The following is a 115,775-nucleotide window of genomic DNA, read 5'->3' on the forward strand; positions in this document are numbered from 1 at the left end:
TGTAGATTACTAATTAATTTTATTTTTTAGTTAATGAGAAATATAATATATATTTAAATGAACAAATTTATTTTTTTAGGACTCTATAAGGATGACTAATATCAGGTGTTCAAAAAAAAAGGATGACTAATATCACAGCCCACATGTTATAATGCTTTTCAATTTCTCCCTCCATTTTTAATAGATGACATTTTAAGATCAAGTACATAAATTAAGAAAATGTTTAATCTTTTATATATCCTAAATAAAAACATCATTAACTATTCATCTAATTTTCAACCAATAATAAAATAAACCGTGTAATTATATTGGTTATATAACATAAATTGTTAAATTTTGTATTGGTAACTGAAAATATCATCTAACTTGGAACAAGAAAAATTATCTACAACTTCAAATACTAAAAAGGGAGGAAATAATATATAAGGGATTATTATAGAGAAACAAAGGATTTCCTAAAACGCGACATCTATTTCTTTCTTCTTCGACAGAGATTTTCCAGTTTAGGCAACGAGGCTGACTTATGGTGATAAACCGCTGTTTTGACTTCCGTTTTTAATGTTTGGAGAACCAGTTTCGGTGCTTACACCAATATGATTGTTTGATCCTGTTTTAGTGTTTCTTTCTGATCTGGTGGTTGTGACACTTCCGGATGTGCTTACGTTGCTGTGGCCTCCCGTCGTAATGTTTGAGGAACTAGTTTCGATTCTTTCACTTCCAACAATGGAGTTAACATCAACGTCAAGCCCTAGCTTCGATATATCCATCGACTTTCCTACTCTCAACTCCACAGCAGTTTTTACCAATATAGTGATGGTTTTAGTCCATTGCACCAGAGCCACGACCAACTCTTTCCTTTGCTGAAATGTCGTACTCTGTGAATCACTTTTCTTCTGTTCAATCAAAGTTTTTCCCATTGACAGCATTGCGTCTCTAAAATCCGTATTCGACTGTTCAAAAACAAAATCAGTAAAAATGTTAAATTCAAGTTTATTACAAGCCTCCAACTTAAAACCTATTGACGATGAGTGGGTAGATCTTCTGATGTGGACTTCACTTACTCATTAACAAAAACATAAGCTAAATAAATATTATAGGACGTTACAGCCTGTGTAAGGACTTACTGGTGCTCTGCCTTTAACAGCAGTTAATTCAGACATAGCACTGGCTAGGCCGTCAACTTGTGATGTGATCTGTGTATCTGTGCTTTTCGATGTGGCCGAGGCATTGCTGATGAATTTAACGTAAGACGTGAAGAGTGAAAAGAATTTCTTGAATTCTCTAGTCGCAGGACACCCACCTCGAAGTCTCTTGATCAAAAATAACATACCTTTGCATGCGAATGGTGTAAAGTCTCTTGCCCTTCGAAACATTTTCCTCCTCAAGTACATCTTTAGCAAGAATGTTCCTTGCGCCTCGTACACCACAGTTGATGCTACTAGAAACACCAGACATATTGCTAGTACATTTTTATCAGCCATTTTCTTATTCTTTTTTTTTTCTTTTAATGTATTTTTGTTTTGTTTTTTTTTTATAAATTTCTGATGATTTTAGTTTCTAGGAGAAGTGAGTTTATATAGATGCGTTGAAAAAAACTATTTTAAGTGAAAAGGAGAAAATTGTGGATTATTTTAAGGTCGCTAGAGAATAGCATAAGAGTCTCTCATGTTTTATTTTCTTTTGACTGCAATCATGAATTTATGTTGTTCACCAAAAAATTATATTATGAATTTACGTTGCTGTCCGCGTTTCTCTTCAATCTATATTTAGAAAGATCAAGACATAATATAAATTTTGTAATATAATCGATTAATTCAACTGTGTGCAAATAATAGGTACTGAAACGGTGTGTCATGCTTGTTAAACCACTGCCTGATTCGTCACACGCAACACACACTTCCATGTTACAGCATTTCTTGCTAGCTAGTGTTAGATTCGGGTTTATTATGGGCTTCCAACTTAAAATCAATTGGCAATTAGTAGATTGGCTCTAACCCTTTATATAGTAATAGATTAATTCTTATATATCAGATGTGAAATGTTTCTCATTAATACCCTCCCTCACGCTCAGACATCTAGGTCTGAAACATGGACAATGTGGGAATAATATCCACAGAGGGCCCAACATCGGTATAGTAGTAGTAGTTGTAGTAAATTAGGTCAAAGGAAATTATTGCTCTGATACCATGTTAGATTCGGGTTTATTATAGGCTTTCAACTTAAAATCAATTGGCAATTAGTGGATTGGCCCTAACTCTTTATATAGTAATAGATTAATTCTAATATATCCGATGTGAGATGTTTCTCATCAATAGCTAGTAATAATTTGTGCATACCCTATGATGATAGCACGTAACTTGAAATGAAACAGCGAGTAAAAATCATTTCAGTTGTATTCCTACCAGATTAAATGTCATGGTTTATAGTATTCTCATTATTGTTTCAGTTTTGACAAGTTCTCTTTTTTTTTTTTTTTTTTTTGTCAACTGTCTGGACAAGTTCAAACTACTTATTTTATATAAAACAAACTAGAGAATTATTTACAATAAATGGTCTCAAATACGGTTGTGGGCAGCTGCCTCTCAGACACATGTGTTTGTGTTACATGTCATCATTCATGACCAGTAGGTGAAGCTATATGTTGTTTGTGGGAGGGGCAGCTACCCACCTTGAATTTTTAAAACTAATGTAAAATGAAGTGGAAGACAATGCTTGTTCGAATCACAATGACACGGAAATTTCAGATTTCCTATTTATGTTTAGTAATAATACAAAACTCACTCGAAATTTTTGAGTAATTTGCAAAACATTTTGATGTAAAGCTGAAGAGATTTCATAAGAAAACAATAATATCCCTGGAATACTGGAAATATGAAGGTGAATGTGGAAAAATTTAAAAGAAATGACAAGTGAATGTATTAAAATAAATTTATGAACTCTTTCTAAAACCGGTGGATATTGTTTCCTAATTTAAGTAAAATCTGAAAAAGGTAAAAGAATCCCTCCTCCAAGAGAACGACTGGCAGGAAGAAGAGGAGTCCATGCAGAGAAAGTACTATCAAATGGCAAAAAAGGTTTCTGTAGACCTTATAAATAATCAAAAACAACCTAACACAAAGTTCTTGATTTTTTTTTCTCTTTTCAAGAACACCACATTTCTTGCTTCTTCTTTGACAGAGATTTTGCAATCAGACGACGAGGCTACTTACGATTCCGATGATCATTATGATTATGCTAATATCCATGTCCTAGCTTTGATACATCATTTGATTGTGTTTATTTTCTTTCCCGTATTGTTTTTTTTAATTCAATTTCCTCTGTTTTGGTCAAATTTTCTGTTTTTCGATATGGGCTGTGCGAGCTCGAAGCACCGTAAACGTTGCCTACACTGCCGGCAAGGATATTCTCCGGTAGACATGTCACCTAGACCCTCCGTGCAACACCCACCGCAACATTCCGACGACATGTTGGCTCTCAGTTCCTCCACCCTCGGATCTCTCAAGCTCTGCTACTCCTCTTTCGGACATAGCCGCATACACTTGGCAGATTTCACCGGTAACCTTGCCACCGACCAATCCGGAGAGAACCGACAAGAAGATGGGTTTGGTCAGAAAGAAGACAGAGAGAAGGAAATGCAAGCTAAGCTTATGGAAGCTAAAGTATGGTCAAGTATGATGAACGACAAGATCCCCAAGATTGTCCCCAAAACTCCTATCTTGACGCCTCCTGGAGAGCCAGAAACGATCAACACGTGGGAGATGATGGACGGGCTTGAAGATTCCGTTAGCCCTCTTCGGTCAACTAGTCACGTTAGGAGCTTCTCGTTTGATGGTGGTTGTAAACGTCCCAAGGAGAATGGTAATGTGATACTCTACTTCACAAGCCTTAGAGGTATAAGGAAGACATATGAAGATAGCTGTGATGTCAGGGTTATACTTAAAGGCATTGGGGTTAGGGTGGATGAGCGTGATGTATCGATGCATTCGAGTTTTAGAGACGAGCTCAAGGAGTTATTACTAGAGGGCAAATTCAATAATGACGTGGGGATCACCTTACCTAGAGTTTTCTTGGGGAGGAAGTATCTTGGGGGAGCAGAGGAGATTCGAAAGTTGAATGAAGATGGGAAGCTCGAGAAGATTCTAGAAGGCTGCGAGAGGGTTGAAGAGAATAAAAATGGTAATGGGAAAGAGTGTGAGGCTTGTGGAGATATAAGGTTTGTGCCATGTGAGACATGTTCGGGGAGCTGCAAAGTGTACAATGAAGATGATGAAAGTGAAAAGGAAGATAGAGATTATGGTTTTCAAACGTGTCCTGATTGTAATGAGAATGGACTCGTTAGATGTCCTCTTTGTTGTGATTAGCTTTTTGAACACACACACATACAGAAAGAGAACCTTGCTCTTCGTTTTGTTTGTTTTAACTTAAGTTTGTGTGTTGAATGTTTTAGGGTTTTCTTGCCTCTGGAGATTTTATTGTACATATATAAATAGGTTTTTGATTGTGATAAAGGGTTGTAATTCAAATGTAAACCGTTCCTAAACATAAACAAGTGAAGCATTGGCAAATGGTTTTTAAAACGTTAAAGAAAAAATGTAAATGAATATAAATTCCTAAAATTGTTTAAATTTTTTTAATTAAAATTCTTTACAAATTGTTTATTATTCTCTAAATTTTAGAACTGGTCTGCTCAAATGAAATGAATTGATATTAAGAAGTGTGTCGTTGTATATTCTTTAAAATTACAATCATGATTTACATTTTGTTAGATTTGTGTAGTTTAAAGTTTAAGATCTTAAATTTAAAGTTTAGTTTTGTTAAGTCGGTCCATATAAAAATCCAACATATTATATCCAAATAAAATGTTGTATAATTGAAATTAGTTAATGGCAATAAATGGCATTAGTACTATTTTCTTTATATTTACCTTACTGCCATTTAACCTAGCCCACTCTATGTATCCCTTATATATTAAAAGAAAAACATTGTAATAAATGCATTCACACTATAATAGGCACGTCGCAGCCTCACAATGATTTGATAATAAGTATGCTAACGCGTTCACACTATATTCATAAATATGTTCACACTATGTACTTTGCGTTTTAAAAAAATAATATAAAACTCACATATATGGTTCTAATAAAATTCTCGACTTTTCGGTTCGAATAAAAATAGATAAAGAATCAAAAGCCAAACTATATATATTATTTTTATTGTTTACGGATAAAGTTGAGCTAAATATTCATAAATTTTGATTCGATTTGTTATCCGTTTTGATTTGAACCAAAAAAATCTCGATATTCGTAACTCTACGAAACAAATCAAATACTAAAATACAATATCCAAAAAAGAAACAAATAACAAATACCAATACTTTTAGGAACATATATCTAATTCGATATGTTACATGCATATATATATATATATATATATATATATATATATATATATGTAAAGAATTATATATATCATTATATATATTATACTTTATATCAGTTTTACAATATTTTTATGAATTAAATTTATTATATTAGGTACTAGAATTTAAAAAGGTAAACAATGTTTTATTTTTTTTAATAAAATGTTGTTATTAAATGTTTCAATTATTTTTAAAATTTTATTTTATTTACAAATCGGATATTCTTTAAAATTCTAAAATATTTCGGATATCCGAGTCATCGAATATCGAATCGACACGAATACTTCTAAATACCGAGATATTCGATATGTGCCCACCCCTATTTACATATATAATTTTATGTTCTTTATATGAAAAAATGACTAATGCCAAGGCCTTTTTAATTTTAAATTAATTTAAATTTTATCTTTCATGTATTATTTGAACAAAAATGTCATTTAATATTAATTAATAATATCTTTATATATTTATCAACTATTTTTATATATTTTTACATACATATACATGTACACATTGATGTGAGCACTTTGTAACTAAGTATTCATCACAACTGAAAAATTTAATTTTTTGAAAGTTGAAATATTTTTTTTTAATGCTTCTTTCACTATCGTCCAAATTGTAGTGAAATGATTTATCTTAATAATTTTTTTTCTTTTTTGTAAACTATTATTTGTTTAGAAACTATAATATGAAACTATTGGTTCGACATGACGACTATCTAAAATTCACAACATGAAAATAAACAAATAATATTAATTTTTGATTTTTACCAAAAAACCGAAAAAATCACATTATAACCGAATAAACTAAAATTAATATTAATTTAAAATAATAGTTATATTTTAGAAGATTAAAAACTAATAAAAATTTAAAAATAAACAAATATCCAAATTAAACAGATTTAGTATCTTTTTTATTAAAAATAACAAAACTAATAATCACATCATCCGTGATGCTAATAAAGAAAGAGACATGAATTTCTCGTCAAAGTAATAATTCTTCATGGACATTTCTAACACATCGACGTAGTTACGTGGCAGCCCATGAACCAAAGTTTCAAATAGATTTGTCGGGCATTCATATACACGCATGCCTATTTGGTCGAATATATTTATATGTCAAACCTCTCATTACTTCGTCAACGTCAGAGGCATTTGGAGACGCAGTAAATATGAGCCGGTGCTTACCCAATAAATAACAAAATTTACGTATCGTAGAAGTAATGTATGCTTTTCTTTATTACAACAGATTTTTTTAAATTGTATATTTAATAAGATATGGATAAATACCACTTATCCATTAAAGGAAACCAAGATAGTAATAATGGATTATTCATTATATTTGTTCACCCTGCATTTTCTTCAATCTTTAACTGACACAATCGAGTTCAGATACCACAGTGTCCAATATTTTGAGAATCAAAATTTTCTCCTTCAAAGTCCTACCATTGTTTATGTAAATAGATAACACATATATTTCGGAGACTATTGAATAGGAATTAGTGCAACTGCTGGACCAAAATTCAGAAGTTTATAATAAATATATTAAGGACAATCACGATTACAGATATAATAAATATATATGGTAAAAATTATAATAAGTACATATATTGGAAGGTTACATGAGCAAGCTTCTAATGACGGAAGCTTCATGGCTATCTTCATCAACGGCGTCCAGGAGCTGCGACAAACGGTCACTGAGATTGTCAACTTCTCGATGCAGCTTTCTTATATAGTTGCATGTCTCTTGAAGTACCTTTGATGCTGACACCTAATATATTATTAAGAGCAAACATCATCAAACCACATACATGCACGGGCATCACACAATGACACAAACATGGCTTTTCGAGTTTCATTTTATCAAATTAGAAAACAATAACGTTGTCCGGAGTCAAAAGTTTCGACTCTTTATTGATTTGTGGCCCTGCTTCTTTTAACGAAAAGGGAAACAAATTTCTTATAAAAACAAAATATATACTTTGAAGACGTTAAAAGAAATGAATGTTATGCATAATGTAATATACCTTATCAGAACGGCGCCGTTCACGAATCTCGGGCAAAAGCTGACAAAGCTTACTAACAAGGTCGATCATCTGATCATCGGAGATCCTCAGAGCACTTGAAGATTGTCTTGATCTCCTGTTAGACATTTTCTTGTAGGTTTTTACTTATTGATTAGCTGTAACTCTACAATGTTTCAAGAAAATAACCCTTAACTCGTGTGCTTTCTCTCTGTCTCTTGATTGAACAATAAATAAGAGATGGAGATGGATATAGAAAAATAAAGGTGGTATTAATAAGGGCTGAAAAGGAGGGAAGCTATATATATCTAGTAAAACTAGAGGTTTTTATGTATCCCACAAGTTTTGTATTGTGTTGAAGATGTGACAGAAGAAAGAGGAAAGCAATCAGAAGAGAAGAAATAAGGAAGGAAGTGCAAGAAAGTGTTTCGGGGTATAGAGATATAAAGAAATTGAGAAAGTGATAAGAGGAATTTAAAGAGGTCAAGGACCACAGGAGAGTGATAGAGTAATAAACCTAGACAATGATGCAATGGGATAGAAAAATAGACTTGATAACCTCTTGCCAAAATCATTTAAAAATTAAATATACTTTTATATATCATCTATATAAATATACCCAGAGGGTAAATGTGAATGAATATATGACATTAATCAGTGTGAAATGGATACGTAATTTATTTTCTATTTTTGTTAATGTTATGCAATATCATCCAGTGGTATTGATATATTAGTCAAGATAAATAATACATGACCAAAAAAGTCAACTGTTGAATAATATAATTAGTTTAGATTTACAATAGAACAAATTTTCCAATCTATACTATTATTTATGAAGTGATTTTGCTTATTTGTCACATTCTCTATAATTTTAGGACTGACTCATTAGTTTTAATAAATAATTTTAATTAAACTATAATTAAAATATAATTCATTATTTATCTGATTACAAATTTATATTATAAAATTATCTCAAAACAATAAATGGAAAACCTTTTTTGAAAAAAAGAAAAGATAATTTCATGTATTTATTTTATTTTTATCTACATTGTTTTTCTTATTCACTAATTTTTATAATTAGTAGTATATATCTACATATAATAATTAGATTTATCATTATACTAAAATATTAAAAATAGGTTTATAAAAAATATCAAAAATTGATTTATATTTGTTTGTAAGCGTAATATGTCATGGAATATGTTTTTCTAAATTATTAAATTTATTTTAGTATTAAAATACTAAAAAGAGATATAGAAGTAATAACAATAAATTTGTTCGCTATTAGTGATTTTTCTAAATATTTTTTATTGGGAATTGAATTATCTTTTTAAAATATTTTCAAAATATCTGTCTCCAAAAGAGAATATTTTCAAAATATTAATTTAAAATTAACTCTACTTACTTTTATGGTTTTCAAGAATTTCAGAGAATTGTAACTTTGTTTAAATTACAATTTATTAAATAGACTATTATGTAAAGAAAAATGTTATTCTATTTTTATAAAAAACTGTATTTTCCAAATGATTTATTTTAGTTATAAATATTAAAGTTTGAAAGTTAAAAGATCATTTCGAAAAGAAAGAAATATGTTTTTATACTAAAAATACTATTTAATATCTATATTTAGAAGAAAATAGCATGTCTCTATTTTAAATGAAAAATATACATTGACTATACCATATTTTTCATTCTATTATAGCATTTAGAATTGAATATAAGAATAGATAACAAAGGTTCTTATCTTATACATTATATATTAATGTTTTATTTGTTCTTATTCAGTTATTATGGGAGATGTTTCACAATATAATTTTAATTCAATCATTTTATTTACTATGATTGATGTAATATGTAAACTTGGGTTAGGTTGAACATTTTTTGCTTTTGATTTATTTTGAGATTTTGTATATTTTGGTAATTTCAATAATTTGGTTTAATAATATCACTTTGTATTAGCATTTATATATATTTTCTTTATTTATATAACTAACTATCAATTAATATAATAAAAATCGTTTAAAGATAATAACCTATTTTAAAATATAAGATATTAATATTGTTATCGAAAAATAATGTTTTAAATTAATAAAATAAAAAAATTAAAAATTAAAAGCTTCATAAAAATATTATAAATTTAATGTTTGACTTCAAAATTTTGATCATTAAATTTAATAGTACATTTATTAATAAATATCTATAAAAAACATTATGCCAGCATGTGTGCGGGCAAACCACCTAGTATAATCGTATAAGTGGTGACATATTTATTTTACAAAAAAAATATAAGTGACTATTTTGGGATAAACCCTTTAACATAAAAAAATATCACAAGTTACTGTAAAACTTTGTAGCATGCATGTTTATCATTGACAGAAAATTGTAACAAAAAAATGTAAACTTATTTACAGAATTTGCATGGAGAGACGTATCGAAGTCTAAATATCGCTGTATTTACTTAATAAGAAAAATATCATATGTATTCATTTGTTAACAAAATTTTAGAAAACTAGTAAAATATCAATAAACAATTGTATTTAATATAATTATGTTGAATAATGGAGGAGTATTCGTATTTTAAAATGGAGAAAGAGATGGAAAGAACTGTGTGTTCCCAAAGCTGGTGTAGAAATTGAAGTTGGATTTATGAGAAGTGTTTCATATTGAGCTAACAATGTGGCCCTTTGTGTGCATGTCACTAAAAGGCAATACCATGTGATGACATAGACTTTCAATTTTCCTTTCCGTTACTGCTTGTTATTTTATCCACATTGGATTAATATTTTTTTAACATTGTGGTACCCAGACCTATGGAGAGGTTCACGCATTACCAAAAATGAAGTACATGATAGATCTATTTTCCGAATTTTTAAATAAGTCCCAAATCATGGTTCTATATTATGACTATATATGTTTAGTTTTGTAGGGTTGTTTAAAACTCGAGTCGCTTAGCTTCCCACATTAGAGCAAGTGAACAGTCCAGAATGTTCATATGTAGTTGATCATCTTCAAAAGAATAAAGATTGAACTTATCTTCCATCAAGACTATAAAACTTTATATGTTAAAAAGGACATAAAACTTTATGTCATGTATGCTATTCTCAACATACACATACAAACATTATATCTATATATATATATAATATATATATGATTTAGGATACAAAATATTAATCATCGCCATTTTAACGTAAAATTTGGGACGTTGTTTGTTTTCAGTTTTCGCTGAATCCAAGTATTACATCAAAAATCGAACCAAGCGTGGACTTGCTTCGTCCATGCACTTGATTGCCCCCCAAAAAAGTAGCCATGATAAGTTCGTATATATGCTTCCTCGATCCTAATTTAACTTCTATGTTTCCGAAGCTTGGGATTTAGTATACCTAATGATAGACGGCATACATGTCCCATATGGTTGCTTAAGATCTCGGATTATGTCTTCTTAGATTCTTAAACATGATTAATACAGGGGACACAAGGTACTTAATTACGTAGTTAATTTGTTTGTGCATTATTTACATATAAAATAAATAATTTTCTAAGATAGCTATATTTAAGTTTTTGTCATAAAAATAACATTTAATAAAGAAAATGATAAAAATAAATTTTATTACCAAGGATTAACTAATTTAGACTTAGAATTAAGTCAAGGGGTGGAATTTTAGGATAAGGTTTCAATTTTTTTTTTTTAAAATAAAACAAATATGAAAAAATGTTATTTTGGTCTTTTTTTAAGACTGTTTTGTGACAAAAACTTTAAAAGGACTATTTGAGTATAAAATATAACATACAAAGGTATTATAAAAATTTTTTTTTTTGGTAAAAATGTTAAATTATTATTACCATTTTCAATTTTTGACAGACGATACATAGATAACAAGTAGCGGAAATCAGAAACAACAACAACTATACACCAACAAAGGAACAAACCGAAAGTGGCACTAACTCAAGCGAGAAAGCAGGTTAACAACGAGACGATGCCAGACCAATCAACCGCAAGTACTAGATGGTGAATCCGATGGTTGCCGCGAGCTACCGAGAGACGGGCGCCCTCAAACCCTGATTGCAACGGCTCCTACAGCTTCCATCAAGTACCCAGAGCTTACCCGAGGGAAGAATCCGAACCCGAACCCAAAGCAAGCCAGAAAATAGAGACCATCGGCGGTACGAGGAGAAGCCGTAAACCGACGATGCCGTCGTTCAGTATCTTGCGCCGAAGATTACCGCCTCCATTGCAATCAACTGGGACCGTATACACCCATCTAACCGTAAACTCATATAGAGATGACAGATCGGAACACGGACAATCCTCCGAAGGAAACAAATCTGAAGCCACACTCAGAACCCGGAGCCTAACTGATACACCACAAACCAAACCTGAGCCGTTAACCGCCCTCAAGTGACGAACCCAAGCTGATGGATTATTTGAGAAGAGCAAGAGGCGGAGCAGGCCACAACCGCCGATACCATTCTGATTTGAAGGGTGAGGAGCTCCTGGGGCTAAGGACGTAGCCGAAGCAGACCAGAGATAACTCACCAACGCGCTGCCACAAAGACCCGGCGGGACGAACCGAACCACCACCACCGGAGACCTCCACGCGCTGCCAGCAAGGAGAACACAAGGCGACACAACAAACAGATCAGAGAGAAACCGAGATTTACCGGAACCGGCGAACCCGGACCTCCAACTCGACACGCAGAGAAGCTCACCCCCAGACACCGCTGGAGGACGAACATGACCGACGAGGAGCTTATCGACGCCGCACGCGCCTCTACGCTCGAAGCATCTAACAAAGCGCAAAGGAAAATTTCCGGCTTTACTCCGTCAGAGTTTGGGTGACCACAACGCTGGAGGAGACCGTCCTCAAGTCGCCTCAGCCGTTGCGAACCGTAGATCTGTACCAGAGCAAACCAGATCTGAAGCGCTAGTCAGCCACTCCCTCAGCCGTAGAAGACGGAGACAACAGGGGAAACACCGAGAAGAGAACTGAGATCCCGGCGGCCGCGACGGAGGCGGCGACCGCCGGAAAAAGCAAGCCAAACCCTTGTGCCGCTGGTAGAGAGAGGTTGGAGCGTTTACGGGGAGAGAGAGAGGTTGGAGCAGCTACTAAGACCCTCAAAGAAGCAATTGTTAAATAATATACGAGGCATTTCCAGGATCAAAAAGCAGTGAAAAGAGCAAGATGATCAGGTATTATAAAATTTAATCAACTGAAGATTCTTTTTGGAGATAAGCTCAAAGGTTGTTGTGATTTACATTCCTAACATTTCTACAAAAATTACTATTTCAGAGTTGAAATGAAGTAATTGGTGTCCTAAGCTCATAGTAATCTTCTAGCTTAAAATTTTTCCATGGACTTTTAAAAATATTTAGAAGTTTCAGGTTTTTCCCTTTTATGAAACAGAAACTGGGAAAAAAAACAAACACAAACAAATGTTAAATTTTAATTATTTATTCAAAACGATAGGAGAAAAACATATCCTCTTAATTGAATCTGGACCATGACATAGAGAGAAACATGCCAATCAATATTTTAGACTTTTTAGTATTAATAATTTTTACGGTATTTCATGAGGACACCAAAGTATGTACTGTAATTTTTAAAGTATTTTTTTCTTAAGCGTCACATCACATTGATTTTGATTTTATTCTCTATTTTAATGAAATGCTTCAAGTAAACACATTTTTTTATTTTGATAAACAAGAAATTTACTCGACAAAAGAAAAACAAGAAATTTATATTCTAATCGATTTTCAATTTCTATATATATATAACCGCAACATTAAATTTCATGGAAAATATGTTAATCTAGGGATCCAAATGGTGATGGCAGTAAAATTAACATCGAACAAGCACAATATGCAGAATGGATAGAATACACATTGTTTTTGAAATATACTAGTAATTGTTACTTTTTGTTGACCAAATTAAATCGTAGACTAACTCATCATAAATATACAATTAGCGGCGGATTAATTTCGAAATTGTTTTTTGTCGGGAACATGGGAATTTTTTGGTTGCAACAATGAAATCCTTTTTTTCTTCACCAAGTGTGCTGCAAACAGCTAAGAAAATGAAAAACGCATGCGGATTACTATCTTGTTTGAAGGACTTCATCAATATATAACACCTTTGGTGTTGAAAAGAAAATCGGTCAACAAATATTCATATACCTATATTTCCATTACAACGTGATTAACGGATTAACATAGTTTAGAATCCATTTGTATTCATCGACAGTAATACTACAAAAATCATCAAAAACGTACCGCTCGTATCTATCATGTGTTTGAAAAAATGTATTTATATTATCAACTGATTGCAAAGGGAGATGTAACATGTTAGTCCATGTGGGTTTCACGCACTGAATGTTTGGTCTCTTAGGCTCCACAATGTTTTAATGTCCAACGATCCTTTTGATTTTTTCCTATCAATTTTTATCCATTCAAACATAATGTAACAAAATAAGATTTTTCAATTTAAAAGTTAGGGAAGTTTACTAGAATGACTCAAATTAGTTGTGTAATTACTAGAATGACTCATATTTTTTTAAAATTATTAGAATATTTTTCTGGTCAAAATTGCCCTTGAACATAGTTATAACAAAAAAAAAATATTACCAAAATATCCTTACTATTTATCGACGGCAGATTTGTTTTTCAAAAAAATAAATCTGTCGAGTAATAAGTCTGTTTATAAAATCTGTGTAGAAAAATAAATCTACTGTTAGAGTGGTGTCAGACTTTCTTAAAAACGTCAGATTTGTTCACACGACAGAGTTAATTGTCTGATTTAAATGGAAAATAGATTTTTAAGAATATATATGTCGAATGATGTAGCAGACTTGTTATAAACGGTAGATTTATGTGGTCAACTTATTTTCTTATTGACCGATTTATTTTTTTATGTTAGACTTACTTTTTTACGACAGATTTTTATATCTGATTTAAAATTGTTGGCAGGCTTTTTGTTTATGTGGTGACAGATTTTTTAATTTATGTTGTAACAGATTTATTGACGAAAATCTGGGTTTATGTAAACCAAACTTAATTAATTTAATATTCAATTTCAATCCGGTTTACATTAATTTCGAATCTGATTTATTTTTAGGTTAATTAAGATCAGAATTAGGTAAATTTTTGATAACTGTCATGATTTCTTTCATCCCTCTTTTCTTGAACGTCTGTTCATGGCTGGTGGAGCTAAACATATGTTCCCACATTTATAGTTTCTTGAACAATCTGTTGTCATCGGAAAAAAAGAACAATCTATTGTCAAAGCCACAAATAAATACTGTGAGGTTTTACAGGAATGAGTTTCTTACCATGCGATTAAAATTATCTTGCTCTTCTGGCAGTCCTCAACAGTGACAAAGTCAAAATCATAAATGGCATAACGACATTCTTCAGCAGAGAGGCGTTCAGCAAAGTCCTTATATGTAAGAATAGGTTCTTGAATTTGACATGTTCTTGAGTTTGTATCAGATACTGCTCTCTTTCAATTCATATTACATATCTATAAAGTTCAGAAGTACTAGTAGTAGTTATCACTATCGATGAACTGATTCACAATATCATGATCAAAGAGACAAGGAATGTGGACAGCAACCAGCTTACTCCTTTTTTAAAAAAATATCATTCTGAGAAAAAAAACATAACAGTGGAGGTGTTTCAAGCAAGAAACCGAACTAACCATGAAAAATCTTTGTAACCTATAAAAATTTGTCTGAAATCACAAAACATAGCTTTTTCAGAAGTAAAATGTTCAGTCAATGGCCAAATCTTCAAGCCTGCATGTTCCTCTTTTTGAGATGAGACTTGGCGACTCTAAGGCCTTTGCTGATCACGCTGTGCCTAGCAAGTGTTGTCTTCTTTAAATCAGGTTTGTAGTAGTTGTCCACTGTCTAAATAGATAAGACAACAAATGACGAATACTGAGAGACAAAGAGTGAAAAAAGAGGAGACATGAAAGAATATATCTCAGAGCCAAGCATAACAAATATATTTCATATAAGAGGTACTCCACAAAGGAGTCCTCTTCTTACGTGTTAGCTTTCTCATCACAGCTCCTAAAACAAAAACTACAATAAAAAAGTATCAATTCAATGCAACATTAGACAAGACTAACCAATATAGAGGATAACCTATAGGCTATAGGCAACCAAACATAACAACGCACAACAATCACTGATTGAAAGAAAAGAGTTATACCTGGTTGGCAACAGCTTTCGCCATCCTGGGGAACTCCTTATTGAGGACAAACTTGTTAACATAGAGCTTAAGCTCGTTTTGTTTATTTGTTTTGGTGGTTCCAAGTACCACACTAGTTCATACAACTTTTAATAAAACAGAGAGTAAATGTTAATTATCAAATACCATAAAATTTAACATCTGAAAGTCAAAGTTTAAATGAAACTGGGAATTAGGGTTCCAAAATTGCAACATGCAATCAATTAATCTATGATAACAACAACTCAAATAGCATAGATTAAAGATTCACAGATTAGAGTGACTTGTAGTTGAAGCCGAATGTGACCGAGGTGAAATCGATTTCGGGTTTGTCAAACAGGAAAGAGACGAAGGTGAGTTAACGTGGAGGATGGCGGAGACAAAGTCGAGTCACTAAGAGGTGACGGAAACAGAGCCGGTGAGAGAAAAGGGAGCGTCGAAGATGGAGTTGACGAGACAACGATGAGAGGTTTCGTCGACATCGGTGGAGAAACGCTACAAACCTAAATTGTTTTTTTTTTCTTTCTTATAATATTAAATATGTTAATTCTTAATTCTTAGTAATGGTAAAATCGTAAATTTGCATGCCTCAAGAGTTACTCTAGTAATTTCAAAATTATATGAGTTAATCTAGTCATTTTATGACTAATTAGAGTCATTTTAAGTAATTTCTCTAAAAGTTATTAGTAATCATGAAAAAACAGCCTGCAATAATTGAACTTTCCGGTGCAACGATTTACTATTAGACAGAATAGTTAGATTTACGCTGCGTAATCAACGTCGTAGTTTAAGTACGAGATTACGAAAATGCGTGATAATAATAGTAAACAGCATGCCATAATAGTGATTTCAACGAGTCATGTATACGTCTCGACTTTCTCATAAGTAGAATACTGTAAATGCGATCGCTAAAGAATGTTTTAAAGAAATGATAGTATGCCCCGACAGAATACTTAATGATGTTTAAGCACACTTCGCCAACCTATAGCTTTACTCACAAACCCATAGGTCAATTTATCAATTAATGATTATTGATTGCTATAACTCCTACACACCGACTTACCTTTGCCAACGTTGAATTTGAATGTAACGAATTAATTTTAAGATAATTTTTTTTTTTGAAACTAATTTTAAGATAAAACTAGGATAAGACCCGCGCCTTGCGCAGGATTAAGTTATTATTTTTATTATATTTTGGAGAATGAAACAATAGTTTGGCTTCATTTGGATTACGGGTATTCAACCCGGATATCGGGTTGGTTTCGGTTCGGTTCGATTTTTTTCGGTATTTGGTTAGTAAAATATAACTACTATTCTAAATCCATATTTACTTTGACTTTAGTCTTTCACATACTTTTGAAAGATTTCAACTGGACGACTAAATTGATCAGCCAATCTTGTTGCTTTAAATCATTAGTGTTTATATATATATATATATATATATTGAATATATATATATGTATATTATTTAGTTTGAATATTTATTAAATAAAAATTCAAATGCGTTATATTTTATGATCATTTGTAACTTATTATAACAAAAAAATAATATATTGATCACAAAATTTTCAGAATGGGAATATTCAAATTTCTAATAATATATAGACGTTTTCAAAAATTCAAATATAACATATAAGAAAAAATATAAATGTTTTATTATATATTTAATGTGATTTTTAATATCTTTCAATAATATAAAATTAAAAAAAAGAACTAAGATACCAAAATTGTTATCAAATATTTATTATTCATAATAATTAATTTTCATATATACGTTAATCATATTAGGTAATTTCGTAGCTTCTAATTAAGGAAAGTGCAAAAACAATTTTGGTAGATTATTTATCAATTCGATAGTTAGTTTAATAAAAAATATAATGTAAGTCAAGATGGATCAACCTATTTTTCTAAGAATAGTATATTTTATATAGTCATTTATTAAATGAGAATTTATAATCATACAGTTCTATGACCATTCATATCATTTTATAACTGAATATTTAAATCATCGATAACAAAATTTTCAATGTGAAATCTTTAATAAGTTTATAATTTATAAATGTTTTTGAAAATTCATTGAAAGTTTTAATATTAAAATATTTATGTAATCTTATGGTATATAGTATAATCTATATATATATATAAAATATATATGTTTTATTATTAAATGATATTTTTTACTCATATGGTTTTAAAATAATGTGTATCTTCTTATAATATTAAATAAAAGTTCATATTAATACAATTTTATGATCATTTGTAACTTATTATGACAAAAAAAAAAAATCTATTGATCAGAAAATTTTCAGAGTGGGGATCTTCAAATTTCTAATAATTTATAGACGTTTTAAAAAATTCAAAATATAACATATACGAAAAATTATAAATGTTTTTATTATATATTTAATGTGATTTTTAAATATATTTTAATAATATAAAATTAAAAAAAAGAACTAAGATACAAAAATTGTTATCAAATATTTATTATTCATTATAATTAATTTTCACATATACGTTAAACATATTAGGTAATTTCGTAGCTTTTATTTAAGGAAAGTGCAAAACATTTTTTGGTACGTTATTTATCAATTCGATAGTTAGTTTAATAAAAAGTGTAATATAAGTTAAGATGGACCAACCTATTTTTCTAGGAATAGTATATTTTGTATAGTTATTTATTAAATAAGAATTTATAATCATACGGTTCTATGATCGTTCATATCGTTTTATAACAAAATATTTAAATCATCGATAACAAAATTTTCAATCTGAAATCTTTAATAAGTTTATAATTTATAAATGTTCTTGAAAATTCATTGAAAGTTTTAATATTAAAATATTTATGTAATCTTATGGTATATAGTGTTTAATATATATATATATATATTTATTTTATTATTAAATGATATTTTTTACTCATATGGTTTTAAAATCATGTGTATCTTCTTATAATAAAAATGTTAAAGCATTGATCATTAATTTTTAACATAATAATTTTAATAGTTTTAGTCATTTATTGTCGTTTTTAAAAATTCAAAATATAACATATACAAAAAAATCTAAATTTTATTTTTATAGCTAATTTGATTGTTTAATTTATTTTAATAATATAAAATTAAACAAAAAATGATGGAGGAGATATACATTGTTATCAAATCTTTATTATTAAACTCATTAATTGTCATATATATATTAGTCATTTATGGTAATTCCGTAGGTTTTATTTAAGGAAAGAAAATATCATATCATATCATTATATCATATAGTTTGACCAACTTATGTATCTAACAACATATAAAAATCGAATGTGGACCTACTTATTTTTCAATTGAATGTAATTGACTACCTAATTGAGTGCCACCTAAGCATTGGGGCCTCTTTTAATTAATACAAAATTGAGGTTACATCTTTTCAAATGTTCCTCAATTAATATATAAGGGATTACTAAATATTATACACATTCAACGAGCTAAAAGAGATTTATACATCTAATATGATGATAATATTACTACTCCAATATTTTCATGAAAACGGTCTTCTGACACTTTTTACATAGATTAAAAAGTATTTATATTTTTTATTAGTTATATTTATTTAATTAATAATATTTGAGAAAAATAAAATTATTTACAAAATAAATGCATTTTAAAATTAATATCACATTTGAAATGAGTATAATTTTTTTAAAAAAAATCCAAAATTTTTTTTTTGCATAAAATGATAAAGTATATTTTTCAGGCTCCTTATTATACAATCAATAGTTTTTAGAAAAGCATTTAAAATATCAAATAGATACTGCAAATTCTTTCCAAATGATTGGTATATCCAATGCTTTCATCTGAAACTTTTGGTATAATATTTGCAGTTAGAATACATAATTTTTTAAAAATAATTTACTATAATTTATTTATTTCATCTAATAATATCACAAAATTATATTTTATTCAGGAATAAAATTTAAAACAATTTTTTTAGAAAAGCAGAATATTTCACGTTTATAATATAAATAAATATATATAATTAAATATAATTCATTATTCTCAATAAAAAATTATATACATACATATTATAAATATAATATATTTTCACTCTAGTCATACTATCCAAAAATATAAAAAATAAAAATTAATATACTTAAAAGAACTTTCATAAACTTCATTATCTACACTATATTCATATTATCATTATAGACTTATAGTCCATACAAACTTCCCAATAGAAAAAAATTACACAAACTCACTTTTGCTTTTTTTAATCCATCAAGTTTCAAATCCTATGCGTTTGAAGCTGTAACAGCCTTGAATAAGCTCCCTCAGGTCTGCTCACAAGCTCAGAATGGCTGCCTTGCTCCACTATCCTCCTGTCTTGAATCACACCGATGCTATCAACCCCGACAAGCGGTGAGCAACTACAACGGTGGTCCTCTCATGAGCCTCTCTAAAGCTTCTTGCAACACACATTCCGATTCTGCATCTAGTGCACTAGTTGCTTCATCAAGAAGCAACACCGTAGGGTTTTTGAGCACTGCTCTTGCTATAGCGATCCTGTTTCTGTCCACCTGATAAACTGCACTCCTCTTTCCCCCACCAGAGTCTTGCAACCAGATCCTTATTAAAGTGTGTTACATAATATTTTTTATTTATAAACAGGCCTTATTTTTAAGTTGCTTCCCGCCATTATATTTTCAAGGCCGGCTCTGCTTGTAACCTTCAGGTAAACCAATGATGCAACCGTGAGATGGTTGCTCCGAAGAGAGCTGGTTCTTGTTGACAGTTTCAGCAACAGAGTTTGCGGTAATGACCAAAACCACAAAGACTTTGATCACTTTGGAGAAGGTTGACTTGCCTTGGCTCACAAGGTGGAAGCCGTAACAGAGGACTAGAGCCTCTGAGCCGTAGAGAACAAGCTGGGAGAGACCAAAGAGAAAACCTGAGGTTTGAAAGCTTCTTTTCTGAGGGACACGTAGCTCGTGACAGAACAGAGAGAGGATTTTGCTTTGTGCATTGAAAGCTGCTACGGTTCTAATGTTGCTGACTCCTTCACCAGCAATCATTGAAGTCTTTGCATGAGCCTTGGCTGTGTCTCCAGCAAAACAACCCTTCAGAGATAGTTGCTGCGACGACATACATATTTATTAATCAGGACAATTTTAGATGGTAATAAAACATGAGCAAAACCATTCAGTTAATCACATATCTCTATGTCCTTGTGTGTGAAACTGAAAATCTATTGATAGATTTTCAACTAAGGCAAGTTTTGAAGCTTGCAGCTAGTAAACGAAAAAAAACTTTCACCACCTGATGTACCAAATAAAGTAACACAAGCGAACATTGATCATTGGTTGATTTCGTCATCATTTGTCATGCAACATCGAAATGTTATATCTAGAGACGCATAATGTAGAGAAATATTGCACCATCTAAATTTGTTTATTTTATAACAAAAAAGCACAAGTGGTTTTCAAATTATTATTTTTAACTGTTTTAAGAAAACTGCTTTTCAAATTATACATTTACACTTTTGCTTCAGAGACACATTATACATACTTAAAATCACAAAAGTATCTGTTTGTTACAGAAGAGGAAGCTGTCATTCCAGAAAAGGAAAGAAATGATGGTATTAGCCAAATTAAAGGTATAATGATGATAGAGTGTACAAGAGAGAAGGCCTTTAGAAAATCCATTCTTTAAATTTCTTACCATTGTCTATGGATAATGTTTTTATTGTCACGACCCTTTACACTAAACTTCATAATCTTTTCTTCGTTGACTTTGAGCTAGGATTCCATACACCAGATTCATCATACGAAAAAGAGGCTCACCTTCAAAGATACGTCTAGGGTTGTTCTCGCCAAGAGTAGAACCTCTCTTGCAGCATCTCGGATTTGGTTTGAGTATATGGAACCCTCAAAACAAAAGTATATATATTGAACCCTCCATAGCTTCTGTTACAAGTTACAACGAAGACCATACTCTCAAACAGGCTTTATAGTTCAGCGTCAACTCGCTCTTTTCATAAGGACGATCGCGTCTTATTAAACCCAATTCAAAATACCCCAATGGGCTTTAGGGGCTTAAGATTCAAAGGTTGTGGTTGGGGATTAGGCTTTTAAGCAAGGTTTTAAAAACCGGACCGGACCGGCCGGTCGAACCGGTTCGACCGCGACTCGTTTAGTAAGCCGAGTCCGGTTCGATTCAAAACCCGGATTTCATAAAACTCGGGCAACTCGGCTCAAAACCGGTGGAACCGGTGACCCGGGTTGACGTTAGAACCCGGTTTGTTATTTTTGACACATTTTAAATTGTAATTAGGGTTTTATATCAGGCTAATCCTGGATAATAACTTAAGTTAATAATAGTAATACTTAACAGCCGTCATTTTTTAATAATTCTCGAGAAAAAAAAGAAACCTAAACGTCTTCTCGTCGTCTCTCACTGTCGTACACCATTCTCCATCTGAATTTTTCTTTGCCACAAGATTTGGAACTGCACTTGTAAGAAAAAGTAAGTAACGTGATTCTCTTTTGTTGTTCGAAATTTGATATAACATATAAATATATTATTTTTTTGTTATTTTTACTAGTTAATGGAGGGGAATCATTCAGAACCAGATTTAGGCGTACCTTCTTCTCAACGTTCAGTTCGTCGTAAAGATGACATAGCTTGGAGATATATAACAGAACGGACTGAGCAGAATGGGAAGAAAACTTTGATTTGTGACTTCTGTCAGAAAGAGAGCGGAGGTGGAGGCATTAACAGAATGAAACAACATTTAGCTGGGATAAGAGGAAACATAGATTCATGTACCAAAGTTTCTGCAGAAGTTCAGTTTCAGATGAAGCAATCATTGAAAGAAAATGAAGACAAAAATAAGGAAAAGAGAGGCATACCACTTGATGATATAAACATTGTTGCTGATATGAATGCTGATGGACAAGGCATTCATTCTCAGCCATCTGTTACTCAAACCAAAAAGAGAAACAGAGGTGGAGATTTACATGGGTTTTTTAAAACAGGCCTGAGTGATCCTACTCAACCAAGTATAAAGGCATCTATACAAAGCAAGGAGAAGGTGCATGATGCTGATATGGCTGTTGCTTTATGGTTTTATGATGCTTGCATTCCCATGAACGCTGTGAACTCTCCATTCTTTCCAGTTATGTTAAGCAAAGCTGCTAGTTTAGGACATGGATATACTGGTCCTTCGTATCATGCTTTGAGGGTTGGGTTATTAAGAGATGCAAAAAAACATGTATCTTTGATCGTTGAATCATTTAGAAGCACGTGGGCTAGCACCGGCTGTACCTTGATGGGAGATGGATGGAAAGACACTAGAAAAAGACCACTGATCAATTTTTTAGTGTACTGTCCAAAAGGAGTTACGTTCATCAAGTCGGTTGATGCATCTGATGTATACACAAATGCAGAGAATTTGTGTAATTTATTTGCTGAGATGGTGGAAATGGTTGGCTCTGAAAATGTGGTTCATTTAGTGACTGATAATGCGCCTAACTACAAGGCTTCAGGTAGACTACTTGCGGAGAGATATCCAAATATTTCTTGGTCTCCATGTGCAGCTCATTGCATGAATTTAATATTGGAGGATGTGGGAAACATGCCTAATGTTAAAGAGTTAGTTTCTGCTGTATCAAAGGTAACTATCTTTGTCTACAATCATAAGTCAACTTTAAATTTTTTGAGGAAGAGGCAAGGTTGGAGGGAAATCATTCGTCCAGGAGAAACCCGATTTGCTACCACTTTTATAGCCCTTCAGAGTGCATATGCACATAAAGATGACTTACAAGCTTTGGTAGTAGATCAAGAGTTCAGACAGTTTCTGAAAACAGAGAAAGCAAGATGTGTCAAGGCTGTTGTTTTGGATGAAAACATGTGGGCGCATTGTTTGTTGATCGTAAGGATTATGGCTCCAATGATACGCTTGTTGCGTGTTTGTGATACTGATGAGAAGCCATCATTACCATATGTCTATGAAGGAATGTATCGAGCACGTTTAGGCATCAAGAAGATATTTGGAAAAAAGAAGGAATTGTATAAGCCTTATACAAGGATCATAAAGAACAGGTGGGATAGAATGTTGCGCCATGATCTTCATGCTGCAGCATACTTCTTCAATCCAGCTTTCATGTATGATCAAAAGAACTTTTCAAAAAAGCCTGAGATATTGAAAGGGATGTTAAATTTGATGGAAAAACAAAAAGGGTCTGACAGAACAAAGATCTTTGAGGGGATGACAATGTATAGAGAACGTGAGAAAAGCTTCTCACATTCATCAGCTTTAAGTTGTTCGAAAACCACTCGTCCTGGTATGTCATTGCATATACTTTTCTCTTTGTTATTTATTTAGTACTTTGGAATATTACTTCTCAAGCAGAATTTTCAATTGCAGATGAGTGGTGGAAGTTCTTTGGATATGATGTTCCTGTTTTGCAGAAGCTAGCAATTCGAATTCTTAGCCAAACTGCATCTTCATCGGGCTGTGAACGTAATTGGTCTGTGTTTGAAAGAATTCACACAAAAAGGAGGAATAGATTGGAACATCAAAGACTCAATGATCTTGTCTACGTTCATTACAATTTGCGCCTGCAAGATAGGTGAGTTTAAGTTCAAATACACAGCTATGAAATTATAGAATATAACTATTAAATGTTCATATGCTCAGGTTCTCAAAAAGAAAGAGGTCATATGATCCAATTGATAATGAGTCCATTGATAAAACTGAGTTCTGGGTAGTAGAAGAAAGTGGAGAAGCTGAACTAGATTATGATGAACTTGAGAATGCACTTACTGAAGAAAACCCAAAAGATGGAGAAGATGCAACTTCTGAAACCTTGAACTTGAACGGTAGATACATCTTCTTTTATACGACATGTTTTTTTTGGCTATGATGTCTATTATTTAACTCATGCATTTTTCATATTTTTTTCTTGTTTTAGAAGGTACCGAAGATGAAGTGCCATTCTCTCAAGATGATACAACTGAATAAATTTGAGATATTCTATCATTCTCCAACAGATTTTTTTTTGTCATGTTTTCATTTAGTTCATTACATTAAATATTCAGTTACTATTTATCTATTTTATGATGCTATTTTAGATAATATTCATCAGACATTTTTACATTTTTATATATGATTAATTATATAATATATATTTATATATTAAATATATAAATATATTTAATAAATAAAAACCCGGTTCGACCGGTTGAACCGGTTCGACCAATCAACCAGTGAATACGCCGAGTCGGTGTCCGGTCCGGTTTTTAAAACATTGCTTTTAAGCTTTGAAGACTTTTAAAGGTAATTAAAGTTTCTAAAGCCATCACATTTTTGCTTTTCTAAAATTTCTCAACGTCCCCTAAACTCAGAGTCTAGTTTCTTTTATTCCCTTTGTTTTGTTCAAGTTACTCTACTTCTTTTGAAAGCTAGAATCTGAGGCTGTAGAACATATCTATCTTATTAAAACTCAAGTACAAAATTGGAGTGTTTGGAGACTTGAATAGGACTTTTAAAAATTTGTAGTGTTTGGAAACATGGATTGCAGTCTTTTAAAAAAAAATCTATCTTATTAAAACTCAAGTACAAAATTAGAGTGTTTGGAGACTTGAATAGGACTTTTAAAAATTTGGAGTGTTTGGAAACATGGATTGCAGTCTTTTAAAAAAAAATATTTTTGTTTGAAAACAAAGATAGTAGTATTAAGAAAAAAAGTAATGGGCTTATGTTTTTTTAAAAAATTGAAAGTTATCTAGGCCACTTTTAAAATATACCAAAATAGGTCAATCTAATTCCCTAAATTTTTTTTTCTAAACTAACCATAATACAAAAATTAAACTTTATATACATATTTCAAATCAAAATAATAATTCAAATTTGATTTATATCAAAAATTGATTCAAAAATATACATATATTCAAAAATGGATTTTTACTAAACTATTTTTCAATAACCATTATAAAAAAATATTGTCAATATATATAAGAAAAATATAATACAAAGCCCAATTTGAAATACCAACTCAAATTATGGTTTTCATATTTCATATTAAGTTTTAAAAATATAATATATGTAATTATTTATATGATGGTATGTATAAAATACTATTAATTATATGATTACTTATATGATGGTACATATAAAATACGATTAATTATATGATGATAAAATACGATATATAATAATGACTAGGGATGGGCTTTTGGATACCCATACGGGTTTAGTTCTGATCGGTTTGTATTTTGGGTTTTCGGGGTCAAAGATTTCAGCCTTATTAGAATGTTTCTAAATTTTGGTTTGAGTTCGATTTGGATCTTTGCGGGTTTGGTTTGGGTTTGGATAACTAATTTAAATTATTTTTAAAGTCTTAAATCATTATATATTTTAAATTTCTAAAAATGTATAAATAAAATAATATATTACGTATAAATTTGAATAACATATGTCATAATACTTAAACTTAACATATCAATTGGCTTGATTTAAAATTTTGGATACGAAATCAATAATTATTTTAAGTATTTTTGGTGATTTGAGTATACTTTAACTATTTCAGATATTTACTTTTGACTATCTATATATATTTTTCAAGTATTTAAACCAATTTTAAAGTATCATTTTTGATGTTTTATATACGTTAAATCTAAAAATAATTAATATATATAAGTATATAAATCTATTTTTAGATAAATTCGGATACCTAAATACTTCGGTTCGGATCAGATTCGGTTTTCTAAATAACAAAATTTTGAATAATTAGAATATTTAATCAATTTATGTTTGGGTTTGGTACTATATCTTTGGATCGGTATCGGTTATGTTCCTCGGATTCATTTTTTCAAATCCTAATAATTACATGAAAAACAAATATCAACATATTTTTCAAAATATACACCCGCGCGCCTGCGCGGGTCAAAATCTAGTTTTTACTTAAGTCAAAATCCACAAAAGTAACAGTCATTTATATTTCTTCTAAACCACTAATTTTAAAGTCCGGTGAAAGTTCTAAAACAATCCAACCAAAATATGTTAGTGGGCTTTAGAGACATAGGCCCAAAATAAATTTTGGTCTTATTTTTACTCTCACCTCACTGAATAAATAATGTCTGCGAAATGACGAGCTCTCCAGTATCATGTCAGTAAACAAAGGGAGAACCCGTTTCTGAGGAAATCCTCTGGTGCCCAACATGTTCCCAGCAGCTGTCAGGCTACATGAGAAGTAGATTACATAATAATAATAATAAAGTTTTGTCCTCTCTCTAAGTTGAAACAAAAGTTTTGTTCGGAAACGCAAACGCTCTCTCTTGCGTTTGAAACCGCTTATTCTTTTGTCATTCACGAGGCCTGCCCATAATGATTCAAAAACAAAAGAGTACGGAGTTTATTCGCCACATCAGAGACGAAAGGTCGAAAAATACAAAACACCAAATCTACCCCTCGTCACATCACTCCCATCGTAAACGAAACGGAGGGTAATCACGTCATTTTAACGTCACTGCTACACCCACGTCACCTGCTATAAATCTCTCCATTTTCCCTCTCCGTTTCCCTCTTCCTTTTTTCCATAATCAGAAAAAAAAAATCACTTCGCCGGAAATGCTCTCTTCCGCTTCTCTCCGATCAAAATCAGTTAAACAAACTTAGAACCTTCGTACTCCATTTCTCGATTCCGGTGAGCGTTCTCCGTTTAGAGAGGAAGCTAGGGCTCAGAGATGGAACTGGTGCGATTCATCTCACTCTCCGAGCTCTATTCGTCGTATTATCGCTTTCGATTTCTTGATTTTTGTCGTTTTGCAGGCACTCGATTTCACTCAGATCTTCGATTCATGGCCTCAACCTCCTCCTCACAATCTTCAACAACCTCCGGAGCCTTCTGTAACCGCCTTGATGGACTCCCTACGGCGAGACAGCAAACCGGAGTTCGTCTCCCGCGCGAAACGCGTCTTCCTAGGTCAAGACTCGGAGCGCGAGCGAGGCGAGGCGCTCAAGCTTCTCGCCGCCTGCTGCGGCTGCGATTCCGTCGGCTGCGCTTCGGCCATCTTCAACGGAGACATCGGATCGGTTCCGTACATCAACGACGCGGCGGAGGATACGGGACTCTCGCCGCTGCACGCGGCGGCCGAGGCTAACGCGCCGAGGTGCGTGGAGATGCTTATTAAGCGACGCGCTCGTACGGATATGAGGTGCAAAGACGGACGCGCTTTGCTTCCTCTGGAGCTTTCTCTCTGCAGCGGAAGGTATTGTCTTTAGTGCTGTTCGTTTGTTTGGTTGACGCAGCTACCTGCGGTTGCAGAATCAATTTTTTTAATAAACTATGTTTCATTGACTTGCGTCTGCGTCTAAACGTTGCGTCCTCGCGTCGATCACCGAAAAAATCTGCTTCTGCGATTAAAACTGTGTCGGCGTCGTTCTACGAAACGAACAACAACTAACGCTGACGCCGACGCCGAAAACTGCGGCAACCAAAACGAATATGACTTTTATCCATTTTTAATCAATTAGGGGAATAAAGCTCTTTAATCACCTCTTGAATGTGTGTTAACTCTCTACCTTGTTCAGGAAAGTTATTTACTTTGTACCTACTAATGACACTGCATGTGGTCTCTTACCTTCTTTGTTTGGTAAAGTCTTTATATATATCAATGTAATTATTAACATTTTTTTCCTTGTTTTGTAGCATGGATGTGACCTGGGATCCAAGTGCTGACTCTCTTGGAGACTTGATCCTTCTCCTTGGTGACAAGGTTAAACACTAGTTCCCTACTTGGATTTGATTATGGAATGTACAGCTTGTCATGTAAAAAGTTTGATCTTTTTTATGCGAAGGATCTGACGGTGGTGAGACTACTTGCTGAAAAGACTAAGGAAGTAGACGTTGTGGCACATTCATACGCCACGGCTGGTGAAATAGTTCCTTTGACTGCGTTGCTGATTGTAGCGGTTGATAAGATCAGAGAGGCTAGTGTGGCGTTACAGGATGTTGATGATTCTGTGTGGACAAAGCCGAAGACAACGATCTATGAGTTTGTTATTCTAGAAGCGTTGCGTAGTAATAGCAAGAAAAGAATGCTTTTGTTGCGGGAGATTGGGCTCCTTCAGCTCTTTGGTGCTGCAGTTTTTAGTGAATCTGTGGATAAGCAAACCTCACCGCTTTTCTCCATTGTACAGGTGAGACTTGGTGACTTCGTAAGGCATTGTTATGAGGGTTGTAATGTAATATTCCATTATCGATTCTGTAGGCAGGAGATGAAGCTGTTCTTGAATTGCTTATAAACACGGACATTGATGTTAACGAAACAGATGCAGAAGGGAACACCGCTCTTCACTGCTGCCTGAAGGGATCATCTGTGCCACATAAGCAACAAACTAGGTATGAGTACTCTCCTTACTAGCCTAATCACATACAATAACGTCGCGTGGTGATTCTTCCCAACTTGAGAATAGTACATTTGTGTAATCCAGAATCATGAACCTACTTCTTGTACACGGTGCTCGTATTACCCATAAGAACAAGTTGGGTTTATCTGCAGTCCACTTAGCTGCTGCAAATGGCAATTTATCTGCACTTGAGGTATACATTCCTAATCTTGTTTGTGCTTCTCATCCCAAGCTGAAACAAGATAATGACATTTTGAGCCTACAGATTCTTCTAGCGGCCTACCCTGAGCTGGTTCACTCCAAGACAGTAATCAAAGAGACACCACTATTCTTCGCAGTGAAGAATAACCATCTTGATTGCGTTGAGCTGCTTCTTCAGTGTGGAGCAAGTTCAGAAATTCATAATCTACGGTGAGGCATTGCACAAACAATTTGTTTTACCTATGGGTCTTTTCTATGATCACCTTAATCTGATTGGTTACATGTTTCATACATCTTGTGCAGAAAACAGAGACCAATAGAGCTGACTCAGTCACAAGATATACGCTTCCTCCTTAACCCAACAAACATCACTTGCTGTAAGTATTTGTACTTCTATATGGACAACAAGCATTGTGTTTTTCTTCTCACATAAACAACAATGAAATGCAGCTAGCAAAGAAGCAGAACCTGCTAAAGGAGATGATGAAGAAACCAGTTTCACCGGCACTGCCGTGCCCACATGGCTCAAAAAGTTCGTAAAATGGCTTCCTCGGCATCTCCGAGATGTATCAGAGAGGTACAGAGAGATTAATGGATATCCCCTCTCATCACTCAAAGCCGATTTCAGAGCTGATTTTGGCATGGAACTCAACCACTCCTCCCTTGGCTTCTCCAAGCTCATCGACTTCATCAAATATTTTCCAAAACTCTGTCAAGTTAAATGCGTCCTCGTTGGTGATTCTGGACTTGCAACCCACTGGGTGATGTTACCCTCCAAGTGTTCTCAGCTCAAAGGAAGACCTCCAGAGCCACTCATCATCAAAAACAACGACTCTTTCTTTCCCAACAAACCGAAGGACTCATCAGCTCCAGCTCTCAAATCCACACAACAAGCACATGACTCTCAAACCTTGAAGGCCATTTTCAGCAATGTCTCTCTCTCTCCAAACAAACCGAAAGTCTCATCAACACAAGGACATGACTCTACAACCTTGGAGCCAAAAGTAGAGCCTCAACCTCTCGTGACTGCATCTTACAACAACTATCATCAACTAAAACATCCGGTTCTAGAGACAGCTTCAGTAAACAAACACACACAACAAGCCCATGTATCTGAAACCTTGAAGCCAGAACCTCCTTTGGATGCTTCTTACAGCTATCATCATCATCAGCTAAAACATCCGGTTCTAGAGGCACTTGCAAGGATCAGAAACAGCACATCCATATTCTTTCTCCGTGAGTTCGACTTTTATCAAGTAAAGCAATCTCACTCTCTGCTCTTCTTTATATAATGAATTGAGTTATGTCATTGTTTTTTTCACATGGGATGATACTTGCAGAGCTATGAGACGTGTTTAAGGAAAGGAATGTGTTTCTGGTGCAACAAGAGCATGCTCCTATGGGCAAACTTCCCATGTCGACACAAACTCTGGTGCAGCTCTTGTAAACACAAGATCGCAGAGTCTGCAGGCGACCACCACAGGTGTGTGATCTGTGACGCTAAAGTGGAATGTTTCATCTTGTCTCCACCGTTTGGATTCGATCATCATAGGCATTCAAGTCGTCTCCCTAATGATGCTGAAATAGCGACTTGGTTCCTCGAATATCTGATATAAGAAAGTAATGTTTTTTTTTTCTTCCCACTTTCTCTGATTAACTCAAACCCTTCTTTAAAAACGTCTAACTAACGTTTTTGTTCATTTCCTCCTTGTTGCAGTTCCATGAAGAAGGGGAGCATTCATTTGGATCATGGGATATAAGAGAAGGAAAGAAACTCCTCTTGTGTGGTAAAGTGGATTTGACTCGTGAAACAAAAACTAAGTAGAAAACAGATGAAAGCTCTTCTTCTTAATAACATAGAAAGTACATATAGTATTGAACGTTTCTGGTGCTTGTAGCTCTCTGTCTCTCGATATTAAAAGTACTAGCATTAACAAAGTAAAATCTGAAATCAAAATCAAAATCCATAAAAAAAAATTCAAAATCTGTTGAATCATACTCATGTCTATTCATCTCCCCTACAAAGCCATTCATTCCCAACACTCTTGTATGTACTGAAAACTGTTCACAGAGAATATTTCTAACTCTTTGGAGCAGTCTTCTCCTTGGACTTCTGAAGCTTCAAAACTTCTTCACAATCTTCTGCTCTTCCACCAAGAAGGCCCTAACGATCCTGAAGCAGACATAGGTGCTAAGCATTAGTTGCAAAGCTCTTTAGCATATATTAATAACTAATCTTTAAAAGATTTGAATACCTCTGCCTACAGGCCACTCTAGATAGAGCACCACCATACGCATGTTTTACTGTCCTCTGGTTCCTTGACAACCTCGACCTTATGTACTCAGTGGGTCTCAGATGTGGAATCTGCAAAAAAAAAGAGCATGAAGAGGTAAGCTCATGCTAGTAATGGAACAAGGAAGCTCACTGATGCTAGATTTTAAGATTCATCTGCTAATCATACTTGATTATTCAATCAGAAATAGGGATCGGATCTAGGTAACGTCCTGCATGTTGGACAGAGTTCATGCTAGGTCACATATGTCTTGCAGACTCTTTTCGAAGATAATAAATCATAGATTTTGGAAGCAAAGCCTAGCATGACGTTAGCTTTGTTTGGAAACAAAGCAAACCAGTGAACTCTTTCTTTATACTATCAAAAAGACTGTATATCAGATGGCTGATTCATGAATAGTAAATACTTGAGAAATTAACTTCAAAAGTTAGCTAATGGGTCCCATTTAAGGAAGTGAGGCCCGTTATTCCATCATGAGGCCCAAATATTCAATAGCCTTAATAATACAAGTATTTAACAATCTTACAACCAAACAAAACAGCCCGGTCAACTCTTTGATAAAAAAAAAGAAAAGAAAAGAACAACAGGCCGGTCAACTCCGGTTCTTAATTCGGTCTGATTAAGAAACATGATACATTGATACCGATCGCATGCACTGTCACTTGCTGATAATAAATATAGACTGAATTGTGCATTTGTTCTTACGCATTAACTGCATGTGCCCTTGCAGTGCTTTTATTTCTCTTCATTGACAAAATAGTATTTTAGTTTTTTTTTTCCATACGCAAAAATAATAAGTGCCTAATATTTATTTCAATGCTTGTGTGTTTCTCCCTTTTTGTTTATTTCTTTAACAACTTGTTAAAATAGGTATATATATATATATACGCTGGAAAATGTGCTTGGCCCGTCCCTACATCACAAGCACCATATACATCACCACATGCATTCCATGTTATGAAGTCGTCATTTAATAATAGCAAATCATATATATGTATTTTTATTTTACAAGAATATAAGCCACTTATATTCCACCTCCATGCTTATTATGATTCATCCCTACACTTTAATGCGTTATGTGATATATTTTTATCGTAAAATACCAATCTATATAATATACGTCGTATATATATTTGTGGCTGTCAAAATTTTGTATTAATATAGAAGAAAGTAGAGGACTAGCAGCTTATACTAAAATGTTATGCTTTCGAATGATATGATTAATTCACCGAATGATGAAACTGTAGAAAATGAAAAAAATTATAAAATGGAATTTTCTGAGTAAATTGAACGTTTCCCATTCCAAAAACATACTGTATGTACAAACTCGCTCTTTTGTAAGAATATACTTTTACAAACTTTTTTAATTAGATGTAAACGAAAAAGAAGAAAGAAAACTTTCATTTTTCGAAATTACGTCTTAATTTGAGTTTTTGTTAACTTTAGTTACGTCTTTAAGTTTTTTTTTTGTTTCAATACGTCTTTGAGTTGATAACGCAACTCTGCAGTTCCAGTCCAAATTATTGATAAACAGCCTGTTAACACGATTATATAAGCTAGCAACAATTGGTATTTTCACACTTGTACAAACTATAGAAAACCTTACCTGCATAAATAAATAGATATAGCACAACATTGACAAAAGAGAAGAAATTAAAGGAGTCCCGTGTCTCTTCTTCTTCCTTTCCTTCCGGCCTCGTGAAAACAAAATTGTTATCATCTTTTATATATACACGTACATTACATATATACACTCAAGTACACATAAATAGAATATGGTTGTGTGATTTGTGTTTATTGAATTCAATAATCCTCATTATCTTATGCCAAATTCTCATGCAGATATCTCTTAATCTCTTTTCACCACCTACGATAATTAACGAATGCATAAGTAACCTACAATTAATTTCATCAATAAATGTGTTTACCAAAAGTCCAGATGTGGTCCATCAATTAATTACTATATCCGAGAAAACATACCAAATTAACAATAACATCATGAATGACGTAGATCATCATGTAATTTGACAAAAGGCCAAAGTCCCACTGGTTCAATCCGAAACAGCAATTTTTTCTTCTTTTTCTTCTTCTGTTTTCATGGCAACCCGAAGCAAATCATGGCGCTAGAGAAAATCTCGTTCGTCAAAAGATCCTTTCATCAATTTCTATTATTAACGAGCTACGTCTTACACATAAATGCATAGTCCCTATTCAATTCTTAAAATTATCGTAGCAATAGATCAAAAGCTAGAGAGTGAGATTTCATATCATATATATTTACCATGTTGTCATGCATTTCCCCATTGTTCTTAATTTTTATGACAGAAAATAGTTAAATAACAATTTTATGATATTAGGGTTTTTGAAAGGAGCAAGCCCACATTGAATGCCACGCGGTTTTGTGTGGAGAGTAGAGACTTTTCCTTTTGCCACACAGCTGACTTTGGAGGCTTTACCTCCACTTTTGTAGTTAATGCTTTACATATTTTATTTAGTTAATTTATTAAATACTCAATTTTGAGAGAACCAATGGCCCAAGACCAAGAGGGGTCAGCAATTTTATCTTTCTATTTTTATATATATAGAAGAAGGCGGACGTAGACTTTTGTCACCAAGCTTAACCATTAGATCCTTCCAAAACTAAGAGTGCCATTAGTGAGCTTAAAGAGTACTGTGAGACTCATCAACAACTAAAGCTGTCTCAATTTTCTTTTATTTTCTTGGCAAAAAGTTGTTAGTGGAAAACTTAAGTGAGGCAAAAAGAGAAAAGGGAGTGTCTAATTAAGTCAATTGATTGATTGTTTAAGAGAGAGATCAGGATAATGGTTAGACCCCCTTGTTGTGACAAAGGAGGAGTGAAGAAAGGGCCATGGACTCCTGAAGAAGATATAATTTTAGTTACTTACATCCAAGAACATGGTCCTGGTAATTGGAGAGCTGTTCCCACCAATACTGGTATGTCTAATCTTCTTATCTCTCCCTCTCTTTATCTATGCATATATCATCTCTCGAGATAGAATATACATAGAGATATTATTAGGGTTATGTAGGTAAGATATAGACAAGGGATCAAAATGGTTATGTATTGAATTTGGTTGATATATGTATTCTTCAAATGGGTTTAATTGTGGAATAAGAGTAATCAGAACTATATTTTGAAATTAACTAGCTAGAATTTTCTTTAACTTTTTACTCGGTTTTTAATACTTACTATACCTTTATCGTCATTTGTTCTTGTAAAATTCAGGGTTGCTTAGATGCAGCAAGAGTTGTAGGCTTAGATGGACAAACTATTTAAGGCCAGGAATCAAAAGAGGCAACTTCACAGAACATGAAGAAAAGATGATTGTCCATCTCCAAGCTCTCTTAGGCAATAGGTAATTAAATTAAACTAATCACATTCAATCAAAAGATGATTTCTCTATTTTTGTCTCTCACAACCTTTTTAAATTAGAAAAATTAATAATAGAGGGCATTTAATATTTGGTGTATAGATGGGCTGCAATTGCGTCTTATCTTCCACAAAGGACAGACAATGACATTAAGAACTATTGGAACACTCACTTGAAGAAGAAACTCAACAAAGCCAATCAAGTTTCTCATCAAGAACATGATCAATCAAGAGACCGTTCCTCACTCTCTTCTTCTCCATCGTCTTCGTCAGCTAATTCCAACTCAAACATCGCAAGAGGCCAATGGGAAAGAAGACTTCAAACCGATATTCACTTGGCGAAAAAGGCTCTCTCTGAGGCTTTGTCTCCTGCCGTAGCACCGATCAATACAGCAACAACATCTTCTTCTACTGAATCAAGACGTTCTACTTCCTCAGCTAGTGGGTTTCTTAGGACGCAAGAAACATCTACCACTTATGCCTCAAACACCGAGAACATAGCGAAATTGCTCAAAGGGTGGGTGAAGAAATCGCCAACTCAGAACTCCGCGGATCAAATGGTTTCTCCGGATTCTGAGACAAAAGAAGTGATCAAGAGTAATGTCGAGAAGGACTGTGCATGGGCATTTCAGTCATTTTCAGGGTTCGATCACTTAAAAGATCGTGACTCAGCTGGTGTTTCACCTGATCAGGAGACCAAACCAGACATAACTGGATACAGTAACCAAAGTCAATGGTCTTTGTTCGAGAAGTGGCTGTTTGAGGATTCTGGTGGACAGGTTGGTGATATTTTATTGGATGAAAACCCTAATTTCTTCTGAAAATTTTGGTTAATCAGATGGTTTTCGAATTAATTAAGTCGCTAAAATTATGGTTAGCTGAATCGTTTATAATTTTATTTATTTTTATTCGTTATAATGATGGGTTCTTCTACAACTGGCCTTGTGAAATCTCAAGGGGCCTGAAATACGTCCACCCAATGATTTTAGTATTGGTGTAATAGTTTTCTAATACTCAATTTGTTATTTTGAACTATTGTTTTTATGTTATTTGCATGTTTTGTTTGTATTCTAAACAAATTTAAGAACAATAACTCTCAAATATAATGTTTAAGAGATTAATACCGTTATTCAACCATTTAATAAGTAAGTTCCATCAAGTACTTATTTATTTTAATTTATTCCCTTTTATTAAATGATATACTCTTTTTGTCAACGAAAGATATACTCCTTCCCTTCATAACAAATCCATGTTTTAGAAGAAAAAAATTGTTTGAAAAAATACATTTTTTTATATTTTCAATACATTAATTAATAAAAAATTTTATTTTTCAAAAAATATAATTATATTTAATAAAATCTCATTGGTTAAAAGTTAATGGAAATAGTTAATTAAGAAAAAAAATATATTAGAAAATACAATTTTAAATGTATTCTTAATAAGTATGAAAAAACTATAACATAAATCTTTTAGGAAGTATTATCTAACTAGAAGAAATGCTACAAGTATATTAGTGTCAAATGGCACCGCTCATTGAAAGAAAGAACATCGATTTAAAGACATCATTATAATTGGTGAACTAGATTTTGATCCGCGCTTAAAAGCGTGGGTTTGTTTTCAAAATTAAATATATATTTAAATGAATTTCTACAAAATATATATAGTGTATAGGTTTGTGTACATTTATCCCAAACCGCGAACTAAACTGTAGCAAACTGAAGAAGAAAAACGAAACCTACATTAAACTGACTTTCATAAATAATCGAGCAAATCATATATCTCTAGAACCAAAAAACTGAAATCAATCGTGAAACATTGAAATGGTACGGAAAAAACATTTTATTTTTGAAAATGATTTAACTCATTTTAGTAGGAATACATATTTAGTTTATTGACGAATTAAGATATAAGCATTGTTTTCATATTTGATTCGGACCTGCAATTAGACCAGTAAACTGGTGGCCGTATATAATATGGACTGGATTATATTCTTCATGCAATATTCTACATGATTATACCAACTGATATGTTTCCACAAAATTCAGATTTAAGGAAAACCTATTAATTAAAAATCTGATAAAACCGAAAATCATGCCATTAACCCGTGAACCAACACAGGTTGACCCGATAAAAACTTAGAAAATTTTGATAATATTTTTTTAAAAGTTGATTATAATTCTCATATATTTTATAATAATACGCAAAACTTAAAAAACTATTTAATTTGTCATCTACACGTAAGATTTGTGTAGATGAGAATGGGGCTTACCAATTATGAATGACAAAATCTTCAATAATTTTAATGATAATGTGAATTCGCAAGCATATTCTCGTTTAAAAATATTGTAAATTATATGATTAACTCATAGAAGGAGTAAAAATAGGTGAATGATATGGTATATAATGTTATTGAATATTGAGTTACTTATTGTTAGAGATAAATAAGGGAATACCAAAAAAATGTTAATCTAATGAAAGGGTCCAACAACCTTTTATAACTAGATTTTTTCAGAATGTTTATCTTTTAATAGTATAGATTTGAAAGACCTACTGATAAAGAAAATAGTACTACTAGTAAAGAAGATTAAAATAGATCTTTATGGCATGAAATAAACAAGAAATAAACGGGGCCGCAAGGTTTGAAGAAACTAATTCTTAGAAAGATAAAGAAAAACGGAACGGATTGGCATTATAGGAAAGTGTTGAAGAAATTAAGTTAAACTTTCTTGTGAGTCGTCACTTACATAGTTACATCAATAACCTAACGCAATGGACATTCAGTCTGGTTACTATCCGAATCACCTACAAGAAATATTAAGACATGAATTTTAGAACTCAGTGAAACGTAGTAGGAGATAAAGGAAAACAATAGTGTAAGCTTAGAAGAACTCGTTGATGTTCACAAAGTATGCTTTTAAACAAACTAAATTCTATCTATCGGTCTTTATTTGTGCATATATGATTGGCTATTTTCAACATGAAATTGTACGAAGCAATTCTTTATGATAGAATACAGTACAAAAGATTTGAAAAACAAGAATATCGTGTATCAGTTGTAACAAATTCTAATCTAATCACACACTTATATACCATCGCAACTATATTATGAGCTCCTATTTAAACTTAATTAATTTAATCATCGAAACCCACAAATCACAGATTGTTGTAGCTTAATAGATCTTGAATAGTGTATATTTCTAGAATATTCCTCTTTTAAACGATTTTAATTTGTTTTGCTATCCTAATCTTTTACCTATTAAAACATAAGAAGCCAGCATGGAGGAGGTTGTTGCAGGAGGAGAAACAATATCTCCTCATGTTGTTCGTGATCTCCAGAGTGAGCTAGAAGTTGATAGTAAAGGAACGAGATCTTCTGGCAAGATTCCTAGCGATGAATACAACAAGGTTTTCGAGATCTTACTTCATCAAATTCTTGATGAATTGAAACAACTGAATGTTAAGTAGTCCTCCTGAAGTCCCTCCTATGAAGACTATGATTGGGAAACACCATACTTACATAACACCCGCACTATCACATGGACGGTTGCGGGTCTCCTGGCTACCGTAGCTCTCGCCGGAGGTATCAACCCGCCTGTTTCCCTTCTTTACAAATTGGTTTTAAAACTCACCTTCCAGTACTCCTTGTGGACGTCTGCTTTCTTTTCCTTCGTGGCCTTATTGGTACTCATGGTGATGACTCCATCTTCGAAGAGGATGCTAAGATGATTTGTCAAATCTGCATACATGTGCATGTCTTTCGCTTCCCTTCTTCTAGTGAAAGCTTTTGGAACAGCAACAGTGGCAATGCTATGGAACAATTATTGTACAATTGGAGCAGGTGTTATAGGATTACTCTTCTACCTTGCTCCCTGCTATTTCATCTCGAAGACCCTGAGGATTAAAGTTTTCCGATAGACCATTTTAGTTTGATGGATCAAGATCCCCAAGATGATCAACCTTCATACCTTCCAGTCACTCCATCTACAATCCCTCCATCTAGTCCAGCTGCAACTGATTTAAGTACTCCATCTACATCTGGCTCAATTGGACTCTCCAACGTCGTTTAGTAAAACTTACCTGTGAGTGCAGAAATATGATTTTTCTGTAACAGTCTTTGGTTCCAGCAGCAGCTCCTTCCCTTGCTCGATCTCCATGTTGGACAAATACTTGTTTTCCCAGGTAGAAAAAGAAAAACAAAGAAAGAAAGACATTTGTTTTGGTCTTCTAGCATCATCAGAATCAGATCTTTCTCAGCGACTTAAAGATAGGTTTTTTCTTTTAAAGTTAGTTGACATTTTTGTTTATTTCTTGTTATTATAGCAAGATTTGAAGAGTGATGATGATAGAACAGAACATCTCAAAGACCAATTTTGTTATTCTTCAGAAATAGCAAGAACAAGAAAAGCTGCATATTTTTGAATTGGTTCCAAGAAGAAGCAATACCAGTGACGAATTCTGGTATATATTGAAACCACACAATACGTTAGTGTCAAAGTAACGCCATGACAAGCCAAAGATGATGATAAACCAAAACAAACGATGTTTATTAATTAGTCTTAAAAGTTCAATGCTTGACCATTCAAAAGATTGTCGTTTTGCCAGTTTTTTTCCTAGTTCCTTGACATTTGCTGCCACCTTGTTCTTGAACCTTTAACCGCAACAGAGTGAACATTTCCTGTGCCACCAACATTGGTGAATTACAAGGTTAAAGTAAGAGTGTCCGTTGATTGTGAATCTTATATCTCCCCTCCCCTTTCACGGAACACTAGAACGAAGAAAAAATACAGGCAAACTTCCATAACAAGCAAGAGAAATAACATATGATATATATTAAAGGGTTTTTAGTAATTAACCCCTCGGCTAAAGATGAATCATAAAAAAAATCTCCAACTAAAAATCCTATGAAATAAACCTTCAATTTTAATTTTGTTAACATATGTTATAAAAAACCGTGACGGAAGGTAACATATGTTAACGTTTTATAAGTTGATGGTTTATAATGTTGAAAACTTAGTTGAGTGATTTTTTTACGATTTAAAAATAGTTGAGGAGTTTTATCACTAACCGTCAATAAATGTTTTAAAATGTTTATTATCGTTTATACATTTTTAGATTGATTTATAAGCCTTTAAAACTAATTTATAAATTTTAGTACATTAATATATTATAAAATTAATTTTTACATCCTAAATTAATAATTTTCAACACTATTTACAACTAAATATAACTTCAAAATATTAAATTATTTGATATTTGGCAATAATGATATAAGAAAATTTGTGTGTTTATATCTTCATTGTCAAATATCAAATAATTTAAAATTTATAAGTTACAAGATATGAGCCCGTTGCGTTGCAACGGGTTTTGTGTGATGTTTTAGTTTAATAAAAACTATAGAATAATAAATAATTTCTTATAGTTTTATGATTGTTTTTTTGAATATGTTGTTTGAGATTTATTTTACAATTAAAACCCATTTTTACACATAAGTTTAAGTTAATATTTGTATTTTATATTCATGGTACATAGATGAATTGTTATAAAATTTGTACTTACGATTAGATAAAATACTATATCTAAACGTTTAAACTGAACACAATCCGAAATAAGAAACTTAATGAAAAGTAAAAAGAAATGAAAGTAAAATACATCAATCGAGTCAATGACAACATTATACATGTTCTTATGTAATAATTTAATGTTTTATTAAATAATTCTTTAAAATTTTATTTTGTTAGGATTTTTTTTAAAAGGAAAAAATTATATTTTATAAATCTCACTTTTAGTTACAATTAAAAAAATAATATTAAATACACTTTTACAATTTTTTTTAAGATTTTAGAAAAAGAAAATTACTATCATATAACCTATTACAATTATCTTCTCTTTAGAATTTCAGAAAAAATAAATGTCTATCAAATAATTATTTTTAGTTACTAATAAAGAAAATTTACATTTCGTATCAATACTAGTTTTATACTTTTTTGTTAATTAAATAATTTTTTGTATCATGTTCATCATCAAATACTATTTCAAAAATATTATCAAATAATTTTTTACAATTCACTTTTGGTTAGGACTTAAAAATATGATAAAAATTTTTTTTGTTTATGATTTTTTATATAAATAAAGAAAAAAAAAGATCAAATATTCTTGTACAGTTTTTTAGGATTTTAGAAAAGAAAATTAATATTATATCATCTCTTACAATTATATATTTTCTAGGATTTAGAAAATTTCTATCAAATAATTATTTCCCGTAACTATTAACTATTTTTAAAAGTTGCCATTTTCAAAATTCAGTGTTTCCAATATCACTAATATTTTTTTACAAATTTTCTTGTTTACTAAATAATTTTTTACTGTTATATTAAGTGTTAAGTAATGTCGAGGATAATTCATTCATGAACTCCATCTTTCTATTTAGAGTAGGGCGTGGAAAATATTTCCTATTTTCATGATTTGTGTCCTCGGCTCATATTTTTCCTCTATCCCCCCCCCCCCCCCCCCCCCCCCCCCCCCAAAAAAAATAATAATGCATGATTATTTTAATTCTCATTGATTTCTGAACAAATAAGTTATATTTTTATTTTTTTATCAATAAAATAATATATTTGATATTTTATTCTTGATTTATTGTATTACTTTATGTTTCAGTAGTATCACGAATAATGTTAAATCATTGTGAAATCGTATTAATCATATGTAAAAATATTAAATATTTATGAAGCTTTATAAATCGGTTATAAAATAATGTATTAAAATTTATATATTACTTTTAAAGGCTTATATCAATCTAAAACAATGTATAAATGATAATAAAGATTTAAAAATATTTAATGACTTTTAGAGATAAAATCCTTCAACTATTTTTGAATCGTAAAAAAACACTCAACTAAGTTTTATACATTATAAACCCTTAACTTATAAAATGTTCACGTATTTCACCCTCCGTCACGGTTTTTTAGACGGAAAGTAACATATGTTAACGGAATTAAAATTGAGGCTTTATTTCACAAAATTTTTAACTGAGAGTGTTTTTTACTATTTATCTTTTGTTGAAAGGTTTTATTACTAAAAACCCTATATATTAAATTACATAAAGTTTAATACTTTCATAGAGAAACAGAGTAACACAGTATAATGATCAAGACCCATTACAAGAAGTTTGAAATTAAGTTTAGAAAGTGTACATAAAGATAGAAACTTTTGGACAGTTAAATAAGTGGTGTTACCTTCCGTAAGAAACAGGGACAACACCAGCTTTGTAATGAACAATACGCTGGAAAATAAGCTGAGAGATAAGGGCTTATATCCCAGTGGTCCCCCTTCTCACAAATAACTACCAGAGCTCGTATGTTTGATTTTTTATCGGCGCGGTGGTACTATGATTCTCCAAAAAAAATTCTAAGGGATTTTTCTGGATTTGGAGTACCGCTTACTGTGGGTTCTAGTCACTATAAAAAATTTACCCAAAACATTTTTTTTTTCACCTAAAAAATAAAAATAAGCTGAGAGAGGTCAAAACGGTGAAGTGGAGGGCTACACCAACCACCTGCGTTATTAGGCAGAGCGTTGTTGGGAGGACAAAAGTTGGTGGCTATAACAACAATAGCACCATGTAAACACCACGTCCCGTCGCTCTGACACCGGATCTCTCGAAACACGTGCCGCAGCTAAGCCCGTTATTGAACAAAGCAGTACTTAAAGCCGCCGTGTTGGTCCCGTATCCTTGGCTGTAGAGATTACCGTACGCACAAGCTGCACCTGGTGACAAAAGAGACATTTAGCTTAAAACATTGAGATGATTTTTTATAGAGAAGGTAAACTTTGTTGACACATACCCATTGTTCCTGAAGCATCACTTCGACCATAGAAAGTGGCATGAGCATTGACCCATCCAGCATCATATCCTTGAACAGAGGACGCCATTGCAGCAAACCCCAACAGGACTCCCCAAAAGACCCATTCTTCCCCTGCAGTTGGACAATTATGAAACAAAATTACTACTCGAGACATTACTAGCAAGTTGTACGAAAAACAGTTGGATGAGAGAGAGAGAAGGCATTTGATGGGAGTGCAGAAGAAGGTTTGACCCTTCATTTACCGCTTTAACCACCTAATTTTGAAAATAAAATTTTGACATTACAACTTTATATTTTATTTTTTACCAATACTTGAATTATACAAAGGTTCAATTTTCAACCTGAAGCAACAAGAAAAATGCAGGAGATGAGAAGTTATTTGAACCAAAAGGTGATCTTGCTTTGGAGTCGTGAGAGAGGGAGAGAGAGGGTTTTAAACAAATACTAGATTTTTCACATGCACATCCGTGCGGGTAGATTTTCATTTTATAAATATATAACAGATACCATCGCAAAACTTTCAAAGATGTAATTTACATTTTAGTGTTATATATTGTGTAAATCTATAATATTTTTTTTTTAAATCTATAATGTTATTAGTTATGTTTATTATTCGATTACATTAATGTATAATGATTTGTTTTATACATTTTATTTTATTATTAATTGTTATTATATATTAATATATTTTCGAGTTTGGTAAAATAAATTCATAGTATGAAATAAACAAATTGAGAATCTCCTTCATTTTTTTCTAATTTTTACACACTGAATACAACATATTTTAAAATTTTATTTAGTTACTATAGAATTGATATTTTCTTAGCATAATTTATATTTCTATGTTATTTATTTTAGTATATTGTGGGATTTTATAAGTAAATAGATTATAATAATACTATATTATTAATTATGAAATCAATCGTTGCATTAATTTAAAAGTATTTTTTAAAATTTTATTAAGATTTTGTTAGATTTTTTCCAACATATTTTGTTATAAGTAGAAATAAAATTTAAATTTACAGTTAAAATTTATTTATTAATATCTATATAATTTATAAGATTTTTTAGAAATGTTATATATTAAATATATTAACTTAAATAATCAAATAGATGTAATTGATGAAATAGACCTAGTATGATTTTTTATGGTATTTCTTTTAATAAAGAAGATATAGAATAAAATTATAAAATTTGAAAAATAGCATACCGTTTTATTTTATTTTTTTTATAATAAAATCTTATTTAAATTAATGTATAATAGTATATTTTATTAATTACGAAATTAATCAATGGTATTAATTATATAAAATATTTTAAATTTTTAGAAAGATTTTATTAGATTTTTTCTCAACATTTTGTTATAACTAAAGATAAAATTTAAATTTACAGTTAAAATTGATTTATTATTAATATCTTTAAATATTTAATAGATTAATGTAGATAATTAAATAAATGTAATTAATGAAATGAACCTAATAAGGCTAGTATGACTTTTTAATGGTAGATAAAAATGGTAGTTCTCTTTTAATAGAGAAGATATCAAGAAGAAAAGAAGGAGAGCAACAATCTTCTCTATTAAAAGAGAAGTACCATTTTTATCTACTATTTAGAAGTCTACTAGGACCATTTCTTTAATCACATAATATGACATAATAATTAATAGGAATATTATAATAAATTAATTTTAACTATAGATTTGAATTTTATTTTCAGTTATAACAAAATCTATTTAAAAAAATCTAACAAAATCCTACTAAATTTCTAAATAATTTTTATTAAACATTGCATTAATTAATTTTGTAATTAAGTAATATAATGCTTTCATTTAAATAAATTATCATCTACCACTAAAACGGGTTCAAATTTGTTAATCATGTCAGATTTTTTTATACAAATGACGTTATTAACATATGTTAAAAATTTATTTCTACAGCTATATATTTTCAAAAATCATATGTTGAAGAATATTTTTTATGTGATTATTTCAAATTATGAAAACTCGAAAATGTAATAAAAAAGGTAAAATGTATAAAACAAACCCCTACATTAATAAAGTAATAAGAAACCTAAACAATAAAATTAAAAAGTTATAAAATACATAACACTAAGATATAAATTGTATATTTAAATTTATATAATAATATCAAAATTATATATTTATAAAATGAAAATATACCCGCACGATGTGCGGGATAAACTCTAGTTCAGTTTATGACGGAAGTAACTTGTTTGAGATCAATTGGATCCAAATTGAGGTTAATAAAGTATTAAGGTATTTTCGAGGGAGGATAAAAAGTAGTTAAGAGTTTAAGACTAAGTCAAGGTTTCGGCCTTTAGGTGGGCATTGCGCCAGTTTATGTAATATCCAACTTATCAATTAGGCTGTACAATTTAATTCTTTATCACTCATCTCTTTCAAAGTGAGATCAAATGTAAAAAGCCAATTCGTTTTACTTTCTACTTTTTTTTCTTGGCTTTTTAGTAAAAGGTGAAGAAGATAAATTCACCATTAGACACCTGGTACAGTATAGTTCATACACTTTCAAATTGTTGAAAATCTTACAAGAAACACTAAATATTGGTAACAACAACTAATAAACTAGACGCCTCTATTTATTCAGTCTCATTCTCCTCCTTTGCTATCAATGAAACCTGACGATCTCAGAAGAAAAAGAAAATAGAATGTGCCAGACAAGAATAATAACACGAAACAAAGTCAAATAGATGACTCAGTTCACATGTCATTAGTGATAGCTAATTTCAGGGTACACATGATTTATTAGACATTTATTAACATAAACCCTAATCCTGTTTTTTAAGTTAGATTTCGAGATCCATCAGCGGTCAAACTCTGTTTTCCGTAATAAACAAATGCATATTTTTCTTGGCTGATATTATTTTTGTTTTGAACATTTAAAATAGTCAAGTTGATCTTGTACGTGTGTGAAGCAATAGTAACAGATGTGTATGTGTTCTTAACATTTGTCGTCACATCTTAAATTACAATAAAACACAGGCCGCAAAACCAAAAAACCCCGCTGGTGTATGATTGTCAGATTGTTGTGGTATGAGTGTATTTGTTAATGTGTATGTGTCCATATTCATTTATAAAACCGGTATACTATAGTTGATACACTTTCAAATTGTTGAAAATCTCAAATAGAAACACTGGAAATTGGTAACAATTAACTAATAAACTATACCTCTATATATTCAGTCTCATTCTCCTCCTTTGCTATCAATGAACCTGACGATCTCAGAAGAAAAAGAAAACAGAATGTGCCAGACAAAATAATAACACAAAACAAAGTCAAATAGATGACTCAGTTCACATGTCACCAGTGATAGCTAATTTCATGGTACACATGGAAGAAGTGTAAAAGTAATAACTTTCAAATGTCATCAAATCCCAAAAGGAAGAATATGTCATTTGTTCTTGAGACTATTCACACACTATACAAAGTAATATGAAATTCAAAAGCATATATACTTCTACATCAAATAGTCTTTTTTTTTTAGCACATACCAACTCCTAAACCTCATCATCGCTTCCTTCCGGTCCATGGAGTTCGCTCCTACATATTATAAGCATGTCGTTGTATATTAATGAAACCCTTCCTATATATAGAAGATATAACAGAGTAAAAATATTCACATTACCTCAAAACCCTGAAACTATTTGGATCACTTACCTGTGAGAAAGAAACCACGTACACAATCAATGAACACAGATATAAAGTTGAAGAATTGAGTTTGCTTTGGTGGAATCTGAGTCGTCTTTTCTTACGCCATAAATGCCGATGTCGTTGGAACAACCGACACAAAAGATATCATGGAAGTCACCAGTTGCTTCAGCCAGAATTATTGTATTATAGCTGCCACCAAAATTAAGGATATATATATATAATATTGGATGAAAATCCTCAAGTAACATCAACATGAAACAAGTGAGAAGCGCATATAATACACTTACAGTCTACTGAACACATATACGAGGCAACCATCCTGAAAAGAAAACATCAGAGGCATGTCAAAATGCATGCAGTGTCAAGTTAAAAGATGAGATGTAAGTGTGAGAAATTAAAACCTCGGTCTCCTCAGAGATGATATCACTTTGGACGCCGAGATGTGTCGCACCATTTGCATGTATACACTGCTCCCTCGAGTTCTATCCCGAACGCTCTTCCCATTTTCCACCTACCTGGAGAGACTCCCACAAGATCGTGATTGATATATTAATATTTCCTTCCTCTTTTTCCTTGTTTTATGCAAATAAATTGATACTAGTGTGTTACCAAGAAAATCTAACAAAAGAGAGTTTGAAAATTATATACAAAAATTGAAGATTAATCGGATACCAACAACTTTTTTGTAGATTAATCTATTATAGATATACAAAAAGTCAAACATCTTGCCGTATTGTATAATTGAAGATTAATGGTTTGCCAAAATAATTGGAAGGTTGTGTTGACCTATCATAGTCATCTCAAAAGTTGCGAAACGTATTTGGTTGGATGTTTTTATTTCCAGTTCAAACTGCCAGAAAGTACAAGTTGGATTACTAGTAAAATAATAAGACACCTGCGGCGTACGTGTTTCAAAAAAAAAAAAAAGGCATGATTAACCCTGGTCTCTTAACCATGGTTCTTAATTCGTGATTTGATATTTTTTTTGTTTTTTTATACTTTTTGGCTAAGAGACGTTTCTTATATCTTTTATTTAAGAGACTTAAAAAAAAGTTAAAAACAGTCTATTAGATAAAAACTCCAATTAAGAGACTAAATTTAATCATGGTCTAAAAATAAAAAATAAGACACCTACATACAACTAACTCAATGTTACACAACCAGTACAACAGATACTTCATTCTTTGTGGGTTTTAATCTCAACTCATAAATCTCTTACTTGCAGTAAAAGACATAGATAAAGAGAGTGGTTTCAACACACATCATGATGGGAAACGTATTGTCTAGACTGTTTTAATGGTTTGCCAAAATAATTGGAGGGTTGTGTTGACCTATCACAGTCATCTCAAAAGTTGCGATGCTTGGTTGGATGTTTTTATTTCCAATTCAAACTGCAAGTAAGTACAAGCTGGATTACTAGTACAATAATAATGATACGACACCTGCATACAACTAACTCAATGTTACACAAACAGTACAACCGATAATTCTTTGTGTGTTTTGTTCTCAACTCATAAAGCTCTTACTTGCAGTAGAAGATATAGATAGAGAGAGTGATTTCAAGACACATCTCGATGGGAAACAAAACAAAAGCACATAGATTCTTCAGGCCACAATAGGATCTTCATGTACATATTTCTCAAACTCCTCCCTTGATCTCCCATCCGGATTCTTCTTCCATTCAATAAATTTCTTGGCTGCCTCTATGAATTTCTCCATGTGAAGCCGCTTCCATTCCTGTACCAAATCAAATATTTGAAAAAAGTGTTTGCGCTAAAACCATTAAGCTAAGAAAAGACTAAATCATGTAGTAAGGAGAAATCTTGAGGGAATGAATCAAACCTCGAAATCCCATTCTCCATACATATCAGGATCATCCTTGTTAGCCCATACATAAGTTTCCACTTTCATCTTCTCAGAAGTGTCCTATATAAATTGGAGAGATAAACCCTTCAAATCTTTTAGCAGATTAGTAGACGATGAAGTGAAGTAATAATACTTACGTTTAATACAACCTCAACAGTCTTCCTCACGTATTCATCTCCTTCAATCATATCTAAGTTATCTAGCTGACCATCTGTCAATCCAGTTAGTATCTGCACCAAACCGATCAAACCTTTTTTTCAGAACCAAGAGAACAATGTTAACCAAGAGAACAATAGAGACGAAATAAAAACCTTTCCGTTGCTAAGTCCATTCTCAGAAGGAGAGATACATGCATGCAAACGCCCTTTCAGCCTATACACATGACTGCAAAACAAAACCAAGAAATCAGATTTAACCAGATCTTAGAACAAAAGAAGAAGAAGAAGAAGAAGAAGAAGAAGAAGAAGAAGAAGAGAGACGTACAAGCCGTGGAGCTGAGCGGAGACGGCGACCGGATTGCATCCGAGGATCAAACTGACGACGGATGGTTCTTGGAAACTGCCGTAGACAAAGACATTGTGCGACAGAGATTGATCGGAACTAGTCATTGTCTTCTCTGAAAACTGGTTGGTTTAGTTTTGAAATGAAATCCACGTGAGAGAGAGTTAGTAATATCTTCCTTTATTTATGCACATCATCACGTAACGTAGCTTTCTTTCTTTCTTTCTGTATTTAATACAAAATAAACAGATGTATGGCTGTCTATTTATTGGCTTTAATATTAAATTGCAAAATGTAATATTTATAGTATCTTTGACATTGTGTTGCCTATATTATTGGAGGTAGTTTTTTTTTTTTTTTTTTTTTGAAAAAAAGGGCTTTTGGCTATCATTATTGGAGGTAGTTAATACCTCTGGCTTTATCTTCTGTTTTTTTTATATATATCGGCGAGGTGAGGGTTTCTTGGTAGAGTTCTGTGAGGTGTTAGACTGTTAGTGGATAGGCATGATACTTTGGATTCTCTGTTTAATAAGTATGTGGACCTGCTTGTAGACCAATATATGTTAGCCAAAGTCAAATCTCATTTCCAAATCAGTAAGAAATTTTCTTTTGGATTTGGACCACATACACACAATCCTTGTTCTTCTTCTTTTTTGGGCAAAAATTGTTCCTCTTTCTGACATAAAAACAACATAAATGATAAAATAATATACTTTCATACAACATTGTGTTTGTGTTCCCAACTCACGAACCTTCTTCTTGAGAGCGCCACCAATGGTAGTTTTTTACCATAGAATTCTTAAATCACGTATTACTACATATAATGAATTAAAAATATACAAAAAATTTCGGAAATTACTAATAATATGTTAAATGAGATATTGTTAGTTGGGTTTTCAATTTTTTTAATATACTCTTTATCTAAATACACTAATATATAGTTTTTGAATTTCATGGTAAGAAACTACCATAGGGGTTGCTTATACTCTTATTAGCTTTGAACTTTGAAGCGAGACCGTTTTTTCTTGACAATATAATAACATGGAAACACATTAATTTTTAATGATTAGTGGAAACTTGTCAGCTAATCCATAATGGTTTTAAACCTCCGAATTTCACACCTTTCAGATTTTTTTCTTTTTTAAACTCACCCACCTCTTTCAGATTTTGAGATCGAGAATTTTTCTGAAAGATGGTTTATGATTTTGAGATCAAGAATTGAATTATCAAAGGTACACGATTGGTTAAGAATGTATTTAACCAAGAACAATGTTCTTAACTTCAGAAACTACATTATTAAGGCCACTAAAGTAGCAATAAACAATTTAGTAAAAAAAATAGCAATAAACAAGACATTCTATCTCTATAATATTATTTGAGAAGTCAGTTTTTTATGTGTCGCGCTCACGTTAACTTTCACGATGGTTGATTACACTGATACCCTTAATGAATTTAAAATATTACATTTAAATACTATTACTCATTTTTTTAGTTTCCTTTTTAAAATTTTCCAAATAACATATATAATAAAAAGGAGATATTTATAAAGTTTAAAAAGTAAACTTTAAAACGAAAATAAATGTATATATAATATGATTTCATTAAAAAGGAAAGTTCAGAAATCGAAATATTCCATTTAAAAAAAGATTTATAAATAACACAAAATATACTTTTGAAGTAATAAAATAGTTTCTTTATATCTATATTTTCTTATATGAAATTCATATATTTGTATATAATGTGAATACCAAAGAAAATCAAATACTTACGTAATATTTTAAAATAGCATAACACTATATACTTTAACGAGAGATATATATTATATTTTATCATTATTAAAATTATATGTTTTATTAATATATAATTTGCTTTAAAATTTTATGTTTGTAGAACTTAATATATATATGATCAAGATACCAAAGCAAATCTGAATTCTCATTTTAAGATTATTTAAAATAAATCTCAATTTACCATTCAATAAATCTAAGGCATAAAATTATTTAGAATTTATAAATATTTTAATTATTATAAATATCTCTATAATATTATTTGAGAAGTCAGTTTCTTATGTGTCGTGCTCACATTAACTCTCAAGATGGTTGATTACACTGATACCCTTAATGAATTTAAAATATTACATTTAAATACTATTACTGATTTTTTTAGATTCCTTTTTTAAAATTTTCCAGATAACATATATTATAAAATAGAAAATATTTATAAAGTTTTAAAAGTAAATTTAAAAAAGAAAATATATGTATATATAATATTAATTCATTAAAAAGGAAAGTTCAGAAAATAGTAATATTCCATTTAAAAAAATATTTATAAATAACACAAAATATACTTTTGAAGTAATAAAATAGTTTCTTTATATCTATATTTTCTTATATGAAATACATATATTTGTATATAATGTGAATACCAAAGAAAATCAAATACTTACATAATATTTTAAAATAGCATAACATTATATACTTTAACAAGAGATATATATTATATTTTATCATTATTAAAATTATATGTTTTCTTAATATATAATTTGCTTTAAAATTTTATGTTTGTAGAACTTAGTATATGATCAAGATACCAAAGCAAATATGAATTCTCATTTTAAGATTATTTAAAATAAATCTCAATTTACCAATCAATAAATCTAAGGCATAACATTATTTAGAATTTATAAAATACTTTAATTATTGTAAATATTGATATGTGTTCATGAACTTCCAAAAATGTATGAGTTACTTATGTATGTACTTATATATATGCATGAGATTTTAAAGTATTATCGTTATATTAATTTATGTAATTTGAAATCTGATACTTTAGTTTATTTCTTATTTTATTCTAAACACAATATATCTTAAGGTATACATAATTTTCCTAAAATATATTTACATATTTAAGATAACAACCAGCCTAAATGCAAATAAGAAAATTAATGAAAATTTTAATATATTTAGAATAAAACATTTAATAGTTGATTTCAGAAAAATAGATACAATCAAATATACCCAAATGATAACTAAATCGACTGTAAAAAACAACTAGATATAACATATCTAAAATAATACTAATTAAATAAAAAAATATAATATTATTAGTATAAATTATGCACACAATTTATAAATTAATTTAAAATCAAAAATAAATAGCAATCAATTATTATAATATATTTACTTTATGAATATTTATATCCGTGCATGAGCACGGGAAAATCACCTAGTAACACCCTTAAAAGGAATCCCCGATTTACTTAATATTTTTAACATTCTATAATCTTAAGATATTCTGTTGGTCTTTTCATATTCATTATTTTTATAATATTTTATAATTAAGGTGTTTTCTTTCGTTCAACATTTGTTTTGTCCGACATTTGGAATAAACATCTAAAAAAAACTTAAAAATAAAAAGAACTAACTAATATACGAGATTGAGCATAGAACCGTCTTAGCTTTTAACTTAACTACCTACGAATAGTTGTCGATTTGTTACACTCCATTATGAAAGATTAATATAATGTTTATCAGTATTTGGTTATATGGGGGAGGGCTTAATCACTACCAGTCAAAGCCAAACCATTTGCAACTTCTTGTATTTTTCAAATCAAAATGACTTTTTGGGTTCAGATTAAGACACCAAACTTAACACATATACCTCTTGTTCATATATAGATATAGATACAGTACAACATCTTTGTGTTTTCGAACTCACAAAGTTTATTATAATCTTATGGCCTTGATCACTGATCAGACCCTTTTATTTTTGAGTAAAAGATAGATAAAGATTAGATAACACATTCTTCAAGCCACGGGAGGATCTTCATTTACAAATTTGGCAAACTCTTCCCTTGTTTTGCCATTTGGATTCTTCTTCCATTCGATGAACTTCTTCGACGCCTCTATGAACTTCTCCATGTGAAGCCGCTTCCACTCCTACCAAAATAAAATATCCACACAATATGTTTGCGCCAAAACCATTAAGCAACATAAATATAACATAAACTTAATAAACACTTGTGATTAGTTTTTGATGCTCTGGAAACTTGTAAGCGTATGAGTTCAACCTCAAAATCCCATTCTCCATACATATCAGGATCATCCTTGTTGGCCCATATAAAGGCTTCCACTTGCATTTTCTCCAACGTATCCTGCATAAAGGGAGATCAAAGCTTCAAGCTCTAAGTAATATCATCATAAAAGATCATTAGAGATTATGAAGTGAAACTTACGGTCAATACAACCTCAACAGTTTTTCTCTCGTATTCAGCTCCTTCAATCATATCTAAGTTCTCTAGCTGAGCATTTGTTAATCCGGTTAGTACCTGCACAAACCATCAACCATTTTCAGATATCGAAAACTAGTAATTATAATATCAGAGAAGGAAAAAAATACAAGTTTGACAATAAAAAAGGTTATTCCTTCATTCATCACAAGTGAATTCAAATGAACCAAACTTAATTAGTTTACGTGCATTAAAAAATATCGTGGAGTATACATATTGAACTTATCGTGGAGTATATTAAACCAGAGATAAACAAAAAACAGTGTTCATAGCTTGAGAAAACTCATGAAAATGAATTAAACCCAAATAAAGTAAGATCCTCTTCAGTTACAAAAAAAAAAAAAATAAGATCCTCTATCATACTTTTTTTTTTTTTGACAAAAGATCCTCTATGATACTTGGTTGGTTAAAATTCTAATACCCCAAGAAGATTAACTTGTTTAAATTAGGCTCATAAAAAAAAGTTTATAATTAGTCTCCTAACCTAACAGCTAGCTTGAGGCGCACGTCCTTTGAAAGAAAATCGTTTTCTTGTGAAAGAAGTAATTACATACATGCACAGAAGTTTTTGAAGATTAGGTTTTGTTTGCTAAAAGAAGAGAGATGAGAACAAAACCTTGCCGTTGATGACTCCGGTCTCAAAAGGAGCAATACAAGGATGCAAACGCCCTTTGAGTCTGTACCTGTGACTGCAACATCCACAATAACACGTCTACAATCAATCTAAGCCAAAAGGAAGGACGGAGATGTGAAGTAAGATGCAGTACAAGCCGTGGAGTTGAGCGGAGACGATGACGGGAGTGCATTCGAGGATCAAACCCACGACTGCTGGTTCCTGGAAACTGCCATAGACGAAGACATTGTGCGACGGAGATTCAGAACTACTCATCTTCTTCTTCTTTCTGATAGTGCTCTGTTTGAAAAAATGTGTGTGAGAGAGATGAGTAAGTAGTGGCTCTGTTTATAACCTCGTATCGTAGCCTACTTTCCTTGACTTCTTCTTCCTCCTTATTTTTTTTATTTATCTGGTAAAATGGTCATGAAATGATAATCTTTTTCTTGTTCTTTGTCAACAGTCATACTCTGTTTCTATCATAAACAAAAGCATACTTTTCTTAGTTATTAACATCATTTTTGTTTTGAACATTTAAAATAAGTCAAGTTGATCTTGTACGGTGTGTATGAGTTGTTGACATTTGTCGTCACATCTTAAATTACAATTAAACATAGACCGTACACTACAATTCAAAACCAAAAAAGTCCCCATGGTGTATGATTGTCAGATTGTTGTGGTATGTGTATGAGTGTATTTGTTGTGTCCATGTTCATTTATGAAACTGGTATGCTATAGTTGATACACTTTCAAATTGTTGAAAATCTCAAAAGAAATACTAAAAAATTGGTTAAAATAACTAGTAAAGTAGACACCTCTATTCAGTCTCATTCTCCTCCTTTGCTTTTAATGAATATAACTGATTTAGTCTCAGTTCAAACAGAAACACTAAAAATTGGTAACAATAACTAATAAAAGATACACCTCTAATCAGTCTCATTCTCCTCCTTTGCTATCAATGAACCTGAAGATCCCAGAAGAAGAAAAACAGAATGTGGCAGACAAAATAATAACACAAAACAAGGTCAAATAGATGACTCAGTTCACATGTGATTAGTGATAAGCTAATTGCATTGTACACATAGAAGAAGTGTAAAAGTAAGAACTTATTACACATGTCATCAAAACACCAAAAGGAAGAATATGTGATCTTTTTTTTTTTGTAACACAAACTTGCATTAGAAACTTAGAAAACACGGTTCGTGGATACAAAGACTTCGTTCAACAAGGCTTGCTTTGCAAGAGCATCAGCAGCCTTGTTTTCCGATCGTTGAGTCCAGACAAAGGAAACAAATTCAAAAGCATAGACTAAGTTTAAGATATCAGAGACAATGCCATAGATCTCTGAGTTGGGTACTTCTTCATTGATGGCTCTTATGAGTTGTAGAGAGTCTGATTTGCATAGTACACACCGGATACCCTTGGTGATGCAGCAGGAGAGGGCTTCCCGTAACGCCAGTCCCTCAGCGATCAGTGGGGAGTTAACAAAGTGGCAGTGTGCCATGTAGGATCCAGTCTGGTTTCCTCCGCCAATTGTCCATCCCAGTCCCGTTAGTTGTAGATCTGCACGCCAAGCCCCATCCGAGTGGAGCAAGGTAGCGTTTGTGGGTTCCGGGGGCCGCTGTGTTGGTGGCCTGGTAGATGATGTGGCTTCCGTCTGTTGTTCTCTTAGCCATTCCTGCGCCGCTGATATAGCTTTTGTGATCACTTCCTCCGGGGTAGCGTCTTTATTATTAAAGATTCGGTTGTTTCTAGCAAGCCATAGAGACCATAGAATCCAAGGTGCTAGAGGTCCAGAAGCAATTCCCACCGGTGGGAGGCATGTACGTGAGCAGAGTCCCTCCCAAGCTGAGGTTAAATCTAGCAAACCTCTAACATCAACACAAGTAGAGAAAGGTGCAAGTTTCCATACATTGTGTGCGAATTCGCAGTGAAGGAACAGGTGGTTGATAGATTCAACTGTATCACATCTTGGGCACGTTTGAGCAGGACCTATGTTTCTTAGCGCTAGGAGATCTCCAACCGGAAGTGCCCCCTGGAAGATTTTCCAGAGAAAGAGCTTGATCTTAGGAGAAGTTTGAAGTTTCCAAATGTTTTTTATCCAGTCCACATCCACTGTCGTAATCGGTTGGCGATTCTCTTCGCTTCTCTCAAGTGCCTTTATGTAGCCCGTCTTTGTTGAGTAGATACCAGAGCTGGTTCCGAGCCATATAAGTTTATCCGGTGCTCCAAGTTTGCTCGGCTTTAGGCTGAGTATCCTCTCTTCCTCCTGAGGTAGCACTCGCTGAATGATGGCTCTGTCCCACTCTGTTCCATTTGGCAGCATAAGGTGTTTGACGGTCCATTCGGCGTATTGCTCAGGTGCTGGGCCCATGGGGCGAGCTTGTGAGGAGAGGCTGAGCCAGGGGTCATTCCAAATGCTGATGCTTTCACCGTTGCCAATTGCCCAGCCCGCGTTGCTCATCATGAGGTCCCTGCCAATTAAAATTCCTCTCCATCCATGCGATTCCGCGGCTCTGTGCTCAACTTGTAAGAAAGAAGTGTCCCTGCAGTATTTCCCGGTTAGGACCCTGGACAGAAGCCCCGAGGGGTTGTGATGGAGTCGCCAACTCAACTTCGCTAGATAAGCGTCATTGAAGCTCTCAAAATCTCGGAAACCCAAGCCTCCCTGTTGTTTCGGTCTTGTCATCTTATCCCAAGAGACCCAAGCCATTTTCCTGTTCCCACTTCTTCCATCCCACCAGAAGCGGGTCACTGCTGATTGAATGCGTTTACAGAGCGATCGGGGCAGTTTAAAGCAAGTCATTGCATGGGATGGAATGGGGGAGAGAACACTCTTCAACATCACCATCTTCCCAGCTGTGGATAAATATTTGTTCGACCAGCTGCTAGCCTTTGTCTTTATCCTTTCCACAATCGACGTAAAGAGGTCTCGTTTTTTCCGGCCAAAGTGTTCCGGTAGCCCCAAATACTTACCTATACCACCTTCTTTCGGGATTTGTAAGCAGTCTTTCACCATATTTTTAAGCGTGATAGGGGCTTTCCTGGAGAAAGTAACAGAGGACTTGTTGGTGTTGATTGATTGGCCCGAGGCCATCTCGTACTGGCGCAGAATCTCTTTTAGCGCCAGGGCATTGTCTTTGTTTGCCTTGGCAAAGAACATGGTGTCGTCCGCAAAGAGGAGATGGTTCACTTGGGGACAATCCCGAGCAACCCGGATGCCGGTCAAGAGACCTGTTTCCTGAGCTCTGTTACACAGTCCCGAGAGCACTTCGCTACAAAGAATGAAAATGTAGGGTGAGAGAGGGTCTCCTTGACGGATGCCTCGGCTCGGTTTAACCTTTCCTCTAGGCGAGCCGTTGATGAGGAAGGCATAGGTAACAGAAGAAACACATTCCATTATCCAAGAAAACCATTGAGGGTGGAAACCCAACCTCTCAAGGACCAGCTGAATAAAATCCCACTCGAGCCTATCGTAGGCTTTGCTCATGTCTGTCTTCACCGCCATAGAGCATCTTTTCTTGGCTTGTGAATGTTGGAGGAAGTAGAGTACTTCATGTGTGATAAGTACGTTGTCGGAGATCGCTCTACCAGGAACAAAGGCGGATTGGTTTTCAGAAATGACCATCGAGAGCAGCGGTTGCATTCTTTTAGTGAGGATCTTTGAGATGATCTTGTAATAGACATTACAAAGGGCGATCGGCCTATAGTCTGCGACAACCTTGGGGCTTAAGACCTTCGGGATGAGGCGAACGAACGTCTCGTTAATGTTCGGGGGCAGCTTGCTCGTCACAAAGAACTCTTGTATCTCTTTAACAATGTCTGTCCCAATTGCTAGCCAGTGAGTTTGAAAAAACCCCGCTGAGAAACCGTCTGGTCCGGGCGCTTTATCCGCGTGGATTGAGAAGACTGCTGTCCGTATCTCGTCTGGCGTCGGTATCAGGATGAGCTTTTCATTATCCGTGTTTGATATGATCGGCCTTAGAGCCTTTTCCACCACTCCTTGGATATCAGACTTCTCGCTAGCCAGGGTTGTGAAGAGTGTCCCGAAGTAGCTCACTATTACTTGGGCTATTTGTTCTTCCTCGAACACGGGGTTCCCCTCGCTATCCTCGATCACTGTGAGGGCGTTGGCTCTTCTTCGGTTTTTGGTAGCGGCATGGAAGAAACCTGAGTTACGATCTCCTAATCGAAGCCATAAAAGTCTGCTTCTCTGTCGCCAATAGGCCTCTTCCGCCTTATAAGCCTTCTTCAAATCTTCGGTAATCTGGTGGATCAGTTGGGTATTATTCTCACTGCTCGATTGCGCTGTCTCCAGCTCTTGCCTTTTCTGTTCGATGAGGAGTCTACTGTTTGCCTGGTGCTCTTTGTTCCACCGAGAGATGACCCCACGGATGACCTTGATACGCTCAGCTATCGGCATGTTAGAGGCCTTTGCCCATGCCTCTAGGATTAGCTTTGTCACCTCTGCGTTATCTTTTAGTCTCCGATCGTATCGAAATAGTCCCGGTCTTCTCTTCTTCCCCGGTTCGAATACTGATATAATAGGCCGATGGTCGGAGCCTTCGTAGGCGAGGTACATACATCTGGCGGTTGGGTAGCTTTCTGCCCAGCTTGAGTTCGCAGCAGCCCGATCTAGTCTGCAGCGTACGAAATGTTCTCCTCGCTGTCCTCGCCATGAGAGGGAGTCCCCCGAGTGTTGTAGATCGAATAAGTCTCCTTCGGCAAAGAAGGTCCTCATATCCGAGAAGGATCCTTCCGGTCTCTCTGGTCCTCCAGCTTTCTCCTTGTTTGACAGTAGGTCGTTGAAATCTCCGGTAATAAACCAAGGAGATTCTCGAATGTCCGCGAGGTTGACCAAATGATTCCAAAGATGTTTTCTCATAAATCTATCGTTGTGGCCATACACAAAGGAAGCAAAAAACGATTTGCCTTCAAGTTCAATATAGGTGTCGAACAGGTTTGGGGTTGCGTCCAGTACTTCAAGCTTGATTTCTTGCTTTCAGAATAGAGCGAGACCGCCCGATCCATGTCCTGAAGGCGGGACTAGATCATGAAACTCGTAGCCTAGTTGCTCAAATTTTTCCAATACAAAGCTGTTGGGGTTTTTAGTCTCCATGAGAAAGATGATGTCTGGGTTGATGCTCTTTTTGAGCTCCCGTAATCGTTGAACTGTCAAGGGATTCCCCAAACCTTGACAGTTCCAGCTTGCAATCTTTAAGGAACGGGAGTTGACGGATTCCGAAAATCCGCCTTCTTCCTCTTTGTTGTAGCTGGTATCATATTGCAGATAGGCTGGTTGTCCGAGTTAGAAGGGGTTGATCTCTGTCTACCCTTCTTTTGGGAATCCCCATTCTTCCGGCGGGACGGCCCTGCCTCTAAGACGTTGCCCGTTTTCACTGAGAGTTTGCGCTTGCAAGTTGGAGGTTTTGTCTGCTGAACCTTGCGTTTTCGGGAATTAGAGCCCACCAAGGATTTGGGGCTACTAGCACCTTTCCTTGTGCCCGGTGGTCTACCGGGTTTACGCCTAACAGGAGCTGATTCTGTGGGTGGATTAGGTAGTTGGTTAGGGGGACTTGCTTGGCCTAGGCGAAGAAGAGCTGGAGTTCTTTTTGGGCTCTCGGTAAGAATATTTTCTGTTTCTTGTGCCTGGGGGTTTAAAGACCCTAGCCGATGGAGTGCTGGGGTTCTGTCTGGGCTATTTAGACAGGTCTCCGGGCTTTGATGCCGAGCTAATGCTGCACGCGCCATCTGAGAAACAGAGTCTTCTATTATGCCATTCTGCTCAGCCTGTCTCACTCTTTCCCTACGTGCTGCACTTTCAGCTGGATCAGTACACGAGATGTATTGGGTCATTGTAACTCTGAGTTCCTCTCTTGCTGCGTTCAGAGCTTCAGTTGTTTGGTCTAGTTTCGACTCATTCAAGGGAGTCCCCTTTGCAGAGGTAGGGGTTGTCCTTTTGCAGGAGCTAGATTCTTCTCTGATCGAGTCAATCCTTCCTGTATCTCTAGGAGACAGTCTGTCTCGAACTGGTAAGGCCGGGGGTGGAGGGGCTTGGTTGATCGGAGGCTGCAGAGGCCTGTACACTTCTCTATAATTTGTACTCCGTGAGTTAGTTCCTCCTGCTCCCCTTGAGTAACGGCTGGACCCATAGGGTTGGAACCTTCTACTATGGTTGTCACGGTGTGATAAGTGTTTCCCATAGGTGTCTCTGTTTCTTTGTGGGGGGTGGTTCTCAGAGGGGCGCTGGTCCCTGTTGAGCTTCCTGTCTTGTTGGTACCAGCTTCTGCCCTCAACCAGTCCATGTCTCTCGGATTTTTCATGAATATGTGATCTAATCATGAAACTATTCACACACTATACAAAGTAAATGAGTAATATGAAATTGAAGAACATATACTTCTACTTCAAATTGTCTTTTTTTTTTCTTGAACACATACCAACTCCTAAACCTCATCATCGCTTCCTTCCGGTCCATGGAGTTCGTTCCTACATTTTTGTATTAATGAAACCATTCCTAAATACAATATAAAGGATTTAACAAAGAAAAAAAATGTCACATTTACCTCAAAACCCAGTAAGAACCCCCAGTTACCTGTGAGAAAGAAACCACAAAAGCATTAACACACAGTATAAAATTGAAGAATTGAATTGTCTTAGGGGGTCTTTTCTTACGCCATAAATGCCGATGATATTGGAACAACCGACACAAAAGATATCTTTCACAGCAGAATTGAACGGTCTTTCACCCAGAAATGTATTGAAGCTGCCACCAAAATTAAGGTTATATATATTTGGTTAAAATTCTCATCAAGCAACATGAAATAACTGGGAAGCATATATATACTTACAGTCTAGTGAACTCATATTCGTAACGACCAAACTGAAAATAAAACATCAGAGGCATGTCAAAGGCAGTACGTTTCAAGTTAAAGATGAATGTAAGTTTGAAAAAAAAACCTGATCAATCTCCTTAGAGATGATATCATTGGGGAGTCCGAGATGTGTGTGGCACTTTATGCATGTGTAGAAGGGTCCCTCGAGTTCTATCTCGAACATTCTTCCCATCTCCACCAACCTGATTGTGATTGAGTCTAGAGAAGGTTTAAAACGATAACTGAAACAAGGAAGAAGACTAGACAAAAGAACAATCATCAAGAAAATCGAACACGGTACCAAGAACCAGTTCGCGGTTTCCAAGAAAAGAGATAAAAGCTACAAATGTTGAAGACAATGATTCTCCATGGATTCTCAGTGACAATGCGATTCTTTTCAACGAGTTTAACAGAGGAAAAATGCTTAATATTGCAACGACTAACCGCGAAAGAGTGAGAGATTACGGGGGAGAGAAAGAGAGAGAACTCACGGTGGCCGGAGATGGTGATGCAGCGACGGTGACACAGGCGGAAGATGAGAAGTCGGAGAGATTCTTGGAGCCTTTTGCTTTGGAGTCCGTGAGAGCGGGAGGGAGAGCGTTTTTATATTACGTTTTAAACAAATATCATCATTCGGTTTATTCCGGAAATAATTTGTTTTGAGATCAATTGGATCCACATCGAGGGGGCGTTACTTAAGTATATAAAGTATTAAGACATTTTCGAGAGATGGTAAAAAGTAGTTAAGATTAAGACTAGTCAAGGTTTCGCCATTTGGGTGGGCTTTGAATAGATTTTACGTATATCCAACTTATCAATTGGGCTTTACGACTTCAAATTCTTTATCGATTATCTTTCAAACTGAAATCAAATGACTTCAGTAAGGGCCTTTAGTTTTTTGAGTTTTGATTAAGATAGGATTAAAAATGGTATTGAAATGAGCTCAGACTAATAAAAGAAAACCGAACTTAGAAAACGCTCCAAAAATGATGAATCACGTCCAGCTGAACACTGGCCCTGCTGATCAAAGGCAAATTACTGCATTAATCGCTAAGAATGTGGAGAAGAAGCATAACTGAATGGAAAGCCAATTACCATTTACATATGATTATCATTTTACTTTCTACTTTTATCTTGGATTTTTATTGAAAAATGAAGAAGATAAATTCACCATTAGATGAAAAATAGACATAGCTATTATTATTTTTTAATTAGAATGAACTTTTATTTAGAGAAAATTCAACCATTTTCGAATAAGGCATAGATTCTAATCGCAATTTTTGGGGTAAATTCACTCAGTCTTTTTTTTTTTTTTATAAAAGATGGATGTTTAAAGGTCTTAATTATGTTCTTTAGTATGAAATCATGTTTTTCTTGTTCTTTTCTATTGTTTTGGAGGCGGGGTTCACCCTACTCCAAACCGTGTTTACAAATTTGGTCTAGTACCACTAAGGATCAGAAGAACACAATATGCCTATGAAGGTCAAATGTCCATTTCGCGTTGAGAGGAAATGGATATAACGTCGACGCGATCAGAAGAACACAATATGCCTATGAAGGTCAAATTTGGTCTAGTACCACTAAAGATCAGAAGAACACAATATGCCTAATAAATTATACACCTCTGTATTTCAGTCTAATTCTCCTCCTTTGCTATCAATGAACCTGACGATCTCAGAAGAAGAAAAACAGAATGTGCCAGACAAAATAATAACGCAAAAAAGCCAAATAGATGACTCAGTTCACATGTCACTAGTGATAGCTAATTTCATTGTACACATAGAAGAAGTGTAAAGTAAAGAACTTATTACACATGTCATCAAAACCACAAAAGGAAGAATATGTGATTTGTTCTTGGGACTTTTCACACGCTATACAAAGTAATATGAAATTGAAGAACATATACTTCTACTTCAAGTTGTCTTTTTTTTTTCTTGACACATACCAACTCCTAAACCTCATCATCGCTTCCTTCCGGTCCATGGAGTTCGGCCCTACATATTGTTAGTTTGTTGTTGTATTAGTGAAACCATTTCTATATATATAGAGGGATAGAAACAAAGTAAAAATATAACATTAGTATACCTCATAACCCAGTAAGTATTTGGATCAGTTACCTGTGAGAAAGAATCCACAACATCAATGAACACACATAATAAAGTTGAAGAATTGAGTTTTGTTAGGTGGAATCTGAGTCTTGGGGGTCTTAATTTTCTTACGCCATAAATGCCGATCTCATTGGAACAAACGACACAAAAGATCTCTTTCACCGTTCTTTCAGCCAGAAATGTATTGAAGCTGCCACCAAAATTAAGGTTATATATATTGGTTAAAATTCTCAAGCAACATGAAACAAAGCGCATATATACTTACAGTTTAGAGAACTCATATTCGTGACGACCATTCTGAAAAGAAAACATGAGAGGCATGTCAAAATGCAGTGTCAAGTTAAAGATGAGATGTAAGTGTGAGAAAACGTCGATCACCTTAGAGATGATATCACTGGGGAGTGCGAGATGTGTGTGGCACTTTTTGCATGTATACACTGCTCCCTCGAGTTCTATCACGAACACTCTTCCCATCTTCCACCAATCTGGAGACTACTCTCACAAGGTCATGATTGAGTCTAGAGAAGACTAAAACGATGAGATATGCAAGACAACGACAATAATCATCAAGAACGATCAAGGAGGAATTCAAGAAACTGGAAACGATACCAAGAATCAGTTCGCGAGTCCGAGAAAAGAGATAAAATTTACAACGCGCGCTAGAAAGGAAACCCTAGAATGTTTGCGGAAGAAGAATCCATGGATTCTCACTGATTATCCGGAAGTTGCTAAATGTTGCAGCGATTAAACACAAACGAGGGAGCGAGAGAACTCACAGTGGCCGGAGATGGTGACTCAGAGGCGGTGACACGGCGGGAGATGAGAAGTCAGAGAGAGAGAGTCTTGGAACCAAAAGATGATCTTGTTTTGGAGACGGGAGGAGAGCGGGAGGGAGAGGGTTTTATATTACGCTTTAACCAAATATCAAGAAGAAGAAAAAGGAGAGCAATAATTTGGTTTTTGACGGAAATAGTTTGTTTGAGATCAATTGAATCCACATTGAGGGGGTGTTACATGAATTTCATAAAGTATTAAGCCATTTTCGAGAGAGATAAAAAGTAGTTAAGACTAAGTCAACGTTTCGGCCTTTGGGTGGGCTTTGGGCTGTACAATTTACTTACTTCTTCATCAATTATTTTTCAAAGTGAAATCAAATGCAAAAGCCAAGGTTTTAAAAACCGGACCGGACCGGCCGGTCGAACCGGTTCGACCGCGACTCGTTTAGTAAGCCGAGTCCGGTTCGATTCAAAACCCGGATTTCATAAAACTCGGGCAACTCGGCTCAAAACCGGTGGAACCGGTGACCCGGGTTGACGTTAGAACCCGGTTTGTTATTTTTGACACATTTTAAATTGTAATTAGGGTTTTATATCAGGCTAATCCTGGATAATAACTTAAGTTAATAATAGTAATACTTAACAGCCGTCATTTTTTAATAATTCTCGAGAAAAAAAAGAAACCTAAACGTCTTCTCGTCGTCTCTCACTGTCGTACACCATTCTCCATCTGAATTTTTCTTTGCCACAAGATTTGGAACTGCACTTGTAAGAAAAAGTAAGTAACGTGATTCTCTTTTGTTGTTCGAAATTTGATATAACATATAAATATATTATTTTTTTGTTATTTTTACTAGTTAATGGAGGGGAATCATTCAGAACCAGATTTAGGCGTACCTTCTTCTCAACGTTCAGTTCGTCGTAAAGATGACATAGCTTGGAGATATATAACAGAACGGACTGAGCAGAATGGGAAGAAAACTTTGATTTGTGACTTCTGTCAGAAAGAGAGCGGAGGTGGAGGCATTAACAGAATGAAACAACATTTAGCTGGGATAAGAGGAAACATAGATTCATGTACCAAAGTTTCTGCAGAAGTTCAGTTTCAGATGAAGCAATCATTGAAAGAAAATGAAGACAAAAATAAGGAAAAGAGAGGCATACCACTTGATGATATAAACATTGTTGCTGATATGAATGCTGATGGACAAGGCATTCATTCTCAGCCATCTGTTACTCAAACCAAAAAGAGAAACAGAGGTGGAGATTTACATGGGTTTTTTAAAACAGGCCTGAGTGATCCTACTCAACCAAGTATAAAGGCATCTATACAAAGCAAGGAGAAGGTGCATGATGCTGATATGGCTGTTGCTTTATGGTTTTATGATGCTTGCATTCCCATGAACGCTGTGAACTCTCCATTCTTTCCAGTTATGTTAAGCAAAGCTGCTAGTTTAGGACATGGATATACTGGTCCTTCGTATCATGCTTTGAGGGTTGGGTTATTAAGAGATGCAAAAAAACATGTATCTTTGATCGTTGAATCATTTAGAAGCACGTGGGCTAGCACCGGCTGTACCTTGATGGGAGATGGATGGAAAGACACTAGAAAAAGACCACTGATCAATTTTTTAGTGTACTGTCCAAAAGGAGTTACGTTCATCAAGTCGGTTGATGCATCTGATGTATACACAAATGCAGAGAATTTGTGTAATTTATTTGCTGAGATGGTGGAAATGGTTGGCTCTGAAAATGTGGTTCATTTAGTGACTGATAATGCGCCTAACTACAAGGCTTCAGGTAGACTACTTGCGGAGAGATATCCAAATATTTCTTGGTCTCCATGTGCAGCTCATTGCATGAATTTAATATTGGAGGATGTGGGAAACATGCCTAATGTTAAAGAGTTAGTTTCTGCTGTATCAAAGGTAACTATCTTTGTCTACAATCATAAGTCAACTTTAAATTTTTTGAGGAAGAGGCAAGGTTGGAGGGAAATCATTCGTCCAGGAGAAACCCGATTTGCTACCACTTTTATAGCCCTTCAGAGTGCATATGCACATAAAGATGACTTACAAGCTTTGGTAGTAGATCAAGAGTTCAGACAGTTTCTGAAAACAGAGAAAGCAAGATGTGTCAAGGCTGTTGTTTTGGATGAAAACATGTGGGCGCATTGTTTGTTGATCGTAAGGATTATGGCTCCAATGATACGCTTGTTGCGTGTTTGTGATACTGATGAGAAGCCATCATTACCATATGTCTATGAAGGAATGTATCGAGCACGTTTAGGCATCAAGAAGATATTTGGAAAAAAGAAGGAATTGTATAAGCCTTATACAAGGATCATAAAGAACAGGTGGGATAGAATGTTGCGCCATGATCTTCATGCTGCAGCATACTTCTTCAATCCAGCTTTCATGTATGATCAAAAGAACTTTTCAAAAAAGCCTGAGATATTGAAAGGGATGTTAAATTTGATGGAAAAACAAAAAGGGTCTGACAGAACAAAGATCTTTGAGGGGATGACAATGTATAGAGAACGTGAGAAAAGCTTCTCACATTCATCAGCTTTAAGTTGTTCGAAAACCACTCGTCCTGGTATGTCATTGCATATACTTTTCTCTTTGTTATTTATTTAGTACTTTGGAATATTACTTCTCAAGCAGAATTTTCAATTGCAGATGAGTGGTGGAAGTTCTTTGGATATGATGTTCCTGTTTTGCAGAAGCTAGCAATTCGAATTCTTAGCCAAACTGCATCTTCATCGGGCTGTGAACGTAATTGGTCTGTGTTTGAAAGAATTCACACAAAAAGGAGGAATAGATTGGAACATCAAAGACTCAATGATCTTGTCTACGTTCATTACAATTTGCGCCTGCAAGATAGGTGAGTTTAAGTTCAAATACACAGCTATGAAATTATAGAATATAACTATTAAATGTTCATATGCTCAGGTTCTCAAAAAGAAAGAGGTCATATGATCCAATTGATTATGAGTCCATTGATAAAACTGAGTTCTGGGTAGTAGAAGAAAGTGGAGAAGCTGAACTAGATTATGATGAACTTGAGAATGCACTTACTGAAGAAAACCCAAAAGATGGAGAAGATGCAACTTCTGAAACCTTGAACTTGAACGGTAGATACATCTTCTTTTATACGACATGTTTTTTTTGGCTATGATGTCTATTATTTAACTCATGCATTTTTCATATTTTTTTCTTGTTTTAGAAGGTACCGAAGATGAAGTGCCATTCTCTCAAGATGATACAACTGAATAAATTTGAGATATTCTATCATTCTCCAACAGATTTTTTTTTGTCATGTTTTCATTTAGTTCATTACATTAAATATTCAGTTACTATTTATCTATTTTATGATGCTATTTTAGATAATATTCATCAGACATTTTTACATTTTTATATATGATTAATTATATAATATATATTTATATATTAAATATATAAATATATTTAATAAATAAAAACCCGGTTCGACCGGTTGAACCGGTTCGACCAATCAACCAGTGAATACGCCGAGTCGGTGTCCGGTCCGGTTTTTAAAACATTGGCAAAAGCCGATTTATTTATAAAATTATTTCATTTTACTTTGAAGTTTGAAATCTTATTCTTGGGATTTTAAATTTTTAATTATAGATGAAGGATATAAATTCACCATAAGAGGGAAAATAGACATAGCTAAATTTTTCTGTTATTATCAACTTGTATTTTGGTAGAAAAATTCAACCATTTCGAGATAAGACAAAGATACTAATAGCGACTTTTTTTGTGGTAAATTACCACTTTTCAGTAAAAGATGAGTATTCAGAGGTTCCGATTTTTTTTTTTTTGGTGTTTTTTAATGAATAATGTACTTTTCAAGAGATGTAAATATGATTGTTATGGGTACCGTGAAGGAACTAATCTTTTATGGTGTTTATCAATGCCTCTTTGTCGTCTTTGAGCTCGTCTTAATGAATTTGAAGATTCAATGTTATTTGCGATATAATATATATGACACATGCATTAAGTAGCACAAAACCGCCATTGATGTGTAATCTATAGTGACAAATACTCTCTCCGTTCCTAAAATATCCATGTTTTAGAAAAAAAAATTTGTTTAAAAAAAAATACATTTTTCATATTTTCATGAATTAAATGTAAATTGTAAACTTCAAAAAACATAATTTTATTTATTAAATTTCTATTAGTGAAAACTTGTAGAAAATAGTTGATACGGAAAATAATGTATTAGTAACTAAAATTTGATATTTTTTTTAATAAGTGTAAAAATTCTAAAATATGGAGTTTTTAGAAACGGGAGGAAGTATAAAACTTATTACTAGTAGCTAGAACCAGCAAAAAAAGTTATCAAATTATTCAATTATAAGAAAACATAATAAACATGTAAACTATGCAGATGGACTCATTAATTCCAAATGTCATCAAAACCCCAAAAGGAATATGTGATTTGTTCTTCATACTATTCACACACTATACAAAGTAATATGAAATTCAAAAGCATATATACTTCTACATCAAATAGTCTTTTTTTTCTTAGCACATACCAACTCCTAAACCTCATCATCACTTCCTTCCGGTCCATGGAGTATCTTCCTACATTTTGTTTGCTTGTTTGTTGTTTGTATATATCAATGAAACCATGATTTAACAAAGAAAAATATCACATTACCTCATAGCCCAGTAAGTAGTTGGACCACCCTCATCAACTTGGCTTATCTGTGAGAAAAAAACCACAAAAACATGAACACACACACGTCTTCTTACGTTGTTTTGGTGGAATCGAGTCTTGCAGGTCTTTTCTTACGTTATGTATGCCAATGATATTAGCACAACCGACACAAAAGATATTTTGCAAAGCAGAATAGAACGTGTTTTCAGCCGGAAATGTATTGAAGCTGCCACCAAAATTAAGGATATATATATATATTGGTTAAAATTCTCAAGCAATATGAAACTAGGGAAGCATATATACTTACAGTCTACTGAAGTCATATATGATGTCATTGTCATGGATGTCAAAAACTTCCTGAAAAGAAAACATCATCATGTCAAAATGCAGTGTCAAGTTAAAGATGAATATAAGTTTATAAAACCTCGATCTCTTTAGAGATGATATCACTGGGGACTCCGATGTGTGTGTGGCACTCTATGCATGTATAGGCGGGTCCCTCGAGTTCTATCACGAACACTCTTCCCATTTTCACCAACCTGGAGATCCTAGTCCCACAAGATCGTGAATGAGTCTAGATAAGGTTAAATGAGGAAACCTTATATGTTATATTTTAAATTATTAAAACGATTTTAAATTACAAAAATGAGGAAACCTTATATGTTATTTTTTTTTATATTAGATTTTTCTTATATGTTATATTTTTAATTTTGTAAAATGACTTTAAATTACAAAATGTAAGTTTTTCTTAAGCATACGACTAAAAAAAATAAAATGACGTGTATCAATTTGATGGTTGATATAAAATCTTTCAAAACCATATGGAAGATAAATGTCAAAATAATTCAACTGTGGACACAAAGCTGTTCACTTTTCTTCAAGAATGTGTTCGGTGGAAAATAAAGTTTTTGTGTCATAATTTGTTTAATGTTCAATTCGATCAACCCATGATAAATTAATTATAGTTTAGTTCCATAATTTTTAATAAAAATTGATCCGATTCATCGGATAAAATTATATAATAACAACAAAAACATTGTATATGTATAAATAAAATGATCCGGTCCAATCCGATCAAACATTATATGTATTTGTGGATAATATATGCAAATAAACTCACTCTACGCAAGACGCATGTCTTATCTTAGTTTAGATAGAAAAAGGAAACAATTTTCGAGATGAGATTGATTCTAATTGGAATTTTTGGGTATATTTCACCACTTTTTAAATAAAAGATCAATGTTCAGAGGTTCTGATTTGTTCTTGAATAATGAGTATATTTCACCACTTTTTTACCACTTTCACCACTTTTTAATAAAAGATGAATGTAATTATGTTTTTAATGGTGTTTACCGTTGGCGTGTTCATCAATGCGTATTTGGATGGTTTAGCTAGGAGTGTTGTCTATATTGCCGTCTTTGTGCTTGTCTTATGAATCGGAAGACCCAATTTCATTTGCGATATGTGACAAATTCATTAAGTAGCACAAAAGCGCCATTGTTGTGTAATCTATGGTGTATAAAATAACTGGAGTATAGGACCAGAAAAAAAAACAGTTATGAAATTATTCAAATTATAAAACAAACATAAGAAACGTGTAAACTATGCGAATGGAGTCATAAATTTGGTGGTTGAGGTTCTTGAGGAATGAATGTTGACAAAAAAAAAAAAAGGTTCTTGAGGATAGTGATTGATTTATGCAGAAATGAAAACTTACTTTGTTGAACTGATATTTTCTTTTTATATCAGAATACAAAGGCAAAACTGGATACGCACCGTAGCAAAAAGCAAATAAATTAAAAGCTAATGAAGAAAGACAACATGCTAGCCATGGAGAAGGATCACGGCAGGTTCAAGATTGCTACCGCAAACAAAGACGCTATGAGAAGGAGCATCAGATCCACTCATCTTCTTCCTATGACTCAATTTGATTTGACAAAAGTGACAATAATGAATGTAATCGATGATTAAACTTTAGCCATTGTGTGTATCTACTCTAAATTTCACTAACTCTCTTTTCTGGTTCCTGTCCTATTGTATATAGCGACATCATTTATAATCACGTATGTATAAGTGGATGTTAATATCCACACAAAGTATAAAGTATCTCACTAATATGTACCCATGTAGAAATATTAATGAAACAACATCCACTATAAAGTAACTTTAGAGAAAGCGATAATAGAAATACAAACATATGTGAATTGATTTAACATCTTTATTTGCTACAAACACTGGCCTCATAATATCAAACTTTCAAACACTAATAACTAACTCTCGAATTGCAATGTAAGTACCCAAGACTCCAATAGGAACACACATAGCCACCATACCAAACAACATGATAGTCTCAAACCCAAACTTCTTGAAACTTCCTGAGATCTTCAAGTAACATAAGCAAGGGAGAAGAATAGAGACCGTTACACTCAGTAACGCTCCAACCAAAGACATCATATAACCGAAGAACGGAAATGTCTCAGCGATGACCACACTGCTTGCTATACATAATGTACTTATCAAGAGATGCAAATATGTTTTCTTGGCGTAACGCGAAGGAAACCAATCTTTTATGGTGTTCACTGTTGGTGTGATCATCAATGCGTATTTGGCTATGGGGTTTACGAGGGTTGTGTATATTGCCACCTTTGAGCTCGTCTTATGAGTCGGAAGATTCAGTGTTATTTGCGATAGAGTATTTGATCCGTACATTAAATAGCCCAATACCGCCATTGATGTGTAGCCTATGGTGCATAATATAAAACTTATAAGTAGGACCTGCAAAAAAGAGGTAAAACTAACATAATTTTAGTTTTTAGTTTTCATATATACAAAACAAAATATAAATTCATGCCAGTGGTCACGAGACAAAATATAAATTCATGCCAGTGGTCACGAGTTTGTTGGTTAATGATAGTGATTGATTTATATCTATTCGTGATCTAAAAATATACATAATCCAAATTTAACAATATATATGTGTATTTTAGCAACAAAAAAAATCTTTGTGTAGAAATGATGACTTACATTGTTGAACTGATGTTTACTTTTCATGGAATTATACAAAGTGGGCAACACGGGATGTGCGCCATAGCAAAAAGCATACAAGCTCAAAGCTGTAGGGATGCCACTCCAGTTAATCAGCTTTCCACTTTGACGAAACCCGATTCCATCGACAGCTCCAACCCAAGATATTGATCCAAGAGTCAAGACCGTAGCTAAAACACCACTCATAGAAACATAAGACAAGACGCTTAGATTATCCCACCAAAGAGTTGGCATGATTACAAGGGCCACTGACGCCATGAACGATTGTTTACCGTTCAATCTTAAACCGATCATTTTGATGTTAAACCCCGGGAAAAGATTATGAAGATTGTCTCCTTCCATGATCAAGAAGCCAGTGGTGACTAGGTATAGTTCTAGGTGCATGAAGACTGACACAATTATTCTCCCTGGTTTACCAAACGCACGTTCTCCAATGTCCGGATAGGTTTTAATGCTGCGATCAGCGTTCATGCATTTTGTAATGAGCAGAGATGTGTAGAAGGCGGTTGCGGCTAGGAGTAACAGAAGTGATAGACTTAACCATCCTCCACGAGCTAGTGAATATGGTACTGATAATATTCCAATGCCTAATACAATTTCCGTTATAGCCATTAGCATTCAAATTGTTATACAAAGACGAGTAAATATATAAATGTATCGACTAAATAAAAGTTAACCTGAAAAAGCATTGAGTGCGTTGAAACAAGTCTTAAAGAGAGAAGAAGATCCGCCATCTTCAAGTTGTTTTTCTTGGTTATCTTCTTCCATTGCTGATAACTTCTCATAGAAAAGTAGAGAATGCAATTTTATTTTTGCAAAGTTGTGTATAAGTGAACTTTAACGTGTACAGTTTGAACTTCTATAGAAAGAGAGTATCAGAAATAATGATATATCTTTCTGTTCAAAAATAATAGAAGATTATATGGTTGAGTTCATCAAAAGAGAAAAGCAAGAGAAACGTGATTACTTATTGTGATTAATTAGGAGTTACGTGTGCGTATATGCATATTTATGAATAAATATATAATTATAGTCTCCAAATTTTAAAGGCTTGTTTACACATAAACGATTCAGAAACCCTAATTTTTAAACAAAAAAAACCTAGATTTTATTATTTTGTAAAAGGAAAAACATAAAATTTACCTGGAAAATAAATGGGAATAGTTTGTGTAACTCTAAGGAGCTTACTTAATCTCCAAAGTGAATCGTCGAGCCTGAAGAATGGCACTTGAACAGGTAGTCCTATTTAAGTTTACGGATCACGAAAAAGGAATGAGTGGAGTCTCACGCATATGAAAGTGAAGACAAAACTTTTTAGGTGATTAGGATTTAAAGTCCTACACGATAGGGATTCACTACCAACTAACTACTAGATTTTAGCTTCTTCTTCTTTTTTTTCACTCAAATGTAAACAATATTCTAAATTATAGACTTACAGACCTCTAACCTACGAAGTCTATTTTTAACCTAAAACACATCCAATCATTAATACCATAATGACAAAAATTTGGAATCTACATTTCAAATTTTTTTAAAATGGTGGTCATTTCAGTTATGCTACTTTTTAAAATATCAATTAAACGAATACAATATCCTTACTTCGCTAATCAAAGCAATCCAAAACCAAAGAAATATCCTTCGATGAACTTGTTGGCTGGCGATCGAAGTGGTGCCTTTTGATTCCATTCCTCACCAAAATAAAATCGCCATTCTTAAATAATTGAAGTTTCATAAGTTAAGTGTAATACTGCAAGTATTTACAAAAAAAAAAATTATTTGAGTAAGTAAAGATCTGCATAAAATTTTATGTGATTATTTTGATTTTGCTTAAATGATTACTGCTCCCTCTGTTTCAAAATGCAAGTAGTTTAAGTTAAAAATATCAATATCAAGAAATTTGTTACTTTTCAAAAAGTATCATTTATGTATAAGTGCAACCAATCATACAAAGTATGTATTAATTATTGGTCACAAAATATTCAATAAGTACAAAAATGCATTGAAATATGAAAACTACCTATATATTGAAACAAACCTTTTTCCCCTAAAACTACCTATAACATGAAACATAGAGAGTAGCTTTGGTTTCAACGGTTTATATTATACTCCTTGTATTTCTAAAAAAGGTATTTTATATATTTTTATACATATTAAGAAAATATATTAAATTTTGATAAGAAATATATTATTTGTGTGTTTGTCAATTTTCATAATTTTAGAATAATAATATTTTAAAAATATAATTATTATTTTTAGTTTATAATTTATCATTATTAACTAATAAAAATACCCAACTTTTTTTTGAAACAATTTGTTTTAAAAAGAAATATTTATCTAAGGACAGAGGAAGTATATAGATTATGCTCTCTGGCAAAGAAAATGAACTCTGTTGCATGTTCTCTTCCTTAATTCCTTAATTAATTATAAGGGTTGAACATGCCATTAATTCATAATATTAGATCACGAATCTTATCTATTAAGATATGACTTGATTGCACAATAAAATTCATCTGATTAGTAGCATTTCAAATCAACTAAATTTGCAACCAAACAAAAATAAAATCAATTTTTTAATCGATTGGGTAAGCAAATGTCATATAAGCTTACAACAAATAAGAACTAAACGTCAACTTGGGACCTCTTTTGTTTTGTATATAACCTGTGCTTATGCGGGATGGTGTCTTTGTGTTTCAAGACTCATCTCCAGTCGATAAAAGACTCGCAAACCCTTGTGATAGACTTCTCTCAATCGCACAATGAGTCTTGGATGAACATCCTGGACTGTCTTCGGATCTTATCCGTTTCATGTTTGGAGAAGAAAAAGCGTATTCATTTTCTGATACTTCTTCTTCATCGTAGTCTTTAGATGTTTTTCTCTTTAAGCCTGGAACACTTCTTAAACCCGTGTTGCAGCGGCGAAAATCCTTGTGATGCTCATCTAACAACAACAACAGAAGAAGAATAAGGTAATAAAACTATGCCTAAAAATCTCAAAACCTCTCAGATTGTAAAAATCCAAAACATACCTGAAAGAGGATCTTCATAAAGACATGATTCAGATTCTCTGTCACCACAGTTACATGACAAGCTAGTGTTCTTTCTCGGTCCTAGAATGCTGTAAATCGATAACAAAAGGATTGGTCTATCTATTGTTTACCGTGTTAGCTTTTTCTTTTTCTTTTGTTCCAAACCTGTACATCTGCTCAACAAACTCATCGATGAGGACAGGCGAAGCACCTACGTGAAACACAACGCAATAAGATGAGAACAAAAACACATACAGATACAAATACAAATACACTTGTTCAGTACCTTGGGAGTCATATCCTTCAAGATTCTCATGTACACAACGACTAAACACCAAGACTTGTTGCCAAGTATCTTCTGTAATATTGTGCCGTTGGTTTTTCTACAAAGATTAAAAAAAAAAACATCATCATCTTCTTCTCGTAAGACAGACAAACACACAAGTGGTTAAGTAACCTAAATCTCCCAACCAAAACCAGTTTCCATGCGGTAATAGCTCTGCCTACAGCTTCACAATACTCAAAAAGTGAGTTTCAGTACCAAATAAATGATTGAAGAGAAACAAAGAGGCTCTTACTAATACTCTTCTGCCCATTCTCACGGCACATGAAGAAAACAAAATCATAAAAGCGTCTAAACTCCGAGAAGTCCACCTACAAAGAGAACATATCAAAGGTTAGATCACAGATCAGCTGATCAAGAATAAAAGTTAAAGGAATCATAAACTTGCCATTAAGTCTAGGCGTGACATCAACTTGAACAACTCATCAAAGATGGAGTTTCTAACCAATAGGATGCAATGCAAGGCAGTGAAATAAGCAAACGGATAAGCAGCACAAGACAAGTAGTACATCGTATAAGCTAAATCACCTTGGTTGAAACTTGTTCTCGACAAGGGTTAAGAGCTGAGTCAATGCTTCTTTAAGATAGTTAGCTCTTTGTGATGATGCCTCCTCGTAGGGAGGTTTATAGATATTATTACACAGACCTTGACTTGATCTAATCTCTGCAAAAAGGAACTTCATATTTCAAAATTCCAGACTTACCCATGAGGTAAAGCTATAAACTTTACGCCAATTTCAGCTTTACAATAAGCAAGCAAAGCAAGAAACTTCATATTGAAAAAAAAAAAGCAAACCTTTCAAACCTAAATAATCAAAAAGAAGAGGAAAGTAAGGAACTTTACCACAGAATCTGCGGTATATTTCGAATATATCGAGGCGACCAGACACAGGCGAAGAATCCATGGATTCTCTCGAGCTCCAGGGCGATCGAAAACTCGAAAGCCAAATCCCACACAAGCAGCAAAAAGTTTAAATTACTAAAAGACGAAACCAGAACAAAATTTAAATAGCTAATTTATCGCCAAAAAGCCCACTGAAAGTCTAATCGAACCCAAACTCACGGCCCATTAAGAGTCTAACTGAACATAAACTCAAAGACCTATTAAAAGTTGAATCAACAGTTTGACTTAGAGTTATTATAATGATTCTACGTAATGAGGTTTTTGTTCAAACCTCACATATTATGTAGAAAGAAAAAAGTTACAAAAAATCTCAACATCTTGCAATATCTCTTATAAATTGTAATAACTAGACGTTAAAATAAAACCAGAAGTAAATGAGAATAGAATCTTGGTCACTGTAATCAGAGTTAGAATTTGGAGAAGCTACAATTCTTTTTTACAAGGTTATGAGATATGAGAAACCGAGTCTAAACCTAATCTTTTAGACCAAGGAGGATCATATGGTGACGAACATTTTGATATAAAAAGTTTAGTGAAAGTAGCACAAAAGGTTATTAAGGAACCTACTCAATAATGTTGACTGCTTTTCTTATAAAAGAAAATATCAAACACGCCATTACCAAACATAATGTATATATATATATATAATTTTATTTTTATTTTTTTAATAGCATTTACATTGTTTCAAGAGATGGATGAAAATCTTGATGTATTTCTCAAATTGGCTTTATATATGGCAGGCCTTGATTAAAGTAAATACCATAGAAGAAGACCAGGTCGTGTATATCTATTGAATTCTCAATTCTCTACCTAGTCAGTATGAATATCTTCGAGATACACTCAAGCGTGGAAGTGGAAGGGAGACATTGACCATGAATGGGGTTAGTATAGTCAAACATTTCTCAAAAGAGTCTTGTCTTACATGTCCATTGTCCATGCATGTTTCATTTTTCTCTAGTAATAAAAAAAGAAGAAAATGATACACGCACTAGCCCACCAAACTTCCCTCCAAATAAGACCAAGAAAACTCATTTTTTTTTTACATTTTCTTTGAAGATATTGAAAAAACTTCCTCTTTTAAAATTTCTCTTCAAAACACGGACTTTGTCTTTTGTCTCTACATGCACCACCACCTTCCTCTCTTCTGCCTCTTTAGAAAACCTTATCATGTATATATAATATATGTTTCATTCATCCATCCATAGCATACACATAAATTGCTATAGCTCCAAGATCTCCTCTAAGACGCTTCTTTGAGATTCTTTTCATTTCATTAATTGATATACAAACCATGGAGAAGAGTTTCTTGTCTGAATACAAACGATCTTCTTCTCTCACTTTCCTTGCTCTCTTCAACCTGTTCCTGATCAAATTTGGCAGATGGGTTTCTACTACTCGCATCTTTTTATTCAGATTATTTCCTCTTCTTCAACACCAACAACGTGTTTCACACAAACACGAGAGTTTGACCAAACAAGGCATAGAAGAAGAAGAAGAATATGATGATCTCTGTAGAGCAGATATAGAAATGGTTATGAGAACCTTAGGACTTTCTCCCGACCAAGAAAGTGACAAGCTTCAAGAACGCTACAGTTCCAAGGAGATTTCAAGTTTGTTCGAAAGTAACGAAGCGAGCTTGGAGGAAGTGAAGCAAGCTTTTGATGTGTTCGATGAAAACAGAGACGGCTTCATCGACGCTACAGAGTTGCAGAGAGTTTTGACTCACTTAGGATTTAAAGAAGGATATTTCCTAGGGAATTGCTCGGCTATGCTCAGATCAGTACATGAAAACAAAGATGGAAGGATCGATTTTAACGGATTTGTGAAATTCATGGAGAATAATAGCTTATGATAAGTCATATGATTAATCTATTCTTTTGTCCCCTTAAAAATATCTTTGCTTTTTAGTTCTTATGTTTTTCTTCAACTTCTTGGGATGAATTTTTTTATGGTAAAACACTCATCATATGTCAGATATTATTCAAACTTTCATGATATCTTAGGGACCTTTTAGTAATTTCAGAGCTTCCAACATATCGTCCGATTGGTAATGGCTGTAGATTTTAAATTTTTTATGTAGAAAAAAATCTGTAGACTTTTTGCTATGGCTTTAAATTTTATTGCTGTAAAATTTTATAAAAAACATTAAAAAATTGCTTTGGATATTTGGCTCTGCAGAACACTTGTACAGCTGTAGGTTATTTCAAGAACTATAGTTTCAAAAAAGAAAAATTTAAACTTGATTGCTCTAAATTTGGTGCTGTAGAAATAAATAAAGTTATCGACAACACCTGCATCAAACTACTAATCACCCCCATAAACTCATAACAGAAGATAATACATCAAACAATCACATCCCAATGCGGTAGGTTGGCCTTCAGATTTGAATTGGGACTAGTTGAACCAAAACCAAAATTTTCAGTTTTTGAATTTGGTTTAGTTTGAAAAGCTTTGAATATTTCGGTTTGATTCGGTTCAGTTTGATTCTTGGTTAGTTTAGTTTAAAATCTTTAAAAAAAAATAAAACAACCGACTAACCAATATTATCTGAAATGAATCAACCAAACTAATCAAAAATAACAGGTTGTAATCGAAGTAATCGAATTTTAACTGAAAATATTCATTTTTTTTAGAAAATTGATATCTAACCGAAAAAAAAAAAGAAGCTATCTTGGTACATTTTTATAAATTGAAAAAGTTTGAAACCATGGAAAATTAAAATGAACCGGTCTGAATTTTTTTCAGTGCAATTCATTCGGTGGAATAGTGAACGAACCGAATTAACCGAAATTGAACCGAAGCGGCAAAGCTACTTACTCTGCGGCATTCAAACGAACACCTTGCGCGGACGTAGATTGAATCTCTTCTCTCTCCTGTTAACGCTACGCTCCAGTAACAAAGGCAAGGCGGCGACTTGTTCTGACTTACCGCCGGGAGAAAGCGAACAATGGGTTGCGATAAAAATTCTGTCTTTGGGTATAACAAAAGAATCCTCATAAGCATTGACCAAGATCAGTAATCAAGATTTGATACACCCAGATGATCGAAATTGTATGGTGTTAAGAGTTTCCAGCTACTTGAGAACAGTGTGTGAAAGTGTGGTTTTAGTTAGTTATTCTCCTTCCACTCAGAATGCATGAGTGTGTGTGTTTCTCATGCTAGTTAAGTTTTACACATTTGGTCCTTAATTCTTTACCTTTGTCTTTCCATTCTTAGAATTCAATTATGTGCTGAGTGTTTCATTTTGCAATATGTTATTCAAAATTTGGTTAAGAAATTCAATAAATAGAACATGGTGATGATGGTTACTTGCTTACAAAAGACAAGGACTCTGGTAATAATGACATGAGTAATCAAGTTCTTAGTTAGCTCCTAGTCTTTTCTTTCTCTCACTAAATCTTGGGGCTTTGGTGGTGGCCGACCCCAAGAAAATCTATAAAAGCTGGAGGTTTGGTGGTCTCAAAATATCTGGCCACCACTCTATGTTCTGCACATGATGATGACGACAGTGATGGTTCCTGGATGGAGACATGCAGTGTCAGTGCCAAGGAATCTGCAGGGAAGGTTGAGCAGTGATGATGTGGGCCCTGCATTGGCATGCGCAAAGAACAATACTCTTCTTGCAGATACTGAGCTTTCAGGTTAGTTGTATACTCTTCTTTTAGCGTTTTCCAGCTCTTCTTTACCAAATTCATATCTTCACCATCATCTACCGTATTCAACATCATCAGCATAAACATGAAGCTTAAACATTGTATACTAGATAGAGTAAGAAGAAGACACAAACCAGGAGGAAGAGTGAAGGTTTTGTGATCTGAAGTAGGATTATAAGAAGACTCATTGAATCTCCTGAGGTATGAAGTTGATTGCTGCCTCAACTTTCTTGCCATGAGGACATGCCAGTGATTCTTCAATGCATTGTCTGTTCTTCCATTGAAAAGCTTAGCAATCATAGCCCATTTGTTGCCAAATGCTCTGTGAGCTGCAAGTAGCCTCTCTTCTTCCTCAACACTGAATTCTCTTTTGTTGATCCTTGGGTCTAGCTGGTTAAACCACCTCAATCTGCAACTCTTGCCTTCAAAAACACAATAAGAGTTCACTTTCTCCGGAAAAAGCAGAGGAAAATATTTTTTGTTTTTTTACCTGTTCTTCTTCCTTGCATCTTCTCTGCAATGTGGTTCCAGTTTTGAGGACCGTAAAGGGCAACAAGCTCCATGAGCTGAGAGTCCTCAGAGATTCTCCAGTGTCCTCTACTACAAAACCTAGAAGAACCTCTCTGCTTCTTCTTCTTCTTCTTGAATTCATCACTCTCCTTCAGCATGCTTCTTTTATTAGAGAGCTCCACTGCATTGTTTTCTCCAAAGCCATTAAATGCTTCTCTGCAATGAAGATCAAAAGGGTATTCATGGAAACAAGAAACATCCATCTAGCTCTTCTCTTGGTCTCTCTCTTCTATAACCATGTCTCATATATACATAGAGATAAAGCATGTGATGTTTGGATCTGGTGATGGCTATGTTATCATATGCAATCTTTTTGGTTGCCAAAAATGGAAACCTGAGGAGAGAGAAGAGCAGGTGTGGGGAAAGAGAGTATAAATGGAAATAGAAAGAAGCCCCACGCATACATCTTTCATGGTTGCTCTGTTAAGAACAGTTTCAGTTCTCTCTGACATCGTCTTTTTCAAAAAAAAACTGGTTTGAATATTTTGTCACCTTTTATTCTTCTCCCCACGCTTTACCATTTTCTAAAATATACCATTTCCTTATAGAAGTATAAATGTAGGTGTATAAGACCAAAAATATGCATAACCATTTTCAGATGTAACTCATACATGAAGTTTATGTGTATGTAATTCATTATGCATATGCAACTTGTAAGCATTATTCAAGGAATAACAGAACAAGAAAAAGAAATCATAACACTATCCTTCAAGGTTTGAATAAGTCCCCCACTACGCCAAGCTTCCCATCAAACATATTAATTTTGCTTTATGTTTGGTGGTTAATTGTAAACTAATCCACAAAATTTCAGAGAAAATATGTACATGAATCCTATAATATTATAAGTTTAAAACCTATTCCGAATAAGCAATTAGAGAACCGCGAGCTCTAATATAGAAGCAGAATGCCAAATGATTCTGAACCGTCCAAGATTCATATAAAACATGGTGAACCATTTTCGTAGAGTCAATCCTGGTAAATTTCATTTTTATTTTATTTTGATAACAATATCACTTTCCATTTTATATAAAATGAGAATTATACATTTCTTTCACTCGTTCACACACAGTTGGCTATATATCACTATCAGTCCAAATTTCAATTGGTTACCCAAAAAAGTCACCAACTTGGAACCGGAAATTACAACAAACACCCGAAGCAAACCAAACCGGTCTACAATATAAATCACTTAATTAGTGTACTAGTTAATACCGAAACTGCCCTCCGATGTAGGTCTGGCCAAAGGACCAACTAGGAGGAGCAACATTGTACGATACAACACTTCGGCGATCACTTGTGGTCACAACAAACGACAGACTTTGACCATTGAGATAAGAGTTGCTTTGCCAGTTTTGCCCCCAGTTTCTTGACATTAATTGCCATCTTGAACGTGACCCTCTCATCAACACTGAGTGTACGTCCCCGGCTCCACCTACGTTTGTGACCAGCACCAAGTTAAAGTATGAGTGGCCGTTGATCGTGAACCTTATCCCGCCTCTTCTTCTGCACCGAACCCTATAAAAATAATTATTATAGAGGCACCACAAGTTAGGTCTATTAATAACTTAATACCAATTTCTTCTACATTTATCAACTGGTCCAGAAGTAGTAAATGCGTATTTATAGGTCTAAATTCGATTTAGTTGTGTGGTAACAAATGAATCACACTGATACGTGTCTCTTGTGTTTGTCTTTTAAATGTGTTTTATATTTGAAAAAACTACTCATATAGTTCAGTACTACTATTATGCAATTTTTTTACTATGCAATTTCATGAATAAATTAGTACCTTCTGTACATAACCGGAATGATACCGGACTTGTAAAGAGCGATATGCTCGTAGATGGGTTGAGAAAGATCGAAATGGTGGTTGGGAGGATCGCAGGCGCCACCAGGAGGACAAAAGTTAGTGGCAGTGACGACAATGGACCGGCCTTGTATGCACCATTTAGGATCGTTGACACACTTCAGCTCGAAACAGGCACCACAGCTAAGTCCATTGTCGAATAACGCCGTGCTCAGCGCTGCCGTCTCTATTCCGTAACCTTGGCCATAAAGATTCCCGTACCCACATGCTCCACCTAATTTTGTTCATTAATTACACAAATGGTTATAACCCATCACCAAACACTAGGCTGACAATTTTTTGTAAGGTTTTTATTTTCTTTGCGTCCGGAGTTCGCGTTTATGTTTTGTAAAAGTTCTTATAAAAAAAACTGTAATGTTTTGTGTTAAGAAAAATTAGTCTAAAGACAAATTCAAACATAAGAAAAATAAAATTTAGTTTAAAGAAAACAAATTCAAACATAAGAAAATAAATTTTATAAGCTTATAACGTCAAAGAGTCAATTTCTTCAATCGCTGACTGTATAATATATTTTACTCGTTGAAATCGGTTGCATGTGTAACGAGGCGACTAACTAGCTCTGATAACATGAGATTAAGCTCAGGAGTGAAATGAATTAATTACCCTTTTGTCACTTAAATAGAATGATACAAGCGAAAATGAGACATTATAGAGAACATTAAGGTACCCATAGTGCCGGAAGCATCACCGCCGCCATAGAAAGTGGCATGAGCGTTGATCCAACGTCCTCCGTGGCCGCCGGGATGATGGCCGCCACGACGGTAGAAGCCTTGAACGCAAATGGAATACGCTAGGACATGTAGCAGGAGGGACGAGATTACTAAAGCTCCCATGATGAGGCAAATCAATTACAACATACAGAGGGAGAAAAAAGGAACGAAGATTAGCAATGTGTATGTTATTTTAATGTGGAAGTTTGGTGTGATGAAATTGAGGAAGAACGAAGTTTGTATAAATAGGAAGAAGGATTCGGACAAAGTTTTAGCTGTAATGAATTAACCCGGGTCCATGCCCACTCACACTGCTTCTTGGTCTTCACTATAATCTGTTAATTAAATTTATTTCATTTTAAGTGTTTAGTTTGTATAAAGTTAAAAAAAAGTTAAATAAAAATCATAAAAAGGATATTGAACCGCGTAAGAGATAAAAGAGAGGTGAATGTCACATAAGAGGTCAAAGAAAATTTGTCAAAATGAGTTGGAGTCTATCACTCAAAATTAGTACATATGATTGTGATACTGTAACATTACCAGTTTTTTTTTCCTTCCTTTAAAGTATAGAAGTATTGATGATTTAAAATGTCAGAAAGTGTCATCATACGGAGACACGATTTGGACAATAGTTTACAACTAATAAATTTATGCGGGTTTGATTGTTCGAGACATGCAATATAGAGCTCAACAAATAATTCCTGAGAATTTAACAGTGCAATTTATTTTTAGTCCACTTTGCACTGGAATCTACTATTGTTTCAGTTTGACGCTTGCATAAGAAACTTTGTTACTTTCAAGTTGTTTTTTTGTTAAATACTTTCAAGTTTAAATTTGTTATCTTACAAAATATCATATCTTTTTTTTAATCTATATCGAGCACTTGAACAACTTCAAGTATGTATATATGTTGGTAAACAAAATATGCCGCGAAGTATCCATGTGCGATAGACCGAATGAGTTTGCTTTAATAAGAAATTGTACCGGTTATTATGTCATAAACATATTGACAATGATAGGAGATGGTCAAGAGATACGTTGTTAATGCTCTATTTTTCTTTTAAAAATGAAAAATACATGTAAACGATTTGTTAAAAAAAGGAAAGTTGTGCTGGAAGAAACAACCGTATCGACATGGACTGAATGAAAACGAACCACATGTCATATGTATATATGAATATAAATATTTTAGTATTACAAGTTTTCGTATGAAATATTGAAAGTTTGTTATAGAATCATATGCTATCAGCAATAGAAATGTTATGAATTGAAAGCATATAGCATTATAAATCTGTTGCTAAAACTTGTGAATTTTTTTTACAGCTTCTGTTTTCCGTTTTTTGTTAGGTGAACTGATGTAAATAATGCATGTAATATACGACGTGCAGATATTTTTGTACGTTTCACCAGTATGCGAATGAAGTCTTAATCCATACTCAAATTTGGTCGAACACTAGTACCCGTTCTCACATGGATGAAGCATGGTGGTTTAAATATATTGACTTTGACATGACGCTATTTCAACTAATTATGTCGGTGACAAAAATGGTTCAGTTTAGTGTACAGCTTCTAAGATCGTTGTGTATCCCTAAAATTAAATTAGTTAATCCCCTTTTCTAATCGGAGTAGATCATCTACCAAAATGAGAGTAATACCTGAAGCATGTGAATAGTCGTCTATTTTGTCAATTAAAAGTGTATAACGTCTATAGTGGCGTCAATCATGGTTTGTAGTTCAAATACAGCTTAGCTTATGAAAGTGATGTGTCCAAAGTCCTTATGCCATGAGAGAAATGAGACTATATGGACATATGATAATATATGTATGGGGATATTAGTATATTCAGAAAGAAAAGGGTGTGGTGAAAGTCTAAAGCAACGTGGTTTCAAATGAAAACAATAAATTCACAACTTAGTGGCCCAATAAGGCAATAACGAATACGCAAAATGATACACGGCTTCTACATTCCATACAAATTGAATGGTAAGCCGGATTGTTTGACTTGTAGTGTTTTTATTTTACTTGTAGTGTTTTTATTTTACGCGTGGTGTTTTTTGACGTCTAGTGTTGTTACTTTCGCCTTCTAGATTTTTTTTTTGTCGACGACTTTTAGATTTAATGTGTAGGCTATGCTTTTTTTTTTTTTTGTCAACTGTAATTTATTAAATGGATCAAGCCCAAACGGGATAAGATCCAAACATTACAATAAAGAAAAAGGCCAACAAAACAGGCCAAACTGAACAATACAACTACGGACCGAAGCCCATAGAGGAAAACAAAACAGGTCCAAAGGAAAACGTGATCGATTCTTCCACACGTGTTGAACCTAAAGCGAAGATGGAACACGTGTCCAGAAGAGGAATCATCACCTTACTTCAACGACCGGTAACCGTCGCCGGAATCTCAAATCGGACTTCCACCGGAAACAAACCGGAACAGGAAGGAGGACGAAGAGTAACCGGCAACAGCAATAGTAACAGATCAGCTCAAAGGGTGGCCAAACATGGCTCACCAGTCACCACAAGGCTTCAAAGAGAACTTCGCCGGAGACCCGTTGCAAAGATATCTCAAGCCGATTGAAAAGAAAGGACCACCGCTTCATAATTGTAATAATCGATTGTCTCAATCGATCTGGAGGGATCAGATTCACCTGCTAGCAAAGCCCAGACATCTTTATAGATTGAAATAAGCTTGAAGATGAGACAACTCTTAACGAGAAAAGGAACAAACAATCCAATCCATAGATCGAGAGTCAATCGAGACCCAATAAACCACAAAGAAACAGAGGTCAGGGGAAGAAGAAGAAAATAAAACAAAGGAACCAGAAAGATTCTGGAATCCAGCTCGTCTACAACGCCGTAGAAGAACGGGAAGGGACGAGAAAGGAGCCGGCGAAGACGACGTTATAGGAACCGTCGCAACCCAGAGTCAAAAGCCCGAGACATCGGGAGTCAAAAACCAGACAAGATCTGGCTATAAACAAAAGAAAGTCTCAAGCTTCAACTCATCTTCCCTGTAAAAGATACGTAGAGAGAGAACAGAGAGGAGAGGAGCGAGACTTTTTTTTTTTCGCAAATTCATAGTTTTCTAAAACTTCATGTAGGCTATGCTATTTCAAACATTTTGTTAATTATAACTTTATAAGTATATCATACTCTTTTTTGAACACAAAAAGTATACCATACATAAAAATGAAAAATATACCATACTTTACTTATTGGCATTTTTACATCTAAATTTGTTTTTTTCTTTGTATTAACAGGTCCTAACAGGTACTCAGCCAAAGTCAACTTTGCCTAACGTGTTGAAGAGTATCATTTAGAGCCGTGCCTATTAATGGGAAAAGAAACCATGACTTACAGCATATTTATTTGATATATGCATTTTTCGTCTTCTTAATTTTTTTTTTTGTTTTCTTAAACTTATATCCCTACTAATACTTCAACGAATTAATGTTTATTTGTAAACTTGTTTATTAATATATACTTTTGGACAACTCGAGTTTGTTAATTTTCTTTTCTTATATTTATCTACCTTTTTTGTTTTGTTTAGGGCTTTAAAATTCCTAAGCACGGGTCTGCTTCGTATATACATAGGCCTTTGTATCTAAATGTGTGTATGGATCATCAAGTTTCGAATTCATTGCATCATCTGCCTCAACTATTTTTGTGGGACTATGTTTTAGTAACAATTTAGTGTATTGGAAGATATATATAGAAATCAAACACATTCTTACAAGATAAAAAAAAAGAAGACAAATCCGTAGAAACAATATGGATTGGATCACATTAATGGAAAAGAGTCCCAACAGTTTTTAAATAAAACAAAATCAAACAAGATGCTCATATAGATATGTATATATGTAAACAACATACATTAAACAAAAGCATAGTTTAAAATTACTTATACGGAAACAATTTCTTAAAGAGAGATAAAACCTTCGCTAACAAGCAAGCCAAAGAAGAGGACAAAAAGACCAGCGCCGATAGATGTGCCCGGAGAAACATAGGACTGAGAATATGCCCCGAGAGTCAAAGCACCTCCAACAAGCCCGATCACCAGAGATTGCATGTTTCTTCTGCTCACGCTTCTTTGCTTTGGCTGCACCTTCTGATCTTCTTGTTCTCCATCTTCCTGTTCTCGCTTCTCTTCTTCTTTCTCTGACTTCCTTCTTTGTCTCACCATGTTTATGTTTCTCTGATGAGATGGAAAGAATCTGATTGTGATTCTGTGATGTGGGTTTGATTGTGTTTTGTGATTTGTAATTATAAGTTAATGATGGAGACAAACATGGTCTTTTGGGGATTGCTTGGAGGCCTTTTCATCGACAGATAAAGTCAACTATTAATAGAAGAGTTAGTGGTGGGTGTATAGATCCAAGATTCTTGTATTAATTACTATTGTGTTATAAAACAACTAGTTGCCGATGATAGTTGAAACTTCAGCTACAATATATTATAGTGTACAATTATATATTGTCACCTACTAAAATAAAAAAATAATATGATTGTCATTCTGTCTGGTTTTAAGCCAAAATAATATGATTTTCATTGTGGTTACAACGGTTGAGGTCGATTGCATTTGTAATTTCTGAACAATGAAACTGAAACAGATCGAAAATATTGATATATGTATGTATATATGTGGAGAAGTGTTTCAAAGAAGAAAAATATATACATATATGGAGAAAACAATTATGGGGTAAGTTAGTATAGTGTTCTGTGTTTATCAATAAGAATCTCAAACTGAATCTCTAATATTATTAGGAGAATTGGGCCCAATGACCATGAAAAAAACGGTAATTCACATACTAGCTATTTAACCTAATATTTCTATACACACTGTTACAATTATATATTAATACGCTAATACCTCTGAAACATCACCGGCTCAACCTGCTACTATAATTAAATAAATATTTTAATTATTAACTTTACAAAAGTAACTTGTGTCTCACCGTCGTTCACATCTTTCTCTTTTAACTTTCACCGTCGTTCACCTAATTCCTCCAACACTCCAACGCCTCAACTCTGCATGTAATAGACAGAGTTTCCATCTCCTTCGTCCTCCATTGTCACTCGTTTTCGGAGTTAGGGGTCTACGTTAGGGTTTAAGCGGCGGTTAGTAGCACACCCTTTCTACCGAACTTCTCCAACTCGATTCTTCTCAGATCTTTGAAACTCCCGTAAGTTCTCCTTGTTTTCCATTGATTCTCTTCACCGTCTTCTCGTCCCTGCTTATTTTCTTTCAATTTGGAGCTACTCTCAGAATTAGGGTACATAAGGTATTGTATATAAATGGAATAGTACGAATGTCTGTCCGTATAGTATATTAATTGTGAGATTGTTGATGAAATTTTCTATGTTGATGGCGAAGAACTGTGGCGAATAATAGAGTTTCAAAGACTCTTATGGTGAGAGACAAGACTTGTGCAGTGGCGATCACCTCTATATCTACAATCGAAACCAATGTAGTTATTTATGCATATAGAATATAAATGTAAAACAATATGTATTTTCATATTTTGTAATATGATATATTTTGTTACTATACTATTTTATCATGTTCTATTCTATTTGACGGTTACTAAAAAGTGATATTTTGTTTATATATATAGTTTGTAATTTTTTTAAGTTCTCACTATGGCTACATGTTTTTGAATCTGTAAAAAACATACTATGATCTACATTGTATAATTTAATATTACATATATAATATTATGTATTTTTTAGATTTTGATATTTGGGTTTAGGGTTTATATTTGGGTTAGGGTTTAGTGATTAGAGTTTAGGGTTTAGTATTTAAAAGGCGAGGTGGTATGGTTAGGTCATCATTAACTTCTTTCCATGCAATTATATACATTTTATAATTTTACCAGTATGTATTGTGTTATTTATTTTGTTCTATTCTATTTGGGTTTAGAGATTATATTTGGGTTTAGGATTTAGGATTTATGGTTTATGATTTAGGGTTTAGGGTTTAAGGTTTAATCAATACAACTTGTCTGTGTGAGATCTTTTATGCATAATCTATTTGAAATAGAATATGAAAAATTATATGTTCAAACTATTCTATTTGAGATAGAATCGATTAACAAACTATTCTACTTGAGATGAAATTGCATGATCTGTAACAAATGCACTATCGTTCTGCATCATCGTAATGTTTGAAATATAAAAAGTTCATTTCTATATAAAATACAATGGATTACTCTGTTATAACCATGTTTCCAGATATTATCATTTAAGAAGCATTGAGTACTTACAACACATATATCTTGGCCTGTAATACGTGAACTATGCTATTTATCTATATGGAATAGCAATTTTAATAACATAAAATATCCATTACATTTACATATGTTTTGTTACACGTACAAATATTATTACCTAATGTCGATGCATACTCTTTCATCATATGTGTAAAATATATCTGATGTACGCTTTCAGTACAGTTCTGTGATTGTTAATAAGCCACAAAAAATAACCACGTTATTTACTTTAGACAATGCAACTGGAAACTTGTTGCTGGTAAGAGTATAACCGGTTAGATTGAATGCAAAAAGCCTGACATTTAATTATGTCAAAATCATGACTACTTCCTTAATTTGACATTCATATATGGCTATCTCACTAATAAGCCCATATTATTATGTATATTTTTCTAAAGCTTGAGAGACTATTTTTTGATGATTTTTTTAGACTCCGAAGATGCTCTCTAACACTATGATATACAAAGTTATTGAAAAACTCTTGTCACATTTTGTAAGACTCTGTGGTTCTGGTCTTACATATACCTTTTAAACTTTCTTGTTCTCATACTTTTTTCCCGGATTGTCATAAATTGTTGTAACATGTCTATAAAAAATAGACTGTTGGTGGTTACAACATACAATGTAACAAAACCAATTCAGAAGTTAGTACAAATATATTTTGATTAGTTACTTAAATAAGAGTGGTCAATCCAAATTTGATCAGTTCAGTTCTACTCGGCAAAAATGTTCCAATTTATAAATCATCTTGATGTCTTGCATATTTTCATTGTTTTATCCATTCATCCATGAGCATTTTCATCATATAGATTAGGATTTAGCCATGTCTAGGTAGCATTTTGTATTTATTGTCCTTATTAGGTGTTGGAGTGTGCCATGGAGTGATTTGAGATGTTTGGGAGCATTGTGATCCAAAAGGGGGTGAAAGATGAGCATGTATGGAGCCTTTAGAGAAATCTTCTGTGGAGACACAGCAAATTGAGTTAGCTTTCTAATGGAAATGGTTTCAAGTCATTTGAAGATGTAATGAAAGAGTTATGACCAATTTACTAGAGGCATATCCACCCTGTTCGAACATCCTGAAGCGACCTACCAAGGTCGCTCCCAGCCAGAGCGACCAGCCCAGAGCGACTATCTCAAGTCGCTCCAGCCAGAGCGACCAGCTCAAGTCGCTCGCGTTTTGACGGGGCGAGACACGAAGAAACGCGTCGGAAGCGACCTCCTGGAGCGGCTATGCTAGGTCGTTCCGCGTGTTTTGCTTGGACGATTTTTATGTTATTTCAGGGGCCTTTTGGTCATTTGTTTTTTGTTTTACATTACCTAAACCTAAGTTAAGTACTTTTGTAAGCCATTGGAGACAGATGATCTCTTTGGTGGAGAATAACTAGAAAAACTTCTTGAGATTCAGATTGCTTTCATCTAGTGTCTTGTTGATTTCTTATATTTTTCTCTACATGATTAATCTGAAATCCAATATGGGTTTAAGAGGAATCATGGAGATTAGTGAGTAATCACCTTTTGAATTCATGGGTTATGAAGATTAAGGGTGATTAGGTTAGTTCTAAGTTGTTTTAGTGTAGATCATTCTTGTTCCTTCCTAGTAGAGTATATTCATAATGCATCTTCTGAGTTGGCTACTCAAAAGTTGATCAATAGGCATTTCCCACCAAAAAGGTGTTTGATGAAATGCCTGAGACAACTCTCCTATGCTTTTAGTATACTTTGCTTTTAGTATACTTTGCCAAAGACATTTGTTGTTAAAGGTGCTAAGATAGCTAATAGACTTGTTAGTAATGATTGCTTTCATATTATTCAACCAAAGACATTTGATGTTTGAGATATGTTAGCAAATGAACATTCATCTAGACATAGAACTTGTTTAGAATTGTGTCTAGGCTTAAGGTCGATAGTTTGATTGATCATTTTTCATCCTTAGTTCGAAACTTGATCACCCAAGGTCTAATCCCTATGTCCATGAGTTCTCTTTTCCCTTAGTCAAGAAAGTATCATTATGTTATTGCTTTCTAGTATTAGTAGTAGTTTAAAATCATCCAAATCATTGGTTGCACTTAGATTAAATTAGTACTTGCATTCTCGGTGCTTTGATATCCCTTAGAACTGGTTCGACAATCTTTTATACTACATCATTTGAAAACTCTTAACATCACATCTCCGTTCTATTTGATTCAAAACTCGGGAGATAATCAAAAAAAGAAATTAACAACATTTCAAAAATCAATTTATAGATTTATATAATCTATTAAGAAACTAATCTTCTCTATTAAAAGAGAAATACCATTTTTATCTACTACAAAATAGTCATACTAGAAGTCTAGGTCCATATATTCAAATACTTTTTTTATTATTTACATTTGTTTATTTAATGTATAACATTTCTAAATAATTATAAGGATATTAATGACAAATCCATTTTAACTATACATTTAAATTTTAGTTTTAGGAATAACAAAATCTGTTGAGAAAAAATCTAACAAATTTTTTTTAAAAATTTAAATATTCTTTTAATTAATGCATTGATTAATTTCGAAATTAGTAGCATAATATTATTATAAATTAATTTTAATTAAATGTTTATTATAAACAAAATAATGAATTTTTTTCCTAATTTTATAAATTTTATAAGTATATTCTACATTATATTAAAATAGAAATAATTTTTTTTAAAAAAAATAGAAGTAATTAATGAATTACATATTAAAATATTTTTTTTTTTTGCAAACATATTAAAATTATGTTGAATTGGTAAACCAATATATTTTGAAAAAGAACTTTCAGTAAGACAAATAAATAAAATATTATTCACCATTTAAAGTGACTAAAATATCATTCACCTTTTAAAATGATTAATATTCATAAAATATGTAATAATTTTTACAAAAAATAAAATTGTTAACATATGTTAAATTTTAATATTTAGATCATCTATTTATTTATTTTAAAATGACAGCAATATATTATTATAAATTATTATATATAAAATAATATAAAATTTTATATTTATAAATGAAATGTTACCCGCACAGGTGTGCGGATTAAAATCTATTGTAGATTAAAAGAAAATTTGATTTTAAAATTTTGAAATCAAAGAGAATTTCAGAAGATTACTGGCAGCAGAGACAAAGAGAGCCCGAATAGAATCGGGTCGGGTCATAAAAAGACATCCGTTAATGCTAACAAGTTAAGAGATCCAAAAAAATGATATTTGCTGGAAAATTGGGATGAATCAATTTTCATACGATACAACAATAAAACAATTAATACACACATTTTGTGTTTAGTCCACATTATATGTATAAATTTACATGCTCTTGCTTCCTCCAACTTCTTGAAAAGGCAAAGGTACAGACTTGAAGGCTCTGTATTTCCCCACATTGTTCAAATGCTCATTCTCCAACCTGATTGCATACACACAAAGTCAGAACACAAAATTTTCATTTTATGATCTCTTTCTTCCGTAACTTCTGGAATGTGGTTTTAAGTAAAAAACTGAACCTGAAGAAGTTCCAAATGCCACGACGAACAATCTCTAAGATGGTAACAACAGCAACCAAAGCTCTTCTGTGCAAAAATGGAGCTTCTCTAATCCCAAGTACCGTCTGCATCCAAGCCAGCCTCAGCACCACATTCACCACCTTCATTTTACAATTTCTCAATTAATAATAATAATAATCCACGGAAAGAAAAGCTTCTAGTGTCTATTTTTTTTTTACCATGGCAATGAAGTATATGCTTTTGTAAGGGATTAAGAGTTTGTCACGAAGCCAAGGGTTTTTCGAGTTGCGGTTCATTAGACCCCAATCCCTGAATATGTCCCAGTAAGTATTGAACAATGTGGCAATGGTTGACGTGGTTACAGCCACAGTAAGCCAATACGTCCCTCTCTTTGTTTCAAATATTGTTCTAGCCGCCACCGCTAATATGGTCGAGAGATACTTTAGTGCATTTAGGCCATTCATCTTATCTTTCTCCTCAACTAACCTCCTTATACACTGCAACCAAACAAACAAACAAACAAACAAAAGAGTTTTGAAACATTTTGAAAGGATGCAAACTTGCTTACTTCACTTGCAAGAAATTTTCTAAAAATCAGTTTGGGCACCCTAGACACTAAAATTCAGTCATAAGCGAAATGACTTCTCTAAAACAATTATTAAAAAAAAAAAATCGGTCTACCCTAGGTGCCTACCTAGATACTAACCCTTATGAAACAGCTAATTACCATCTAGCGATTTTTTAAGCATTGCCTACAAGTACTGACATTGTTTTAGTACCTGAGCGAAGCGGAACCAGTAAGGAATGATCGCAACGACAAGGTAGAGTTCTTTGTAAATGTCACTCTCATAGCATGTGTGTGTTCGTTTCTTGAAATCTCCTCCCCATCCATAATAACAAACGTAAAACAATAAGCTTCTGAATGTTTGCACCTGCGAAACCAAACCTTATTACTTTCTGAGGAGGAAACACACTCAAGCTTGATAATCGGATCGTAAACCAAGTAACTCGTTACCTGAGTTGTCAACTGATCAGCGAGAAAAAAATCCGGGAGAATAACCTAGCAATAGAAAAACACAAACTCTAGAGATTACTTGGACTGAACGCTACATCGTATAGCGACCTTACTTGCATTGCACGTCACCTTGTATAGCGGGCTTAAAAGACATCGGAAGGCGCATCCTATGAAGAAATAACGGCTTGACCGATATATTATATTCAATGGACAGAACAGCGTAATCATGAAGAACTGCGATCATAAACCGAAAATTTAATTTCAAAACTAACAATGAGGATTTATTGTTAGAGATCGATATCAATAACCTAGATAACTTACAATGAGAAGACCTAAAGGAACAAGCTCAGTGATGACACTAAAACTTTTGGTTCTCGGATCCATCTCCATGTCGAGATTCGAGATGGCTCCTCCGAATGTAAAAACTGCTAGAGCAGAGGCTAGCAGAAGAACTTCTCTGTAACCAAGATCGGTCCCTTGCTCAAACCCGAAGATAAAAGGGTAGTTTACTCTATATCGTCTCCAGAAATATATGTCTCCTGCATACATAAACAAATGAACCGCAACAAACCCGAACATGCTGCGGAAAAAAAGTAGCATTAGATAATTAAATTCTTCTGTGTTCAAAAGTGATGAATGTAACGTTATCAAGAACCTGTAAAGAGGGAAGATGTTCTCCATGTATTGATGCCTGCCTTCGCTTTTTGTTATGCCTCTTATATGTACAAGAACCGATATCGCAATGGCTAGAGCAACGGCGCAACCAGACAAGAAGCCTGTAGATGAAGGATGATGTTTTAGTCTACTAGAAAGAGCATTAGGTTTTGTCATTTCATAGGTTAGAAAAATTGGGTTTAAGCACCAAGGAAGTATGTGATTCTGTGTTTCTCCCTTTTAGCTTTAGTCCTTAAACATTTCATTCCTTCACGGTGATTTCCATTGGCGAAATGCTTAATAAATGTAGCTTCCACTCTAGACATGAGACTTGAGACCTGAAAAATGTAAAGATAAGTATGGTTTTAAGTAACATTTAAGAAGAAATTGGTTATTTGTATTAACCTCGTCGCAGCTGCCTAAATAAGAATGATCAACCGTATGTAGATAAGGCTTAGATGCGTTCCTCGAAGTAGTCTGTGAAACATTACAGAATACATCAGTATCAAATCACAGCAAGAAGCATATGCTTAATGAGAAGATTACAAACCTTGTCATACTTCTTTAGTATCTTTGAAAACGCCAACTGGTTCAAGAAGCTGCAAACATAGTGAGAGAAATTATGAGAAGCAGGTTTATATAGAAACTAGAGATCTAACGAATTATAGTTAAATAAATAAAAAAGAATTATAATTCTTACCAATAACTCTTTAGGAACCTAAGTTTCTGGTAGAACTCAACAAAAGCGCGGTCCATAAGCTCCTCGGCTCTCTTAAGCTCAGGTTTGCTGAAGGTTTGCTCAGTTGAGAGACCCATGATCATGCACTTAAGCATTGACAACGGAGTTTCGGGTTCGATCTTGAGCTTTATATGATCCAGCATTTCTACTGGAGCAGGTTTAAAGACTTTCTTATCTTCTGTCTGTTCCATTTCCTTGATCACTTCCAATGGTGAAATGGCTACAAATATAATACATTCACATAAATTATATCTGAGGTTAACGCTAGGATAATCATTTAATCCAGATTAAACATCACTTAAATGGGTAAAGTTTAGTTCTGGAATATCTAGAAACCCTTCAAATTATTTGATTTGGACGTGTTTAAAATATAACTTAAAGATTAAATGTTAAAAATTTATTAATGTCCAACGCTCAAACAAAAGTATGTGCCCTTGAACAAAAAAACCAATTTTTGTTCGAGTAGGCTTATAATCGGATCTATATTCTCGTTCTCGTGTTGAATCTATAAAATTTCTGTGTCCTTATTTTTGACAATTTTTTTTTTATAATTTCCTACATACAGCTAAAATCATTGCACAAAATTGTGATGCCTTAAGCATCATGCTCCTTTGACTATGCTCGTACCGGGCTTGTTTGATATATCTACAAAATGTAACGTTATCTTAGGAGTTATGATGAAATTATGGAGCTAAACCTGGAGTTCTGTTGGTCGTGTGTGGAGAAGTAGGAGCACTCGAGAGACTATTAATGTCAGGGAAGTCAACGTTTGGATTCTCAACCTTAACTCTAAGAGCAATCAAAACGTTTAATTGTCTACTAAGCTCATCGGCTTCCTCCATCACGCTCTCCACTTTCTGCCTATAAAATCTCAAAACCTTGTTGAACTCTCCATCAAGCCGCCGGAAAAACTGAACCTCCATTTCTCCTCCTTCCTCCGCGGAGCATAGAAACGTCGTGTTGTAGCTACCCGTCTCGTCCTCGTTGATGAGAATGACTTGATCCTCGTCATCGTCGAATAGATGGTAATGGCGTTTGCTGCTTAGAGGATTGTTGTGTTTGTGTGATTTCTTCGGGGAGCCTCCTTTGGCTCGGTTTGTTAGGCCGCTGAATGCACGGTAGAGAGAGACTCTTCTTGATAGACCGGATGCGCCGGTTCCTCCGGTGCTGGCGGCGTGGAGAGGTGCGGTCTCTCCGGTTGGAGGAGGGGGAGGTGGATGATATGGATGTTGTTGTTTCTGTAGGTGAAAACGAAGGACCTGTTTGACGATGGATTTCAGAGAACGATAATCCATGTAGGCTTCTCTCCATTCTTGGATCATTTGTACTTCATATTCTCTTCCGAACTTCATTATCTTCTTCTTTTCTTGATTTGGTATATTTTCCCCCGGAAAATGTTGGATTTTTCCGGGAAGAAATCCACCAAAAACAAATCTTTCCGGAGGAAAATCTACCAAAAAGAAAAAGAAAATAAGAAACTGTTTTTATTTGTTAATCTTTTCCCCCTCTTTTGGTAATCTCTAGTCATCTCAAAAATACCCAAAATTCGTGGGTGAGATTCGGAGATGCATGTTTATTCTATTTTTGGAATTCAAGTCTTTTTAGTGTGTTTGTAACCACACGTGCATGTGCATGCGTTAGTCCCAAACCATACTTAAACTCATCAGTTCCTCGTTACATCTCTTAACCAAAACAAACATTTTATTTTTTATATTTTCTAATTTTTGCTGTGTAATTGAAACATGGATTTGCGATTATCAACATGCAAGATTCAGATGACAACGTCAAGATTGATCATCATAACGATGACAATGTTGATGATGAGAACCGGAGACTCGATGAGATTGGATCTGGAATCAGGCATGACCAAATGTATCTCAGACGACATCAAAATGAATTATCTGACTGTGGGTACTTATTCCGTCGTCAATCCCAACGAAGCTATCCATCTTCCTGCTTCCCACAAAATTTTTGTCACTGTAAGTTTTAAATTATAAATTAATGGTTGTATATAATCGAAATAATCTATGATATTCATTAGCGATAGAGAATCACAATATACGTGTGAATCTCTGCTCAGGACTCCTTGATGAACCTTCACCTTAAAAAAAATGAAAACTCATTGTTTACGTATAGGTGGCGTCACCTAAAGGGCACACTCAACACCAAGCAGAAAATGTGGAGTCTGGGAAATTCGTTTTCACGGCGGTGGAAGACGGCGATTACACAACGTGTTTTATTGCTCCTGTTTTTAAACCTCCGGCCAAATTCGCCGTTGATTTCGAATGGAAAAGTGGCGTGGAGGCTAAAGATTGGGCCACCATCGCCAAGAGAGGCCAGATCAACGTACAAAACTATATATATTTAATCCTAGCATATTTTTTAAAACCTTGCCATATAGTTTCTTCTTTGATCTAAACCATAATTCTTTATATGTATCATGTATAACTTAACCTTAGTAAAGTGATGTGGTTACGTTATCAGATGCTGGAGGTGGAGGTGAGGAAACTACTAGACGTGACGGAGTCTATACACGACGAAATGTTTCTACTCCGGGAGAGGTACTATTTAAGAAATCCCAGCAAAGTATATGTACCAGACTAATATCTCTTGTTTGGTATAATCATGATTTCATTTGTACATTCGATGACAACAGAGTGTACTTTTGGTGATGGGTAGTACTTTCAAAATGTAAAAAGCCTAAGAAAGTAGTACACACTAATCTTAAACGTCAAGTAAAGTTTTATGAACATTTTTCAAAATTTATTCTGAGACTGTGTTTTATGCATTTAACATAATAATCAAACCTTTGTAAATTCAATGGTCAGCTTGCAGACCATTTTTGAATTATATAGGCAACGATCGATTGTTGATATTGGATTCACGGTCTAGTTTAGGAGAAAAAGGAGAGTATGATGATGAGTTTGTTATATGGTTATTGTTTGGGACAGGGAGCGGGAAATGCAGGAGCTAAACCGGTCGACGAACTCGAGAATGGCGGGTCTAAGTTTATTCTCGTTGGTGGTTACGTTGTTTGTAGCCGGTTTACAACTATGGCATCTCAAGTCATTCTTGGAGAGGAAGAAGCTTCTCTAATCAAACAAGTTGTTACTCTTTTATCGGATTTTGGTGTTATCCATTTTAGCTTCTTTTTTACTAAATAAATCACTTTCTTTATCTTGGATTTTCAGAATCTAACACTCCATTTTCTGGTTATCGTAAAGTAAGATCATACATTTCGTACTGATTAGAAGTCTTGTTGTGTCACATATTGAATATTTTCTTCTTCTGCTGGTCGCATAATGGAACTAAGATCCGGCTAGTCAGGCAATTAAGCTGTGTTGTTTTGTAACGGCCGGGATAGTAATAGCCGGATTGGTTAAACCAAAACACATCACTAGGAAACTTATAATGCATAGAGTTTCATGACTCGTTCAAGTCTCGTAGAAGATAGCACAAATGGGAACCAGAAAACAAAACAAAACAACAAAACATAAACCTAGAGAAAAGGGTGAGTGGGTTACTTACTTAATTAGTGAATAGAAGCTTGAGAGATACAATCCCTTACAAAGAAGGGTTTTAGTCATGGCCCTTGTGGTGTTTATCCTTCTTCTTGTTCTTCTTCTCATCGTCACTATCGTGATGGTCCTTCTCCTTCTTCTTTTTCTCATCATGATCGTCTTTCTTCTTGTTCTTCTTCTTCTCATCATAATCATCATGATGGTCCTTCTTCTTCTTCTTCTTTTCATCATCATCATCATAGTCCTTTTTCTTCTTCTTCTCATCATAATCATCATGATGGTCCTTCTTCTTCTTCTTCTTTTCATCATCATCATCATAGTCCTTTTTCTTCTTCTTCTTCTCATCATAATCATCATGTTGGTCCTTCTCCTTCTTCTTCTTCTTTTCATCATCATCATCATAGTCCTTTTTTTTCTTCTTCTTCTCATCATAATCATCATGTTGGTCCTTCTCCTTCTTCTTCTTTTTCTTCTCATCATCATCATGATGATGGTCCTTGACCTTGTCCTTCTTCTTTTTCTCATCATAACCATCATCATGATGGTCCTTTTCCTTCTTCTTTTCATCATCATCATGATGGTCCTTCTCCTTCTTCTTCTTTTCCTCATCATAACCATCATCATGATGGTCGTTGTGGTGCTTGTATTGGTCCTTCTCCTTCTTCTTTTTCTTCTTCTCATCATCGTCAGAGACATTACCATCCTTTTTCTTATCCTTCTTCTTGTTCTCCTCATCACCAGGGTCCTTCCCACTCTGCAACATTTAAATAACAATTAGAGCCAGAGAGGATATATTAATATTCATCCAAAACCTTTACGTTGCAATTTCAATAAAAAAAGTCAATCACTCAGCAAAACAAGAAAATTAAAGAAACCTTCAAAGTGTGTTCTCTCAGGCCAAAATATCAACAAATAAAACAATAATAATTCACCATGAGATTCTATATTCCATATATATATTCCAATTTTCAAACTTAAACACAATCTAGATGCACAAAGATTATATTACTTTACTAAATGAACTTACATATTTTGTGTGGCTGTGCTCCAACTCAGGTGGTGTACGGCCATACTCAACATCCGTTCTTCCGCCATATCCGGAATCAGGTTTCCTTCCACCGTACTCACCTTCAACGTGAACGCCTCCGTGACCTCCGGGTCGGGTTTTGGGTCGGGCGTAGCTACTGTACTCGGTGTTCAGAGCCTGGTCGCCATAAGCAGCAGGCTCATGGCTAGAGGAAAACACAGGCCGCTGATATTCGAAGGCGTCGCCGGAGCGAGAGGAGAGAGGGTAACAAGTCTCGTCCGACGGCGGGACTGAGCGACCGTACGTCACGGTGATGTCATAGCCTCCGCTATACGGCGTCGGATCGTAGTCGTTGAATTCATCAACTTCATCGTCGTCTTTGGTGTAGTACGGCATCGTTTAAGCGTCTCCTTCTTCTCTCTGATTAAGAGATCGTTGCTCAGTTTATGCTTCCCCTTGTTTACTTGGCCACCATTACGCGGGAAAGTCAATGATGCCACGTGGCTTCTCTACCTTTGTTGTCTAAAAGTCAAAAGTATCGTTTATTCTATCCAAAATTAAACCAAGTGGCAAATCCGGTCGGACCGCAAACCATATTATTTAGTGTATAGTTGTTTTACTTGTGTACCGTCAATCTTGAATCTTATTCAATGCTTCTATAGAATATTATTAGTTCTAAAATATATCTAAACTAAAACGATAGATTTGGTCTCTGATGAGAAGTTTTAAATTAACAAATAAACATACATACTGACGTTGATTTTGTAGAGTACGTCGGACCGGGTTAAAGAACACCGTTCACGAACTAAGGGGTGACATTTACAAATAAATGAAAATACAGGGAGGTTTTTAGAAATAACAAGAAGTAACAGAACAAGACGAAGAAACTATAAAAGAACAGAACAGATGGTGATCAAACAACACGACACATACAAACCGAGTTAAAGCTGTCTCCTTTCTCACCAATCGTAAATCACCACCATGGCTCCGCCGCGAATACAATGCAACTAATTTTTTTCGGACACTGTCACTAGAGAGAGAAGAGAGAAGAAGAGTTTCAGTTATGGAGACGATTAGAATGGTGAGGGTTACGCAGGACGGTTCCGGAGACTACCTCTCCGTCCAAGACGCAGTCGACTCGGTGCCTCTCGGAAACACGTGTCGTACCGTGATCCGTCTCTCACCGGGGATTTACCGACAGCCTGTGTACGTGCCCAAGAGAAAAAACTTCATCACTTTCGCCGGAATCTCCCCGGAGATCACCGTCATCACTTGGAACAACACCGCTTCGAAGATCGAGCATCACCAGGTTTTTTTTCTTTTCTGAAAACCTTTCTATTCTTGGCAAAAGCACGTGTATCACTCTGATTGGTTTGTTTGTCAGGCGTCGAGAGTCATAGGGACGGGAACGTTTGGGTGCGGGAGTGTTATTGTCGAAGGTGAAGACTTTATTGCAGAGAATGTTACTTTTGAGAACTCTGCTTCTGAGGTAAATGAACTCTGTACCTTTAAAATTCTAAATGAAATTCCGTACTGTAATGTAAAAACTCTATTTTTTTCTTCTTTTAAAATAGAGTAATTATGTATTCGAAAGTATTGTAATAGAGTTGTAGTCTATTCCAATCAGAAAAATATAATGATGAACAGAAAATAAATAAATGAAGTAAAATTTACTTTTTATTTTATTATAAAGTGAAAAGTGGAATAGGATTAGATCAATTTTTACTACAAATTTCATCTGATTCCGACAAAAGTTTACAACTTGTTTCATCAGTTTTGTATGGTTCTTTTACTTCTTATATATGCATAGGGATCAGGACAAGCTGTGGCGATTAGAGTCACTGCAGACCGTTGTGCCTTTTATAACTGTCGCTTTCTTGGCTGGCAGGTTCGTTTCTTTATTCAGACAACGTCAAAATGTTATTGTTCTTCAGGTCTCTTTAACGTTATGTACTTGTTAAGTTTAGATGTGTGCTTTATTGCAAACGGTGAAGTGCAGGATACGTTATATTTGCATCATGGGAAACAATATTTGAAAGACTGCTATGTGGAAGGAAGTGTGGATTTCATATTTGGGAACAGCACGGCGCTCTTGGAGCACTGCCATATCCACTGTAAATCTCAGGGTTTTATTACAGCACAAAGCCGAAAATCGTGTCAGGAATCTACTGGTTACGTGTTCCTAAGGTCTGTTTTTGTTTATGTTTATTTGGTATGTATTCGAATATTCATCCAAGGGAGCTCAGTTTCTACATACTTTGTTGTAGATGTGTGATCACTGGGAATGGTGAGAGTGGGTATATGTATCTGGGAAGGCCATGGGGACCGTTTGGGAGGGTGGTGCTTGCGTACACTTACATGGATGGGTGTATCAGAAATGATGGTTGGCATAACTGGGGAAACGCTGAGAATGAGAGAAGTGCTTGCTTTTATGAGTACAGGTACATACTGTAACAAGTTGCAGTAAAAAACATTAGGTTGGTTATTTAATACTGTTTTTTTGATGGAAAAACCTCAGGTGCTTTGGTCCTGGTAGCTGTTCGGCCGGACGTGTTACGTGGTCGAGAGAACTGATGGATGAAGAAGCGGGACACTTTCTGCATCATAGTTTTGTGGATCCAGATCAGGACCGGCCTTGGTTGTGTCTGAGAATGGGAGTGAAAACACCATATTTTGCGTAGAATACTTGTTGTAATTGAACTTGGAATATTATCTTTGTCAAAGTGAATAAATGCACACACCAAAACCAAAAAAAGTTGCAAATTATCTTTTGATTGTTTTCTTCTTGTTTAAGCGTTGGTTATCAAAACTACACCGATGATAATTATCAAAATGGGCGTTTGGTCTAGTGGTATGATTCTCGCTTAGGGTGCGAGAGGTCCCGAGTTCAATTCTCGGAACGCCCCTTGTTTTTCTCTTTTTATCCACTGACTACTCGATTTATACTGGAAGAGTATCTTCCTCTTTCTCATTGTGTGTTTCAGATTCATTTTATAATTCGTGAATGAATTCAAAGCGAAAAGGTATCACAGACGATATAAAAGGACCGAGTGATTTTTCTTGATTTATTAAAAACATTGTACAAAATTAACATGATCCATGACATAGTGAACTTCTAATCATCATCGTTCTTACTTCTTACATAACATTTATATTTATTATCATCACATATATATTACTTTATTAAGTTTTTTTTTGTCAAAGTATTACTTTATTAATTATACTAGGTTTTTTCTCCGCGCGATGCGCGGAAAAGTGTTTTGATAGTCGATGTTTAATTATAAGTTTCAAAGTTTTTGTTTGAAATGGAAGCATTGTATTTTTCAAAATGTCTGAAAATTAGTGAATATCGAGGTTACGCAATTGTTTAAAAGCTAAAAGAGTAGCTAAGTAAGATAAATAATGTAAGAAACAGATTAAGTTTTTTGCAGATCAGAAGTTGTGTTGAGGTTCATAAAAAAGAAATGATCTGAAATTGGTTAAGAATAAGTTAGTTAGCATAAATTTAGGTAAATACAATAGTAGTGTTATTTATATAAAAAAGTTCGTACCTGGCTTAGCTGGGAAAAAAACTCCGTGTAAGTCTCTTCTTTATTGGATTGTATCATCGCTTGGTTGCTATGTCGGGCATTGTAAATCTAAGTAAACAATTCGACTATTTTGACAAAAGTAATTGAAAGGTTTTGTGGATAATAAAGGAGGTCTAAATATTGGAAATATGAATTACTATATAAAGTTTGAAATTTAAATCATTTAATATAATTTAATTTTCAAGTTATATAGTCGTTGTAAATTACTATGATTGAATTTGATTATAGATTTAATAGTAAATGAGTTTTTATATTCGTTAAATAAGCCGAGTCCGGTCGGTTTAAAACCCGGATTTGAGAAAAAACCGGTGAAACTGGCTAAAAACCGGTAAAACCGATGACCTGGTTCAACTTCAAAACCCGGTTCAATAGAAATCAACATATAATTAACGTATTTTCAATTTTTATTAAAATATAATATTTCATAATTAATTTTAATTTTTACTATTTAATTAGTTTTCTCTTGATTCTTTTTTAAGAATTTTTTTTTAAAAAATCTCTTTTTGATTCTCATATTTTATTCTCATTTTTCTATATTCATAAAATTTCAGACTTTTAGTTGTAAAAATAAATAAATATGTAATTTAAACGGTTATTCATTTTTTTTAAATCAATTTTAGTTGATATAGTATTCACTTATATATATATAACTAAACTTAAGGTTATTGTTTATTATCTAATTAATAAAAGAGAACATAGACATATTATATGTAGAACTACATTTTAGGTCTATATAGTATAAATATATGATTATTTAGATTTATTTATTTTTAAATAGAAAATCCGGTTCGACCGGTTGAACCGGTCCGACCACTTAACCAGTAGCTTACCGAGTCGGTATCCGGTCCGGTTTTAAAAATATTAGTTTTTGGGTTTGTAATATTGTCTCAATTACTTCGTCCAGCTCTTCTTTGTTATAGGGTTTCAAATTTCCTGAAGCCATAACATCTAACACACCAACAACTTGAGAATTAAGCCCATGTCTATTATCTGATCTGCCTCATCAAGAATCAGATCGTTGCACGGACTGACCACATCATACCGTATCAATCAAACAACCAGGAGTGGAAATCACAATATTCACACCCTTGTGTTATCATCTTAAAACACAGTTCTTCAATCGACTGACCACCCACTATAGAAGGCACCCCAATCCTAGATACTTGGAAAACTTGATAGTTTCCTCCCCAATCTGATGAGCAAGCTCCCGAGTAAGTTCTACAACCGCAGCGTAAGGTCCCCTCAGTTTCATTATCTTAGCTCATAAGCGACAATCTAGATATGTAAGCTAGCATGGCCAAAATAGGTAGCAGTCTTACCAGAACCGGTCTCTACCATGAAGAGTACACCACAATGTTGCATTGAAAGTGGTATAAGCTAGATCTTGTAGTTTTCTTGTAAGATCTCTCCACAGATTTCAAAAGCGTATGATTGGCTCGGATCCGAATCTACAGAGATATCCTTGCAAAAATAAAGAGATGTATGGTTTAAAACATAACTGGTTGGATCTACTTAAAACTCTGGTTTTCACATACCTTGTCAACATATGATGAAGATTATTTGATCTATATCTACCTTTTGGCCTTACCTGCAATGTGTGAATCCATAGCGATAATGCCGAGTTGAGCACCGATGTAGGTTAGAAGCAGAAGATTTTTCAGAGCTAAATATAGACAAAACAGGGCAGTGGAGATGAAGTAACTTTCAAGCAAAGAATTGAAGGAGGAAGAAAGTAGTTAATTGTCGACGTGACCGAGAGGGATAACTGTCGCAATGCATGATTTATATCTTTAACCGACCTGTGGAATAAGCTCTTCGCAGTTTCGAAAAATCAGTTCGTTGAAGCTCTTTCAACAGCAGGCCAAATTAAAGTGTTGCTCCCTCACTGCTAATTCTTTGCATGATTTCTCAGAAGGTCAACTTTGTTTTCTTCATTGAGCCTGCCACATAATAACATTAAAACCCAAAAAAACCGAGCATGAGAGATTAAGCTATTTAAAGTCGTTATGATAGAAACATACATGAAAACTAAAGCAAAAGTTTGATGTAACTTGTTCATAGTGGTATGTAATTGTAAACTAAAGCAAAAATGATAACTATCTAATATCTACTGGTTATAGTGATTTCATAACTGGCCTTCACTACTCACTCTAGTTTCATACTAAAGAGAAAACATTTGAGATTTATTAAACACGATACACATAACCCAGTGGCACAACAACACGAAGGCTAAGTGATGGTACAACTGAGAGAGACTACCTGAGAAATTATCTTTGTATGCAACTGCTTTCTCAAGATAGGCACCATTGAAGGTTGAACAACTGAAATCAGAATCTATCAGAATCTATTACCTAAGGAATAAAACAAAGTCTTGTTTTATCAGTTTGATGGTTTGTTGATTAAGTTGTTATTAGTTTAAACTGTGAAAACGTAAATCACTAAAACAAAAGATCAAAACTTTGAACTTTGTTTATGCTGATCCCAAGCTGCATCAAGAACGATACTTAATATTTTACCTGAAATTTCATTGGCATGAACTGTTTTGCTGCAAAACAAACAATGTTCATCTCAGCTAAATAAACAAATGAAACTGCTTCAAAAAATTAACGCAAAACTTCACTACTTACATTTAGAGAATTGTCCATGAAACCAGAAAAGAGTCTGCTAGCTCCAACATATAAAGAGACTCTGTAAGTGAAGTGACGCAGCCGTATGATAACGTAGTGGCAGTATTGTATCTCCAAGCCAAAGTAAAGCCATCCTGCACATAGAGAATGATATGTCCCTATAAGAACTTGTTACTTACCTAAAACCCAATAGACCTGTAAAATTCTATAACACAGATTTGTTTTCCCAATCAAAAAGATAATCTATGATAATTTTGAAGGAGAAAAACAAAGATGAAGGATAGGAATAATGGCAAAACACAATTATACTCGGTTTAAGAAATATATTACACAGTCATTTAAACAAATTTATGTACTCATATTCACCTGAAGATTAGTTAGTAAGTTTTATGTCATCAGTCATAAAGATTTTGTGAAGAGAGATGTTTACCAGCTTGCAAAGAAAGAGTATTTTCGTTTCACTGGTTTGTCCATCTTTACAATTTTTTACGCTCCTCTCAGTGATGCTCACGCATGGGATCAAGCTCTGATAGGATAGAGATTAGAATCCGGTTAATATACTACTCAAGAGAAGAGAGGCTAGAGTAAACGGTTTATACCTTGAGATGATCAGAGGCGTTGCAGGGATTTCGCGTTAAAATAATTAGCAGAACCACCGAACAGATCTAATTCATCGTCAGTGGAGCTATCATTGTTTACACTGAGGCAACTGCAGCGTTGCTTCCATGTTTGCCTTGCCTCTCGGTGTTCTCCTCTATGACATCCTGGACTAAACAAACGGAAAGAACAGAGCGGAGGGGGCCTTTCCTGTTGATTACTCAGTTTGGATTGTCATTGATTGCTCTAATAACTTTTTTCCGTGAATTTGGTGAAGGGGAGAAGCAAGAGAGATGAGGAATATATAAGGTGGGGAGGTGATTGGAAGGAAATCGATTCATGCCTTTAGGATTATTTTTTTGAGGAACATATACGTTGAATTGGCCAAAAAAAAAATATGTGTTGAAGAGGAGAACATGAAGCTGTAGAAACGATTGAATTTCTCAGATGAGTTTGAAGAAGACAAAGGCTAAACGATTGAATCGCATAAAAAGTGGGCCAGATGATGGTCTAATGAATTACAAAGTGGTCACGTTGAAACTAAAAGCCTGTTTTGGAGATAGTTGATGATGTGGCTATTTGATGTATTTTGATTTGCTGAATTTAAATGTATACGTGGATGCCTTAAGCATTGAGCTTATTTAACTTTTAGTATAGTATAGATTGGTTATTTCAACAAGTAGGAAAAGGAATACCACAAAACCCTAAGGCCAAGTGAGCTTCAGGGGAAGTAGCGAACTTTCTTAAAGTTGGATTCTTTATGAAATCACAATAACATGGTTGCTGTGCTTTCAGTGTTCCGCAACACTGTGCAGATGGCTTAGTTTTATCAAATAATTCTGGCCAGCATCCTGTGAGATCAATCGTAGTGCATGGTGGTTTAGTAGATTCTACGACCACTCTTGATTCGATCTGAGGCGGAGATGATACGAGGACTACGACAAAGGCGATGAATACTAATAGTGTTGTACTCTTCATGTCTTGTGACTTTCTATCCACTTCCGATGCTATTCTTTTTATTTTTTTTCTTCTCTATCGTAAAGAGTACACTTTGAGATTCTGAGTTGTGTTTAACTAGGGATGATGACATTATTATATATAGATATGAACTTGTAACTGACAAAACACATGTCAGATTTTGTAATGTTGTGGATTCTGTCTCAATATTTTTTTGATAAGAGAAAAGAAATTAAAAAAATTAGTATCAAAATTAATGATGGAAACGAGATCTTCTTACTAAGAAAACCTTAGAATATCCTCATTGTTCTGTCAACAAAGATATCTAGTAAATATCATACTAATAGTTTTAATTTAATTTTGTTAATAATTAAATTTTAATCCATAAAATAAAACTCAAGTTACTGAACTAATAATGAAATTACATGTGTTAAATGGGTATCTTATTTTTTGTTGGGTCTCTCATAGGGCTGTTCAATATGGTAAAACCGAACCGTACCGAACCGAACCGAACCGAAATAGACAATATGGTTTGGTTTTGGTATATACCATATAAACCGAATGGATATAATTTTATAAAAACCGTAGGATTTGGATATGGTTTGGTATATAACCGATTAAACCGAATAAACCGAACAAAACCGATTAAAAGTAGAAACATGTAAATATGTATCTATTTTATAACAATACATGAAAATCTATTTGTTACATAAGTTAAATTTGTGTTAATAACTATTATAATTTTATAGTAATAAAAAACCTTAATTTGTAAAACACTTGAACTATAACTAAATAACAATACATCGCAATTCACATTTTATTTTCTAAGTCTTTTTTTTATCTTTTTGATTTATTTTAGTCTTCACTAAATTAATATGAAGATTATAAGTTTGATAGACAATAATTAATGGAAAATTTTCAATTGAAAATGCATGATTTTAATGAACACTAAATATGGAAGAGTGGAAAAACTTTTATTTCATGTTTCTGTTTTGTTTCATATTTTTATTTTCAAAATTTCAAGCTTTGATTTTAGTTATAGATTTGATTATTTTATTTGATGGTAGAAGTATTTTTACTTTTTTGTTCATTTATTTGAACAGGTAATATATTTTTAATAAATGACTGTGTTGACAATATGACTCTAAAATTCATATAATATGATCTCAAACAAAATAATTATGTTTTTTGGTATAAAACCGAATAAACCAAAAACCGACGGTATATAAACCGAACCGAACCGAAGTAAATATGGATTTAGAATAGTAGTTATATTTTACTAATCGAAATACCGAAAACCGAAAAAAACCGAACCGAAACCGAACCGATATCCGGATTGAACACCCCTAGTCTCTCATATGAAATTACATTCCTCATTTCCTTTTTGTTTTTCTTTTTGTTGAAAAACTCATCTAAAAGATTTACAATGAGGATATTGTTGCCTTCACAGTCGTCACTCCTAACCAAATAAATTACATTTGTAAATGAACTTTAATTTTATATTTATACTAGTCACAACAAAATCTCCCAGGAAATATTTTAAACTAAATTCTACATTGTAAACAATTCAGTTAAACATTTTCACTAATATTTGTTTTTGGTAAAAATGTAAAGATATTATTACCAAATTTTAAGTTTTTGACAGAAATTATAAAGGTTAACGAGAAACAGAGAAAAACAAATAAAATTCTACACACAACTTCAATCTAGTTAAAGCGGGACAGACAGATACAACAACTACAACCGCTATCCTGAGACTCGACCAAGTCCACACAACAGCTTGCCGCAAAAGAATGAGCAAAGTTCAACCGAGAGTCAGAACCCTGGTAATTTTGGCCTCTCTGGTGATTTGCTCTTAAAGATAATGGCCCATACGAGAACAGCTCGCCGAGGCTCTATAGCACAAGCCGACAAAGACAGACAAGCAACGCAGGGGCCAAACACACCCGACGTAACCAAAACCGAGCATTTATTAGCCCGAAAACGGCCTATGCATGATGCCACTCCGAACAAAACAGGGCTGCAACCTCTGTACTCTCCAGACCGAGCTCAACCTGCACACAATTGTCACGCACACCACCATAAAGAGTTCAAACAAACCCACGTGATGTTGGGATGTGAAGGAAGACCGAGCGTTAGGAAGTGGTAGTCAATGACCCGAGAACCACCACTCGCTCATCGTCGCCAAGAATCGACGAACTAAAATTGGAGACGCTAGAGCTGAACTTGCCACAGCAAGAAACGGGATTTGAAAACAGAGCACAAATCATCCGGAGGAGGGACCGTGAAGAGGAAGGCCGATGGTGAGGAAGTAATGCGAGAGGCCACTCAAGCGGCATAGACGGCCGCTCTTTAAACCTCCTACAGGACCTACGCGAGCTGGCCACATAGCTCAGACACTACCCCACCTGTGCTGAAGCTCACGAACTCGCCGCCGTGGTACAGAAACCACACCATGCTAAGTAGGAGAACACTCAGGTCCAAGAACCGACGAGAGTATAATTTCACTAATATATTTACAACTAATATATCCATTTTTAGTCTTGGATATTATTTTATCCTAGTATTTCAATATTCAATAATCTTTTTTTTATATTATTTGGGAGTATCCGAATCTGAACTCAACTAATTCTCTGGAGGCTGGTCTATCGGCGACAGACAAACCCAGAATTCTACAATAGAATTAAATATCCACACCAGTCTGGTCATAATGATAGGTAAATCTGCATGGTATGTTTCAAATCCTGGAAATTTAACACTTCTCTAAGTCCACCGAACCATCCGACCACACTCACGTCGTTAATATATTCAATAATCTTTTCTCATAGTTTATATCAATACTAGTGTTTGATCCCGTACTACGTACGGGAAACAATCTTAATTTTTTATAAATTCAACATATATTTTGAACGTGTATTGTATTGACAATACACTTTGGGTTAAAAATATATTAACTCCACGTATATTGTCGTACCACTTTTATTGGGTGTCAAGAGATACCGAAGAGTGTTAATTTATATTTACATAAAACATAAATTATGGATAATATATCGAGAAAAATCATAACAATTACCTCAATTGCGTCCCAGCAGCACCACCGATATGTCATCTTCACATTTCTTAAGGGAAACATAAGATGTCTTTCTTTTGCCACATGGCTATAAATCTATGAAAAAACAATAACAATGAAACAACCGAAATAAAAGTGGTAAAACAATTACTTTAGTATTTCTACACATGGTCTCATTTCTTAACTCTATTTGTGCGACCTTGTTGTTTCTTCGTCTTCATATAATGTTTAATAGTATTACATTCTAAATTCGAAAACACTATTTTGAGTCAAATTTAAGTTAGAGTATTAAATCTGAAGATAGATATAAATAGTTCTGAATGAAAATAAGTTTAGATATATTTATGTTTTAGCTTTCCATAAGGTATCAAAAAGAAATTTAACTTCTTATTAATATATCATAACAAATCCATAAAAGATAGTGAAATTTTTATTTAGATATTGACAAACTATAAAACATAAAATATGCAATTTCTTTGTACTTATAAGGGATATAATAAATTTGTTTGTCAAAATAAAATAACTGGGATTAATTTCAGAACTTGGTGATATACAAATTAAAATCACATTGACATTTGTTCCGTTTTTGTTTTCTATGTACATGTTACAGAACTAATTAGCTTTATCATCCACACTTTTATAAACTTACTTTTTTTTGTCTAAATACAAACTTACTTCTTCTACTAAAACCCATAAATATACATATTGTACCAAGGAAAATATAACAACTTTCATTATCCATAAATTTACTTGAACAATTGACCTTAATCATGTTCGGTAGTTCCCACCACAGCACCAAAAACTATATTCACGTTCCTCAGTGGTAATATGGCCCAGGTTTTCTTTTTCTCTATAACCATTATAAACCTAATTTTTTGGAGAGGAAGCTTTAAAACACCAAAACAAATTCTGGTAAGCTGAAAAAATTGTCAAATACTCACGTTAGTATTTCAAATCGAGTTAAGGTCTGGTGTTTGGAATCTCTGTATACACATCTAAATCTGTTGTCCCTTGGTCTTCTTAAGCATAAACCAATGAAAGAAACACATATTTGTAAATAGTCAAATCCTTTTTGTCAAAGAAAGAGAAAGAAGTAATCTACATCCAATATACGTTATATAATATAGCCATATATACTTACTATTACCTTGACAATGCTTTTGATTTCCCATTTTTCTGGAAGAGCTAAGCTCTGAATCAGGAGAAAACTCCATTGGTATCTTTATTGTGAATCATGCAAAAAAGAAGAAGAGAGCATTAAGTTAAGAAGAAGAAAACATTGAATCAATTACCAACAAAAAGGTAACATTGAATCTGGATTTTTTTAGGAAAAATATAAACATGTAACTGTTTTCTTTTGTTACATTCAAAACCCAAAAGAAAAAAACAATTCGAGGAGGAAGATGAAACTGTGGCAAAAAAAAGAGCGAATAGAAACAAATTAGTTGACTGAAAGTTATATATACATACATAATAATAAACAGTTTGAAACTGCCATGATATAGAAGTTATGATGTTATGTTCACTTTTGGACGTGGTGATCTGAGAAAATTCAGGGATTTAGATTTTGCAGTTTCAAAAAAGTATGCAAGGGATTTTGCGGTTGTTTTATTTGTTTTTTAGGTTTACTCGATTGCTGAAAATTCTGAATGTATTTAATTAATTATTTTGAAAACAAAAGGTTACCTTTTTTAGAAACTGTAAATGACACATGTCAATCAGAGCATTGTTAAATGACTTGTGTTAGTTTAAATTTAAACTCCAGAAAAATAGGAGATGCAAAGAAAAATTCATAAAAAATTGCTTTACCTGATTGGGTCGTAAAAGGTTGGTTATTTGTCTTATTTTCAAACTTCCATGTTTTGATAACGTGTTTTACTTTTTTGTATTTTTCAATTTTTTTTTTTTTTAAATAGATTTTCCACATGTCAAATTTAGATTGGTGATGCGACTTGCGCTTTAGTATATAAAAGATACGATATCGAGTATGATAATATGAGGGAAACATCTTCATTGATTATTTTAAGTTGAGCTCATAGTGTCTCTCTGAAATGCTTCAAGCACTCTTTACATATGATTTATTAAAACTTACATGGAAAAACCATGATAAATGACATTATGAATTTATAATCATCATCATTCTTGCATAAAAATATTGACCATTATTTAATATTATTATTTTTAATAATTATCTTGGTTACTTCAACATGCAGGATGAAGAACCACAAGACGCTAGGGCCATGTGAGCTTGTGGGGAAGTAGCGAAGTGTTTTAAAGCTGGATCCTTTATAAAATCACACTAAAACATGGTTGTTGTGCTTTCAGTGTTCGGCAACATTGTGGCGATATTTATCTCCTAAGACTATAGCTAGAAAACATCATATGATATCAATCTCGGTGCAAGGCGGTTTTGTAGATTTTACGCCCACTCTTGATTTGATCGCAGCTGGAGATAGCACGACGATTACAACAACGGCGATGAGTACTATTAGTTATGTACACTTCATGTCTTGTGACTTTGTCTCTTTGATGCATGTCTTCCAACAATCGGTGGTCAACATAATTAAGTAAGAGAAGCACCCAATAAAATTTCATCAAACTATTTCTTTAGGTTCGTTACTGAATATCACATTAAAGAACATAAGTTTGTTTATTCCATTTAATAACTAAGGTTTTATTTTTATTTTAAACGTTATATATGATTTATTTAAAATATTGCAAAGAATTGACATACTATAATGAATTTCCAATCATCATCACTCTTACATAACATAATTGTTCTTCACCATATAATACTTTTGTTAATTATCTTGGATTTCAACAAGTAGGATAAGGAATACCACAAGACGCTAGAGCCGCATGACCTTGAGGGGAAGTAATATATGGCTTTAAACCTGCATTCTTTATGAAATCACAATAACATGGTTGTTGTACATTCAGATTCCGACAACATTCTGGCGATAGTGGTGCTCCATAGAGTATGGCTGGAACGCATCCTGTGATATCAATAGTGGTGCAAGGTGAATTAGATTGAATAAGTTGGGAATTGATCGGAGCCGCCGTTGATGAAAAGAGGACAACAACAACAAACGCGATGGATGCTAGTGTTGTAAACTTCATGATGCCTTGTGACTTTCTCTCCACTTACAATATTGATCTTTGTTTTTGTTTTTATATTCTAAAATGTATTTGATATTTTGAGTGGGATGGTGAAGTTATTGAGTAGCACCACAACTGCAATGCAAACAAAATAAAGTCAATGTTTCATTGGTTTTCTATAATAGTTCATGACCAGAAAAGAAAATTGTTTGACCCAAAAAAAAAGAAAAGAAAGTGTATGGAAATATATGATATGAAGATTTGATACATTTGCATAGGGGTGAGCATTTTACCCGATATCCGAACCCGTATCGGAATCCGATCCGAAAAACCCGAACCAAAATCTGAACCGAAGTGTAAAATACTAGAACAGATATTGAATTAGGAGAGATTGAATATCTGAACCCGAACGGATAATATCCGAATCCGAATAGCTATGTGAAGATAACCGAACATATGAATACTTAACCCTATATTTCTATTTTACTTTTCTAATTTTATTCAAAATATTTATATTGATACTGCACATGGCTCCAAATCAGATAATACACATAATTATGGACAAAATCAGTTGCTATGCAATTAAAATACATATCAAGCTCTTGTTTTCTATATTAACAAAAATTGCATCCAAAATTTTAAAATAACAATTAAATTAGTGTGTTTCTATTTTAAAAGTTTTATCTTCAAAACATATTAATAGTTTAATCTATTAAAACTTAGAAAATCAGTTAAGTTAAAAATACATATTTTAAATACAAAAATCTTAAACAACGAAGAATTTATTTTTTTCCTTCATAATCTAAATATTCGAAGACCCGAAATAACCGAACCTGAACTTAAAATACTCGAACTCAACCCAAAATGTAGAAATACCCAAACGAGTTTTATATTTCTATACTGAAATACCCAAAAATCTGAAATATCTGACCCTAACTTGAACATGTATCCAAACGCCTATCCCTACATTTGCAGATAGATTTGATACATATCCAAGTGAAATAATTGAAAATATTCATAACTGAAAACATAGCAAAAAGAATTAGGCTTGTGGCTAAGAAAAAGAAAAGAAAAAGAAAAAAAGACATTATAAAAATGGTCAAACGAAGTTTGTAGCCACGATTTAAGAATCTGAGAGTATTGTGAACATCTAAGTTTTATGCACACATGACCAAACCTTAGAAACCATCAAAAATGGAAAAAAAGATAGTTACTATTACAGTAGAGTTTAACTTGAATCCATGTATATAATAGTAACCCGGCAAAGTAAACACTGCACCCACATCTTACACTATCTTCTCTACTATTACAAACCGTGGAAACAAATGTCTTTAACAAATGGTTAAAAGCTCTCAGATCACACGGAGCTCGGTAAGAAAGGCTGCGCATAGATCCAAGAAGAGAAACTGAGGACCGTTAACTCTTTGTATATCCAGCAAGTTCTTCTCTTCCCGAGCTTTGTACAGCTGTTTTAAAATTCAAAGTAGCACAGAAAAATTGTGGGGAGTGGGTGTAATGATGACATATGTGAGCATTGTTACTGTGAAACAGTTGGTTCAAGTTTTATGGTCTAGTCTCTGTCCTAACTGGTTTAGTTTTGGTGATACATGTGCACATTGTGTGTGAGTTTGTAGTTACCTGACGTTCAAATTTGATGACAGTGGGTAAGATCATGGCACAGTCATCCTCAATGATGCTGGAATCATCTCCGAAGTGCAGCTTATTGTTGTGACAGTGGGTGAGATTTTTCCAACCCACACATATATAACATAAAAAAACAACAGTACTGAGCAAAGAAAGTTTAGGTAAAACAACAACAACAACTTAGGTGGGGATTTCGCTTTGGGCTTCATCATTACGAGCATCTTCTTCTTTTGAAGATGATCCGAGCTGCTGCTTACTTGTACTGTGTCGGGCCCAAAAAAAAAAAACAATTCATCAATAACCATCTGATTAGCTACTTGATATATATATATATATATACACAGTGGAGATATGGTGACCGTGAATCTAGTATACCTTGATGAAGACGACTTAGGCATTGTGGTGTTGGTTGTGGTAACATCAGACCACTTGAGGAGCCTTCTCTGTTATAACAATATATAAGCTGAAATCAAATCAACCAAAATAACAAAAGCCTAGAGATTGACATAAATTTATCGATAAGGAATATTATTTGGAAAGAAAGTAAAAAAAATAACCTTCAACTTGGCAGGATCATTGCGCCGGCTCGAGCGACTAGGAGGAGGAAACAACACTGCCTTACGCGAATTACTTAAACTCCTACTGAGAACAAAACAATTACCGACTGGTTTCCGCATAGCAACACTTTTGTGCTGGAAGGAAACCCTAGCGACGGTATATATATGCCCGTAATTTGGGATTAAAGCAAGCTTTATAATCTTCAACCCCTGGTCCGGCCTATACTATTATTACCCAAACTACATTTTCTCTGACTTGTCTTTGAACCGGCAAACCGGTTTACATCAATAATTTAGTTTTTTTCTTGCAAATAAGAGCAAGTCCAACGAGAAGTTCTAAGAGCACCTGCAACGCGGGTTCGTAATGAATCCTTAGCACGATTATTTAGGCAAATGACATATAAATAATAAAAAAAAAATTTCGTAACCGAAGGATTGATCCTTAATTAAGGCGTCTAAGGATCAAATCCTTAAGGACGTGGCAAGGCGTGAGTGGTCCGGCTGGGAGTTGTGTTTCGCGTGTGGAAAATTTTTTTTACTCTCTTTCTCCATCACG

The 115,775-nt window shown here is 33.8% G+C and overlaps 22 protein-coding genes and 2 non-coding genes across 29 annotated transcripts; 9 read left to right on the forward strand and 15 right to left on the reverse strand.

Annotated features, from left to right (window-relative positions):
• Positions 1-291: 291 nt before the first annotated feature.
• On the reverse strand, positions 292-1,721 carry LOC103854182. 2 transcript variants are annotated; one of them, XM_009131109.3, is made up of 3 exons: positions 1,331-1,721; positions 1,125-1,230; positions 292-950 (listed from the first exon to the last, which is right to left on the reverse strand). In XM_009131109.3, the coding sequence occupies exons 1-3, from the start codon at positions 1,453-1,455 to the stop codon at positions 522-524; spliced, it is 660 nt and encodes a 219-aa protein (XP_009129357.1). In that variant the 5' UTR covers positions 1,456-1,721; the 3' UTR covers positions 292-521. The 2 variants fall into 2 exon arrangements, with proteins under 2 accessions (XP_009129357.1, XP_033140773.1); XM_033284882.1 differs by having other exon boundaries at positions 1,125-1,721.
• Positions 1,722-2,000: 279 nt separating this feature from the next.
• On the forward strand, positions 2,001-4,550 carry LOC103854181 (uncharacterized protein At5g39865). Its single transcript, XM_009131107.3, has one exon. The coding sequence runs from the start codon at positions 3,042-3,044 to the stop codon at positions 4,359-4,361; it is 1,320 nt and encodes a 439-aa protein (XP_009129355.2). The 5' UTR covers positions 2,001-3,041; the 3' UTR covers positions 4,362-4,550.
• Positions 4,551-6,927: 2,377 nt separating this feature from the next.
• LOC103854180 (transcription factor PRE5) lies at positions 6,928-8,478 on the reverse strand. Its single transcript, XM_009131106.3, has 2 exons — positions 7,446-8,478; positions 6,928-7,189 (listed from the first exon to the last, which is right to left on the reverse strand). Exons 1-2 carry the CDS (start codon positions 7,569-7,571, stop codon positions 7,037-7,039), a joined length of 279 nt encoding a protein of 92 aa, XP_009129354.1. The 5' UTR covers positions 7,572-8,478; the 3' UTR covers positions 6,928-7,036.
• Positions 8,479-15,418: 6,940 nt separating this feature from the next.
• On the reverse strand, positions 15,419-15,513 carry LOC117132261. The gene has a single exon (XR_004455821.1). It is a non-coding gene; the product is annotated as a small nucleolar RNA R24 (small nucleolar RNA).
• A 6,313-nt stretch (positions 15,514-21,826) lies between these two features.
• On the forward strand, positions 21,827-25,287 carry LOC103854328. The gene is made up of 2 exons (XM_033284845.1): positions 21,827-23,995; positions 24,079-25,287. Exons 1-2 carry the CDS (start codon positions 22,258-22,260, stop codon positions 24,285-24,287), a joined length of 1,947 nt encoding a protein of 648 aa, XP_033140736.1. The 5' UTR covers positions 21,827-22,257; the 3' UTR covers positions 24,288-25,287.
• Positions 25,288-26,502: 1,215 nt separating this feature from the next.
• LOC103854179 lies at positions 26,503-31,209 on the forward strand. The gene is made up of 11 exons (XM_009131104.3): positions 26,503-27,407; positions 27,484-27,923; positions 28,364-28,430; positions 28,513-28,854; positions 28,926-29,056; positions 29,149-29,257; positions 29,330-29,475; positions 29,569-29,642; positions 29,716-30,521; positions 30,606-30,885; positions 30,983-31,209. The coding sequence occupies exons 1-10, from the start codon at positions 27,399-27,401 to the stop codon at positions 30,879-30,881; spliced, it is 2,400 nt and encodes a 799-aa protein (XP_009129352.1). The 5' UTR covers positions 26,503-27,398; the 3' UTR covers positions 30,882-30,885; positions 30,983-31,209.
• Positions 31,210-32,375: 1,166 nt separating this feature from the next.
• Positions 32,376-36,071, forward strand: LOC103854178 (transcription factor MYB30). The gene is made up of 3 exons (XM_009131103.3): positions 32,376-34,514; positions 34,807-34,936; positions 35,054-36,071. Exons 1-3 carry the CDS (start codon positions 34,382-34,384, stop codon positions 35,769-35,771), a joined length of 981 nt encoding a protein of 326 aa, XP_009129351.1. The 5' UTR covers positions 32,376-34,381; the 3' UTR covers positions 35,772-36,071.
• Positions 36,072-47,854: 11,783 nt separating this feature from the next.
• On the reverse strand, positions 47,855-49,284 carry LOC103854174 (protein AIG2 B). The gene is made up of 5 exons (XM_009131102.3): positions 48,854-49,284; positions 48,682-48,754; positions 48,508-48,600; positions 48,347-48,430; positions 47,855-48,241 (listed from the first exon to the last, which is right to left on the reverse strand). Exons 1-5 carry the CDS (start codon positions 48,976-48,978, stop codon positions 48,110-48,112), a joined length of 507 nt encoding a protein of 168 aa, XP_009129350.1. The 5' UTR covers positions 48,979-49,284; the 3' UTR covers positions 47,855-48,109.
• A 2,434-nt stretch (positions 49,285-51,718) lies between these two features.
• Positions 51,719-54,307, reverse strand: LOC103854173 (protein AIG2 A). The gene is made up of 5 exons (XM_009131101.3): positions 53,927-54,307; positions 53,776-53,848; positions 53,106-53,198; positions 52,941-53,024; positions 51,719-52,809 (listed from the first exon to the last, which is right to left on the reverse strand). Exons 1-5 carry the CDS (start codon positions 54,046-54,048, stop codon positions 52,678-52,680), a joined length of 504 nt encoding a protein of 167 aa, XP_009129349.1. The 5' UTR covers positions 54,049-54,307; the 3' UTR covers positions 51,719-52,677.
• Positions 54,308-58,989: 4,682 nt separating this feature from the next.
• On the reverse strand, positions 58,990-60,840 carry LOC103854170. Its single transcript, XM_033285309.1, has 4 exons — positions 60,733-60,840; positions 60,339-60,367; positions 60,225-60,261; positions 58,990-60,129 (listed from the first exon to the last, which is right to left on the reverse strand). The coding sequence occupies exons 1-4, from the start codon at positions 60,838-60,840 to the stop codon at positions 58,990-58,992; spliced, it is 1,314 nt and encodes a 437-aa protein (XP_033141200.1).
• Positions 60,105-63,910, reverse strand: LOC103854171 (protein yippee-like At3g08990). The gene is made up of 4 exons (XM_033284888.1): positions 63,021-63,910; positions 62,867-62,945; positions 62,733-62,764; positions 60,105-62,641 (listed from the first exon to the last, which is right to left on the reverse strand). The coding sequence occupies exons 1-4, from the start codon at positions 63,227-63,229 to the stop codon at positions 62,599-62,601; spliced, it is 363 nt and encodes a 120-aa protein (XP_033140779.1). The 5' UTR covers positions 63,230-63,910; the 3' UTR covers positions 60,105-62,598.
• Positions 63,911-63,924: 14 nt separating this feature from the next.
• Positions 63,925-68,751, forward strand: LOC103854172. Its single transcript, XM_033284844.1, has 3 exons — positions 63,925-66,129; positions 66,213-66,417; positions 66,486-68,751. The coding sequence occupies exons 1-3, from the start codon at positions 64,392-64,394 to the stop codon at positions 66,709-66,711; spliced, it is 2,169 nt and encodes a 722-aa protein (XP_033140735.1). The 5' UTR covers positions 63,925-64,391; the 3' UTR covers positions 66,712-68,751.
• On the reverse strand, positions 67,338-68,772 carry LOC108868758 (protein yippee-like At3g08990). Its single transcript, XM_009131096.2, has 5 exons — positions 68,645-68,772; positions 68,528-68,577; positions 68,356-68,446; positions 68,221-68,267; positions 67,338-68,144 (listed from the first exon to the last, which is right to left on the reverse strand). Exons 1-5 carry the CDS (start codon positions 68,747-68,749, stop codon positions 68,102-68,104), a joined length of 336 nt encoding a protein of 111 aa, XP_009129344.1. The 5' UTR covers positions 68,750-68,772; the 3' UTR covers positions 67,338-68,101.
• Positions 68,773-70,353: 1,581 nt separating this feature from the next.
• On the reverse strand, positions 70,354-73,480 carry LOC103854169 (amino acid transporter AVT1I). Its single transcript, XM_009131093.3, has 4 exons — positions 72,409-73,480; positions 71,943-72,042; positions 71,245-71,852; positions 70,354-70,995 (listed from the first exon to the last, which is right to left on the reverse strand). Exons 2-4 carry the CDS (start codon positions 72,031-72,033, stop codon positions 70,477-70,479), a joined length of 1,218 nt encoding a protein of 405 aa, XP_009129341.1. The 5' UTR covers positions 72,034-72,042; positions 72,409-73,480; the 3' UTR covers positions 70,354-70,476.
• Positions 73,481-73,757: 277 nt separating this feature from the next.
• On the reverse strand, positions 73,758-75,783 carry LOC103854167. 3 transcript variants are annotated; one of them, XM_009131092.3, is made up of 9 exons: positions 75,479-75,783; positions 75,163-75,298; positions 75,023-75,074; positions 74,870-74,945; positions 74,730-74,800; positions 74,578-74,674; positions 74,457-74,502; positions 74,292-74,380; positions 73,758-74,203 (listed from the first exon to the last, which is right to left on the reverse strand). In XM_009131092.3, exons 1-9 carry the CDS (start codon positions 75,537-75,539, stop codon positions 73,956-73,958), a joined length of 876 nt encoding a protein of 291 aa, XP_009129340.1. In that variant the 5' UTR covers positions 75,540-75,783; the 3' UTR covers positions 73,758-73,955. The 3 variants fall into 3 exon arrangements, with proteins under 3 accessions (XP_009129340.1, XP_033140774.1, XP_009129339.1); XM_033284883.1 differs by lacking the exons at positions 74,730-74,800; positions 75,023-75,074 and having other exon boundaries at positions 73,758-74,204; positions 74,302-74,380; XM_009131091.3 differs by lacking the exons at positions 74,730-74,800; positions 75,023-75,074.
• Positions 75,784-76,580: 797 nt separating this feature from the next.
• LOC103854166 (probable calcium-binding protein CML45) lies at positions 76,581-77,533 on the forward strand. The gene has a single exon (XM_009131089.3). It carries the CDS (start codon positions 76,830-76,832, stop codon positions 77,388-77,390), a length of 561 nt encoding a protein of 186 aa, XP_009129337.1. The 5' UTR covers positions 76,581-76,829; the 3' UTR covers positions 77,391-77,533.
• Positions 77,534-78,010: 477 nt separating this feature from the next.
• On the reverse strand, positions 78,011-80,775 carry LOC103854165 (transcription factor MYB117). 2 transcript variants are annotated; one of them, XM_033284880.1, is made up of 3 exons: positions 80,555-80,775; positions 79,682-80,502; positions 78,011-79,613 (listed from the first exon to the last, which is right to left on the reverse strand). In XM_033284880.1, exons 2-3 carry the CDS (start codon positions 79,962-79,964, stop codon positions 78,931-78,933), a joined length of 966 nt encoding a protein of 321 aa, XP_033140771.1. In that variant the 5' UTR covers positions 79,965-80,502; positions 80,555-80,775; the 3' UTR covers positions 78,011-78,930. The 2 variants fall into 2 exon arrangements, with proteins under 2 accessions (XP_033140771.1, XP_009129336.1); XM_009131088.3 differs by lacking the exon at positions 80,555-80,775 and having other exon boundaries at positions 78,011-79,247; positions 79,326-79,613; positions 79,682-80,510.
• On the reverse strand, positions 80,735-82,568 carry LOC103854164 (expansin-A5). Its single transcript, XM_009131087.3, has 3 exons — positions 82,296-82,568; positions 81,551-81,842; positions 80,735-81,276 (listed from the first exon to the last, which is right to left on the reverse strand). The coding sequence occupies exons 1-3, from the start codon at positions 82,459-82,461 to the stop codon at positions 80,967-80,969; spliced, it is 768 nt and encodes a 255-aa protein (XP_009129335.2). The 5' UTR covers positions 82,462-82,568; the 3' UTR covers positions 80,735-80,966.
• Positions 82,569-85,047: 2,479 nt separating this feature from the next.
• On the reverse strand, positions 85,048-90,195 carry LOC103854163. The gene has a single exon (XM_033284889.1). The coding sequence runs from the start codon at positions 86,521-86,523 to the stop codon at positions 86,260-86,262; it is 264 nt and encodes an 87-aa protein (XP_033140780.1). The 5' UTR covers positions 86,524-90,195; the 3' UTR covers positions 85,048-86,259.
• A 1,619-nt stretch (positions 90,196-91,814) lies between these two features.
• LOC103854162 (phosphate transporter PHO1 homolog 9) lies at positions 91,815-95,938 on the reverse strand. Its single transcript, XM_009131085.3, has 13 exons — positions 95,228-95,938; positions 94,492-94,750; positions 94,342-94,390; positions 94,197-94,268; positions 94,000-94,129; positions 93,793-93,913; positions 93,459-93,717; positions 93,267-93,371; positions 93,138-93,182; positions 92,902-93,054; positions 92,341-92,619; positions 92,123-92,262; positions 91,815-92,025 (listed from the first exon to the last, which is right to left on the reverse strand). Exons 1-13 carry the CDS (start codon positions 95,880-95,882, stop codon positions 91,929-91,931), a joined length of 2,364 nt encoding a protein of 787 aa, XP_009129333.2. The 5' UTR covers positions 95,883-95,938; the 3' UTR covers positions 91,815-91,928.
• Positions 95,939-96,214: 276 nt separating this feature from the next.
• On the forward strand, positions 96,215-98,004 carry LOC103854160 (transmembrane emp24 domain-containing protein p24delta11). Its single transcript, XM_009131082.3, has 4 exons — positions 96,215-96,509; positions 96,667-96,876; positions 97,015-97,091; positions 97,482-98,004. The coding sequence occupies exons 1-4, from the start codon at positions 96,273-96,275 to the stop codon at positions 97,624-97,626; spliced, it is 669 nt and encodes a 222-aa protein (XP_009129330.1). The 5' UTR covers positions 96,215-96,272; the 3' UTR covers positions 97,627-98,004.
• Positions 97,910-99,494, reverse strand: LOC103854161 (uncharacterized protein At5g39570). 2 transcript variants are annotated; one of them, XM_033284876.1, is made up of 3 exons: positions 99,079-99,494; positions 98,335-98,805; positions 97,910-98,214 (listed from the first exon to the last, which is right to left on the reverse strand). In XM_033284876.1, the coding sequence occupies exons 1-3, from the start codon at positions 99,472-99,474 to the stop codon at positions 98,110-98,112; spliced, it is 972 nt and encodes a 323-aa protein (XP_033140767.1). In that variant the 5' UTR covers positions 99,475-99,494; the 3' UTR covers positions 97,910-98,109. The 2 variants fall into 2 exon arrangements, with proteins under 2 accessions (XP_033140767.1, XP_033140766.1); XM_033284875.1 differs by having other exon boundaries at positions 97,910-98,805.
• Positions 99,495-99,859: 365 nt separating this feature from the next.
• On the forward strand, positions 99,860-101,865 carry LOC103854159 (pectinesterase 31). The gene is made up of 6 exons (XM_009131080.3): positions 99,860-100,387; positions 100,463-100,567; positions 100,889-100,966; positions 101,078-101,265; positions 101,346-101,519; positions 101,597-101,865. The coding sequence occupies exons 1-6, from the start codon at positions 100,142-100,144 to the stop codon at positions 101,757-101,759; spliced, it is 954 nt and encodes a 317-aa protein (XP_009129328.1). The 5' UTR covers positions 99,860-100,141; the 3' UTR covers positions 101,760-101,865.
• Positions 101,866-101,912: 47 nt separating this feature from the next.
• Positions 101,913-101,984, forward strand: TRNAP-AGG. Its single transcript has one exon. It is a non-coding gene; the product is annotated as a tRNA-Pro (tRNA).
• Positions 101,985-115,775: the final 13,791 nt, after the last annotated feature.

This window comes from Brassica rapa, chromosome A02 (assembly GCF_000309985.2).
Source record: "Brassica rapa cultivar Chiifu-401-42 chromosome A02, CAAS_Brap_v3.01, whole genome shotgun sequence".
Lineage (NCBI taxonomy): Eukaryota > Viridiplantae > Streptophyta > Magnoliopsida > Brassicales > Brassicaceae > Brassica > Brassica rapa.

Coding starts and splice junctions, on each gene's coding strand:
- LOC103854170 (XM_033285309.1), bottom strand. CDS start 60,840: ATGGGAAGAATGTTCGAGATAGAACTCGAGGGACCCTTCTACACATGC. Junction 60,368..60,732: donor TCTCTAAGGAGATTGATCAG/GTTTTTTTTTCA, acceptor TCTTTCTCACAG/GTAACTGGGGGTTCTTACTG. Junction 60,262..60,338: donor GGTTCTTACTGGGTTTTGAG/GTAAATGTGACA, acceptor ACAAAAATGTAG/GAACGAACTCCATGGACCGG.
- LOC103854174 (XM_009131102.3), bottom strand. CDS start 48,978: ATGACTAGTTCCGATCAATCTCTGTCGCACAATGTCTTTGTCTACGGC. Junction 48,755..48,853: donor TCCGCTCAGCTCCACGGCTT/GTACGTCTCTCT, acceptor TTTGTTTTGCAG/TCATGTGTATAGGCTGAAAG. Junction 48,431..48,507: donor CTGTTGAGGTTGTATTAAAC/GTAAGTATTATT, acceptor CAATTTATATAG/GACACTTCTGAGAAGATGAA.
- LOC103854161 (XM_033284875.1), bottom strand. CDS start 99,474: ATGCCGTACTACACCAAAGACGACGATGAAGTTGATGAATTCAACGAC. Junction 98,806..99,078: donor AGCACAGCCACACAAAATAT/GTAAGTTCATTT, acceptor TAAATGTTGCAG/AGTGGGAAGGACCCTGGTGA.
- LOC103854181 (XM_009131107.3), top strand. CDS start 3,042: ATGCAGAGAAAGTACTATCAAATGGCAAAAAAGGTTTCTGTAGACCTT.
- LOC103854180 (XM_009131106.3), bottom strand. CDS start 7,571: ATGTCTAACAGGAGATCAAGACAATCTTCAAGTGCTCTGAGGATCTCC. Junction 7,190..7,445: donor AACGGCGCCGTTCTGATAAG/GTATATTACATT, acceptor ATAATATATTAG/GTGTCAGCATCAAAGGTACT.
- LOC103854160 (XM_009131082.3), top strand. CDS start 96,273: ATGGATTTGCGATTATCAACATGCAAGATTCAGATGACAACGTCAAGA. Junction 96,877..97,014: donor CCAAGAGAGGCCAGATCAAC/GTACAAAACTAT, acceptor TTACGTTATCAG/ATGCTGGAGGTGGAGGTGAG. Junction 97,092..97,481: donor ATGTTTCTACTCCGGGAGAG/GTACTATTTAAG, acceptor TGTTTGGGACAG/GGAGCGGGAAATGCAGGAGC.
- LOC103854167 (XM_009131092.3), bottom strand. CDS start 75,539: ATGGATTCTTCGCCTGTGTCTGGTCGCCTCGATATATTCGAAATATAC. Junction 74,675..74,729: donor GGTTACTTAACCACTTGTGT/GTTTGTCTGTCT, acceptor TAATCTTTGTAG/AAAAACCAACGGCACAATAT. Junction 74,503..74,577: donor TGAAGGATATGACTCCCAAG/GTACTGAACAAG, acceptor TGTTTCACGTAG/GTGCTTCGCCTGTCCTCATC.
- LOC103854171 (XM_033284888.1), bottom strand. CDS start 63,229: ATGGGAAGAGTGTTCGTGATAGAACTCGAGGGAGCAGTGTATACATGC. Junction 62,946..63,020: donor GAATATGAGTTCTCTAAACT/GTAAGTATATAT, acceptor TTTTGGTGGCAG/CTTCAATACATTTCTGGCTG. Junction 62,642..62,732: donor AATACTTACTGGGTTATGAG/GTATACTAATGT, acceptor AACAATATGTAG/GGCCGAACTCCATGGACCGG.
- LOC103854179 (XM_009131104.3), top strand. Junction 29,057..29,148: donor CCACATAAGCAACAAACTAG/GTATGAGTACTC, acceptor TGTGTAATCCAG/AATCATGAACCTACTTCTTG. Junction 29,643..29,715: donor CCCAACAAACATCACTTGCT/GTAAGTATTTGT, acceptor AATGAAATGCAG/CTAGCAAAGAAGCAGAACCT.
- LOC108868758 (XM_009131096.2), bottom strand. CDS start 68,749: ATGGGAAGAGTGTTCGTGATAGAACTCGAGGGACCCGCCTATACATGC. Junction 68,447..68,527: donor ATATATGACTTCAGTAGACT/GTAAGTATATAT, acceptor TTTTGGTGGCAG/CTTCAATACATTTCCGGCTG. Junction 68,268..68,355: donor ATATCATTGGCATACATAAC/GTAAGAAAAGAC, acceptor TTTTTCTCACAG/ATAAGCCAAGTTGATGAGGG.
- LOC103854182 (XM_033284882.1), bottom strand. CDS start 1,481: ATGGCTGATAAAAATGTACTAGCAATATGTCTGGTGTTTCTAGTAGCA. Junction 951..1,124: donor CTGTTAAAGGCAGAGCACCA/GTAAGTCCTTAC, acceptor GTTTTTGAACAG/TCGAATACGGATTTTAGAGA.
- LOC103854178 (XM_009131103.3), top strand. CDS start 34,382: ATGGTTAGACCCCCTTGTTGTGACAAAGGAGGAGTGAAGAAAGGGCCA. Junction 34,515..34,806: donor AGCTGTTCCCACCAATACTG/GTATGTCTAATC, acceptor TGTAAAATTCAG/GGTTGCTTAGATGCAGCAAG. Junction 34,937..35,053: donor CAAGCTCTCTTAGGCAATAG/GTAATTAAATTA, acceptor TTTGGTGTATAG/ATGGGCTGCAATTGCGTCTT.
- LOC103854159 (XM_009131080.3), top strand. CDS start 100,142: ATGGAGACGATTAGAATGGTGAGGGTTACGCAGGACGGTTCCGGAGAC. Junction 100,568..100,888: donor TTGAGAACTCTGCTTCTGAG/GTAAATGAACTC, acceptor ATATATGCATAG/GGATCAGGACAAGCTGTGGC. Junction 101,266..101,345: donor ACTGGTTACGTGTTCCTAAG/GTCTGTTTTTGT, acceptor ACTTTGTTGTAG/ATGTGTGATCACTGGGAATG.
- LOC103854162 (XM_009131085.3), bottom strand. CDS start 95,882: ATGAAGTTCGGAAGAGAATATGAAGTACAAATGATCCAAGAATGGAGA. Junction 93,914..93,999: donor CAGAATCACATACTTCCTTG/GTGCTTAAACCC, acceptor CTTCATCTACAG/GCTTCTTGTCTGGTTGCGCC. Junction 93,718..93,792: donor AACATCTTCCCTCTTTACAG/GTTCTTGATAAC, acceptor TTTTTTCCGCAG/CATGTTCGGGTTTGTTGCGG.
- LOC103854173 (XM_009131101.3), bottom strand. CDS start 54,048: ATGAGTAGTTCTGAATCTCCGTCGCACAATGTCTTCGTCTATGGCAGT. Junction 53,199..53,775: donor CCGGAGTCATCAACGGCAAG/GTTTTGTTCTCA, acceptor TGGTTTGTGCAG/GTACTAACCGGATTAACAAA. Junction 52,810..52,940: donor ATGGAGAATGGGATTTTGAG/GTTGAACTCATA, acceptor TTATTTTGGTAG/GAGTGGAAGCGGCTTCACAT.
- LOC103854164 (XM_009131087.3), bottom strand. CDS start 82,461: ATGGGAGCTTTAGTAATCTCGTCCCTCCTGCTACATGTCCTAGCGTAT. Junction 81,843..82,295: donor TGATGCTTCCGGCACTATGG/GTACCTTAATGT, acceptor GAACAAAATTAG/GTGGAGCATGTGGGTACGGG. Junction 81,277..81,550: donor ATTCCGGTTATGTACAGAAG/GTACTAATTTAT, acceptor TTATTTTTATAG/GGTTCGGTGCAGAAGAAGAG.
- LOC103854163 (XM_033284889.1), bottom strand. CDS start 86,523: ATGGTGAGACAAAGAAGGAAGTCAGAGAAAGAAGAAGAGAAGCGAGAA.
- LOC103854166 (XM_009131089.3), top strand. CDS start 76,830: ATGGAGAAGAGTTTCTTGTCTGAATACAAACGATCTTCTTCTCTCACT.
- LOC103854169 (XM_009131093.3), bottom strand. CDS start 72,033: ATGGAAGAAGATAACCAAGAAAAACAACTTGAAGATGGCGGATCTTCT. Junction 71,853..71,942: donor CGCACTCAATGCTTTTTCAG/GTTAACTTTTAT, acceptor AAATTGTATTAG/GCATTGGAATATTATCAGTA. Junction 70,996..71,244: donor GTAAACATCAGTTCAACAAT/GTAAGTCATCAT, acceptor TCTTTTTTGCAG/GTCCTACTTATAAGTTTTAT.
- LOC103854165 (XM_033284880.1), bottom strand. CDS start 79,964: ATGGATGTTTCTTGTTTCCATGAATACCCTTTTGATCTTCATTGCAGA. Junction 79,614..79,681: donor GATGCAAGGAAGAAGAACAG/GTAAAAAAACAA, acceptor GTGTTTTTGAAG/GCAAGAGTTGCAGATTGAGG.
- LOC103854172 (XM_033284844.1), top strand. CDS start 64,392: ATGGAGGGGAATCATTCAGAACCAGATTTAGGCGTACCTTCTTCTCAA. Junction 66,130..66,212: donor TTCGAAAACCACTCGTCCTG/GTATGTCATTGC, acceptor TTTCAATTGCAG/ATGAGTGGTGGAAGTTCTTT. Junction 66,418..66,485: donor AATTTGCGCCTGCAAGATAG/GTGAGTTTAAGT, acceptor TCATATGCTCAG/GTTCTCAAAAAGAAAGAGGT.
- LOC103854328 (XM_033284845.1), top strand. CDS start 22,258: ATGGAGGGGAATCATTCAGAACCAGATTTAGGCGTACCTTCTTCTCAA. Junction 23,996..24,078: donor TTCGAAAACCACTCGTCCTG/GTATGTCATTGC, acceptor TTTCAATTGCAG/ATGAGTGGTGGAAGTTCTTT.